Source organism: Lepidochelys kempii, chromosome 7 (assembly GCF_965140265.1).
Source record: "Lepidochelys kempii isolate rLepKem1 chromosome 7, rLepKem1.hap2, whole genome shotgun sequence".
Lineage (NCBI taxonomy): Eukaryota > Metazoa > Chordata > Testudines > Cheloniidae > Lepidochelys > Lepidochelys kempii.
In genome coordinates this window covers 74,988,349-75,132,527 of record NC_133262.1, presented here as the reverse complement: position 1 = coordinate 75,132,527, position 144,179 = coordinate 74,988,349, and the positions used below count along the sequence as shown (strand labels likewise).

Below are 144,179 nucleotides of genomic sequence, written 5' to 3'. Positions count from 1 at the left end.
TATTTTCTCATGAGAAAATTTTGATTTTGACAAATAATTTCCCATGGGATTTTTTTTTTTCCAAAAAATTTTGAGGCGCTCTCATTGGTAGTGACTAATAGTGGTTGCCAGTAGCTGTTTAATGGCCTTAGTCCAGTTCACAAAAGACAATCATAAAAACTACCATTATGGGCAGAACTTGTTGGCAGTCCCAACAGTGAGGTTAAGGATTAAATGGGCATGAAGAATAAACTACCCTTTCACATCTATAGGTTATCCCTCTATGGCAGTATAGGGAAATTTGCTGTGTTTGTTCTCTGTAGGGAATTTCAAGACTTCAGTCTATTATAATCAAACTGGCACCTTTCATGAGCATTAAGTATTATAAATGGGCTGAGGGGTGGGCTGCGTCTGCCATATTATTATAATATCTTTTAAATTGTTCTTCTCAGAGTGCAAGTCCCTCTTGAATGCTTTGGTTCTACCTTTATTTGTTTAGTTATGGATTGTTGTTACCATTCAGTCCTTTATTACCATTCTAGGTCTATGGAACTTGGGGAATATGTTCCCCTTTCTGTTTCACTATGAAAAAAGAAAAAAATCAAAAAGCCAAGGTCTCTGAGCTAAAACTGCAACAGCTTATTTATATTCACCTGCCTGCAGTGGAAAACTAATTTTTTATTGCCAGATAATTTGGTATGATGAAGCTAAAAGGATGCAAACTTTCAGGAGGTTTCAATAAGCCTGGGTTTGTAAAAACCAACACCTGAAAAAGATTAAAAATTAAAAATAAATAAAATAAAATAAATTTAGTTACTTAAAAGCATTGTTGTGACAAAGCTGTAGAAAGCAATTTTGATTTGTAGTGATGTTTTGTCATGCCATATCATAAACACACCATTTTTCTCCCTTTGTTTGGAAATAAAAACAAAACAGAACATGATGGATCAGAACTTGGAAAGAATATTTGTCTATCTGTTTTTTGTCTGAAATGCCTTCCACTCTGCTTCCAGCAGTCCAGTTTCCTTCTCCTCTCTCAATAAAACTGGCTTGTGACATTGATGTTGGAGGCAATGAGCTAATACTAAGCTGAGCTACAGTGGAAAGGCCAAATAGACTTTGTAAGTTGAGTGGGAAAGGCAATAATTGGAAATATTTTTAAACTGTTAAAGAGCATCTAGAACCTCGTCCAAAATACATTGAAGTCAATGGGGGGTCTAGATCAGGTCCCTAGAGAAATGTGAAATAAGCTTCTACTTGTAAGCCATCCTCCTGAAACATCATGTTGCAGTTGTTTTTTCTCCTCCTTTATTCTTTTAATTACAGGATCTTTTTTCTCGAATGTTCATCTAGAATTCATCTGCCAATTTCCAGACCAGAAATACTCAAGACAAGCATTTGCACCAGAAAACTTAATTCTAAGAATTACTTTCATCATATGACCTATGTCTCTTATCAAAACCAATAAACATAGCTCAAATTTGAAATACTGAAAAACTGTAATGAGCTGTTCACAGACAAAGAATTATTGACAGAAATTTGGCAAATACTTTCAAATTACAAACACATTTGAAAAATGGTTGGCTGCCAATGAAAGATGCATGAGCAGGAAAAAGGGCTAAATTGATCAAATAAATTATTTGACAGCTCTAGTTATGATTTTAGGTAAGAGATAGACAAGAACAGATGCATTCATAAGGAACAATAACTCATTTTCATGCAAATATCTCTAATATTAAAGAGAAAAGAGAAGAGAAACAAACAAAATACATGATGCATAACAGAGTTCTTTCTAAATGAAATATACTTAACATTCTCTATGGCAGATCAAAAACTGCTTTTTAAGATATGAAGTGATGGGGAGGACCAGACCTCTCTCTCTCTCTCTCTCACACACACACACACACACACACACTTTTGTAAAGATAGGCTGAGATGCATAGCCAAGATTCATATAGGGTGATATGAACTTTCAGAGTTTGGGATTGTTTGGATCTGGACTTTTGATTTTGATACCTCTAATTTGTGTGTGTGGAGGGGTAAACAAACACCTAAAACTGGAAGCTCAGCATGACATCCAGCATAAATGTCTTCAATGAAAAAAAAAAACAAAAACTCTCCTCCATTTACTATCAGCCTGTATTACAAACATACACTTGAAGCATTCAGCAATATTTTGGGAATCCATTAGCACACCTGTCCTTGGAATTATTCTGCCTAAAAGGGTTCAGCATAACTGACCTTTTTCAAGAAATGTATATACTCATCTTCCACCTACAAAAAGTGACACAAAGACTTTTATGTTGGAGCCCCAGGCAGCTGGGTTCCTGTAGAAGTCATGCTGTCAAGTGGCCAAAGGGAGACAAAAAGGTTGGAAGCACTGTGGAAGCAAGGGGACTCTGTGTGGCCATCTCATGCCTCTGAAAGATAAAGACGATTAGGGGTTAAACAGGTTAAACTCACACCAGTTTGTCAAGGCAGTACATATTTTTTGACAGGGCATTTTGGATTTTTTTCCTCCAGAATCCACCTCTGTTGCTTGGCTGAGGTAGGCCAGTACTAGATCATTTGCCCCTGGAGCAAGCGGGAACCCAAAAATGAATTGTGATTCTCCAAATAATGATTCATTCCCTGTTTCTTTTCTTCTGGGTGCATCACAGCCATACACTGCCCTTGCACTGAAAAGATTGTTAAATCACAGTCTAGCCCTTAATCTGAATCTGTTCCACATTCTTTACTATGACACAGCAGAACCAATGTAACATAACATACAGGTTGCTCATTGCAAAAATGTGTTTAACTGTTGTGAAAAACTGTTATATAAAAACAAATAATTTCCTTTATACATAGAGCTCAAATAGAGTAAAAAGAATTATTTGTATAAGGACAAAAACAAATACTTGTTGTCCTTAAATCAATACAGAAAAGACCAGTGTTTACATTCTCTGTGTAAGAGTGGGTCTGAGAACAATGAATATACTATGTATATTGAAACTTGTTGGCTTGCTATCGGTTGCCATGGTAAATATCCAAATTACTAAAGTACTAGAGCATAGGTGGAAGCAAAGCGTTTGAACAATTTTCCAAGTTTGTTTTTGTTATTAGTAAATGAACACATGAACACTCTTTGTTGGCATGGAACCATTTCCATTTGCAGAGTCTCTGAACTGTGTATGACTGAGCAAAGTCAGTTTCTTCCCCGGAACAAAACAGAATAGGAGATAGGAATAGGGCAAAGATATAGCAGCATTATCACATATACAACCAATCCCTGGGTCAAATTCTTCCATTTGTTAACCTGTGAGATTAATAGGATGCCACCTGAGAAACTGACAGAATACTGTTTTCCCAAGAACTTGTGGCATTCATATAAGGGAATATTGATGGAAATCAGAGCTATCTGTATGACTGACCTTTGCTTTTTCTGGATGGCAAAGATGGTCAGGCAGTGTGGCCTAGTGGACTGAGCACTAGACTGTGTAGTGTTGAAAACAGTGTTGAAATTGTAAGCTATCATTTTAAACTTTGGGGGAGCTTCATAGTTCTGCTTGCAGTGTAGGGGGCTTTGAAGAGAAGCATGTGGTTTGGAGCTAGCAGCAGTCAATCTACTAAAAGCCAGCCTGTAGTAATGTGGGGTGATTTGTGCCTCTCTCCCGTAGGAAGCAGCCTGTTCTTGTTCTTGGTTCTTGTATGTTAAAGTTCTGGATTTTAAGAAATTAAGCAGTGTTACACTGCAACCTTCCAAAAAAATATTGTATGTTTTCATCTGTTTAAAAAAATGAGAGAGTGCAGGCTGAAATGGTTTGTTCATGTAAAATGCAATCGTGACAACTATGTGGGTAAGAGTGTCCAACAGACTGAAGGAGTAAGACAGAAAAGTTGACCAAATAAATTGTGAGACGTCATGAAGGAAGACACATTAGCATGTGGTGAGAGAGAGGATATGACACTGAACAGAGCATTTGGAGGGAGATGACTTGTAGAGAAGACCCCATTTGATGAGATTAATGCGAGGAAGAAGAAGATCTAACTTCTTTGTTTGTATGCTGTGAACAGAATAGACAGGGATCAGAAGACTGGTTTTCTATTCTTCCCACTTGTTTGCTGCGTGACCTGGGGCAAGTCAATTCACCTCTCAGTATTTCAGTTTCCCCATATGTGTATTGGGGATAATGATACTGACCTCCTTTGTACAGTCTTTTGAGATCTATTGATGAAAAGTGCTCTATAAGGGCTAGTTGTTATTATTCAAGAAAGTTTTGAGAACTCAGTTGATCCTGATGATCAACCCTTTTTTGACAAAGGGAATCTACCACCCACTTCCATACATGCTTGATCTTAATTACCTCCCAAACTACTACCTCGTGTTTAATCTCCTGTTTTAAAGCAAGTTAATCAGGAAGCAAAAATGGTTTCCACCAAATGTCAGCTTCCAATTCCTTGGGTCCCTCTCAGTCAGGCCTGAAGTTTAATGAGTACACTAATATAAGAAAATTGTCTGCCATTTAAAGGGTCATTAGAACTGATGTGGAGCCCCACAGCGAGCTCATAAACCTATGCACAAGATGCTTTAAATTGGGGAGATGGGATCATGGGTACATTTCTTCTCCAATTGAAATCAATGTCAGAGTTCCTCCTAGATGTCCTTCTTAGAAATGAAAGGTAGATTAAGAATGGACCTGAACCTTCCTTCAAAATTCAAAGTGAACCTGTCTTGGATGCAGTGGCAGATAATAGGGTGGAGTGGCAAGTTGCTGTTTATGTTTTGGTCCCTATTTCCCCAAAAAATCAAGCGCCCCAGCTCAAAAGGGGGAGGGAAAGAGGGGATATGTCCCCACCACAGGACCAAAAGCCTCAACTGGATCTACTTGATAGAACTCAAAACTCCATTCTGAGCCCTTCATGGATACCAAAAAATGCCAGCATCCTTCCAGCAACTTCTGCAGTTATTAGTCCAAAATACTATAGCAGTCTGAAGTCTAAAAATTCAGGGGCAGTGTAAATTAAAAAAATAATTTCAAAATCAAGATTTTTTTGCAGAACTGAATATCAGATTTAACCAAACATGGAATAAAGTACTGACTGCATGATTTAATTCTCATATTTAAATCAGTAAAAATCACACTTTCTCAAAGTTATCTGAAGCCAATGCAGAAATTTCAACATGTAGCAGAATTCATGATTACAATAGCACAGAAATCAAGCATCTTGGCCCATAATGCTGCAGACTACACAAGGCCCTGTCTATAGTAAAGACTCTATTTAACTGCTGTCCAATAGCTCCTCAAGGATGATACTGAAGTTTAAGTGCTGTCATGTGTTTTCATTCCTTCCTCCCCTTCATGTAGATTGTAAGGACAGTACACTATTTTCATTAAAGGAAAGTGCTACCAGAAAGATTCTGAAAAGACCTTATTCATGCATAATAAGATATGAGGAATAGAATACTAATTAGGTGGCTATACAATTTTCAGAAAAATTGATTTGAAGGGGCTATGAGGTATGATGTAAAAGAATCTCCCAGATGATTGGAGAAGTGGTGCCCCAGAATCGGGACACGGAACATTAGCATGTGGTTCAGAGACTATTACTTATGTTTCATGAACATGTACAGACATCTTCTTGCTAATCCACTCAGCTCCTAGTTAATAACTGGAACTGTTAATGAGACAAAGGCCAGCCCGATTTGGGGCATCTCTAACCCTGGCCATATCCACACCATCCTGGGACAACTTACAGTTGATTAGCTTTTCTGATCACTTTCTAGACAACAGGAAGAATTGATGAAAGCTTTGTTAATCGCTTCCAAGTGCCTGCTCCTCTTCTCATATATTCATTCTATGGACAGACACATTCAACAAGGCAGATGGACCCTTATACAGCAAAATAGCATCAATGTTAAAATGAACTCATTAGAAAGGATGGATGGTGTAGCCATTGCACATTTAATTTTGGCTCATGAACGATTACAAGATTAGATTTTGTTTTATCGTTCCTCTTGGTAAAGACAATAGGAGTACAATAAAAATGATGGATATGCATGTGAAACGTGAACACTGTTGACATAAAAACAGTGAAGACACTACACTTTCCCTCCTGTTTTCCTTTCTTCCTTTGTGGGTCTTGCAGGCCCGAATGCTTTGCTGATCTGCTGAGGCAGCTATGCTTTCACTTGCACTGCTGCGAACCCCAGTCACGTAAGCATTTTTCAAGTTGTGTTCGTTCGTGCTATGCTGGTGTCTCGATGTAGCTTTTTCCAAGCATGCAGATGTCTGAATGAACTATACTGAGAGTCACGTAGGGACAGGCTGCACTTCTGAGTTGACAGATCTGGAGGCTGGAGAAAAAGAGATAATCTCTTTCAAATGGCTGGGTTACCTGTGAGAGTTCATTAAGGGGGCCTCTGAAGTAAACACATATTGTTACACAGCCATAAGAGGTCAAATGCAGCTTCTAGCTAAATTGAGAGTTGCACTGAACTGCTTGCATATTTCTTCGACACCAGCAGATTTTGTATGGTGTGGACGCTGTAGGTGGTGCTGGGAGAGGAGCAGGAGGCAGTTTAACTCATCTCATAGGAAGTAAAATATATACAGTATTTGGAAATGTATGCATAGATGTACTAAAAATATAGGAGCTTAGAGACCTTATTTTCAAACACACTGTGCTGATACCTGTCTAGCTAAATTTTATTCTAGCCTTCTGCACTGATGGCAGAGATACTGTAAACAGACAGCTTCTGCATTTAAATGTCAGGGTTGATTCTTCTTTTTTGTCATCTTGAAGTCCCTGGTGAAAGGTGCCAGATTAGCAGGCCTAGAGGAAGAAATCCAATGTCTTCACAGCCCAGAGACATCATAAACAGTGGTGGTGCAAGATTTCCCTACACCACCTGGCTAACATGCCACCCTAAATCCTAACTGGAAGGGACCACTTCTAGATGTGAGAGGACAGTTCAGTCCCCATGCCCGTTCAGTCCCTTGCTTCTCAGCTGACGTTGCCAACAAGCATGCTGCTGTGTTTGGAGTCAAAGGGCACATCCTCAGTAGTATCAGGCCACACTGAAGGTGCAGATGGGGGAAGGCAAAGTTGACTCTAAGCTACCTCACATCTAATCTGATTCAGAGCCCAGTCAGGGGGGTCAAACCAACATTCCTACATCCCTCATTGCAAGCTTTAGGGATGTTCTAACTTACAAGAGCTAGAAATCCCCTAGCTTGCTTGCCAGGGATCAGAGGAGCCTATTGTGCTTTGGTTCCATGCCCTCCTACTTGCAGCTGGTCGGGACATGTTATGGAGCCAGGCAGAGATGAAAGTAAGCCAGTACGCCCTGGTAAGTTATACTGGCAAAAGCCCATGTGCCGGGAGCTGATCGGCTTCCCCAAACGGCAATTTAAAGGGCCTGGGGCTCCCAGCAGTGGCTGGAGCCCCGGGCCCTTTAAATTGCCTCTAGAGTCCTGCTGCCAGAGCCCTGGGCAAGCGGGGGTGGGGCTCGGATGGCAATTTAAAGGGCTTGGGGCTCCCACTGCCGCTATCCTCCGGAGCCCTTTAAATCACCACCCAAGCCCCGGTGCTGGAGCCCTGGGGTAGCGGCAGCGGGGCTCCGGCAGTGATTTAAAGGGCCAGGGGCTCCCGGCTGCTGCTACTGCAGCAGAGCCCCGGGCCCTTTAAAGCTCCACCAGAGCCTGGAGTCCCAGGGTAGCAGTGGCAGCTGGGAGCCCCCGGGGCTCCAATGGTTTCTGAAGGGCCTGGGGCTCTGCTATGGTAGCGGCAGCTGGAGCCCCCGGCCCTTTAAATCACTCTGAGCCCTGGGGCTCCCAGCCGCCTCTGCAGCTGGTAGCTCCGGGGTGATTTAAAGGGCCCGGGGCTCCCAGCTTCTGCTACCACAGTTCCAGCCCCGGGCCCTTTACATCTTGATTTAAAGGGCCCGGGAATGTAAAGGAACTGCCTCTTCCGGTAGAGCCACACCTCTTCCGGTTGAGGCCCCGCCCGCTCCTAAGGACTCCAGAGGTAAGTTACTTTCACCCCTGGAGCCAGGTAAATTCTCAGCAGCCCTTTTAATGACATGGTAAGGATCTGGCCCACAATATTTAAGAGACCAGAGATTGATTAACTGCTTTATTAAGAAACATAATTCAGGGATGCTTTATTGAAACAACACAAGTAAGACTTTCCAAGATAGAGAGACAGGCTCAATCTGGTGTTAAAAAAAGTCTCCAACCACCAACCTTTACAGCAGCACATGAAGATGCAAACATACTGTCACAGCAAACTGAGCATATGCAGGACATGGCATTGTTGTCTACTAGCTTCCCAAAGCTGCCTTTTATAAATAACTACTTTCAGGGGAGTAACATACACCCCAGGTGTCCATTGTGTTAAAAATGTTTTGTGCTCTGATCCTGCACTACAAACTCCTCTTGTAGGCATTTGGAGGGATAGGAATGGATGATACAAATTAAAAAGGGGGGAGCTAGAATTGGCAGTGCTCTTGAAAAAATGAATGGGCACTGTGGTGTTGGGAACATTTTTAATAGACCTTTCTCTCTTCTGTCACAGAATAATAGAAGTCCAAGACAGAAAATGCCTATTCAGTCATTGAGCTCATTCTCCTGCCAATGGAGGACTGTCCCTTACAGGATGATCATACTGGTCCCTTTGACATTTTAATTAAAATCTGTGAATCCAGGGTATTTTTCAGTTTTTGTCCACTGTAATTTGAAAAGGCTCAAGCAATAAATCTTCCACTGGGAACTTGTTTCACAATCAAATTGAGCTAATTGTCAGGAAAGGATGGTGTTTTTTTTCTAGCTATTCAGCATAAAAATATTTTTCTTAATTTGATGTAATGCATCTTTTTATAACTCTTTGGAGCACACTGAGTCCTCTCTGTATACGTGTGAATACTTGTGTGTATATTACTTCATCTATATTTCTGGAGGTTTTGGTTTTTTTTTTTCATTTTCCCAACCAAAAATGTTCTCCCTCCAGGCTTGACCTAGCTCATGGAAATCAAGTTGACTGCTTTCCGCTTCTCACATCAACATCAGCACCAATGAATATTTCCTAGGACTGGACCTTTCTTTATGCCATCTGCCTGTCAGCCGTGATGTCTCCAGAAAAAGAAAGAGACATTTTAGATTTCTGGAGGCACTGAGAAGAGAGAAAATGTTTTGCTAAATAAATTGACTGGTCACATTATTGAGGCTGCATGGGGATGTCACTGTTTTGATTCTACAATAAGTACTTCTTTCATAAAGAGGTTTGGTGGACTTTTTGTTTTTGGTAACAGGAAATCCTTAAATGAATAAAGACAAACAATGTGGAACAGGAACTGAAGCCAGAAGAAGAGCTGGACCACAGCTGAAATATTTAACTCACTCTGATACCCAGTTTGGAGGTACATCTATATGTGGTGACTTTTAATCACAACCATTCCGCTCCTGGCATTAGAAAACATAGGCCAGGTCCTGCAGTCTGGTAAGTCTGCTTTGTTCAGCAACACCAGTGGATTTTGGCATTCAAGCTTGACCACAAGAGGATCACTATGAGGACTGGGAAGCGGGGGAAGGATTCTCTGGTGGCATACCATTGCCACGGAGACTCGTACATTGTTCCTCCCCTATTCTGTTCTGACATAGAGGGTATTGATGAGGGAAAGAGGGCACAGCTCTGTTGATCTCCACTGGGATGGTTGGCAGCTGGCATAATTTACAAGCATCTGAAAGTTCCTCTAAATTGTGTTGGGGGAATGGCCTGACACACAGCTGGCCTAGGATTGGGGGAGCACATAAAACCTTTGTGCTAGGGCTGGTTGAAAAACTCCATCAACACTGCTGTGATTAAATTAAAACTTCTGCAGAAAGTGCCTGCTATCCACAGAAAACTAAGACTCTTCTTTGAAAACTCAAATCCTGAAAACCAAAAAGCTTTTGGTTTTTGATCAAACATCAAAAACTTTTTGACTGAAAACTAATTTTCAGGCAAAAGTATTTTGTTTGGTTGAAAATTTGAAGAATTTATATTTATTTGTTTGACAAAAGTCAAAGTTTTCAATGGAAGAGAAAGACCCCATTTTCCTACCAGCTCTGCTCTGTACCATGTCCTCATGAGATGAACTGTGTGCTACACCACCATAGACAGGATGTAGGCCAAATGCAAAGCTAACAGACAAAGTTACTATCTGTCTATTGAACTACATAATATAGATGAGGAACATAAAATGCGGTCAAAGTGGAAGTCATCCAGCTATCATTGTGTTCAGATCCAAACTACTCTGTTTTCAATTAGGTTTTTAATGAGCCTCATAATTAATATAGATATTTGTTAAATTCTGTCAGTAACATCTAGCGCATAAGCAAAAACATGGGGTGAAATCCTGGCTCTATTGAGATCACTGGAGTTTTGGCATTGCTTTGAATGAGACAAGGATTCCATGAAATGGTCTGTGCTCTGAAAAACTTACTATCTAATTCAGAGAGATGTCAATATGTTAGTGTAAAAAGAGCCTGTGATCTGATTGAGCACAACACTGTGACAACCGTCATCTCGCAATGCTACTGTATGTAAAGGGGATGTAACCCCTCCATTTGCACAGTTGTGATAGGGGGAACAGGGAGGAGCCCTGTTGTGATTAATTCAGAAGTATTACTGTTCGAGGTTTCAAAACAGCTTACACTCAAAGGCATTTAAAGGCGCAACAGTATAAATAGACAAGTCCTTTCCATCTGTTTATCAAAAAACCCTGAGTTCCTGTTGCAATGATACATACTGAGAGAAAAAAATAAGTTTATTTTCATGACAACCCGCCCCAAAAAATAGAATGCAAAAGATCTGTTTGCTCTTATCAGGTGTTGACCTCAATAAAGATGGGGGTATATCAAACTTTGGGTGCCTTAAGGGGTGCGCTTCCGCTGCCAGGTAGCTCAGATATTCTGACTTCCTATCACACATCTGAAGCATGAGGTACTACAGTCTTGACCACCACACTGTATGGGATTAAACAACTGTGATGCACTCTTTAAAGGACTTCACTTTTAGACCACTTGGAAACTGAAGTGGATGCTGAATAAAACTGCCTGCTTAGTAAACTGTTCTTCACAAATGGCCTACTTCTGGACCCCATTTTCTAACCAGCCCTGCTTGTTGTCTGTGGACATCTAGTTTATAATTTCACGTGACGTTTTGGACCTGATTTTCCACTAGCTGGGCACTAACGACTAACATCTCTGCTGTAGGTTCACAACTACAAGCTCAACAATTTTCCCCTACAAAAACAGAGTCTGAGCAGAGATCTGGAGGAAAACTGGGACCTGCAGAGTGAGAGTGTGTACATATATGCAGTAGAAGGCCACAGTCAACACTTGTCAACCACACCACCCACTTAATACAGTTATCTTCTACGTAAAGGGATGAAGTTTGGTAATCTAAGACATCATTATTTGTCTGCTGGCAAATACTGACTTTAATAGTAACACTTCAATAATGTACAGTTTGTATTTTCAAATAGCCTCTACATTTAAACAACAGCAATAAAAGATTATTACCTAGAAATGTTAGTTCCATGAAGGAAAAAGAGGTCTGTTTTCCTTGTATATAGTTAGATATCTGACATAATTAGGGTTTAAAAGAGTGGCCTTCTGTATAGGTTAAAGATCATATAGTATGTTTGACCAGATATTTTAAATGTATTTAATATCCTATTAAGCTATATTTTACATAGAAGTATATTTTAATGGTACACAGTACATACCACAAAGAACATTAAAGAAAAAAACATTTTTTCTTGTTGGGAATTACTCATATATTCAGAGACACACATTTACAGTGACAAGGGAAAATGTTTTCAAGTGTAGTTTGGGGGAAAAATGAATTTCACAGAATATAAATTTCCCTGATTGCTATTGAAAATGCTGCTAAATATTTGAAGAGAGGGAGAGTGTACCAAAAAAATGTTTCAGCCTTCAATGAACCTTAAATCAGAGATAAAGTGTTTGGATAGTAATATACTGGTCTCTGTCAGGCCCTATTTATAATCCCACCTCTCCTAGCACTGTCCTAGCACTAGACTGCACAAATCATAAAAGTGGTAAATAAATTTGTAATAGTTGGGCTCTGGATAGGCAGCAAGAACAAGAAAGCTTCCCATTCAGTTTAATGAGTGCTGGGTCATAGAAAGGGTTTGTTAGGAAGGCTCCATAATGTTTTCCAAAGGTGATAAATAGTTTGAACAGAGATATTTATCCAATAACTCTAAGCTGAATCTAATGCAGCAGGAGGCTGTCATCTATTCTGATCAGCTCCATGAACCACTGGCAGACTCCATGCTCATTATTAAAAATCAAGCATAAATTGTGGAAAGGTTTTTTTGGGATCTTATTCTGTTTGGACAGCTCTGCTTCATGTTATAAATATGCAGCATATGGCTTGCAGTGGAAGTAAAGGCATGGGGCTAAAACGGTGAGAAACCTAGGAATCTCTGGGATACTCATCCACTACTGTATGGATTTCTCAGCCATTAGGAGAATTGCTGTGGATAGAAAAGAACTTTCTCCTCATCTCACATACTAAAAATAAAAATTAAAAAAAATGCACAAATATGCTGAAGTTAAGGCTGCCCAGCAGTTACTTGCCTATAATTTGAACATATTATTTTCCCTGCATGATCTGTGATAGATATTCTTATTTTATGTATTGCAAATGAGTGACTCCCATATTTACAGTACATAGAATAGCGTAAGCTAACCATTTGCACAAGCTATTTAAACAAGCGGGCTATTTGTCTCTCTATACATGTTCATAATTCCCCAGAGGAATTAGGTATGCATATTTAAGGAATAGTAGATCCCAAAGTATGGGTACACTCACTAGACTAATAAAGGAGTATGAAAGAGGATAGTAAAATTTTGAAGACCTACAGTTTTTACCTTTCCCCGCCCCTTCCCCCTCCCGCCCCCATTTGCAAAGTCCACCTGATTATTCATGGACCAATTTTTCCTCTGTGTACACACAAAACACAAATTTGCCTAAGGAAGTCTGGTAATTGTACATGTAACTTGTTATATGCACATGCAGTTATCCAGTGTAGGAGTGCAAAGTCCAGCTTCTGTAGCACTTAGCACACAATATATTTTGCTGGGTGTATGGAAAATTTGACTCTGGGGGAAGAAAAAATAGTAGCATGATATTTTACAGCAAACTCAAAGTACCATAAGAAACCAGAATGTCTGCTTAGAAGACAAAGAACAGGGATAGGAGAGCTCAGTGATGGTTTGGATTCCATGAAACCTGCAGAATGGTTTAATTAGGTTCAATTTTGCAAATCACTGCCTAGTTTTTTCCCCCTCTTAATATAAATTCCTTTTTTGCCCCAGAAGAAATGCAACATAGAACATTGTTAACTAAATTAAAGCATGTCCTATACAAAAAAATCATAGAATCATATAAATGTAGGGCTGGAAGAAACTTTTAGAGGTCATCTAGTCCATCATTCTCTTCTCCCACTCCCCAGTCACCACACAAAGGCAAAACTGATATACATAGACCAGCCTTGACAGGTATTTGTCTAAGCTATTCTTTAAAAACTTCCAGTGATAAGGATTCTAAACCTCCTTTGGCAAATTAGCCCACTATTTAATTATCCTTGTAGCTAGAACGTTTTTCCTAATATCTTACCTAAATCTCCTTTGCTGCAGCTTAAACAGATTACTTCTTGCCCTAACCATGGTGAACATGGAGAACAATGGATCATTATCCTCTTTATGACAGCCCTTAATATATTTGGAGACTTATCGAGTCCCTCCTCGGTCTTCTTTTCTCAAGATTAAATATGGCCAGTTTTTTAACTTTTTGTGACAGGGTCACACTGACCTTTCATGAGCACCTGCTGCCTGAGTGCATATGCCTGCACTCTCTCTCTGTTTGTGGTGGGTCTTCAGTGACTCAGCCCTCTGGCCAAGTCATACACAGTCTGAGAGATAAAAGCAACGCAAACCCCTTTCGGGGTACAAGTCCAAGAGGGCCCTCTCTCAGGGGCCTCTGTGATGTCTCTCTCAGTTTGTCCCTTTAACTATATTGCACAGCTTCTCTAATTCCCTGGGCCACTTCCCCGCAGCCCCATGCCATCTTCACCCTTACCTCGGGGCCTTGTCTTAATGGAGTCCCAGGAACCAGCTCAGGGCTCCTTGCTCTCCCCAGCTTCTGGCCATGCTGCCCTGTCCAGGGTTCTCTAGCTCCATCAGCCATCCACACTCCTGCACTCCAACAAGGATCTGAACTTACTCTTCTTATACTGACCTGCTTGGCTGCTTTCCACACAGCCGCTCTAGGCAACTTGGAGGACCTCTCTACTGTTCTTTTTTCTGCAGTGGGGTGTGGCCTCAGAGCCTAGTCCAGGCCGTCACACTTTTGCTCATAGATCAGGTTTTCTAAACTTCTGATCATTTTTGTTGCTTTCATCTGGATTCTCTCCAATGTGCCTACATCTTTCTCAAGTTGTGGTACCCAAAACTGGAAACAGTATTCCAGCTGAGCTCTTGTCAGTGCTGAATAGAGTGGAACAAGGACAGGGTAGACCCATTACTCAATGAGGTGGGAAAAATAATAACAGAAAATGTGGAAATGGCAGAGGTGCTTAATGACTTCTTTGTTTCGGTTTTCACCAAGAAGATTGGTGGTGATTGGACTTCTAATGTAGTGAATGCCAGTGAAAATGAGGTAGGATCAGAGGCTAAAATAGGAAAAGAACAAGTTAAAAATTACTTAAACAAATTAGATGTCTTCAAGTCACCAGGGCCTGATGAAATGCATCCTAGAATACTCCAGGAGCTGACTGAAGATATATCTGAACATTAGCAACTATCTTTGAGAAGTCATGGAAGGTGTGAGAGATTCCAGAAGACTGAAAAGGGAAAATATAATGCCCATCTTTAAAAAAGAAAATAAGGACAATCCAGGGAATTACAGACCAGTCAGCTTAATTTCTGTACCTGGAAAGAAAATGGAGCAAATAATGAAGCAATCCATTTGCAAACATCTAGAAGATAATAAGGTGATATGTAACAGTCAGCATGGATTGGTCAAAAACAAATCATGTCAAACCAACCTGATAGTTTTCTTTCACAGGGTAACACAACTTGTGGATGGGGGGGAAGTGGTAGACATGGTATATCTTGACTTTAGTAAAGCTTCTGATACTGTCTCGCATGACTTTCTCATAAATAAAATAGGGAAATGCAACCTAGATGGAGCTACTATAAGGTGGGTGCAAAACTGGTTGGAAAGCTGTTCCCAGAGTGTAGTTATCAGTGGTTCACAGTCATGCTGGAAGGGCATAACGAGTGGGGTCCTGCAGGGATCGGTTCTGGGTCCAGTTCTGTTCAATATCTTCATCAATGATTTAGATAATGTGTGACAAAGTTCCTCCTCTGCACTTTTTGGCAGATTTGCTCACCTCAGAGGTTCACAGCAGCCCTCAGTTTGGCCGCTTTTGCTATAGGTTCAAACCTGCCATTTACTCAGCTAACCTCATCACTGGCCAGCATGGGGGAAACAGAGAACAATCCCTGCAGTCTCTGTGTCCCACCTAGTTGGTCAGGGACAGGCCAGATCCCTTTTCCAAATTAGACCATCCCTTCTGGTGTTTCTCACAGACCAGGTCAACTCCTCCTATGTCCCATCAGGAGTTGGGGGGATGTGGGGAACCCGGGCCCACCCTCTGCACCGGGTTCCAGCTCAGGGCCCTGTGGATAGCAGCTGTCTACAATGTATCAGCTGTGTGACAGCTACAACTCCCTGGGCTACTTCCCCATGGTCTTCCCCCAGCACCTTCTTTATCCTCACTGCAGGATCTTCCTCCTGAAGCCTGATCACACTTGTATTCTTCAGTCCTCCAGCACACACCATCTCACTCCCTGCATGCCCCCACCCCAATAGGAGGTCCTTTTTAAACCAGGTGTCCTGATTAGCCTGCCTGCCATAATTGATTCTAGTAAGTTCTTAATTGGCTCCAGGTGTCTTAATTAGCTTGCCTGTCTTAATTGGTTCTAGCAGGTTCCTGATTGCTCTAGGGCAGCCCCTGCTCTGGTCACTCAGGGAACAGAAAACTATTCATCCAGTGGCCTGTATATTTGCCTTCCACCAGACTCCTGTACCCCACTGGTCTGGGTCTGTCACAAATGGCATACAGAGTACACTTATAAAGTTTGCAGACAATACCAAGCTGGGAGGGGTTGCAAGTGCCTTGGAGGATAGGATTAAAATTCAAAATTATCTGGGAAAACTGGAGAAATGGTCTGCAGTAAATAGGATGAAATTCAATAAGGACAAATGCAAAGTACTCCATTTAGGAAGGAACAATCAGTTGCAAACATGCAAAATGGGAAATGACTACCTAGGAAGGAGTACTGCGGAAAGCGATCTGAGGGTCATAGTGGACCACAAGCTAAATATGAGTCAACAGTGTAACGCTGTTGCAAAACAAGGGAACATCATTCTGGGATGTATTAGTGGGAGTGCTGTAAGCAAGATACGAGAAGTAATTCTTCCACACTGATTAGGCCTCAACTGGAATATTGTTCTGGGTGCCACATTTCAGGAAAGATGTGGACAAATTGGAGAGAGTCCAGAGAAGAGCAACAAAAATGATTAAAGGTCTAGAAAACATGACCTATGAGGGAAGATTGAAAAAATTGGGTTTGTTTAGTCAGGAAAAGAGAAGACTGAGAGGGGACATAACAGTTTTCAAGTATGTAAAAGGTTGTTACAAGGAGGAGGAAGAAATATTGTACTTCTTAACCTCTGAGGATAGGACAAGAAGCAATAGACTTAAATTGCAGCAAGGGAGCTTTAAGTGGGACATTAGGAATGACTTCCTAACTATCAGAGTGGTTAAGCACTGGAATAAATTGCCTAGGGAGGTTGTGGAATCTCCATCATTGGAGATTTTTAAGAGGTTAGACAAACACCTGTCAGGAATGGTCGAGATAATTAGTACTGCCAAGAGTTCAGGGGACTGGACTAGTTGACCTCTCAAGGTCCTTTTCAGTTCTACGATTCTATGAATTACCTTCTGTGTCTTACATACCATACTTCTTTTAATATACCCAGACTGATTTCAGCCCTTTTTGCAACTGCATCCCAGCTGACTCATATTCAATTTCTAATTGACTATAACCACCAGATCCTTTTCTGCTGTACTACGGACTAACCCGTGTTTCTCCATTTTGTATGTGTGCTTTTGATTTTTGCCTTCCTAAGTGGAGTACTTTGCACTTGACTTTATTGAATTTCATCTTGTTGATTTCAGACCAATTCTCCAATGTCCTTTTGAACTCTAATTCTGCCCTCCAAAGTGCTTCCAGCCCATCCCAGTTTGTGTCATCTGCAAATGTTATAAGCATACTCTTTGCTCCATTATCCAAGTCGTAAAAATATTGACTAGAATTGCACTCAGACAGACTTCTGTGGGACCCCAACTAGATGTCCCCTCCCAGTTTGGCAGTGAACCATTGATTACCACTCTTTGGGAACAGTTTTTCACCAGTTGTGCTCCCACTTTATAATAGTTTCACCTACATCACATTTCTCTAATTTGCTTATGAGACTGACAGGTGGGATAGTGTCAGAAGTCTTACTGAAATCAAGACAAACCTCTCCTACTTCTTCCCCTCCTCCACTAGGCCAGTAAACCTCTCAAAGAAGAAAATTAAATTGGTTTGACATGATTTGTTCTTGACAAATCCATGTTAGCTATGACTTATCACTTTATTATCCTCGATAATAGGGATTTAAAAACGGATTGTTTAAGATTTTGTTCCAGTGTCTTTCCAGGTATCAAAGTTAGGATGACTGGTGTATAATTTCCTGAGTCCTCTTTGTTCCCCTTTTTAAAGATCAGTACTATGTTTGCCCTACTTCAGTCTTCTGACATGTCAATCATCCTTCATGGTTTCTCCAAGGTAATCACTATTCGTTCTGAAATTGTTCATCAGGCCACTTTAATACATCTAACTTTTCAAAATATTCTTTAGCCTGTTCTTTCCCTATGCTGACTTGTGTTACTTCCCTGTTGTTAATATTAATTGTATTCATTAAATTAATTAATATTAATATGAATGTTGTTCAGCATCTGATCACAATTAACTTTTTTAGTGAAAACTGAAGTAAAATAGGCATTGAATGCCTGTTTGTTTGCTTCTAGGTCTATCAAAGAGATAATGCTTTGAAACTTCTCCTTTCACTGGTCCAAATGGAATTGGAACATCAAAAGTCTCAAGTCTTGTTCTAAGGGTCTGATTCTTATTTACGCTTTACCCCACCCTGTTACGCTGCTGTGGCAGTATAAATGAGGATCAGGACCCTCAGATCTAGAATGCATTATTTCCGAATAGCTCCTAAGACCTTGCAAATAATGTTATTTCATTTTCCTTCAAGCCTCCAAGGGATCATTATATAAACAACAGTAAGTGGAGACAAAATAAAAAGATTTTGAAATGTATGAAAATTACCTTATTCACATACTGTCCCTTTTAAACAATAAGAGCCTGTGGCAGTGACATGCAAAAACTCACCCCAAATGACAACAAACAATACAACGTGAGCAACAAGTCAATTATTAGTGATTCTGTGGTAACTGGAGTTTTAAGTCTTTCCTGAGATACTGCTGTGAAAAAATATAGAAGTCCTCGTATTCCCACAAAGCAGTAGTTTTGCTCTGAATTTTAACACAGAGAATGCCAAAGTGGCATCCTGTTATCTGAATTTTAATGACTGCCTCTTTTTTATCTTGTCAGTTGTAGGGAAGATGTGAGAGGTTTCATGAAACATTAATGGATCTAACTGGAGTCTGCTTTTTTTCTTTTTCTCCTGATGTGATGTAACATATAAATCTATGCTGAGCTGCTTTCCACACAGCTGTGTGTCTCTCACTAGCTCTCACAGGAGTAACTGTGGTGTGTATGTGAGACTAGAACTGCCAGGCAGACTGCCCAGGGAGGAAAAAAAAAGGAAAAAGAAAAAAAAGCTCTTGTTGATGATAAAGCACTTGGAATTTTAAGTACTCTGCGTATTTGCAGGAGATCCAGCCACTGCACTGCCTGGGAGTGCTTCAATACTCTGCTAGCACTATAGCCCAGTGCATGCAGATTCCCCTCATCTCCTGACTGGCTCGAGAGTGAACTGGATTAAAGATAGGAAGCTACAGGTGTGAAGGCTTCCTTGCCCAAACACACCTTCTGAAGAGATCTAAATGAGAAGGAGGAAAAGAAGAATTTAATTTCAATCATTTGGAGGGTGCCAGGGCTCACAAGAAGACATGAAGCTTATTATAAGTGCAAGACTCACCAGGGTCTCAGCTGGGTGAAGTCTAAAAGATGATGGGCTCTTGTAGTAGCCACACTCTCAAATCCAAGAAAAGGCGATGAAGGATTTAGGGAGAGTATTTAGAAAGGCTTTATCGGCATTTGGCAGTGCTCATTAACTTAACCATACTCCATGAAAAATAAAGAACAACTTGTACTGATCCCAACAAAACAACAATGAGAAACCTTGAAATGGTCATTTATTATTATTATTATTATTATTATTTCTATTTAACATTTAGATTGCAGGAAGACCTACAGGACAGTCGGATCAAAGGTCCCATTGTTCTAGGTCAGAATCAAAATTGAAATAAAAAGAATGTTTACTTCAAGCTAGTCCCATGGTTATCAAGTCCAAGTCCTCCCATACAGGTTTTTCACTGTTCTCCACAATATCTGAACAGTTATACATAGACCAAACCTGTGTCTCATCATATGACTTGAGGAGAAAATACATATGGGTGGAATTATGATGATATATTTACTTACACTGTGTTATTCAGCCACTAATTGTCTCTGTGTGCTGTGTAGAGTTCTGAATCCATACCTAGTGTGGTCCCTGATAAACAAAGGAGAGAAAGCTGGAGTTCAATCTGTGTGGAAGCCTATTTATTTGTCTGTAGTTGTAGCTGTTTCCTTTAACAAAAAAGTTGAAGAAGGTGGGTGATTCCATATGTTGTAATAAGTATGCACACCATGAGCCAAACAGGAAAGATAGATAAATATAGGCAGACTATCTTCAAGAAAAACTTACTTTCAAAAACAATTCATTTTTGTGGCCCTTTTTTCCTGCCTTCCTTTCAACACAAGTTTACAATGTTGACCTTTGGAACTAGAACAATATAATTTTACTCATACATTTATTAGCAAGACCACTTTCCCTTCCCCTTTGCTGGCTCCCTCTTCACATGTAGTGGCAGTGAGCAAATGAGAACAAAAATATGGTTGGTTCAAAATCTCTGCAACGCCCCTGACTAGAGATGCTCAGAGATTTTCTGTCAGAATGATATTTTGATGAAAAATGGGGCAAGTCAACAGTGACATTTTTTATTGGGCTGGGTGGAAAGTGGAGTGTGGATTTTAGAAAAGCACTGCAGTTGTGAAGACAGCTGTCATAAGGTGGAGGGACAAGCAGGGTGGACTTTGCTAGATGCTGGGGAGGAACGGAGGAACATACGTGTATGTTTCTGAGGGAAAGGGAGATGGTAGGAAGAAAGATGGTAGAAAAAGATGGAAAGAAAAAGAAGGAAATGAAGGGTAAGTGAGATAAAGACATCTATGGTTGGTAGGACATCTACCATTGGGGAACCCAAGAAATAAGGAGGAGAAAAAGGAGATAGAGAGAAAGAGAGAGAGAGAGTGAGGCAGGGGGAAGAACTGTGGTAAACTGTTCTCAGCTGGAAGTTGCTCTTTGAATAGCTTACAATGAACTGCATAATCAGTGTTCCAAGTGCTGTAATCCACACCCTGATTTCATCTTTCACCTCAGTGTAGCATTTAGAAATGTTTGCATTCAATAATAATATTAATGCACTCAATACAATACTCATCTGGGAAACTTCTCGGCTCTGTGTTATTGTTAAGGAAAACAGGAAACATTTGTAATGGAAAATGTGCATTACAAGTGATAAAAAGGTCAGGGGTCAATTATGCAGAAAAATGAGGACTGTATTTGACAGGAAAAAAAAAGACAATTATAAGAGAAAATAGTCTAAGTTTCCGCTGTGCTAAAGGTAATAGTGAGATAAGCTCTTTGAACAAAGCAGTGGGCCTCATCCAGCCCGCGGGCCTGTGAGGCCCCTGTTAGCCCGAGGCCCTGGTCTGCAGCCCCTAAAGCCCCTGCATTAATCCGGCCTTGGTAGCAAGTCACATTGTACTAATACAACAGAGTTCTAGATCTACTACAAATCCTCAGTATTAACAACTGGTAGCTTTACCATAACATACTTTAATTAGAAACTTAGAGCCAGATTTTCAGAAGATCCCAGTTGCCACTTAAACACCAAAATAAGTGGCCAAATTTGCACAAAAGATCAGTACTTACGGTACTGAGCTCTTTTAAAATCCAGCCTTTAGAGGAATTGGTTTGCATGAAATAAGGCAATCAGCCTGATTTTTGGAGTAAGTATATTTGTTCTGTCTGATGTTCATCCGATTCTCTTCCTGGGAGAGCCACTTGTCCATAAGACTGCAAATTTATTGCTCCTGCACAAGGCAGCAAATGCCTAAATTTGCCTGAAATGGTATGGCAGTTAGTACAACATGGATCCTGGAAGGAAGGAAGAGTGGTGAGTTCCATTGGGGAATCTCAGCTCTAGAGGAGAGGAAGTGTCAGAGGAAGTAGGCATGTATTCACATATAGCTGTCCTCCATGCATGCTGAACTTCAACCTCCCCCCATCACAGAAATACTGCTTCAACTGCAGGTGTAACTTATTTCAGTTTCAAGGTGGCATAAGCCCCGTCCTAGTAATAGGCCTGGTATATGTCAGTATGGGTGGGAGGAGGAAGTTGAGGGGCAGACAAAGCAGGAGATAGCAAGTGTGGACCACTTGCTCTGGAACCTAAATGGAGAGCTTTCCCCATTACGTCATTTCCAGATGACACCAGCACACTCTTCAGAGTCACTTGCACATATATGGACACATCTCTGCTGTATTGTCAATGGTAGTAGGCAATGAGAGGTTACTGATGCACCTTTCCGTTGGCTCCAAGGGGGAGTAGTAGATCATGGAAAGGGTAGCCAAGCAGGCATGACTGTTTCCACTACACCCAGTGACAACAATCTACATTCTCTGTGTGGTTGTGCTTGTACAAGGGAGAGGTCTGTTCCAGACAGCAAAGGTTTAAAAATCTTCCATTTTCTCCAAAACAGACAGTTTATCACCATTCAACAAACAACCTGGTGTGTTGTTAATGTAAGTGTAGGCATAGCTAAGATCTGATTTTGCTTTTATTGTCTCTAGCTTTCTTTTCGGCAGATGATGCGCAGGGGATAATTTGACTAAATTATGCCATTTTGGGGCTGATTTCTTGGGTGCTGATTGTCTCAACAACAACTTTTAAGGGTAGAAAATTCAAGTTTCCAACAAATGTACAGTGAACAGAATGGAGACCAATATACTCCACAGTGTCATTGTGCATCATACATGCCATGATTACTGCTTTTTGCTTGATGGCATAGTCAGCCATATAGTAAAATACATAGGAATCCATCTCAGATATATGTATTTATATGCACACATGTGTATGACACCCACCTTCCTAGGTAGCATCTGAGTGCCTTCTGTTTTTAAAAGACACTGTTAAAATAGCAATGCTGTCCACACAGGATGACTAAGCCCTGATAAAAAATCTGCATTACACATACACACTCCTATGCCTCACTATCATATAAAAGGCTTCATTTAAAGCCTTCACAAAAAGATTCAGCTGAACTCCTGCTGGAACAAACATATTCTACACCGTGGCCTGGAGCACTCCAATCTCTGGCTCTGGTAAACCACTAAAGGAAATGAGTTCTACAGCCAGGGGTTTGCTTGAAAAGTGCTTGTCCCCTCTTCCTGCCATCTGTTCTCCAGCAAATCTTAACTGTTGTGAAGGAGTACAGGAGAAAAGCTATTGCTCAGGTAATCAGATCCCAGAGCATTCTGGCCTTTGTGAAACATAAGCAACGGATCTCAGTAGCAAATGGGTAGCCAGCGCAGAGCACAAGCATAACTTTGTCATGCCCACAGTGGTCAGCTTCATTTAGGAATTGGGCAGAGGTATTTTGTACTGGCTGAAACTTCCCGATGGGGACCCCCAACTAGAGAGCATTTCAGTAACCTAGCCTGCAGGCGACAAGACATGGATAACTGTGGTGAGGCTGCAGTAGAGTACGTGAATCATGGATTAGCAGGTGCAGTGACCTTTACTGTTCTGGATCCAGGGAAGCGTTGTTAGACCTCTTTGCAGAGTAGCACAAGTGGAAGCAGAGTGAAAACCCTGTGTGCGGTATCTAACATGCTGACCAGTTGGATTTGCTTTCAAGGAAACTATATACCATCAAGTTGACTGTGCAAGGAAGCATAAGACCCAAATCTTTATATGTTTTTGTGCGGTTAATTCAAGCCATAATGACCCCTCCTTCCTTCTACTTCTAATCCTGTGAGGGAACACAAGTATAGAATTTATATTTCAGCTCTGTGCAAATGTCGTTTATAAGGTCTGGTCATGGGAAATGTTTTGCTTCTTGGAACACTGCCAGTATTTTGTATCAATCCAGTAATGCTCTTAGTTCTGTAGCCTGAATCAGAGTGCTGAAATGCTGGGGTTTTTTCCACAATTTTCTGACATTTAAGTAACTGCAAGGGTAGCAACAAAAACAAAACTGTTGAATACATTGGTTGCATCGCTGAGCGTGCAATTCTGTTCTCTTTGACGTGCAGCTGACTCACAGAAGCTTAGGTTTTTTCCTTTCCTCCAAAAATGAATTTTCATGCTTGGGGATGTGTGTGTAATTGTGGCCTCATTCACTATTGCACAGAGCATACTTTCCCAAAACAATGAATTGTTTAGAAACCTTGCAGAATTAGGTTTTTTGGGGGCTTTGAGTATATTTGGGAAGCTGTTATATTTGAGGAGCTGCTATTCTCTGTATCAAATTCAGACTGAGTACCCAGCTTTGGGTGTTCTCGGCTGCTGGCTATCCAATTTACACAAAGTTATCTGTCCTTTTAAATATTAGTGTTATAGTATTTGAGCCAAATTATGCCCTTGGTTTAGTGCTGGCTTCACTCAATTGACTTCACTCAGGTTACTCCAGATTTACACCAGCATAACTGAGAGCAGAATTTGTCTCTTTTCTGCTCAGACAAAATTGCTTGCGTTATTTGGCTTGATGACTATAACCTCCTCCTCTCTGATTTCCTTGGTTCTCACGTCAGTCCCCTAAAATCTTTCCACTGTCCCACAGCCAAAACCATCTTCCTTGCTCACCGCTCCATCTATGTAACCCCCATCCGTGTACTGGCTTCAGATCTCTTTCTGCTCCTTCAAAGTTCTGTACAGCTTTGCTCCTGTCTATCTCTCAGCTCTCATACCCTGTCGTCCCACACTAATACCTTAGTTTCTGCTAACTCAGCAAGCTTTGTTCATCTCCCCCTCGTCCCAGGACAAATGAGTCCATATCTTTTCTCATGCCTCTTCCTTGCCCTGGAATTTCTTTCCTGAGCCTGTATGCTCCACAACTTCACCCTCCTCCAAATATTTTTTCAGATTCAATAGTTGTGGGTCAGTATGTGACCATATTTCCCTAGGGACACCTAGTGAAATTATTCATATTCAACGGCAATCAATCAGAACTATGCAATACAGACGTTCAAATTAACATCAAGTTGACTGAACCCCTGTTAAAAAGAAATACTGCGAGGATGGATTCTTTTTATTTACCTTCTTATCTTTAAGGCTTTATGGTTCACACAGGGATAGGTTAAACACACATGGGGAGAGGTGACATAGACACACTCCCATATACCTCTCTCACACAGAAGGGGTGACCGACTGACAGACCCTCCCTGCATGGCGCTCTCCACCTTCCATGCCTGGCTGGGCCCCTGGGACGGATCCGTCTCTCCTGGTACCTAGCGACGGGTCTTCCTGAGGCAACTTGTGGGGGGAGGAGGGGGGAAGTAGTGCCCCCTCTCCCCAGGTTTCTGCCAGGGTTCATACCAGAATGTGGCCAGCAGCAGCCTTTTGGCACTGTGTGGGAGGGAAGGGACGGGAGCTGCTTCCAGCCACAAGGGAGAAGGAGGTGGGGTAGGCCCGTGTCTTTGCAGACCTCATCTCTTCTTCCCCCCCATCCCTGCCCATGAGGCTGGAAGCAGTTTGTCTCTTCCTGCCCACAGAGTGTCGAAAGGCAGCTAACACCTCCAGGCTGCTGCTGGCCACCAACATAACCCAGCTGCCTCTGGCTACAGCACGAACAGGAAGGGGTTAAGCCCTAAGGATGCATTGTGCACCAGGCCCCAGGGAGCTGGACTGCAGGGGCTTCAGCAAATCCAGCCAGAGAGGTGGCTCAGCAGGGTGGGTGCCTAGGGGATGGAGCAGCCCTGCGCTTCCTGGGGGCAGGACCCAGGGTGGGGTAGGGGGCAGATGAAGAGGGTGCTAAACCCCTGCCCCAGGGGCTGCTGTGGAGTTTGCAGGTTTGGGGAATGAACAGGCTAGAAATCCCCCCGCCTGCCACTCCAAAGCTTAGCTGAGGGGCACAGAGGTTTCCCCATGCCAGTACTCTGAGGGGCTTTGGCACATACAGGGCTCGGCTCCTTCTGGGCAGTGGTCCCAGGCCAGAGGGTCTTGGGTTTTCCCGGAGTGTCGGCCCAGCTAGAGGCAGTGCCAGTGGGGGAAGGAAGGACCCTGCCTGCCAGGCTGTTGGTGAGCTGAGCTCTCTGACCAGGGGCTGGTTCTCCGCACAGTGCTGGGAGTGGGACGCGCCCTGCCAGGGGGGATATGGAGGAGCAGCATGGCTGGGGAGTGAAGGAGCAAAGCAGGGAGAGGATGCCCAGAGAGGGAGTATGTAAAGGGCGGATGGGTGGGCAGCAGAGGCGACACATAACTGTCTGTCCTGGCGCCTGACTGCACTTACCAACCACCTCAGCTCACAGCACGCAGCCAGTGCTGGCTGGAAACGGGACGGGGCTCTGCCGGCTGAGAGCTGCGCTGATGGACCAGCAGGGGGCACAGTGGGCCCCACGTGCTGCATCTTCACCCTACCACTAGCCTTACACACTCATACCCATCATTGGCCACTGGACTCCCCACTCACTGCTGGTGGGTGGGCGACTGGTAAGCAGGGATCCGGCCAGCAGCAGACCCGCCAGTAATGATGAGAAGGAGACAGAAAATACAGGACAATTTGCCCGTTTTTAAGAAAAAGTTGGAACACCTGCAGGCAGGCTTAAATACAGGACTGTCCCTTTAAAAATGGAACGTCTGGTCACCCTATGGGTCAGATTTCCATTGCTGGAAATTCTGTGTAATTAAGTATGCAATCAGGTCCCCAAACAGGAAGAAATGAAATAAAGGAACTCATGTAATGAAGAGGCAACAAGAATTCGAGTTGGGCAAGCCTTTCCTAATGAAACTCCAGACAACATGAAATTAATTTGGTGTTTGGGTTTCTTTACCAGCCTAAACTGTCCAGGATTATAGAAGTTTGCAATAGGAAAGTGCTGATAAATCTGATAAATCTAATTTGCTGACAGAAAACAGGAGACAAAATGAAGTCCTGGAGCGTCTATTCTCCCACAAGGCTGCTTTCTTCAGCTCTTACCTGCCTTAGCAGGCTGTTCTAAGCACTACTTGGCTGGAGTCAGTTTCAGATGAAACTGTCTCTGAGTTCAATCTCCTACCTCCATGGAATCCCCCCTCCTCTAATGGGCCTGATGTATTCCTCCACATAACCTTTCCCTGGGAGTAAGGCTGTCAGAGGATTTTCAACTCCCTCATCTCTAATGACTTCAGGGAGCAGCTAGATAGTGTCTTCCTACCTTCCCTCATATACTGTTGTGTCCATCACCACCCAAGGGGTGCCCAGAAGGTCCACTTCCTCAGTTTTGTATCTGTGGGGAGCTGCTCAATAGGCCTGTTCTATTCCACACCTAACACTTTATCAGCATTTCAAGAGAGCAGTTACCCCACTCATCCACACTGCGCCACACCATGGGCTTTCCCAAGGTCGCACAGGAAGTTTGTAATAGAGTAAAGAATTGAATCCTGCTCTCCCAAGTCTCAGCCTCAGGCCCTCAACATGGAGCTAGTCTTCTCCTGAAGAGAGCTATAGGTAAGATGAAGAGCTGTTCAGACACCATAGTAGTATAAAAACCTGAACAGAACACACTCAATCAAGCCTCCAGATTATTATTACATCCTTTCTTTTCCCTTTCTAATTCATGCTTTCACATTTTTCCTTGTTTACGTGATACTACAAGAAACTTCTTACGTTTGTAAATAAGGAGGAAAGGGGTGCTGGTGCTTTTTTGCTGAGAAAAATGCTCCATAGCCCAGCTGCTGTAAGCTCCTACATGAGCCCGTCTCAGCTCAGGGCCAGGTGCCCAAGCTACTAGGAGTGTTTTTGCCAGATTGGTAAGCAAACCACTGACTGATTTTAAAGAGCCGTGTACACACATCACAGGCAGGGTAATTGGCTCTCTTCCTACTGTTGCTGCCCAGGACTGTTAGCAAGCAGTTGTGTGACACAAGTCCAGCCTACACTCCTGATGGATCTGTCCCTGTTCTGCAGTGTCAAGTAAAACTAAAAAGCTGAGAACTATCATGTTCACTGCATGTACTCCTTTAACTTTAAAGGGTTATGTAGCAGAAGCTGAGGCTGCTATGAGTGAGTTGGTTTTAACAGAGAGTTCTGGGAGTAAGACTATAGCTGGGAAAGGACTGGCAGGGAAAGGACTTGATAAGAGGATAACTGTGGGCTAATAAGACTTTATTTGAATTGGTTTGGATGGAAAGAGAGCAGACTTAACAGGTGTAAGAAATGACTCCAGCCAAGTAGTGCTTAGAACAGCCTGCTAAGGCAGGTAAGAGCTGCAGAAAGCAGACTTGGGGGAGAATAGAAGCTCCAGGACTTCATTTTGTCTCCTGTTTTCTGTCAGCAAATTAGACACTGGGGGAAGAAGAGGCATTATTGGACAAAAAAGCCTGTGTGAAGTTAAGGTGTCTCTTGGAGGGGGAAAATGAGGTAAGGGGCTGCTTAGGAGTGGTGATTTGATCTCAAGGCCCATAGTGATTTTAAAGGTCTTGTAGTCCAGATATGGACTGAGAATTCTTGACTGTATCCCTAGAGTGGACATGTGCTTTCCTTAGCCCCAGAAACAGTCTCTAATCTATCTGAAAAATATCTTCTTTCATAAAAGAACTGGCTCATATAAGGAATATATATAAATGACCCCCCAAACAAAGCAGAATAGAAGACATTGTCTCTTGTCAGCCATTGCAGCATGGACCGTATATATGATTCCAGAGAATATACTACATTCCTTGGCTTTTCTTGGAGTTGAGGGCAGCACTGTGTACATGCCCTGCTGTTTCTCTTCTTCAGAGCTCTGGCTTGGCATATACACTTAATGAATACATGTGAATTCAGCTTCATGTGGCCTGATCAGTTTCCCTGGGACTGACTGGGTCACTGAAGGGAAAGTTTCAAGTAGTGTTTGCTCTATTAACAGTTTAGGGATGATAACTTATGGTAAGGTACTTACTAGAGCTGCTAGAGATTCAGAGTAGTTCACTAGTGAGATCTCTCTAATGCAGTGGAGGGAGTGGAAAAACTGCCAGGAGTGTAGATCCATATATCATACCCCTAACCTGTGCAGTCAGTCTGGAGTATATTGTACAACATGTATTAGGGTTTCTTGGTGAATAGCATGTGTGAGAAAACTGTGAGCAGAAACTGATTAGTTCTGGCACCCGTACAATGAATGCAGCATCATTTATGCCACAAAATGTATCCCTCAGAGTCTGTACTTAGAATGCATTCTCTTAGGTTTCTTCTTCAGCCTCACAGCCCATGCTTTTCCTTCTCTGAGGAATGGAGGGGATCAAAATGGGGTAGAAAATAAGCATACACCTGAATCTATCAAAAAGGCTGAATGAAGCCAGTGCAGCATATTCTCCTCCCATTCGCTGAAGCCCAACTACATCTGAAGTATTCTGCATTTGTCTGGAGCAGACATTGTGTAGCATTCTACGCCTGCAACTCATTGGAAAACTGCCTGCTTGTTAATGCTGTTCTTGCTACATTAAATCCCACCTTTTTGCTTGCTTTGCATCTTTTCATTTAATGGAGAGGAGGATTTTGTTCAGGCAAGGGCTGAGGATCCAATGACATAATAGCTCTGGGCTGCATCATGTAGGGGCTAGGAAATTGTGCAAGGACTTCAGCGTCTGCAGAGTTTGCCCACACACCCTAAGGCTCTGTGGGGTTGAGACTGCATCCTCCTGTCTTCCCTTTAAGTGTTCAAATCCCTCCCCTTTAAAGAAGATAATTCAGCTGAAACTCCATAAGACTAAGGCCAAATTTTCTAAATTGGCCACTAGTGTGGGGTACTTAATTTTAGAAACTTTACTCTTGCCTTTCAGAAGTAGAAAGAAAGCCAAAGCTTCAGTTCTCAGCATCCCTTAAAGTCAGTCTCTGTGTTTAAAGTTGGGCGCCCAACTATTGAGGCATCCAGAGTCAGTGGCTGCTTTTCAACATTTTTGGTCTAAAGCTGTTGGGCCACCATTAACCCAATAGCTATAGGGCCAGCTATTGGTAAATGGTGAGTTCTATTGATTTCAATGATGCTATGCCAGTTTACACCAACTGAGGATCTGGCCCCTATTGTCTTGAGTCATTCCCTGTTGCATGTATTGTGTGTTTGTGCAGTGGGGGACTACAGTTCCCCAGGTTAATAGTCTGTGAACAATTCTTTTGAATATACCCTAAATTTCTCTGGCATTGCATGGATGTAACAGAGAGCAGCGTTTTACTTATGCACAGACACCCTCTACTTTCTTAGAGGAGTCCACTTCTGATTGACATTTTGGGGATTGCCCAGAAAGGGGTTTTGTCATTGCTGGTCTGGTAATCCTGGGGTGCACTAATGCTGTGCTGCTATAGCTCAGATCCCTGACACCAGTAGCCTGGCCACAAGCACAAGGTCTCACCCTGGCTTCCACCAGCGTAGTTACTCCTTGCAGTGTGACACCAACAGCCCTTCCAGTCCTGAGTCTCCCCAAATCAATATTCCCTGAGTTATTAACTACCAGACACTCTGCTTCCCCTCCCCTCACCTCTGGGTTTGTCACTCCTGAAGGTATGAAACCAGCCCCTCTGCCCAACTACCAGCTTACTTTGATGCACACACTTCACATAGTTTGCACACCAGAGACTTGCTTGGGTCTTATTTAATAAAAATCACACATTCAAAGATGAAATATTTAGGGGAGAGCAAACATACATAACAATGCACCCTCAAGATTTACACTTCCATATTAGACAAAATCCCTCTTCTAATACAAGTTACCTATTGCCTTTGAGAGGTTTCCCAGCATACCCCCTAGCCATAGAAAGGACCCAGTATTTCATGGACAGTTTTCTGTCTCAGTTTCTGGGTGCTCTTCAGTGTTTGAAGTTTTTTCTCTGGAGTCACTATACATATTCAACACAGAGAAAATTCCCTTCTTTCTTAGTTTTCCAAAATTAGGGTTTTCTTTTCAGTTTCAACTTGTTTCAGTATTTTCCCATTAACTTTAATGGCCTGTCATTTGTCTTTTCCCGGGTTGTACAATGCCAGGTGCTTTGAGCAAGTCTGATTAGGTTGGAGAGGCAGTTCATCCCTGCCTGACTGTCCACCTCCCTGCTGTGATGTGGAGCTGAATATTGCAGCACAAAATATGAGCACAGTTTATATATATATATATATATATACATACACACACACATATTTACAGTCTGTATACAGATCTCATAGAGGCTATCAAATTCAGAACATAAGTTTTCATAAAAGACCTTACTTGACATTTTTATACTACAATAACACAGTTTTCAATCTGATTCAAGCGATCATTTGGGGTTCAACCCCCCTTTTTTTCCCTGGGGGGGTCTGGACCCTGACTATCACAATTTCCCCTCTGGATCACTTCCAGACATTCCACTTACATTGAAAGAGACTCCTCAGCAGCAGGCATTCCCAGCACTGTGGGTCTAATTCAAGATACTGAGAGTCATCCTACTGACTAAACTGGGGTTGGATCAGGTCCTTGGAGAGCTGCATGAGATCAGCCAAACACAAGTGCTTTAGAATGTTGGGAAACACCAGATGCTGGTTGGCTAATGATGAGGTAATGATCATATTTATTATTATGCACATTTTCTTCATGGTAGAAGAGTTCTCTTTGAAGGACTTATTAGCAAATCAGCCCTGTAGGAGACTTCATTGCTGCTACAAGTGCCATTTACTCACATTTCCACCAGCTGTTGAAACTGCTCTGCTTCCACTGTGTTTGAAACAGGTTTATGCAGCATTGACACCGGCTCAGCAGTTGGTGCAAGTGGAAGGGAGCCACTCAGCAGCAGCTGGGAAGGGCACTCCAACAGCCCAGAACTAACATGTTATCAGATGCTGAGCTCAGTGATCCAGAAAAGCACTGTAATTTTGAGGATAAATGCGCACAGTCTGGAGACCTTGAGTAGAGGTGTAGTCCTTATGTCCTTTATGGAACGTACATCATATAGTTACTTTCCAGTGTTGTCTTAGACAACTTTGCCTCAGTAAATAATACTGTAAATATTGACGTATTGTTATTTCATGATAATACAATTGACAGATCCCAGACACCAGGCTTTTGAGCACAACTGCTCTGTATACTGATGGAAGGGGTGCGTGGTGTCACAGATTAAGTTAGCAAAGATGGAGATCTCATCCAATATCAGATACTACCACTTGCTTTTCTTTTATTGACTCCTTCAGCAGAATATCTGGCCACAGTATACAAACATAAAAAGCTATTTTCCAATCTTAAAATTAACCCACAAATAATAATGGATTCTTTTAACATGGAACTAAAACTCCTTTTCTGTCTGCCTTAGTATAGATGTACCACTGGGTTTATTGTTTTTCTGTCATGACAGGCAACACCGCTTGTTTACCATGACTCTAACAGGAAGTCATGCATATGATAAAGTTTTGAAAGTTTTGGTTTTTTCCCCCCCTACCACAGCATGGACCAGTTGTCATAAATAAATAAAGTGCATATCTGGAATTCTGAACGTGTTTTAGTCTTTCAGCATTGGGACAGCTGTCATGAATTGGTCAGTTTTAGGCCTGTCGATCTCTGTGAAAGACTGATTTTATAACAAACTCTCACCTCCAGCAAATGCATCAGAGAGCCAGACTTGTATGCATGGGAGAGAATATTTTTGAGTCTCACCAAGAAAGTTTCTCAGGACAGAAAGGTAAGTCTGAGCAGGCAGAAAGCTGTCATTTTGTCCTAAAAAGTATTTTTCATTGAAAATTTGGTGAAGGTTCTCTGCAGCAATGACAATTCATATGAGGCAGGGTAATTCACAGTTGACCGATTAGAGAGCATTTCACTGTGAACCATTAGTTGCTGAATGGAATGGCAAAACACTGCTCTTTACCAAATCTGCAAATGAAAAAAAAAAAATCAATCTTCATGAGTGAATATTTTCAAAGCAAAAATGGCTCATCTGTTGCTTGGTGTCCCTGACATAAATGGTATCATGTTAGAAAATGGCCTTGAAGGACTGAATTAATATGTTGCTGACCATGATTCTAAGGTCAGTGTACATAAAGACAAGTTATATTTAGAATCATGCCAGCTAGTCTTTGTAAAACTTAAGTTGCAGTAAACTGAAATTTGATCAACAATTTCATAACTTTAGCCTTCCCTGACGAATAATCCTAGCATTAATAAGGATTCCTCGTACCCAAGCCAAGAGTTTAGCCTGTCTGTACAGGGATAAAAGGCCTGCAGCACAGCCTTGGCTGGCCTGGGTCAGCTGACTCGGGCTGTGGAGCTAAAAATCACTCTGTAGATATTCAAGCTCAGACTCCATCCTGAGACCCTCACCGGGTCTATGCAACCCAAGTGTCTACACAGAGATTTTTCAGCCTTGGAGCTGGAGCACCACAAGCCTGAGTAAGCTGACTGGGCCAGCCATGGATTTTTTATCCCTGTGTAGACATACCCGGAGTCCTTAAATAAAGATGACTAGTCAATGAGTGAAACTTCAAGGATAGACTCTTATATACTGCTTTTCCTCAGTAGATCTCAAAGCACTTCATAATCTTTAATGTAATTATTCTCACAACAGCTTTCTGTGAGGTACAGAAGTGCTATTATTTCCATTTTACAGTGTGGGGGACTGAGGCACACAGAGGCTAAGTGGCTTGCCCAAGGTCACACAAAGTATGTGACAGTGCAGGGAACTGAATGCAGGTCTCCCAAGTCCTAGGTTAGTTCCCTAAGCACTGGACCATCCTTCCTCTAGAAGACTTTGTCCTTTAGGAGTCAGTATTTTATTAATACACCAACACATGTTAGCAAGCCCAGCTGTTGCTGGAGGTGCCATCTTTTAAATAAGAAGTAAAATTGAGGTCCTGTTCACTTGTGATAATTAAACATACCTTAATATTTTTTGCAAGACCCAACATCTTGGTGAAAAGCCAGTATGGGTAGTTATGTTATATAGCCATAACAATTGCCATGAAATATGGTATTCATTTTCTGTCTTAAACTATTGCACCAAACAGTTGCCATATTTCTTCCTAGTAGGACTCCATTTTGACAGTGGATGAAGTGATCTGTGTGTGTGTGTGTGTGTGTGTGAATGCCCTGTCCCACTCAAAATTCAGCAATTTTGAAATTTGTTTTTGTTATACTTTCAGACAAAAAGTTGAAATAGCCAATTTTTCATGGAAAAGAAAGTAAAATAAAAAATTTCAGAAAGATCAAAACATTTTTTCAACATCTCCAACCCCTCAGACAGAAACAAACACCTACAAGATCTCTATCAAGCATTCTTACAACTACAATACCCACCTGCAGAAGTAAAGAAACAGATCGATAGAGCCAGAAGAGTTCCCAGAAGTCACCTACTACAGGACAGGCCTAACAAAGAAAATAACAGAACGCCACTAGCCGTCACCTTCAGCCCCCAACTAAAACCCCTCCAACGCATTATTAAGGATCTACAACCTATCCTGAAGGATGACCCAACATTCTCACAAATCTTGGGAGACAGGCCAGTCCTTGCCTACAGACAGCTCCCCAACCTGAAGCAAATACTCACCAGCAACCACATATCACACAACAGAACCACTAACCCAGGAACCTATCCTTGCAACAAAGCCTGTTGCCAACTGTGCCCACATATCTATTCAGGGGACACCATCACAGGGCCTAATAACATCAGCCACACTATCAGAGGCTCGTTCACCTGCACATCCACCAATGTGATATATGCCATCATGTGCCAGCAATGCCCCTCTGCCATGTACATTGGTCAAACTGGACAGTCTCTACGTAAAAGAATAAATGGACACAAATCAGATGTCAAGAATTATAACATTCATAAACCAGTCGGAGAACACTTCAATCTCTCTGGTCACGCGATTACAGACATGAAAGTTGCGATATTACAACAAAAAAACTTCAAAATCAGACTCCAGCGAGAGACTGTTGAATTGGAATTCATTTGCAAATTGGATACAATTAACTTAGGCTTGAATAGAGACTGGGAGTGGCTAAGTCATTATGCAAGGTAACCTATTTCCCCTTGTTTTTTCCTACCCCCACCCCCTCAGACATTCTTGTTAAACCCTGGATTTGTGCTGGAAATGACCCACCTTGATTATCATACACATTGTAAGGAGAGTGATCACTTTAGATAAGCTATTTCCAACAGGAGAGTGGGTTTGTGTGTGTGTGTGGGGGGGGAGAAAACCTGGATTTGTGCTGGAAATGGCCCAACTCGATTATCATACACATTGTAAGGAGAGTGATCACTTTAGATAAGCTATTACCAGCAGGAGAGTGGGGTGGGGGGAGAGAAAACCTTTTGTAGTGGTAAACACCCATTTTTTCATTCTTTGTGTGTATAAAAAGATCTTCTACACTTTCCACAGTATGCATCCGATGAAGTGAAATGTAGCTCACGAAAGCTTATGCTGAAATAAATTGGTTAGTCTCTAAGGTGCCACAAGTACTCCTTTTCTTTTTGCAAATACAAACTAACACGGCTGTTACTCTGAAAAAAGTTTCAGCATTCCTGAATCACCACATTTCTTTTTTATTTCTCAAAACATTTCATTTCAGCTTGGTTCAATAGTAATCTGTGTCTTCCTGAGCTGCTGTAGTGCTTCATGAGAGTTGTAGTCCCTATACCTTATGACCCCACTCTTGTAATGGGTCAGGCTCCCCATCTACATCTATAAAGCCTGATTTAAACTCAATGCAGAAAAGATTTTGTTACCAAAAAAAAAGAAAAAAAAAAGGGCAGATATTGATGACTTGCTCAAGAAAATTTCCTATTTGCCATGAGCAAGGAGATTTTTTCAAGTCTTATATTGTAGAATCATATGAACTCAAACTGGAATTATTTATCCAAAACCAACTCAGCCCAAGCTTTCTGTTTGTGTTGAAAGACAAGGGCATAGAAGTGGATCCTGATTTGAAGCATCCGTATTTTGATTTTACAAAATAAAAACCACTGTAGATTTGGACCTTCTCTAAAATAGATAGGCTATGCGAGGCTTTCAGATCCTTCAGGGTGAAATCTTCTTTATGAATGTAAGAGAGAGTTGAAAAAAATTCAACCCATTGACATGATTTTGTGTGGGCCTTGTTGATTAAAACACAAAAGCTTTTGAGACAGTCAGAAATGTTTTATTTCCTCTTCTTCGCCCCCTCCCCCCAGTAGCCAAACATTTGTGTTCTACTCCCAGTGAAACTGAGGTCCAGCAAAGAGCATTACAATGAGAAGTCCTTGAAATGACCGCAGCATAACTCAGACATCATATATATGAGTATTAAACACTTGCCATGATGTTGACAATGGTAGCAAAGGATAGAAAAAAAAAAGACCAAAAAAAGCCTTAACAGTATTTCCAATATGAGCTTCTAAGGAAAAGTCAAAGGAACTAATCACAAACTAACTGATAAATATGGCTGCGATGCAAGTTTCTGATCTACACCAAATGCAGAGTGGAAGTGGATAGTTGTGCTAAGCCAAGAAACAGACATGATGCTTCAAATTCTCACCTTGCCCCAGGATTCCTCTTTATTTTATTTATCTGAGAAGTGAGTGTGTGTATTTATGACATTAGAAGCGTTCAACCTAAGAAAGAGTCCTTGGAGATTGCTGAGTGAATCCTGGGATATGGCGTCTTGCACACACTGCAACAATAATTCTAAGAACAGTAAGACTTAAAATAGCAAGAGATTAACTGCACTACATCAAAGTATCCCCTTCTGTTATGACTCTTGTCGCTGATGTTTAAAATCCAGTGTATTGGAGACTGTGACGGGACAGTAGGTTAGCAGCACACACTAGCTTCTGACTCATGCTGGAAGAGCTTGGAAAAACCAGCAGGCTTGAGTATTTAAAAAAGAAAGAATTCACAAAAAGAAAAGGAGTACTTGTGGCACCTTAGAGACTAACCAATTTATTTGAGCATGAACTTTCGTGAGCTACAGCTCACTTCATCGGATGCATATCGTGGAAACTGCAGCAGACTTTATATATACACAGAGAATATGAAAAAATACCTCCTCCCACCCCACTGTCCAGCTGGTAATAGCTTATCTAAAGTGATCATCAGGTGGGCCATTTCCAGCACAAATCCAGGTTTTCTCACCCTCCACCCCCCCACACAAATTCACTCTCCTGCTGGTGATAGCCCATCCAAAGTGACAACTCTTTACACAATGTGCATGATAATAAAGTTGGGCCATTTCTTGCACAAATCCAGGTTCTCTCACCCCCTCACCCCCCTCCCAAAATCCACACACACAAACTCACTATCCTGAATTCACAGTGCTTGAACAAAATTAACTAAATTTAATAAACTATTAGAAAATGAGCAATATAATGAAGGTAGCCAGAAAAACAAAGTAGCATGCTATTTATATTCTAAACCTTAACTTTTGCACATCCTGATATTTTACAACTTAATCTGCGCTATCTGGAAGCCTGATCAAGTATTCCTTATACATTCATGAACCTAAGTTCAAATTTCAAATACAGTTCAATTTAACCATGTTTGTTGTTTATGAACATTCATGTGAGCAGATTTTTATTGGCATCAATAGTGGGGGAATGGCTGTTCATATTAATCCCTCTAGTAACAGGTGAAGAAAGTTTATTTGTGCCTGAACAAGTCTTTTAGTTTTGTTACTCATGACTCAGTCAATCAGTCTCTCATTTAGAAAGTTGCAGTTGTACAGTCAGAGGGCACAAACAATGCTCTGTGATCTAGAGGACCAATCACACAACATGAATAAAGAATAGTTAGGCAAAATGAACAGCTTCTGAATAATCCACAGGTTTAAAATTGTTTGTCTGCACTATCTGTCAAATGGTTATGAACAGTGATAATGTCTGTAGAACTCAGTCAGTTGGGAAGTGATTCTTGAACATTAGAAAGGGTTAACCTCCCTATTTGAAGTGAATTCTACCAGGTCTCTTGTACATCTTTTCATGCCCCAGTTTCCTCAACTGAATTGCTTTTATTAAAACTTTAATTGGGGACATATATACTCCTAAAGGACTCTGTAAAAGAGGAAATGTTAACAAGGAGGTGGTGAGGGGACACAAAAGGTGGTAAGGCATAAGTAGCTCAACAGAAGTAAAGCAGCATTGATAATTAATGGCTACATAATCTGAGAATAAACTAAGCAATATCTTTGTCTCCCTGATCCTCCTCTAGGCAAGGTATTTCTGCTCCCTTTCTAAAATGAATTGCCCCTTTCAGACAGAAACATGACATACATATGAAGAGACATCTCGGCCTATGCTAGCCCCAAACTACATTTTTTTTTTCCGCTGCCATATCAAATTGCAAACTGATATCTAGTTTACTGCCTTCTATCACCTCTTCATCTCTTTCAGTATTATTGCTTCCCAGGTTTCTTCCCCATTCAGATTATTTTCCCCTAGAAGTGCCAGCTGGCATGCTTCCAAGTTAAGTCTCATTTTGAGATTTCCTGACAGCCACAAAAAACAATGAAGTTCGGGGCCACCTAATGAGAACACTCTCACACAGGGGAAGGTAGAAGTGCCCTGGAATATTTAATTCAGCTGCTACCAGAAATATATTAACAAACTAGAGGGAGAAGACAAAATATGATCAAGGGACTTGAAGGACTGACTGATGAGGGAAGATTAGAAGAGTTTAGTATACATATAACTTGATTAAAAATTGACTTAAGTTCTCTCCTACAAGGCACTAAGTATTCTGGCACTGATGCAGAAAAGCACTTTAGTGGTTGCCTAAATTTAAGCATGTGAGAAATTCCATTGAATTTTATGCCACCTTCGCACCAATTAATGGAATTAGCCATATGTGCTTAAATGCCTAGCCAGAGTGTTAAGAAACTTTCTGGATCAGGCCCTAAAGAGGGGAAGTAATACGAGATTACAAATAGTTAAAAGGGTGAAAAGAAAGAGAGGAATATGTAAGTGTGGTAGCTGGCAGTGTAACCAGAATTAACAGTAAGAATTTAAGTCTGGGAAAAATGATGGTGAATGTCTCATACAGGATCCCGGGAGCTGAAATTTTCTAGGGTATGGGATAGCCCCCCAAATATCCGTAGTACATCTTAAAGTTGATTTAATCTAGCAGCACTTGGAGTGGGATCCAGCTGTTAAGGAGTTAAGCAAGGACAAAACCAGTTCAATACATTGTAGCACTCTCAGCCAGACCAACCCAATTTCTAAATCACTTAAGCACAATGTGATCCAATTTGTGTTCAAGGCAGAGATCAAATCTAGCATTAGGCAAGTCATTTAAAAATCTTAGGTAGTACAGTCTCTATGCTGTTAAGAACTCTAAAGCCAGTTTGTGACTCCTTACGGAGATTGCAGTTAAATACTTACATGCTATAAGTGAGACAAATGCTGCTGCTCTTTCAAGTATTGGAGATAGTCATGGCCGATGAAATGGGCCTAAAATTGCTTCTGATGACTGGATCCAATAATGTTGGGCTTTTTTCTTCGCTAGTAAAAATAGTCATTTTCAAAATCAAAACTTGCTGTTAAGAAAAAAGTGACAATTCTGACCTAAACATGAGTAATTTGGAGAATACACTATTTTTAGTAATTTAGTGGGAAATGGATCAAGTTTGCTAGTTCTGGACTTAAGTGAAAGTGCTCTGTGTAGCACTAACTTGTTGGGGCATAAATCCACACATCAATATTGCAAAACTGAATTGTTTCAGTGGATGTCTAAGCGGAGCGGTCGCCTGTATCTTGTAGTACACAGGTCTTGGAGTAATTGGTTGCACGTTTCCATATTCCATTTCCCCCTCACTAATGGTGCTGCTATGTATACAGTAGTGCTGAGCACCACCTCTTCCCCAGCGCAACATCTCATTTCTTCAATGGATTTTTTCTAGCCATCTTCATTGTCACTTATGACTCACATTTTCCTTATGGCTGGATGGCGATATATGTGTTACACTGAACAGCTCATTGTGGGTCAGATTTTACTCCACTGCTTTACCAAAGGGGGCAGGAGGAGGAAAAGAAGGCATAAGAAAGTCCTTTCCCATCTCACTGGTGGGGACGAAGGAGGGGGAAGGTTTGACTGGAGGATGGCCAATTCTTGGGAGGAGAGGAGAGAGCTTGTGCTCAAACTTACTAGAACCCAGCCCCTCCTAGTGCCTCAAAGGGCATGTGGGAGTGTGACCGAGGGAACAGCTTCTCTGTCTGCCACTGAACAGCCAAAGGGGAAATAGGGCAGCTGATTGGCTCCCGTGGCCTCCATCGTCTCAGGTTAAAGCCTCCCCAGGCACCTGGCAGCCATCTTGCTACTATTGTTGCCCCATCCTCCCTCCATCTAGTTGATGTGCATCAATCTGTGTTTTCAGGATGCCGTAGGTCTGACCAATTTTTGGGATCATGAAGCAAGTTTTTACCAGTGGGCGAAATTGCCAGGGCTCTGGAGGGTTTTTCACCTTTCTTGCAGCATTGTGGAAGCACAGCTTAGGTTAAAAGGAGCAGGGATAGGAATTGAAGTGTTAGGAAGTAATACAGGAAGGTTTAGAGTCATTGCAACTTGCAGCTTGTGTTCAGAATGTATAAAACCTAAAAGGGCCTGCTCCCAGAGACTTGGGGTATGATGGGTGGATCTTTTCCCATAAGGAGCAGTGGGGGCCTGAAATCTTTGCAGACTGAGGTCTGTGGACTCAGATATGAGCTGAGGTCCTAGGAGTAAGCTGAAGAAGTTCTACCCTGAGATTTTAGTTATACAATGGGAGCCCTGTAACACCACACTGGACTCAATTAAATATCTGCTATGTGAGGGGATGGGAAGATAGTGTCCTTCCCCATTGGTAAGTTAATAAAGTCACACCTTGTTGCTTAAATACATCCCTGTATTTGTCTTTTATCCGCTTGTGTGTTCTAATCAAGCCTCCCTTGCCACTGTTCAGCAGCTGGCTCAGGTTCAGTCCCTATGCTTCCTGTAGTGCAGATTCTCCAACTGTAAGGTATGATAACAAAATGCTTAGAGCATTGCTGCCAGCATCAGTTATTCTTGTGCACAAATAAACAGGTCTTGGCATGAGAAGATACTACATATAAAGTGAACCTGTTGTTAGACCAAAGTAGCAAGGTTAATTTCAGTTCCATTGGAAAACAAAGAAGAGGGTATGGGGGAAGAAATCAATGTTTGCCAAATAGATACAATCAAAACAAAATAAAATAAAAACTGTGCCCTCTGAGCACTCACAAAAGGCAGGAGAGAGAAGGCAACGCCATGCCCCACCTTCCTCCTCCTCTGCGCACAGAAGAGATAGCTAGACACACAGAGAATAAGCTGCAATCCTTGAAGGGGTAGAAAAGGGGACACACCCACCTTGGCAGGATTCTGCCTCCCTTGGCTCTCCACTCTGCTCCAATGCAAGCCCAGACTTCTAAGACATGGTTAAGTCCTTTGGTAGTAGGCTTATGTGGGTCATAGCCCTACCCATACATTTTTATTACAAATAAAAGGGGAACATATTGGCCTAAGTCAATTTTAATGATAGTGAAAGGAACTTGAATGACAGCTCTTGACGCTGCAGTCATGTATTCATCTACACCACAGGCATTCCTCAGGCAGAAGTTGTGTGAGCTTCCCCCAGTCACATTTTACCACCCTCACTTTGAAAATGGAAAGCTTCATTTCCTGACACTCGCTCAGAAGACCAGTGACACTACAGAAGGAGCTCCCTCAACCACACTTTGTTAAGCAAAGGATCAATAGGACAGACGATGCTCTAGTGAGACCATGTGACTCAATATTTCTACAAAATGCACCTTGGTACATTTGCCAATATATCATGATTATGAATCATTAAAACTACACATCAGTTTCAAAAGCTATGAACAAAGTACATTTGGGGATCAATTAGCCTTTAAAAAATAATGATTGTATATCTTCACTTACTTGCTAATTTGCAGAATTCAGTAATTCACAATGTGTTCCAGTCATTAGTGCAAACTATGTTTGAGATACAACTTGAATATATTCCTTCTTCCAAAATCCTTTTGAGGATGGTAAAAAAATGATTGAACTTCCTGTTACATGATTTGTTCATTAATCTGTTACAGCAACCCTCTTATGCTTTAAATTAGTGCTTTGGGTTTGTGATTTCTGCTGTATGTTGTGCTCATCGAGGTGTAATTGTATCTTCATTAAATAAAGAAAATGTGTTATTTTAAAATGTTACAATGTTAAAGGAGATGTTTTCCCAGATTGTTTTCCCTTCTAACAAAGGATTTGCCATCACCACTCATTTTGGCCAGGAAAAAAAAATATATGGATAGATAGATAGATAGATAGATAGATAGATAGATAGATAGATAGATAGATAGATAGATAGATTTAAACCCAAATTCCTATTTTTGTGGGACCCACCAAATGGTTTGTAGTCTCTGAAGATTCTCCAACTGTAAGCTAGGGTAACAAAATGCTTAGAGCATTGCTGCCAGCATCAGTTATTCTTGTGCACAAATAAACAGGTCTTGGCATGAGAAGATACTACATATAAAGTGAACCTGTTGTTAGACCAAAGTAGCAAGGTTAATTTCAGTTCCATTGGAAAACAAAGAAGAGGGTATGGGGGAAGAAATCAATGTTTGCCAAATAGATACAATCAAAACAAGATAAAATAAAATGCCTCTGCTTCTAATAGAAGCTTGCAAATAATGAAGTGAAAAGAAACTAAAGGAACAAAATAAGTTAGTGTCCTGTTAACAAGACAAATAAAATATCAGAAATCCTTAGCATGTTCCTGGACATCAATATTGCAGGAGCTAGGCATAATGGAACAAAAGTACTTGTTTAGCTTGTGTTACAGGGCTTTGCTTTTGTGTAACTGCTGTGTAAACCACAAGACAGGGTTTTAAACAAGAATAATGTTAATAAAGTGAGAGTCTATCGGTTTAATTCAAGACATAAACTTTAGAAATACTCTGGAAAGTCAGCAGCGAGGGAAAGAAAACCAATTCAGGCTGCTGCTGTTCCCGAATTTGTTGTATTGTAAGTGTTGTTGGCAGCTTGAGATCTGAGTCCCAGCACAGTGGGAGAGGCTACAAATTAAACCGACAGGGTTTAGGATGCAAAATTTCTGTTCCGTGCTCAGCAGAGTAACTGGATACTTCAACTAAGCAATGGAACTGTCACAATGCTGCCAATTCCCGCGTTTTGCCATGTCCTTCTTATTTTATTTATCTACTAAATTAATGGCTGTATTTACAACATCTGAAGTGCTCAGCTAAGAGATTGCTGAGTGATTCCTGAGGAATGGCAGCTCACACACATCTCAACTTTAATTCAAAGGAAATAAGACATAAAATAACAGCAGATTAACTGCATAACGTTAAAGTATCTGCTTCTGTTATGTTGGTTCTCACTGATGTCTGATATTTGGCACTAGTGCAATCAGCTAATACGCTAGCTCCTCATTCTTGTTGGATGAGCTTGCAAACAGCTCAAGTAGTTGCATGAACTTTTAAATTTGCCAGGCTTGTGAACCTATAGGGCAAATGTAATTAAATGCAGTAACAGCGTGGAAGTGGAAGAAAATGAGGACAACAAGAAAATACATAAAAATATATATCCTTTATATGCATAAGAATGGCTCTACTGGATCCAACCAAAGGTCCATCTAGCCCAGTACCTTATATTCCAGTGCCAAATGCTTCAGAGGAAATGAACAGAAGAGGGCAATTACCTAGTAATCCATCCCATCATCCAGTCCCAGCTTCTGGCAGTCAGAGGTTTAGGGATATACAGAGCATGGAGTTGAATCCCTGACCATCTTGGCTAATAGCCACTCATGGATCTATCTTTCATGAATGTATCTAATTCTTTCTTAATCCCAGTTATAGTTTTGGCCTCACAAGATCCCATGGCAATGAGTTCCACAGGTTGACTGTGCGTTATGTGAAAAAGTACTTCCTTATGTTTGTTTCAAATCTGCAGCCTGTTAATTTCATTGGGTGAGCCCTAATTCTTACATTATGTGAAGGGATAACTAACACTTCCGTATTCACTTTCTCCACATCATTAGTGATTTTATAGCCCTGTATTATATCCACCCCATGAACTTGTTCTCTGAAGTCCATATCCTTCAAAGACTTACACAGATGTTTACCTCAGTAGGACTACTCATGTTAGTGAAGTTATGTATGTGTGTAAGGCCTTGTCTACTCTATGGGTGTTACAGGGGCACACCTTTGGCTCCATAGCTGTGCTGCGGTAGCTCTACTTGAACATTACCAGTGATAATAGTTGGAATGAGACTGTTCTGTCTGATACCACCTGCTGCAAGTTCTGCACATTCTGTTGACTCTTCACCTATGCCCTTAGTCTTATTCATTTAACACAAGGGTTTGGCCAGTAAAACTGAGACAAGGAACACTGGCCATTTCTTTAATAGTGTTCGAAATGTATGGCACCCATGAGTATAATGCTGCTAGACAGCATCTGAGAGTGGTTATGTCAGAGTTCTCACCATGTCATTACAAGTAGCCTTAGACAAAAAAGAAACTCTAATGCATCAGACATCGATTTTTTGTCTGTTTGTATTATCATATGCCAATAATCTCAGATGTTTTGAAACCCTATTGCCAGGGATTACGGATATAGACCAGAGGTGGACAAACTATGGCCCGTGGGTCATATCTGGCCTGCGGGACCCTCCTGCCCGATCCCTGAGGTCCTGGCCCGGGAGGCTCACCCTGGCCCTTCCCCACTGTCCCTCCTCCCTCGCAGCCTCAGTGCACCGTACTGCTGGCGCAACGCGCTGGGGGCCGAGGCAGTGCAGTTGCAGAGCCGCGGCCTGACCAGTCACCGGTGCTCCAGGCAACGCGGTCAGGGAGCGTGGGGGGGGGGAGTTTAGAGAGCAGGGGAGTTGGGGGTGGTGCTCAGGGTGCGGGGGTGTGGATAGGGGTTGGGGCGGTCAGAGGGCAGGGAACGGGGGTTGGATGGGGCAGGAGTCCTGGGGGGGCAATCAGGAAGGAGGGGGGGTTGGATGGGGTGGCAGGGAGAAGTCAGGGGTGGGGGGTACAGGGGTAGTCAGGGGACAGGGAGCAGGGGGTGGTGGATGGGGTAGGAGTCCTGGGGGAGCTGTCAGGGGATGGGCGGGGGGGTTGGAGGGGCAGGAGTCCCAGGGGAGCTGTCAGGGGGCAAGAAGTGGGTGGGGGGGATTATCAGATAGGAGGCAGAGGCCAGGCCATGCCTGGCTGTTTCGGGAGACACAGACTCCCCTAACCAGCCCTCCATACAATTTTGGAACCCCTATGTGGCCCTCAGGCCAAAAAGTTTGCCTGCCCCTGATACAGACCCACTCATCCAAAGCTTCAGGTCCATCCTCTTTCTCAGTGGATCTTTGTCTCTCTGACACTTCCCCAATTTTTCTTCCAAATAAACAGCCTAGTCAGGCTCTGTTTACTTGCAAGCCTTCCTGTGGACCTGTGAGTCAGGCCGGGGAGAGTGGAGGCTTGGGGTCTCACAGGACTTGGGACCATACCACCTGGTACTGGAATCCATCTTAAACCTCATGCTTTTCCATCTAGAAGGAGGGGAGGGGACCCAGAGAGATACAACATTCCCGCCTTGTGACAAAGCTATAAAAGGGGGCGGAACAGAACAAAGGGGGCTGCCAGTCATGAGAAATCCCTGAGTTACCGCCTGAGCTGGAACTAACAAGGACTGTACCAGGGGAAAGGATTGGGCCCAGACTAGGAAGGAGTCTAGTCTGTGAAAGAAGCTTATTGGAACATCTCTGAGGGTGAGATATTACCTGAATCAGTTTCTTAATGTATTAGGCTTAGCCTTGCGTGTTTTGTTTTATTTTGCTTGGTAACTTACTTTGTTCTCTCTGTTATTACTTGAAACCACTTAAATCCTTCTTTATATACTTAATCAAATCTTAATGAACCTAGAGTAAGTGATTAATACCTGGGGGAGCAAACAGCTATGCATATCTCTCTATCGGTGTTATAGAGGGTGGACAATTTATACAGCTTTATACAGAGTAAAATGGATTTATTTGGAGTTTGGATCCCATTGGGAACTGTGTGTCTCGGTGCTGGAGACAGGAATACTTGCTGAGCTGTTTTCAGTTAAGTCTGCAGCTTTGGCGGTGTGGTTCAGACTCTGGGTCTGTCTTGCAGCAGGGTCAACAAGACAGGTCTGGCTCAACAAGAAAGGGTTTTGGAGTCCCAGGCTGGCAGGGAAAACATACTCAGAGGTAGTTTCAGCACATCAGGTGACAGTCCCAGGGGGGTCTCTGTGACACACCCCAACACTTTTCATCTGTGCACTTTCTCTGTTTTCAGATATAATAAAAAGAAATAAAAATTTCCACTGAGAACAGGAATTTCAAATCACTTATTTTACTGCTGTGTTAGGCTTATAGAACTCTAATCACTGACTCATATAAAGATTGGCATAAGGAAACACCATTTAAAGGGATAAAAACTCTCAGAATTTCAGACACTTAGGAGAAAAATCTTACAAAAGACCCTTGGGATATGTAAGCTGTTGAGGCATTGGTGGCCTACCTATGAGTGGAGTGGGACCTTGCCTGGTGGTTGTGGTGACAATTCAGGTAATGACAAGCACAGATCCGGGGATCAGGCACCAGTCCAAGGAAGAAGCCAAAGTCAGAATCAACAGGGCCATGCCAAAGGTCAGAATCAGAGTCAGAAATCAAAGTCTAAGCTGAAGGATAAGCTGGAGTCAGCGAGGTAGCCAAGAGTCAGAGCAAGGAGTCAGAAGCCAGAATGGAGGGGAAGGCTGGGGCTGGAGCAGGGCTTGGAGCAAGAAGTGGAAGGGAGAAAAGGATAAGTGCAGCTGCAGGCACGGTAAGCATTTAGCAGCCACTGTGTCTGGAAACTTGAGAAACATTCAGTGAAACAAGCCAAAGGCGATTCTCTTCTCTCTCCAGTGACAGTTATTAACTCTGATTTTGAGCAACTTTTATTCAGGTCCCATTGGGGAAGTGCTTCCTTGTCCTTAGAATTAACCAAAGATTGCTTCATTACAATTCCTTAGCTTCACGGGTTTTCTGACTTACAGTAGTTATTCTCCCATTAGCTACTACAGGTGGCTTGACTTTTAACTCTTTCTATCCTTGCCTGTACTCACAAGAAAAATGGGCATATTAAGACCTGTGATGAAGAATGAGAGAAGAACAATCTGCCCATGAACTTTGAAATATTTGTTCATTAGAAGGCCTAATTCTGCACCATTCATGCATGGGAGAAAGTACCACTCAACAAGAGATGGCAGATTTGGGCCATAAAGGAGTGTTCAGTTTACTTTAGTTTTGCTTTTCATTGAGGTCTCGAGGACAATGGTTTCAGGTCTTACATCCTCTTTTTCCCCCTAAGCTCTATATTGTACCCATGAACAAACAAAACAAAACAAAAAGAGAAGGAAAGTAATAAATGGATAAGCAAGATGTTGAGATTTACAGGGGCACAGGATGCTAGCCATAAGGGGAGACTGAAGCACAAGTATACTGTGAATCTGCATTAGAACAGCTAACGCTCTTCTGACAGTACCATTTTAGAACTGTTCCAGCACACTGGTTACCTTTAAGGAACTCCCCTCCTCTCTGCTGAACTTTCTTACAAACTATTAGACCTACAAAACAGAAGGTAATGGATGGGAACTAATTTAATGTGAGGTGTAGAGAGTGTTGAATGAAGCTGTTCTGACTGCATCACCACTTTCCTGGTTGTCCCAAGATACCAAGTTTTGTTTGAACTTCATACCTATTATCAATTCAAATTGCTGTGACAACACATCAAGTCAATCTGGGATATACTGAATGTTGAGTTCTGTTACCTTAAGCATCCCCAAAGAGTTGCATAGGAGTCTCAAATTTTATTATTCCGTTCTGGGACACCCAATTTAGCTGGATGGCAGCAATGTATTACCAATGCCATGTGGGATTTCTAAACATGATTAGTGCTTTTTCCTCACTCCTCTTCAAATGATCACTTCTACTAAAATGAAGAATTCTTCCATAATATTGAGCTGGTTTCTGTTCTCACACTTCACCAGTATTACACCCAAAGCAAGTGAGAAAAGAATCAGGCGATTATTTGTAGTGAATAAGCCATTAAACACCTCTAGTCTTTGCTCATAACTCAACCAGAACTTGTTTTTCCTGTGTCTCCATTTCCTCAGTCTCTTACAACAAGAAAATCATAGACTCATAGGACTGGAAGGGACGTCAAGAGGTCATCTATTCCAGTGCCCTGCACTCACGGCAGGAATAAGTATTATCTAGACCAAATGCTGAAATACAGCATGAGATGCTTATTTTGTTGCATTTCTGGTCCATCAGGAAGCAGAAAATATTGAAAACTCTGCAAATTTCTATAGCTACTTAATGTAGCAATTGATTAACCAAGGTTCACTGTGTGATTCTGCAAATGGAAAGTGGGAGGGCAAAGGAAGAGAGAGTCTTTTATAATTTTAATCAGTTTATTTTTTAATGATAAGATTCTGCTGTTAGGAGGGTAAAGGTGGGTTTAGAGAACCCTGACCCTAGGACTAGTTTGTGAGTGGTTTTCCAAAGTATTACAGTTATTTTATAGCTATTGGTTAATCTTTTAACTAATGAAGAGGTGAGATGAAAGTTGAACGTGTTAGCACAATGCAGCCCTTTCTAGGATGTATGTTTTGCAGTTATTTAGCACAGTGGGTGAGCATTTAGGAAAATGTGTGTCTTAATTGTAATACTAGTTTGTTTGGATCCAGTGATACAAAATAAACCAGTCATATAATGAAACTTGTAAGTACAAACCCTTCTCTGGATAACTTCACGCAGTACATAGCAGTAATGCTGGCAGTACAACACTTTTTAGAAGGAATGAGCTTTATGCTGATATTCAATATACAATCATCTTTAGCAAACTGCAGAGACTGTAGTCCTTATCCAGCAAGACACTTATGGATGTGCATAACTTAAATCACCTGAGTAATCCCATTGACTTTAGTGGGACTACTCATGTGCTTAAAGTTAAGCACAGACTTAAAGGCTATACTGGACTGGGTCTCATGTGAAAAGCAAAACAGTCTCCCTGACCTGTTCCCAGTTCACACCATTCCCCTATACAGATTCCATTCTCTGCAAAAGGCCTGCCTTTGGATATAGGAACAGGGGGATATGGAGGAAGCGGAATGCTTTCCAATTGGGAAGTGGAGATCCCGACACAAAGGGATATCCTCCATGCTCAGCTCCAATGTGATGTGATCCTCCCTTCAGTTAAGGCCACCGTGCTCTCCTGCAGCTTCCTCTTCCCTTTAGAGCTCCAGTAGGTTGATGTGCTCTCCTACAGGACTCCTCCTTGTCCAGGACTCCCAATTCTCTCCTTTGTCTCCTTGGTCCTCATCATATTCCTAGACATCAGATTTGCAACACATTCCATTTTATATGTACTCTTAGGATTACTTTTCATTCATTTTCTCTTAGAGTGTATTGTGTAGTGCATTGCTTCTGTAAGGTAGTGTTCTCACCTCCTATAACACCTCCTTGTGTCAGGGTACAATGCTGCAAGAGGTTCTTGTCTACACCACCTCCTGCTGGCCACCTCTGCAGATGTGGAGAGGTGGGGGCTTGGAGAGGCCTGCCAGAGGTCACAGAGAGAAGCAAAGATGAAATAGAACATGCGGAGATGAGCGGCTCAGATACACATCTCAACTTTGGGTGCTTAGCCATACAAAAACTTCCAAATGTTTTCAATTCCATCCATTAACTATGTTTGAACTCAGTTCTCCATGGATGAACAGCTAACTGTTTTGTGTAAATAAATACCCTTTAAAATATATATCTGAAAGTCCTCATTTTTCAAAGGGAGAATATTGCCTGCATTGATTCAAACAGGAAAGTGGGGTTGAAGGAACTAAAAATAACAAGCATTCTTGTTTTCTGAAGTTTTGGAAGGAACAGACAAGGAGACGTTATTTGGCTTTCACGAACAGCAGGTGCTGGTTCTGATTGTAGCTTGTAGGGAGAGGAAAAGAAAGGAAGGGAAAGGTCATTTATATTTTTAACCACAGACAGGGGAAAGTTTTTGGCAGTAATCAGAGGTACTAGGGCTGCTGAAATAGAGCTGGCTTTTGTTTTATTATTTTTCTGATGGAGAAGTTTAGAAAGATCATGGAGAAGAACATGAAATATGCACCAGGCTTTGCTTTTTACTAGCTTTGCATGTATCACCCAGATTCTCCAAACCTGAGGTCTGAATGATATTTTCAGTGCATCGAATGCAGCCCTGAGGGGTGTGTAGTGAGGGAAACGTCACTTAGAGACCAATGTTTGTTCAGTTTGCATACCAAAGCAAGCTATTTCTTGACAGCCCCCTATGACTCTGAGGCAAACAGGTATTAATGTAAATGAAGATAATTTATTTGTTGTTCTCCAACCCTTATATCCCTCCAACACTTACATTGGTACATACCACTGAAGGTAGTTTGCTGGTTATTTCTTTAAAACATCACTCTAAGCAATCTAAAATATGGGAGGGGGAGGTATTAATTTGTGGCTAGAATGCAACCATACTACGTTAACTGATTCTTAACTTCAGTACAGAACTTTTTTCAATCATACTGACAATAAGAAGAAACCTGTTTTAAAAAGATAAATGGAAAGATAAACATAATGTAATTTATTGTGTAAGCTTCACAGGACAAACACTTTGTCTTCTTATATGGTTTTAAACCATCATAAACACCAATGGGGCAATAAGAGTAATATTCAGAGTATTACTGCTAATTAATGCATGCAACATGTTAAAAGATTTAGGATTATGTATGATGTCCTATTGGTTACATCACATTATTAGAAAACAGGAAGGTCCTGGCTTCTAATTCAGTCTGAGCCACTCCTTTATTGTGGGGACTTGGGGAAATCTCTTGGTCCTATCTTGCCTTTTCATGCCAAGAGTTATTTGGAGATAGAATTCTGGACTCGGTAATTGTGATAAATGAAGTGTGGGAGTGGGGGGCGGGAGGGAGGGAGAGGTAGCTCCCTTTGATGGACACTCAGCCAGCCAGTTAGCTGTAAAATCCCTCTTGGTAGCTGTTCTCTACTTGCTTTACCTGTAAAGGGTTAACAAGCCCACAGGTAAAAGAAAAGGAGTGGGCATCTGACCAAAAGAGCCAATGGGAAGGCTAGAACTTTTTAAAATGGGAAAGAAACTTTCCCTTTGTCTGTTGTTCTCTGGAGAAGGAGAAGTAATGCTATAAGCAGGAATGCTGTGTAACGCTTGAACCAGGTATAAAAATTCATTTTCCACACCTAGACGAAATTACTGGACAGGGCATGTTTAAATAGATGCGATTAGGTTTATTTTTTTTTTTATTTTGGCTTGTGGATCTCCTCTGTGCTAACCCCAGATGCCTTTGTTTTGCTTGTAACCTTTAAGCTGAACGTTAAGAAAACTATCTTAATGCTTAATATTTGTAATTGTTTCTTTTATGATATAGCAAAAAGCCTAAGTTCCAAATGTATTTCATTTCTTTTTGTTTTTAATAAATTTTACCTTTTGCAAGAACAGGATTGGATTTTTGTGTCCCTAAGAGGTTTGTGCATATGTTGTTTAATTAGCTGGTGGCAACAGCTAATTTCCTTTATTTTCTTTTCTCAGCTCTTCCCTGGAGGGGGGTGAAAGGGCTTGAGGGTACCGCACAGGGAGGAATTCCCAAGTGCTCCTTCTTGGGTTCAAAGGGGTTTTTTTGCATTTGGGTGCTGGCAGCGTTTACCAAGCCAAGGTCAGAGAAAAGCTGTAACCTTGGGAGCGTAATACAAGCCTTGAGTGGCAAATATTAATTTTTAAAATCCTTGCAGCCTCCACCTTCTGCACTCGAAGTGCCAGAGTGGGGATTCAGCCTTGACAGTAATGGACTAGTACTTTTTGGTCTGAAGAAGGCAGAAACAGTAACCAGCAGGTCAGAACCAATATCATTGTCAACTAGGTATGTTTGAGAGCATCACTTCCAGTCTGTAGTAAAAAGGGAACATAGTAATGTGCTGACCCCCTAAACATGTCTCTGCCAAGAGTCATTGCTTCCACTCAGTAAGGAAACTTTGATGTGATGGCAGAAGTGCTCAGCATACAGGAAATAACTAAAAGGTTTATTAGGGCAGGATGCTGGATTGCAGCTTGTCCATTATGCAGATCTTGCCTTACTTCCCAGCAGAACTTGGCAATTGCAAATCAGGGAACTGAGCACATAACTTTTGAACATCAGATTTATGAAGTCCTCCAGGCTTGCATCTGTTTATTATCTTGTTTCTCCAAATGTCATTTAGAAATTATTGGATCTGGAACTTCTTGTAAGTATACACCATGGGGGCTGGTGAGGGGAAACAATAAATCTATTCTGGTCTTTTTGTTTCAAGAAATATTTGCTTGCTGCTTATTTTATTTAGCATTTAAAACTATAAAGTGTTCTGAGACTATAGTGCATTGTATAGTGCATTGTATTGCATACAAGCATAACAGATAAATACATAATGTATTGCCTTGTATTATATATAAAATCCTGGAAATGTTCTGCCTTGGTTCAGTTTTTTGTTTTGTTTTTAACCTTATAATTATTTACATCTTGATTCTTAACTTCACTGATACTCTCCTCCTTTTAGAACAGAACTTGAGTTCATTGCACATTGGATTTAGTTACCATGGTTACTGAATGCATTTAGGAGAGTGCTATTTCTTATCTGTGCAACTTTGGGGAAGTTAAATTGGACATATTATAACCTGAAAGAAATATATTAAAAGATAGACAGTTGAGGCTATGGTGTGTTGGTTTGCAGCGCTGTGTCTTGAATCACAACTATCTTCTGAGTGATTATAGTAACTACCTACCTACATTCATGCACCAGACCTGGTCTTGAAAACATGCATTAATAATTAACATTCTTTCTAAATAGCAGACCTGGAAGTGGGTAGGTTCATTGGAATAAGATAATCTCTACATGGATTCATGCTTCTAGACCCACACTATTATGAGACAACATACAAAATGCACCTTCTATATCTAGCCCCTGTGAAACTGAAATGTTCTTATCCAAAACATACTGGAGTTCACTTCAGCGGGACTTCCAGTTTATGTCAGGGCTGAAGTCATGCCACACCAAGACACTAAAAGAAAAATGATCCACCCCAGCAGCAGGTGAAGCAGTCAGGACAGTAGAAGAAGCAAGCCTAGCTCCCAAGATGTCCAGATATGCCATCAAATTCAGGATGCGTAGTGATCTCTTGCTGCTGCTGACACAAAAGCTTCTAGCCCTCCTCCAGAATCTGCAAGAAGCTCCCCTTCTCCCCCTCCTTCCTGCCGTTCCTTCTGCAGCTCTTCCCAATTCTTTCCCATCAGATCCTTGCTCTCTGCAGCCCAGTGTGCAACCCCACTTGGCAACAGCAGCTCCCAATTGTGCATAGCATCTTCCATTTGGCAATCAAGTGCAGCAAGGACCCTTCTACCACCTGCTCTTGTGACACTCCGTTCCTCACTCATTGGTGCTTTCCACCTGTCTAAGTACCAGTTGCTCGAAGGGCTAATTATTCGCAGCCTTTCCACATGAACACACACACAAAAAGCAACCATCTGGCCATAGGGTCATGTGACCCTGTGCAGCAGAAAGACAGGGAGTGTGTCTCTGGGCAATAATTGCTGCAACATATTATTTGGGCCCAGTGCAGTCACCTTGCTCCATGCCCTTTGGACACACCAAAACATCTCTGAGCAAGAGAACTTTCCGCTAGTGGTGCAGAACCCTGACCTCCTCTCCTCCTCGATGCTGCTCCCAATCAAACAATTTTATCTTTGATTTTGTTTTTCTCTTTTGGAAAATCACTTCCTTTTCTTCCCTCACTCTCTCCCTACCTGCTGCCGTTCTTCCTCCCAAGCCCCTAGTGAGAAGCTGGGATAGCCACACAAGCAGGCAAAGCCCCTGCTCACGCAGATGCTCAGAAAAATGAATACAAACGTTTGCAATCATGTTGAGCTGAGTTTGCCTTAAAATTGGACTGCATGTTCAGGAACATTTCTTTTCACTGTTTGTACTCTTCAGCCTGCTCTAAGATCACTCTTCGCATAAGACCAGACCCAAGCCCACAGCTAGGATTTTTCCATTAACTTCAATCAGCATAGGCTCAAGCCCCTAGTCTATGAGAGAAAAAAATATGCACAAAACAAGGGCCTAATCATAGTTGCCGATCTCCAGCCGATTTGAAGAATTTCAATAGGACCATCAGCAGGACTATGGTGATTTCAATTTGGCCCCCTCTGAAAAAAGAAAACTGTTGTCATTTTGCTTAATTCACTTACAGTTTTAACTGGATGTAAAATATGGGCCTGTACTTAAGATACCAAAGTCTTTTTTGGTAACACCTTCCACAAATAGTTTAGTGCTTCCTCCTGCTTTAGGGTCAAGTTTTTCGTTTTGTTTTTTTTAGTAGGTACAAATAGTGAAACCTGTATGATGCCATATTTACAGGCAACCTGATGTTGTATGATACTTGCCCAATATATCCCCATATGTACACTAATGAGTACAGTTCTGCTCCACCTTTATTAGACAATCATCTCCATCGGTCTCCTGAATAATAATTTAATCCCCCTGTACTGTATAAATGTCATTTTACATATATATATCACAAAATCTTTTGGGAATTATTTTCTTCTGAAATTGTTGTGTATTTTTTGCCATTTTAATTGGGATACAAAAGCTAATATTTTTACAAGCAAACTCTTTTAAAGCTAATTTAGGTTTTTCTGGAGAATAAAGAACAATGCAAGCTCCAGTTGCTCTGATGTTGAAATTAATGGTTCAAAAAAGCAATAGCCAAGGACCAGATTACCGTATGTGCTGAACACCTTCTATGAAGTGCTGAGTGACCTTAACTTCTGTTGACTTTATTGCTGTAGTGAGTGTAGAGCTGGTCAAAGAAAATTCTGTAATATTTTTTCAACTGCAAATTACGTTTTTGTCAAAATCAAAATTTCCATAAAACTGTATTGGAGTTGGGGGCTTGACCCCCTCTCCCCATCTGAAACTGTTATTGTTTTGTTTTTTCAGTTGGCAAAACCCCAAAAAACTTTAAACCAAAAAATTCTAGTATTTTTTATTTTGTTTTCTTTTCAACCTGAATACTTTTGAAGAAAAATGTTGATGAAAACAAAATTTTCCATTTTCATCACTTTTTTTTTTTTGAGAAGGGAACAAAAATACATTTCCCATACAACTTCCATTGTCTTTGTTTTCTCTGTACTGAATCGTTACCTTTTCCAGAACTCTTCTCATGTGTAAATACAGCCACCATCTTGTTCTCAGAATTGCTGCAGCTTGTACAGAGGAAATAATACATTTTGTTCTCCTGGAGACTTTGGACCTGCATTGTACCTTGTGTAGTCATTTGCACCTCTGGATCTAAAACTCTTTTGAATAAAAAATGATAGCATTTTACGCCTACTTTACACAAGTGTAAATGTATACACTGCAGGGCAGTGGAAAATCAGACCCAATATTTGTTCTTTCCTGTTGTTTTCTTTCACCTAGTAATAACAGGCATTTAGATTCAAAGTACATTACATGGCTGTTCTTTGTATATGGGAACACAAAGGAAAAGCGAGTTCTAAGCATCATACAAGGATCAGGCCCTGATTTTGCGGTAGTGCAAGCAAATGTTCTCAAGCCAGGCAAGAGGGTATTTAAGTCTGCAGCTTAACCATCTGTCACCTTGATAATGGCATGTAGGGCCATGTCTTCAATGTAACAGAAACAACATGATTCTGTACTTTGATTTTGACGCTTTGGGGAGTGACGGTATTTGTGGTGAAGCTGATTCTCTCTATCTTTTCTTGCTCTTCTTTTTCTTTGACATAAACAAGCAACTTCTTTGTTTTCCAGGTTGTCTCTGAGACTTGGCAAAATATGAGAAATTTGGACATGTGCAAAACTAATTCCACTTCCCCCTAAAACCCAAGCAATTATATACCTTTCACTTTATTGCCCATTGTTTCAGGTTTATTGCCATGTACAGTTGAGAGACAGCTCCTAAACTATTGAAACATTCATGCTATAATATCCCCACTGCAGTTTGGCTTTGGAAAAAAAACATGGTATTGCAGCAGCTTCTTCTTTAGCACATAGTGACTTAGCTTTGGGCATGGACCACAAGTTTTTCACTGATGCAGCTCATACTGATCTGTCAAGGGCTTGGGATCCATCCCTGTGCCTTAATTATATCAATTTGACAGGGGTTAATGAGAATGCACAGCGTTAATTAACTGGTTTTCAGTAATATTTAGCATGAAATATCTAAATGGTTTATAACACTAGTTTCTGTGTTTTACAGGTTTCAGAGTAGCAGCCGTGTTAGTCTGTATTCGCAAAAAGAACAGGAGTACTTGTGGCACCTTAGAGACTAACACATTTATTTGAGAATAAGCTTCATCGCATCCGATGAAGTGAGATGTACCTCACGAAAGCTTATGCTCAAATAATTGGTTAGTCTCTAAGGTGCCACAAGTCCTCCTTTTCTTTTTGTGTTTTACAGAGCACCTTAGTGAAAGGAATACCTCCGAGCTCAAAAGCAAGCCGTGGTTAGTTTCCTTATAAAACAGATACTAGGGTATCTTACAACAATAGTCTGTAACACTGCAGTATAAGTCTCCCTCAGCTGACATTTTTGGGACCATGACAGTAGAATACTCGCACATTTTTGTAAGGATTTTCTAGGTGAATTAATGATGTAGGAAAAATACATAGGAGTGAAGAGGGAAGCTTAGTAGTGGGGTTGGTTAGTATAAAAACTGGGAGAATGCAGTAGAAAATGTCTTGTATAAGTATTTTAGTGGTTATGCACAAGACACTTTCACTAGCTTTGTATCCCCTTTTCTCATATTTTCTGTGAATATTCTGGCAAATATCTTCCTGTTTGTTTCTGTATCCAGTTCATACTCCATGCCCTCCCTTTCAAGGGTCTGTGCAGGGCCACCTTTGTCTACATCTTAGTGCGCATTTCCTCCAATACCTTCCCTCATGCACAGAGAACTCTTCAGAAGGTAATGCAGCATTCAGTGGGGAAGGGTGAAGATTGGGTTCAGCTGGAACCAGTCATTCCAACCAGTGCCCCTTGGACCCAGAACTGTGCAGATGGTGCCCCACTCATGGGGTAAGAGAAATGTTCCCCTATGGCTTGGGAGAAAGAGGCCTGCCTGCCAAGCCAGAGAAACTCTCAAGCCAGCAGACCAGTCACAGAAACAACCTCAGCAGGAAGTCATCAGACTGCTAACCATAGTTTTCACACTGGGAGTTCTCTCCCCAGTGCTGATTGGCTATTTGCTCCAACCCCCTCATTCACATTGTCTTCAGCACATCCTCACTCGATTTGCCCTTCATACCCTTTTCCTTCCTACCTTGCCTTGTCCTCCTCCCCCTCCTCCCTTCTCTATCCTCTCCTATCCTTGATCTTTCCATTTAGCTAATCCTCTCCCAACAGAACCTCACCCAAAATATTAAACACAAAGCAAGCCAACAAATCTATTTAAAAATGGCTTTAGGATGACATTTGGCACCATCTCTCTGCATGTGTGTTCTGTGCCTTACCCCTGCTCTTTGTTTCTTTTGTCAATTTAGATTGTAAGTTCATCAGGGCAGGCTCTGTCTCTTACTCCTTGTTTTTTAGTGCCTAGCACATTGGGATTCCATATTCAGCTGATCCCTAGGCACTATAAACATTATAAATAATAATTATTAATAATTAACAACTTGACTCTGCCATCTCTTCTCACCTGACTGAGTCTTCTGTCTCGTTCTCCACATTTCATAGAAGCAGCCGTGTTCGTCTGTATTCTCAGAAAGAAAAGGAGTACTTGTGGCACCTTAGAGACTAACACATTTATTTGAGCATAAGCTTTCGTGAGCTACAGCTCACTTCATCGGATGCATCCTATGAAGTAAGCTGTAGCTCACGAAAGCTTATGCTCAAATAAATTGGTTAGTCGCTAAGGTGCCACAAGTACTCCTTTTCGTTCTCCACGTTGTTCTTCCTCTTCTGATTCATGCAGATAGTGCTCAATGAAGAATGTGCTCATTGTGAAGCTTAAATTTTTAATGAAATAAGCTGAGTGGGATATTTCAAATATATGTAATGAACATTGTTCAGGATAGGCTTTGTCTACACAATTTCAAATCAGATACAGTTTGGTCTTTAACCCAGTCCTGTACATTGGCTCTTAGTACACCTTTTTGTGTATGTACCCAGTGATAAATATGGCCTGGGTGGCTGGGTAATTGTGGCTACCCACTTTCATGTGTCAGTCAACAAGTTATATATAGTGTCATAAATTTGCATGCTTTCCAGAATGTAGATAACACAAGTTCCTTGCTCCAAAGAACGGCATTTATCTGTATATAGGATCTATCACTAGCACAGTTAGGGCCTTCTGGAAGCAACAAGGAACTTTTTAAATATGTGTGAAAGTTATGGGTGGGATTTAAAAAGCATTTTACATTGGCCTAACTCTGCTCCGGTTAAAGTATTGACTGCTATAGGAGTAGACTTAGGTTAACACTGAGCATTTTTGAAAATCCCACTCTTGATCTCACATTCCAAGGGTCTTTTATTCGATTATGCACTCATAACCATTATTCAAATAACCACATGAGCCAATGTATTTTGTGGAAAGCATGATCACGCAGACATTTTACAGATCAAGAGCCAGATTTTCTCTTGGTGAAAACTGGTGCGGTCTGTGGACGTCAGTGGAGCAGTGCAGCAACTCTGCCCCATTTGCTTACCTTAAGGCATCATTTCAGCATCACAGATAGTATTCCAGATAGTTAAACGTTTGATGTGGATAAGTTAACATTGCTGTGGGAACTTAAATTTTTATTTTTTCCTCGTTTCTGAGTATTTAAGGATGAGAATTATTTAATGTTCATTATTGGGGCTTTGGGGGTGCATGTATTTCTGCTCTCCTCCATTCTGCATGAAAAACATGGGCAGTACAAGTGTGTTCAATTTCATTGTAGATTGCATATTAGAAAAAAGGCATCGGTACAACAATACAGTATTTCTGGTCTAAAGTCTACATACTTGTCATTAGAAATCAGCAACCTTTGAAATGTATTGTCATGGAAATATCCCAAGAACACTATTTTTTGTTTGTGTGTCTTCAGTCGATCAACAGCGCTGGACACAATTATTGACAAATCTTGGGGAAAGCAGCTGTTGGCAATGAAGACAATAATGGGACTGATGCAGTTCTTTAGCTATTTCCCAGGATCTGCAAACAGAAATCCTGCTAATACTCTGAATTTCCCATGATAAATTTGGAGGGCAACAAGGGTATTGCAAAACATATGTTCACAGAGCATGGCCTACAAAAATCCATTCTACCTTCCTGTGGGCAAGACTCCCTCTACATCTTTTATAATGGTTTAAACAACAGATGATCCTTTTTAAGGACTCTACACTGTCTTAAATCCTCTTAGTTTGAGGATCATAGATAGCTTCAGACACCCTTTTTTGTTTGGTTTGTTTTTTTGTTATTGAGGAATTGAATGGGACCAAGAATGCTTCAGCCTGTTCATTCGAACGCAGAATAAACGAGTTCTCACATTTGCTAAATATTCATATTTATTTTTTGTGTTAAATGCCATGTGAAACCGTGCTTAGATTAAGTGCATAGCATGTGTCAAGTGTTAACACAAATGTAACCCACATTACCGCCATGTGAGTCTTTGTTCCCCCCTATGGGCTGGTCTATATAATAGGTTAAGCCCAAATTCAAAAATGCTATTAAGCGTATGCTTAACTTTCAGTACTTTCTTAACCTATCCTTAACTGCTGAATTGGGGCCTCTGTGAGTCTGCTACATGACCTTAATGCCATCTAATGAAATTAATAAAGATCAAAGAGTCGATGCTCATGTTTTTAGTGTGAGATGTCCTGTTGATGATGTCTGGCCGGCAATGGTGACACAAACAACCACTAGGAAGCAAATTAAGCAACTGAATGAAAGGAGATATTTGAGAAACAACTTGTTTGTCATTACATATTGAGCTCTCTATTTCTCTATTGTAATTGACCTCCATAGCTGATAGCCAATAAACCTGGTCAACATTTTCTGAAATTTCTGTTATCTTTGTTTTTTTGTGTTTTGACCAGCTTTAGAACTAGTTGAATTTTTTGATGATTAAATATCCACATTTATCCACAGAAATTTCTACCTTTATATATAGAATATATACACTGATTTTTCATCTAGATCTAATGAGACTATTTATAAAATAAATGCCACTGTCTTCATTGCTATCACAGTTCCAAGGTACTTCTGACCTCTCTCTCAGTCCCTCCAGGGGCAGCCATCCAAATGACAGGCCCATCTCCTTTATGTTTCCCTGTTTCAGAAACCCGCTTACCAACCATGTTACCTCAGAAGATTCAGCTGGGTTTGGTTTTTGCTATGCACTTCCCTCTGGGAGCTGTGAATAGAAGGAACAGTGAACAGCTGTGAACAGTGACACAGAACAGTCTCTTCAAAAGAAAATATCATATATCTATCCATAGGAACAAAGAAATCTGAGAGAAAAGGGTAAAAACAATAAAAGGTATATCTAGACAGCTGGTGGCAGAAAGCCTCCAAGCCCAAGGTAAACTTAGGTAAAATTAGCTATGTAGATATTGTGGCTTGTACTGGAGCTCAGGCTCTGAAGCCTACTCCCCTTCCTGGGCTTCAGAGCCCAAACTCCAGTTTGAATAGTAACTTAAAAGCACCATCTACACGCTATTTTTAGCTTGTTGCCAGTGGCTGTGTAGAGATACCCATTAGGCCTACCCACATTGTCTTACCAAAGAATTTTCTTCAAGATTTAGATAAACCCAATTTAGCTCTGGTATCCCTAACTCTCTGGGGACCAAGTTATAGTCTGCTTCTCTGTAGACCCTATCTCTGTGTCTAAGGGCTGCCCTTCAACAGTTCTCAAGTCCTTTGTTCTTAGTTCCTGTCTATAGCACCCCTAGGGTTACATGCTGTGATCTCCCCCCTCTCTGAGACTCCTGATCCCTCCCTGGTGGAGGTAAACTTCAAAGGAATTAACACCTGCACTGTCCATTTGAGTACAGGTGAGGTACTGTTCTTGATTATGAATGTGTGGAGAGCTCCAGCAGAAATTAACCCTTAGTATTCCATAGAGCCAGCCACATGACAATAATCAACTAAGCAGAGGTATACATCATTGTTATAAAAATAATACAGATATTTCCCATATTTTTCACAGGTGGTTTTTTTCTTTTTTCTCGTAAGGAATGAAGACACATGTGAATTGCAGAAATACACAAAATTGCTAGTGTAATAAACTCTCTTCTATCTTTCTTTGCCTTTCAGAACTGAGATGGTGAAGTCCAGGTTGACTTCTGCAGCTGCTAAGTGAGATTTCAGTGCTTACTGGCTTATCTGTGTGATCTATCCCTAATCTGTTGCATGATTTGGTTTTGATATTGTCCATCAGACTAAATCCACACATGCAATCAGCACTTAAAACTTAATTGGTGCCAAATACATTACAGATTTATAGGTAGTGTTGATTGATGTTAATTCTGTTAATGTGAATTCATGTTAATATTAGGGAAGTGGTTATTAAGAGTGGAAAATTAATAAAGCCTGGTAGAAGGGCTACACTAAATAAACAGTCAGCTGAGCTGCCTCTCCAGTAGAGAGCTAAATCTGGTATGGGTTACTGAAACTTAATTCCTGAGGTCTGAGAAAATGAAATCACTTGGTTTAGTAATATAGACAAGCTGTATATTTTATAGGCAAGGTGCACAGAGAAGCAGACTGTATTTGCTTACATGAATTTAGTGCTGTAAAAAGGTACATAACTGACAACATTGGTAAGTAAAGACTTATATCTACTATTTGAAGACTAAAGCACTTTTCACCGTGAGTTATGATAGGACAAACTAGCCCTTAAGGGGAAAGATAAAATGTGCAAGTATTACATTATGGACAAGCTTTTTTATTCTAAGCCCCCATTTCCAGTGTCCAAACGTAGTTATTGAATATTTAATCTCTACATTAAGTGGTGTATTCAATAAAAGTGCAATGATAGCAAAAACCCTGCGTGAATCTGATTGGCCATGCAGATAATAGCACCTTGTCTTCTTTTATTGTCAAGTACCCCACCTGCACTGCATCAACAGACACACACTAGATTTAGGATTGCAGACACACTGGGAAGTAGTGCTCCTGCCCTGACTTGGACAGCACTGCCTCCTCTTGGGTCCCTTTCAGAGAATTCTTTGTAACTTTTGAGTACATATCTGACATATCTGACAGTAAGTATTTCCACTGGGGAATGACCTTTCCTTGTTGTCAGGCGGGAGTGATTTGGTGCCTTTATGCTCTAGAGACTCCAGTGGGAAAAGTACATTTCAGAAAAGAGAAAGTAGGATGCTTTTCTGTAGTTATGGCTGCTATTCATGGTAGAGGGGACTCGTTTGGTAGTTTAGGTGGGGGTGGAGACAGCTTGTTGGCATAATTCTGAATACAGTGGTCTCTAGAATACATCTAAACTTTTAATGAAATATAAACATTAAAGACCTGAATCTTATTTATAATAAGGGAATATATTTACACCCATGTTAAGGCTCTTTTATACTGCCAGACTGGTGAATGGGGATCTTAGTGTAAATGAGAATCTGGCCGCACAAAGCATTTTACTGTATATATACAGAAGAACGTTACTAAACATGATTATAGGTGTGGTTGGCACCTCTAGTTAAAGTTGCCAGACACTTCCCACTATGAGACTTTTTTTTTCAGTTGCTTATAATTTTTCTAAACTTTACCTGTTTGGGATGAAATCTTCCATGTTGGGTTTCTGCCTGAACTGGAAGTTTTATTTGAAAATATCAGCTGAAAACGCTTAGCTGTTTCTGAGAATTAGGGAAGGGGAAAATATGTTGTTTTGTTTTTAAAAAAACCTCTGGCGCTCTTTTCTTTTAAATGCTTTGGTGACCCCATGTTACATAGTAACTTAATACTCAGTGATCCCAATCTGTAAACACATCTTGCGAAACTCCCATGAAACTCAATTGCTCCAACCATAGTCAATGGATTTTCTTATCTTTTCACCTGAACTTTATCATTCTTTTTCCCAACCCAAAGGACTTCTTTCTTGCAAAGTTTCTTAACATTGTTCTGAGCTATTTTTCAGTTACCCAAGCCTACAATTCTTTCCATCCTTTTGGAAAATCTTCAGGGACTATATATTGCACTCAGATAACTCAGAAATAGATTCTTTTAAAACTTCAAACTCTCCATGAACTTGGTCCTCAAAGAGGACAAGTAGCTTTGATATATTTGAAGAACTTTGTCTTTGAAACAGCAAAGTTTGTGTTTGAGAACCTCACACTGTGCATATGCAGTGGCTGGCTTTCCAAAATATTATTAACAACATATTCATGCAGAGCTCTGGTATTCATGTATATAGATATGTGTATCCACCTGTGTGAAATAAACACATGGGGCATTTCTTTGAATTGCATGTTGCTGACTCAAAAAATAATGCCTGAATCTTTGGTCATTATATCCTGGTGCTGGGTTTTTGTTTTGTTTTGTTTTTCAGTCCAGGAAGCAGCAGATCATGCTGTTCTAGATCTGATGCCAAATCTTCATCCGATCCACTAATGTCAATGAAGCTACAGTGATTTACCAAATAAGGAGCTGACTCTTTGTCTTTCCATGAAGTACAGTAAGTTAGAGAGAGAGAGAGACTGGTGATTAACAAAAGGGGGGAAACAGAGCACTTTTAAAAATGTTTTCAATTTACATCTGGATTTCAAGACACTTACGAACAGCTCATTCACTTACGAACAGCTCATTCTTGGTTGATGGGAAATAATATCAGTCAATCTTTTTACAGTGAACTTTACTTCATTCTGATACTGTTCTTTTAGCAATCCCACTACTTAAAATGTAGAAGCTACTTTGGTATTTTTCTCACAGGTTGAGAGAGTTATATTGATACATTTGAATTACAATAAGTGATAAGAAGATTCAAGGGAAGTTTACAGTGATGGAAAAGAATCACCCCAAATAAATGAAAGTTAAAAAGGAACAGAACTGCCTACAGATGTACAGAAGTGCAAATGAAGGTTAGAAACAGAACCTTTCATGCCTGCAAGCACATCATCACCTAATCACAGACCATTCTCCTCTGCCAGGGGAACAAGTGATCAGATAAGAGAACCTAATCACAAATTTCAGAGTAGCAACCGTGTTAGTCTGTATTCGCAAAAAGACAAGGAAGTACTTGTGGCACCTTAGAGATTAACAAATTTATTTGAGCATAAGCTTTTGTGAGCTACAGCTCACTTCATCGGATGCCAATGGCTGCAAAAAAGTGGGGCATGCACCCCTAATGGGGTGAAATGCCAGCCCTGCAGGGTGGGATACGGGAAAGAACAGAACTCCGGTGAGAAGCAATGCCAGCCACATGGGGTGCAGGTATGATTTGGGTGAGCAGCAACCCCAGCCCTGCGCAGGGCTCAGACAAGAGGCAGGGCTCAGGCCAGTGGCTTGGGACAGCCCCACACATAGGGAGGAGAGAGGGGGCAGGGCATGGGCCAGCCCCATGTGCAGAGAGATGGGGGGACAGGACTGAGGCGAGCGATTCAGGCCAGGCCCCAGGGGTGGTGGGTGAAGCCCCTGGCTCCTCCCCTTCTGCCCGGGCCCTCCCCACAGCCGGAGTCCCAAGACCCCCTGCCCCCCCTGTCCGGAGAGCCCTCTTGGCTGCAGGAGCCGGGGCTGGCCCAAGGCCCTAGCCGCCCTAGCCCCCCTAGCCCCCTACACACACACACCTGCCCGGAGGAGCCACGGGCCAGCTGCAGCCTGGAGCACCCCCCACCTCGGCTGGAGAAGCCTCAAGCTGGCTGAAGCCCCGAGCCTCCCTCCCCTGCACCCCGAGGAGGCCAAAGCTACGCCACGCCTTCCCCTCCTTGGACCCAACCCGCCCAGGGGAAAAGTGTCTGTTAAAAGACCCTTTTGATATGCCCCATGCAGGTTCCAGGGCAGCTGAGAAGGTCTTATGTCCCTCCTCAGCTGCCCTGGAACCTGCATAATAAAGCAAAACCTTCACTGCCAAACTCTGCAACCCAGGGTCTGGGGGCCATGGCCGTGGCAGCGCCGGGGGAGACAGAGCCTCCCCCAACCTATTATACTTGCCACCCATGCCAGCCCCATTCAGGGTCCCATTTTCCCTTTTGGTAATATGGTCACCCTACCTATGCAGTTTAAGAAGTTTTGTATTTCAGGAAACCCAGTTTTCCCACTGTTGAACCCTGTTATGAGCCTATAGTTAAAGTTCAGGTTTGATGGATTCAGCCCCATTAGGACAGGTTCAAGCTGATTTGTCAAAACAGAACTAAGACTCAAAACCTGTCTCCTCATTCTTGCTGAGGAACACTACATGAAAATTTGTGGCAAAAATGTGACTAATAATTTATCCATTGAAAAAAACTACTGTGTCAATCGAATTCATATTTACCCATCTAAATAGTCATATTTTGAAAGTGCTGAGATTACAGAAGCTCCCAATGACCATAATGGGAGCTGTTGGGTGCCACACACTTTCACAAATGTCTTATTTAGGTGCTGAAATATGGATTTAAGAGCCTAACTGAAATGTTCTAGTACGCAGTTTCCTCAGCCTGGAGATACAGTCCATAAAGAGCACAAGTTCTGTTGGGATGTGCATTGGGATATGTAGCTTCGATGTGCCATACCTTCCTATAAAAAACAGGAGTGACCACAATAATCTATGCTGCATGCAAACTTGGGGCAGACCTCTGATATCTGACCAGTTATTGTACCAATGTGTCCCATGTGTAGATGAACACTGTGTGGTCTTTATGCTATACTGAAGACTGTAGGATGTAGTGCTCTCTGGTCCTTAATTTATCTGCAAAACCAGAATGTTAATACATTTGGAAGGGAACAAGAAAATGTTTCATCTGTAATTTACACACTATAGGGGGAGATTTTCATAGGTTCCTGTTGCTTAGTCACTCACAAGAATGCTCATTTATTGCACAGAGTAAGGTGCTTACGTCAGGAAAAACCTTTTCAAATGCTATAAGATGAAAAAAATCAAATGAGCATCCATACGAATTCACACAGCATAGACATCCATCACCTTAATCAGACACCCAGATTGGGTCTCTTTTCCTGTGTATTTAGGGGAAATATTACTTAAGCAAGTTTCTGAGTGAGGAGCCATTTTTCTCACTGCAGACATCTTTGTGTCCGTATTTCAATGGGTTCTTTCTTTCTCTCTTTTTTAATGTTCAACAAATAAAATAATGAAGATAGTTCTCATGATGAAATGTGTCCTTTTACAATCTTTATATTTGTAGGATATTTTTCTGTTTATAAAGGATGGCAGAATCAAATGTCACATGCTAACCATTTGAATAAGAAATACTTAAAAGTACATCCTTCCTTTGGAAGATTTTTTTAGGTCAGAGATTGACATGTATAACCAAACAGAAAACCCATGCAAGCCCAATTTTATGGGGTAATAGCCTTTGGACTGAAAAGCCTTTGGGCTCAAGCAATTCTTTGACAGCACAAACCATTCTGGCAGGAATTGTAGCATGATTTACCTGTTACAGATAGGACACTTGTTCAGGGGGCAAAAAGATCAACCTGAGATTGATTAGTCTGGGTTTTAGTGAACAAGTGACAATGACCATATGAAGAGAGCAGGGACCATCATACACGAACAGTAAGTAAAAACCCCAAACAGTTTAGTGGAGCAGGTCATTGCCTGCTATGTTGGTGAGCTTCTAATGCTTGTACCCAGCAATAGAGGCTTGTTTGTTCCTACTTTGAAGTGGCCTGAGGAAGTGAAGGATGGTCTTGTGGCTAAGGCATGGGCATGTGACTCAGAATGGGTTCAGTATCTGATTCTGTTACAAACTTCCCATGTGACTTTGGACAGCCATTTAGGCTGGGATTTTCAAAAGAGCCTGTGGGAGTCAGGTGCCACAGCTGACTGAAATAGAATGGGCGATGCATGCATAACTCCCTTACATGACTTTAAAAATCCTAGCCTTGTGCTTCAATTCACCAGCTGTAACATAGGGATAATACTCCTTCCTTCTCTCCCTTCTTTTCTCCATGAAGATTGTAAACTCTTTGGGGCAGGGCGTGTATTCGTATAGTGCTTGGTACAATGGGGCCCTGAGCTCAGTGCCATTGTAATATAAATAAGAACAAAATATGCATCATGAGTGGTTCCTTCTAATACGTATGATTCTATAACTGTTTGCACACAGTGTGTTGCCTTCTCAAAGACTTCTTTCCAGCAGGGGATAAAAGTCCAGCTGGCTGCAGTCAGAGAAGACAAAAGGTACTTAGAGACCTGAGTTATAATGACAATGATAGGCAGAAGGAATGCTCCAAGCCTGAGCCACTCATGTGAGCAGAATGATCCATTTTCACAGAAGAGATGCAATCAATGCATTTTAATGGAAATGAAATTCCATGCCAGCTGGTGATCCAAAATTCTGACCAAAAAAAATGAACTATAATGAACCGTGCAATCCTCTTAATTTAGTTAGTTTACATAATTACATTTCTACCTCCTACTCAGTGCAATAATTGCATGGATGCCCCGTCTTGAAAAAACATCTTTATGTCTTAATGGAGAGGTTTAAATTATGTTGACCCACCATGGAATGAAATGTTAATAACAGTGATCAATAATGCCCCTTCGGTTCATGTTTGTTTTTATTTAAAGAACAACCTTTGTTGCAGTGTTTGCCACAGTAATTTGGATCTACAGTAATTGATGCTTTCTTGTGCAGCTAAGAAGGAATGTTTGTGATTTGGCAGGTTAGGGCATCCCAGGACTTCCTTTTCTTTTTCATCTCTGTTTGTAGAAACAACAAGCAGCCCCTGGTGCTTTACAAATACTTCACTGGTAGCAAGTTAGATTTGCAAAATAATAGCTTGAGGCCAGCAATCTGATAAAAGGGCCAGATCCTGTGTTGTTGTAAATCAGTGTAGATTCAATTAAGTCAATTTTCTATATATGTGCCTATCTGTTCATCCATTTATCTAGGTACTTATGCAGCCTCCATCACCTGTAGGGATGCCAGAACGCCAACAACAGCCTCTGAGGAGCTCAAGGTCATAAGATCACCCCCCCCCCACACACACACTACAAGCAAAATCTTGTTCTACTGTTGTATGTGTATTTCAGGCTATCTCAGAGAGGTGATTAAAATCTAAATGTTAAAAGGCTCTTATGCACCACCAGACATAATGTGCTCTGTAAGAAATGTAATTGTACGTCTTCTTGAACCACTCTGTATATTCCATTGGTACTGTTTCCTTTAAAAACAATAAAACCCACTCTACCCTAGTAAAAGAAGCCTGACACCGGGGTCCCACAGGCCTTGCATGCAGTAAATTAGTCTACTTGTATAATTTATAAATGGAAGAGATTTTTGTTTCAAGGTACTGAAAAACTAACCACTAATAATGGAATTACAAAAATAAGATCTTGAGTTCAGTTCCCAGGAGGGTTCTTCTGTGACATTGTTTTTCTTTATTATCTCAACATCCTGTGAAGTTATTGGACTTATCATTCTGACAGAAGTCACAAGAAAATCTTGCTAACATTGAGCCAGCTTCAGGGATAAGGCCAGGCTGCCATAATTCCTGTCAAATCACCTTCATCTAAGTGCGTCTGACTTCAGTTCCACTAAAGCTTTTTCACTCCTTCGTTTCCTGAACAATAGGTTTCTCAGTTGTCCCCTTTGGCATTCAGAGGTCATTTTGACTCCATCTCTTTTGGCTTTCAGGACCAGATGAGAGCTGTGGTTTTGACGCTTGTTGTAGTGATTAAAGGAATTACTCAAAGACATTCTCTGCTCTGTTTGTTCAATAGCTTCTTGAGTCATCTGTGCAGTTAGACAGACAGAGAAGCTCTGTCCAAGCTATCCACCTATGCCAGCTGATGGAAGCCCCTAAATTTAAGGTACTGCATTGTGGGGTACAGTTAGGAAGCCTGGTTGAATTGTTGCACCTGCAGTACAGGTGGCTTTCTGTCTGCACTGGGGTGGCAGTGGTGGCTGTGGATTAGATTTGCAGCTGTTGAGGAGGCTGTGGAGAAAGATTCATCACCTTTTTGGCTCAAGAGAGATATTCACCAGTGCATAGTCCGCTTTCAACTATTCACTAAATGAATATTTTGGAACAGTAGTTCCCCTACAAGCTACTGCCTCTGGGACAAAGCTGCTTATCTCTTGGATGGTCCTTCTTTGATCTATTTGGTCTATTTGGCTTTAGTTATTGCCCAAGTTGTATGTATCAACAGTTTCATTCATTGTTCCACAAAGGATGGTAGTGATGCTGTATCTATACGTTTGTGGTTCCATCCAGAGACATTTTTAGTATGTTTTGAATGATGAAGCTGAAATACAAAAGCTGGATATGCTCATAGAGGCTTACTTGAAATTTTAGTTTCAGAAGACAGAAACACTTTTAGAAAGCAGTGGGTAAGGGCCGCTTTACATCACAAGAACAGTGCAAAGTGGGCAGTGCAAAACTGATTTTTATGGTATTTTGGAATTTCTCAGGATGAAAAACAATATCATGTGAGATCATTATTAGAAGATGTGACCTCAGGGTTGGAAAACAATTGCTTTGAGATTTTGAAAGAAAAACCACTTTTGTGTAACACTTCAGTGGTATTGATGAGAGTTTGAGTGAAACTAGAAGGGAATATTAGAGTAACACTATTGTGTATGATTATCATAATGTCACTCTGAAATGTCAGTGGAATCATTTTAAAGGAATCATCTCTTCAAAACCCAAACTAAATCTCTAAGATACTAAAAAGATGGCAAAATGTAAAGATCACTGAAAAATCAAAGGCATGCATCAGTCACTCCTACCTCTAGTTACATAGCATCACTTTTTTGAACTTCAGACCAGTATAAAACTTACTATAGACACTTGGAACCACAGTCCCCAGTATACTCCAGCTGCACTGCACTGCTCCATAAACAAATCAGCCATAATCCTAATTTAATTGTTTGGCTGTGCCCGATTTAATAGCTGCTTTGTATCCTCTGAATCAAAAAAGCTGTAGTTTATTTATGAATCTGACTTTATCAGCAAAATTTATCCTGGCATTGGTAGGTGCAATTCCATTTAAATTAACAGATTTGTATATGCCCTAGAGTAAGTGTCCTTGGTGCTAAACACAGTAGCAGGATTCTCAACAGACTATAATTTTTGCAAGATTCATACCTATTTTAGACAAACAACCTCCTGATTATACCATATCCTTTTACTGCAGAAGTTGTTGATCTTTGCAGAAAATGACTGAAATTTAGAAACAGTAAGGGCTACTATTTTAGAAGTGACAGGGAAAGATGCACTAGCAGGCAGGTTTACTCTTATGTGATACATAATTGCTCTGTAGCTATTTTTAATACAGTCAGGGTTGAAAGAAATCACAAGGACAACACAGAAAGGCTGTTATTTGAAAAGCCATCTAGAACTGCAGAGTTAGAGAAGGGAAAGGAAGAGGCTTTCTATACACCTGGGATAGCTTTTTAGGCAGGAGAGCCAAAAATTCACTGGCGGGGACAGGGGTGCTGGGCAGAGTGCAGAGCTGTGCTGTGCTGCTAAAGATTCACATTGGGGATGATGGTGGGGGGGAAAAGCTAATCTGTTTGCACTCCAGCAAATGCAGCATCATGTGACTCTCAGTGGCTCTCTCTCATACAGCAAGGAGGTCAATAGGAAGGGAGCCTGTGAGGCAATTATGCAACTACTTGGGGACAGGAGCAGCTGAGTGGATGCTGTTGAGAACCACACTGGTATGTAAAGGACTGGGTGAGCAGGCTCTGACTGCCCCTTGCCAGGGTAGAAGAGAAATGAATGGAACCAACCTATAGCTACTCCACCAGCAGAAGAAGGCGGCAACTTGTGCTAGTGGATGATGGGTGTGCCAACCCTACTGGTTTCCAGCATGGCTCTTTAGCAGCCACCAGTTCTGTCTCTCACAGTGCTCTCTGCATCATTCAAAGGGCCCTACCAAATTCACAGTCTGTTTTGGTAAATTTCCCAGTCATAGGATTTAAAAAAAAATAAAAAAAATAAAATCATGAATTTCATGATTTCAGCTATTTAAATCTGTATAGCATAGGGTAAAAGCACGCAAAAGACCAGATTTCACAGAGGGAGACCAGGTTTCATGGTTTGTGATGTGTTTTTCATGGCCGTGATTTGGTAGTGCCCTCTCATTCACCTTCCACACTCAGCAGGTGGGGGAGCATAGGCCCTGTGCTATATTAGTGGCGTGGATCAAGGTGAGGTTGGGACCATAACCCTACTCTTTGCTGCTGGGCTGGTTCAGCAAAAAGGGGCTTGCTGGGCCCCAAGAGGAATTCAAGCTGATGGAAAGAAATTTCCGCTGCTTCCCACTAATATAGCCAATGGCTTAAGGTTAGTCTGGCCAGTAGTTTATCAACTCCAGGCCATGTGCCAAACTGGACTCACTTTTGTTGCCTGCAAATCAGATAGTTGAAGGCCTAAATGAGCTAAGTGATATCATCTGTGTCTGCAGTTATTTAGACCAGCAGGTATTTGTGGGCCCAAAAGGGGAGATTTGGGACAAGGCCTTTTAAAACCTAGGCAGTGATATGTCCCTGCGTCCACTTACATTTTGGGCCTTTCAAATGAATGATCCTGTCCTATTGATCTTCCAAATGGTGAATTGAATATAACCTCAAATAACAAAGAAATGGAATCTGAGAGAGGTGCTGTTGTAATATATTGACCTTTAATATATTGCCCTCCAGAGGAAAAAATATATATCAGGCCCTGCATATATGCTGGTTCCCTTGGCCGGATGAGCTAGTTTTACTTTTCTTAGCTCGCTGTGTTTCTAGAGTTAAGGTCAGGAGTTCTGTTGCTGATTATGCATGCAGTTAGCTGTTGCTCATGGTTTCCATGCTGTCATGGATCATTACACCAGCCCTTCAGTTAAATTCTATAGTTCTCAGATTTCATCTTGTCCATTATGACAAGTTTTCAGAGTAGTAAGGCATTCGCTTTATTTTACGCTTGAGAGAATTTTTTTTCCAGTTTTTAGTGTTGGCCTGAATCAAGTGAAAATTATCGTTACTCACCATTTCATTGCTTCCATGGCAAGCAGTCTAGGCCCAGCTCTAGTTACATTGGATTAAATACATCTATTTTGTTCTTTGTACACTATGCTTGGAGCATGGGGAGAAGCAGCTGATGCAAAAGAGCTTGGCGGTCTAAGAATCCATTCTTCCAGCCAGGGACAGACAAGGACAGAGTAGGGCAATTCAGGGCCCTACACACAGGTCTCCTAGATCTCTGTCACCATGCTGTGGCCCTCTATGCATTTGGGCTGGTGGTGGCTCAGAAGGTTAGGAGCTGACCAACACTCCTTTTGGGAATGCTAGGGCCTCCTCCCACTACCGACCCTGGCTTCAGTGAGTGTGTCTGGAACGGAGGGATGCAGGTGAGAAGGGGAGGACTTGGCCTCATCCATCTGAGTAGAGGACTCTATGGGTACATCTACCGTCAAATGGTGTAATGATGGTGTAATTTCCAGCTCAGGAAGACATATGCACACAAGCTTTGATAGAGAGCTAGTGTGCTAAAAATAGAAGGGTAGCTGTCATGGTGTGGGCAGTGGGAGGGCTTAGCCAACCGATTAAGTACCTAGGGTCCCAGGCATGCTTGCACTCAGGCAGCTAGCCCATACCACCACAGCTGAAGTTCCATTTTTACTGCGCTAGCATGCATGCAGCTAACCGAACTGGAAATTACACCCCCAGCTCAAGCATAAACCTGCCCTTTGTGTGGGGGCCACTGCCATGACAGCAAGGTCCTCACATGCAGAGACCTTTGCTGGGATGGTGTCAGCAGGTTTGGAGCTCAGAATGGGACAGTTCACAATCTTAGAGCTATTGTTTCAGGCTGTGTGCAGACATCACTGCATCAGTAGTTATACTTCACTCACATTGTCAAGCTTTTCTTTGTAGCAATATGCATTAGAAACGTTATTAAGATTTTAAATGAAATCTGCTATTCTGCCGTTATCACATGACTCCAGGAGCTGGAATCTAGGTCCAGGCTTACGGTGTTGATGTTTTAATAGATCCCTGGAAATAGAAGTTTGGGTTAGACAAGCTATGTGAGTAACAGACAAATCACTCTGACTTCACCAAGACCTAATGGATAATTGATTCAACTGCATAATGATAACTGATGTCAAAATACGAACAGCATTTCATTATCCAGAAATGAAGCAAAGATGGTCGAGCACGTGAGCTGCATCCCTCTGATCTATCAGCCACAGTAAACTATTATTTTGGACTTCTTCTGACATCAGAGAAGCTGAACAAATATGTTTCTAAATGATGCACAACAGCTTTACAATGCATCACATAAAAAATTATTGCTGTTATACAGATGCGCTAATTATTTTTTCTCACATAGGTTTATTTACCTTCCAAAGTAACTAAACAATAACAAGTAGCGAGAACACACTAGAAAAATTCTATGAGAAGGGAGTGTTTATGCTGAGCCAATGGATTCCATTTAAGGAACAGGCAACTAATCCCTGCAAGAATGTGGTTATAATTTTGGAAAATCACAAGTACATTTGAATTAAAATGCACATGTTGTCTGAATTATTATCATCTATTATATGTATTATGGTAGCCCCTAGAGCCTCCTTTGCACTATGCTCTATACAAATAATAAGAGAGATCCCCTGCTCTGAATATCTCATTGATTACATAGACAAGACAGATAAAAGCTGGGAGCTAAGAAGTATTAGTGTGTCCATTTTCAGATGTGCAGCTTGTCCAAAGTCTCTAAGGAAATACGAGGCAGAGCTGGGAATTGAATGCAGGTCTCCTGAGTAAGGCTGGTCAACATTTTTCCACTGAATGTTTTTCATTGGAAAGTTGAGTTTCCTAGTTTAAAAACAAAACAACACACAAAAAAGTCTCCTTTCCATGCTAACTTTGATACGGTGTCAAAACAAAACAAAATGAATGCCCAACCCCCCAGCATTTTCATAAGAAGTATTTCAGGTTTTGGACACACAATATTTTGGTTTTTGTTATTTCATCAAAAAATCACCATTTTCATGGGAAAATAAAACATAACATTGAATTTTTTTAACAAATGCCCCCCCTTGCAATTTTCTGATTAGTTCTACTCCGAAGTCCCACTCCATTTCTTTAGCCACCAGCCCATCTGTACACTCTCTGAATGCAACCACAGCTGCTCCTACAAATATGTGCATCCAAAGATTTTCACAATTCATTTCCTGACCAGTGTAATCTATGACATGATAATGATTCTCTGTGGATGCCTTGCACATACTGTCCAGACAATGACTTGCCTGTGATTTTTATTTTAAAAATCTAGATTGGCTTTTCTTGTGAGATGCATATTTCACTGAGGAAAATCTTTAAGTTCCAGTGGGTTTTAATAGCCATCTCTGTCACCTGACCTGGAATCATTTTCAGTTACAGTTACAGAATAATGGGTTTACTGTGTTGGGTGGAGGAAACACACTGGGCTCAATTCTCTCTTCCAGATTAGCTCCACATGGCATGTGATAGGGTGAGTTGGGAGAGGCAAGTGTGGTTTTATGCCACCTTTGTGCTTTCTGCATTCTGAGCCTAACAGCCAGTCTGGTTCCCATTACATGTTCAAGCTACTGGAGGGCTGCTCTAACTTCCATGTGGCTGCCCATGGCACCAAGGGACCATTCCAGCAGCTAGGACTAGACATGTGCAGGAGTGGCCTGGCTGAGCACTTTCCTTGCCCCAGACCCATGTGAGAAGGTAGCAGTGGGCAACTATGCCAGCTTTACATCATTCAGAAGAATTGGAAGGATTCCTGGAGAGCCAGGTAAACTGACTTTATAGTCTGTGTGCACTGGTGAAGTGGCACAACAGGGGCCATATTACATCTGAGAAATGGGCCAACAGTGTCCTGGAACAGTTTAAGACACAAGCTGTCTGGATTTATGCTCAGATATAGCTGATTTCTGTAGCTTTGGGAGTTGTAAACTGTGCTTGGCTTTTGCTGTCAAATATCCCTGTTTAAAACCATATTCTTTAGGAACTGTACATGCTGTAAATAAAACCTGAGTAGGACAAAACGTTCAGTGTCTAGGTCCATTCATTTCTCCCTCATCAAGGGAATAACTCACACCTGGAGAGGCTGGAGTCCAAAACTGCATGGCTCCTCAGAGGTTGTAACAAATAGGAGAATACATGACAAGTTCCAAGATAGAGGACTACACGCTCTCTTGCAAGTATTGCTCTGGTAATGTGGTATACATGAACTGTTCTCCGGGAACTAGAAGCTTCACTGCAGCCTTGAAAGAGATGAGCAATGCTCTTATTCTTAAAAATGGCCTGCAAAGGGGAATGTTTGTTCTTTTATTATTAATTATTATTATTATTTTATTTTATTGTGGTATATAAAATCACCTCGCAAGGGTTGTGTGTGTTTGTTTGTTTTTAAATGAACTTGATTTTTATATTAGAAATGTAGGGCTTTTCTAGGCTTGAAGACACTATGGTCATTAGATAAACTTGTGCAAAGGTGACATCCAAAGAGCTAAGAGGGTGAAACTTCTATTCTATTCTGTATCCTTTCTCATACTGCTGCTATCATCATAGCATTTGGCACCTTCCAGTAGTGCATTAAGCAATGTGACTAAAATCTGTGGAAAGTGAACAACTGAGTGGAGAAGGGATTTTTAGTGAGACACTTCAAAGTTCTTTGGGTTTTATTTGTTTGTTTTTTGTTAGTAGCTATTAAAATGTAAATGACCACTGAACTTTTTGGAGAAAGGAAGCCTCTGTCAAAGATTCAACACCCGTGGAGTTAAGGGGTTTGGGCTCAGGATAAACATCCCTGCAGCCTCCTAGGAGATTTTCAGTTAAAGCAGAAATGATCAGACTTGACATTCCTGAGATTTCTAAGGTTAAAAAAAAAGTAGAAAAATATTTTTAAAACAAAATTCAGTCCTTTATATATCATTAAGAAGCTAAAAAAGGGCACAAGTCCAAATAGTTAGACTACCCTGTGCAAGTTAGCTTTAAATAGCTTAGAAGTTTATCTAACTGTGGGGATTATGCTTTCATTACCTCAATTAACACAGTGATTGGTTGCACAAAACACTACAGCTGGCACTGCTTATAAGAACATATGTTTAAGAGCACACCATTTCTCCAGGCATTGATTTTAGTCAGGGATTGTTTCGCTGCTTATAACAAAATGAAAACTGCAAATATCCATCTTTAGGCTATTTTTGGAGTATCATCCACAATGTTCTTTTGTTGTTTTGTGCAATATAGATTGAAACCTCTGACAAAGCCTGAGACAGAACAAACTCTCCTCCCATCTTAAAAAAAAAAAAAAAAAAAAAAAAAAAAGTCAGCAGAATAAGACATTTTAAAAAGCAGAAATGCAATTGCTTTTTCCTCTTTTAAAGGATTCCAAAGTCAGGGCACAACTATGAGAAAAGGGTACTAGACCCAGATATGCTCAGTCTAAAGACAAGAAAATTGATGTGATAATATTATACTTATCTACAAACACAAAGGGATGTAGATAGATCAGTTGTTCTTCTTTGTCAAGGAGAAAAGAACAGGAGGTGACAGAGTGAAGATACAATAGGGGAAATTTCAGTTAAATCTATTAGAGAGAGCATTATTACTTTTAACGGTTGCTAGGAAATGGAACCAGCTACCCAAGGAGACTGTGGGACTACCATTGTAACAGGTTGGCAGTATTTGCTTGCAATACCCCACAGCTTAACAGGTGTTGATCCTGCGGGTAAAGGTTTGATTCTGCTGACTCAGTGAGGCACTTGGCTCATTACCCCACTTCAGCATAAAGGAAGTTGGAGTCTCCCTCTCTAGAGTGAATATCTCGGGTGTGGATGTTGTTTTAAATCCGGCTCTGAAGGGCACCTGCTCATAGCCAGCCACCTTTCTGTCACTGGAGATATTATAAGCTATATATATATCACCTATCAGGCCAGTTTAAGGTAGTTCAATCAATGCTACAGAAACTATGAGGATGTAATAGGTATTTTACTGGTTCTTCCTTCTAGCCCACATGATTTTATGATTGCTAAACAGTGTTGCAGTCTGTGCATAGAAGATCTAAGGATATTTATATCAGTAGTATTAACTATCAATTTATTTGTGTTACAATAGTGCCCAGGTACCCCGTTCATGATGAAGAACCTCTATACTAGATGCTGTATAAACATAAAACAATAGAGAGCTCCTGTCCCAGCTGAATTTTTAGCTGAGCATACATTGAGATACCTCTCATCTTGCTGCCATGGTGCAAAAAGTAATCAGTTTTTGATTTAAAGAAATTACATTTCCTTGTCCTTTCAAGTATCTCAGTCTTTCAACTGAGGCTGTACTGCAGAGTAATTGAACATCTGCACTTGAAAATTCCTTCTTTGTGATCACCTGTGGAATGCAAGGGAGCAAACATTACATTTTAGTGTTTTGTCTAATTTCTGGAAGGAGTCTGATTGTTGGGAAGTATTTGCTGATCCTATTAGGGGTATTCAAAGGTAAATGGACAGTGACTGATTCAATTAAATGATAAAATCTATGACCACTATGCCAAACAATCTACTCAGGGTAAATAGCATGATGAACAAATAGTCAGATGTACATCGGTCATTTCCATATCAGAACTAGATTTATCTTTACATCAGATCTGCGTGAGTACCAGGAGCTGGCGACATAAGGTGGGAAAGGACCTTATTTTTGTAAATGCCAAAGGAGCCCACATTTCAAAAGCCATAAGCAATAATCTGTGCACTATTCCTCAATTTGATTCAAGAGCCTTGACCCTTCCTGCACCTTGCATTCCTCCCTTTGGGTCTGTTTTACAGAACAAAAGTGACACTTTAAAAGGGATAGTAGGTAAATTTACCACTGGCGTTTTATGTGAACACAAACATTTGGAGCTGTGAAGGCAAGGCTCTGCTGGGATTAGAAAGCATTAAGATTTCACTATGTCCTGCCCTGATTAGGAGATTTCTTAACAATTTGCTCTAAATTTGGAGAAAACTTAAACAAACAACCTGACAAAATCTAGTACAAACTTGAATTTTGAAAGCTGTGGTTCAATGAGCCCATTTGTTTAAACAAAATAAAACACCAAGAAACAAATGGTTTAAAACTGCACACCCGAACAAACCCCAGTGTTGATAAATTTTAAAAGGACAGCATTCTTTACCCTGCAAGATGTTGAAATTCTGGCAATCTTGCTATCCTTCTAAAGTTCAGTCACTTTACTGATCTGAGGACATCATTGCTCAGGCAGTGGGAGCTAAGTTGCCATGGTAACCCAAAAGCTGTGTACAATTTCTCAGCATCTCACAACGATTGTCAATTAGATGAACATAAGAAGATTATAATGAAAACAGACACTTGTCACTTTCTGGCAGCAGCCTAATATTATCCATTTAAAATATTTCTGTGGAAGGATAGCACTGAAGTTAAGTTTAGCTGCTTTATTTTTAGTTACTTCTCCTACATGAATTTAGACATTGCCCCTCCCTGCCCACGCAAAAAAGAATAAAGAATAACTTTGTGGAAAAGAAAAGCAGAATTACTTCAATGAATGATATTAATGTTTAGGGGCATAGATTTTCAGCAGGATGTAGCAGCTAAGAGGCCCAAATCCCCTACCATTCACCACTTTAAGAACTTTCCTCTTAAAGTTTGTTGGTGGTGGATTTATTGTTAATATGGAAAGCTTAGAAATATGGAGTGTTCATTACAAATAGTTCTCTAAAGGTGGTTATGGATTTTACTTTGGCTAAAAGTGAAAGGCAAAGTAATTAATAAATGCGGCAAAACTATCAAAGATCTCAGATCAGGCAGGTTGAAAGTGGTGTCTTGGTTTCTCATTCTGTAAAATGGTAAAAAATATTACTATAAATTAACTTAAGTTTCAAAATAAAAGTCGTTTTGACCCAAACATTGAACGTCTTGCAGATGTCAAAACAGGACATTTAGACAAGTCCAAATCTTTTTTTCCAATTTTTTAAAATAGAAAATTGGCAAAACCGCTCCTTTCCTGTGAACATTTCCAAGTTTTACTAATTGGTATTTTCTGATAAAAGAAACCTTTTATTGAAAAATTCCTAGCAAGCTCTACAGCAGATTTAGCAGTTCAATGATACATACTCAAAATCCATGCATAATGGGAGCACCCACCCACTCTCGCCTCTACAACTGATTTGGATTCATTATTTCACTGTATAGTCCCCTTTGGAATGATGTGGTAACTGCTGCATAGACTAGAAGAGTGGGTGTGGTCAGGATTTCTCACATAGTCTGAAGCTCTGTGGGAATACATGGGGAAAACATGATGGATCAAAATGCTATGTACAGAGTCCCATATTGCCATGTCACTGCCCTGTCCATGGCATCATGATTCTCACAAGTGCTATGACCAAATCCTCTCTACCATGTTTGAAACTAACAAAGGGGAAATTACCACTGAACAGAGAACTAGTGACGTGATGAAATTTCCATCCACATTTCTTTATATAGTTTATTTTTACAGTGATTCCTATACAGCTCACTGTCTGCATCATATTGCAGTGAATTTTCAGAGACTATGGTGCATTGATCAGCTTGTTCTGCATATTCCTTTTCATAAACATGCCTACTCAGCCACATGAAGCTGAGTTCCTGTAACAATGAATACTCCTGAGTTATACATCCTATGGCCTCTAAGGGTATGTCTACACTGCCCATTCCTTACCGTGATGTGTAGAGTACATACACCACATGTTCTTCCAGCATGGGTATAAATAGCTGTGTAGACATGGGGGAATTGCCTAGGTGAGTAAAGACATACCTGAACCCTTAGGGTATGTACCATACTGCTATTTTTAGCAGTATAGTGTCTGCAGAGAAAGGCTCTGCTTTCAGGAAAAGGCTGTGGCAGGCAGCGGGGAAGGGCCCTGGCAGCTCCCCTCTGCCTTTCCCCGAGCATGCCTTTACACATACCCTAAACAGCATCACCAGTGGAGTGCAGTGTAGAAACCTAATGATGTGGGACAGGTGGGCAGTGTTGTACATATAAACTCCAAGTAAAAGAGATGATCAAAATAAGGAAGTGCAGAAGAATCTGGCCCTTTGATTTATTGTTGTTATTTGTATTAAACTAGTGCTTGGAGAAACCAACCAAGATTGGTGCCTCTTTGCGGTAGGCATAGTCATAGTAAGAAGTAGTCTCTGCCCTGAAGAGCTTCCAATATATATATAACAAGCCTGGATCAGGCTCCAGGCATTACTTTCCCAACTGTTCCTTACCCAGCTGCCAAAATCTTCAGCTTCCCCAAACAACTTCTACAATGCACTCATGCACTGGGAATGCAACAATACTGCATATGAAACACCAAAAATGTGGGGACAGCATACATTAAATTTAATATAAAAACAATCTAAAACATAATAAGGGGTACCATCCTGAGTGAATTTTCATATTTAATTAAATACTTCATTAATGAAGCTGTTACAAAATGTCCTGTCTTCCACACTAGTGCTGCAGAATTCAGTGACCCTGCTTTATAAATTAGGTCCCAGTTGACACAGAATAGGTACATAGGGCCATGTTTATACCATGAGAACCAAAGAATGATACTGCCTCTCTCTATTACAGTTTATCTACTCAGACTTTGAAGCTTCTATAGCTTGTGGCTCTTCTGTGTGGCTTCTGCTGCCCGCATAAGGCTACATTGAGGCATATACTATGGAGGCACCTGATAGCAATCCGCTAATTAGAGTTGTGTTCTGAAATGGGGCATAAACACTTGTTTTTCTCTAAAAGTTCATATCCTTAGAATGAAATTTCATAGTGTTAGTTTTATGCCTTTGAATTTCCTGTGTCATCTTCATTTTGGTTTCTCTTCATAATTTTTGTAATAGGAAGTCTTTGAAGTTGATTTGTGACTGAAATTTGTCCTTGTTCGTCCAACCTCTCATTGTTGACTGACCAAATTTGGGAGGGGTGTATATCCTGAGTAGATCTGGTGTAACATGTAGGTCTTTTAAATCAAAAAAATGAGTTTAGTATAATTGTAGCCATCGTTTGTCATAACTGAACATTTATATGTCAGCAGTACTACAGCCACCATAGACCCCAGACTACCTACTACAGCTGGAACGCTGAACCCTGAGGGGTCCCAGCCTTCCATTGCCCCCTTCCAGACTATCGTCTTCCACTGCAACACAGCACTACGGCAAACGGCCACAGCTATTCCTATTGAGAAAGGGTAGTTTTGGTAGAAGGATGTTTTGAGGGGGCAAAGGTAAGGCTGTGATGCATGGTCGGTGGCATACTAAGGTTGTGGTAATGGTAAGATGTGGGTGAAGGAGTAGAGGGTATGTACTATTAGACTTAATTTTTCATTTCCATGTTCTCTTGTGTTTATGTCAGGTAGGTTATGTGTGTAGAAACCATACCTGCCTTGCAACAAAGTTTTTGTACATTAACATAGATGTAGCCCTTTGACAGCTGTACCCTTTCTGTACAGTAGCTTGACAGAGGTGTTTTTTTGTTGTTGTTGTTTATGAATCATCTTCACACACCTTCTGATTTCTTCAGATGTATTCACTATTGCAAATTAGTTGCTGAATTCATCTATTAGGAGAAAATTGGTCTACTTTTTGTAGCCGCCATCATTTCAGACTGACTTCAGATTGAATTAGATTCTCCTGTTGAATTTCTTATACATACAGAAAATTGTAAGATGAATTTTAAATATTAGGACACTGTAAAACAGGTCCTCTGGGTTTTTTCATCTCCTTTTTTCCCCACAGGAAAATTATACTCTTTTTTTAATTTTAATTTAGGAATCTGTTTTCATAGAAATGTGGAGAATGGCTTCTTGCTCTGTTTTATTTTCACTCTGGTTTTAGTATTGTACCATTAATGGGAAGGTGATTGCATTATATCTGTTGCAGAATCTTTTATGCTGAGATGTTCAGTAGTTTCTATATAGTAGAGAATGCTTGATGTAATGCATTAAAATTTAATACAGTGTATAAAAAGGGCACAGCTATCCAATCCAATGGGAAATAAGACCATCCAAAAATCTTTTGAGTTAGCACACAAATTACATTCTGTATTAATTCTTTCTGAATAGATATTTCAGGGTGCTTTCTTGACTCACTTTTGCTTAGGGGTTCTTAGTTTGTGGTTACTTCTGTATTTTCAGAGGTCAAGATGCAGCCCAAATGGCCCATGCAAAATGTTGAATCTTCAATAGCATATTTGAAACAACAAAACATACAGGGGAAAATTTGCAACGATACAAATCGGAATTAGGCACCCAGTGACTTTCTATAGTGGATGGGCGCCTAACTACCCCTTCCATGCCTTTGAAAATATCCCACACAAGGCTTAATTGTGCAACCCATACTCACAGTGGTCAGGACTTTTTCATGCAAGCAGTCCCATTACTTTCAGTGTGTCTGCTTAGATAAGTGCTCTCCTTCCTGAAAAAAGAAAAGGAGGACTTGTGGCACCTTAGAGACCAACAAATTTATTTGAGCATAAGCTTTCATGAGCTACAGCTCACTTCATGAGTGAGTGTTACCCAAATGACTCCAAAATGTTGGACAAATTAAAAAAAAATTGTTTGTAATCTGGAAAAAACTCTAAGCAGATCTGTGTTGGGGTGTATAGACCACACACTGATGAGGAATGTGCCAGAGGGGCCCTGAAGACAGGGCTAGCCCTGGGCCTCTGGCCTTGCCAGTCATGAATGATAGGCAGAAAGTCTTTAAAAGAGAGGAAACTTCAGTCAAATTGGAGGTGGGAAGGAGCACGATTGCCAAGCAGGAGACTGCTGGTGTGACTCGTAGAGCCGTAGGAGGAACTCCCATCCAGAAGATCTTCACCCTGACCATATGGGCATTGCAGTGAATTCCCAGGGAGAGACTTAAGAAGGTCTGCAAGGGATGAAGGTCCTGGGTAATAAGCAAGGAACTAGGCCCTGTGGAGGAACCTCCCAGTGCAAGTTACTGGGTGCAGTGGTGGATTAGATACTGAGCCAATGGGGTCCATGCCCTGGGGCCATGGCCAATTAGGGGGCCCTGGAAAAATGGGCACCCCCACGCTCCGACTCGCTTCACCTACCCAGGGCTCCTGCTAGGAAGCAGGGTCGGGATGTGGGGCTTGGCCTGCTCCGCCCACCCATCCAGTACTCCTGCTGGGGAGCAGGGGAAGCCGCCACACCCTGACCCCACTCCACCCTTGGCAGAAGCACTTAGTGGGTGGGGGAAGCCTCCATGCCCCAACTCTTCTCCCCAGCAGTAGGACTGAGGGTTGGGGAGGGGGAACTGCAGGTGGAAGGGGTGGGGAGGAGCCCCCACTTGCTCTGGCCCAGGGCCCTATAAAATGGTAATCCACCTCTGACTGGGTGTGGCCAGGTTCTTCCACCATCTGGGAGACAAACCTCAGTGGACTCCATTACAAGATCCCATTGAATTTGTTTTATCTCTTTCCCTGCCACTCATGAAACAGATGTCATGTGGAAAGAGGATAAAAGGAGTAAGATTGCAGGAGAAATCTTTTTGGATGGTCATCTAGCCACAAAAGAAAAGACAGTACCAGTGCAGTCTTTCATTTCCAGTAATGCAGTTATGAACTACTTGAGCAAAGGCAAAGTTAGCTCACCAGACTGTTCTTTTTGGGTGTTCCTACTGATTGCGATTCCTGACTCAAACTGACTTTTTATAGAATATTATTTATAATAGCATTATCTGGTAGAAATGATTTTATTATCCTTAATCAAAGCAGAAAATAGATGGACACTACATACAGTTTCGGTCTCAAGATCAGTCACTCTTGGCCTAAATTTTCAAAAGTGACTTGGTTGCCTCAGTTTCTGGGTGTTCAGCTTGGGACATCTTATAAGGGGCCAGACATTCAGAAAATTTTCAACATCCAGTTTTTGAAAACCAGGTCCATTTAAGGTGCCTGATATGGAAGCACCCAAAAAAGTCACTAGTAACGTCTGAAAATGTAAGCCTTTATTTCTACCACTTTTGAACTTCCTTTGAAATGCCAACCCTATTCTCGATCTTTGACTTGGTCAAGACAAAGACATGCCTGGCAGCTGAGTCAGGCCCGGAGACTTGTGTGTCAGCCTGCACTATTGCAAGAAAGCAAGCACATGGAGCAGCTCTCATTTTGTCTCATGTGGTTAAAAAAAGACTCTTTCAAAATCAGTAGCTTATTCTCACCTCAAAAGACCTTAAGATGCAAGAACTATAGAAAATTACAATAAGATAACCGCCCAAACTGAGGAAACATATCCATCAGTTAGATCATTGTAGATCATGTACCATAGATCATGTACCACTCTTCCACTAATAAATTATTGATTGCAAAATATTCTTCCATAGAGGCTATTCAACACCTCCATGAAGTTGTTCTTGAATCATAGTTCCAAAGCTTAAGAGAATAGAAAAACAATAAGGTTCATATAATTGCAGATATATAGATTGGTCACTAGGAAAACAGTTTGATCTATGTCAATAACCACACTTTAACTAATGTGAAAATTGCATATTATCACTCTGAGACAAGCTGCATCAATGAGAAAAGCTGCATCAATAAGCATGCTGCCGTTTTCACTAAAGACCTTGAAAGAGATTGCATAAAAATGGGTGTACTGCACTGATGGAAATGCAGCGCTGCTCTCTCCCAGGTCACTTACCACTGGTTTTATTACATCAGAAAATGGCTTTAGTGCAGTGATAAAATTAAAGTGCTGCATACACTTATTTGGCTTTGATCTCAGTTTACACACGCATACAGTCATCACAGGTGTCCTGCATGATAAGCAGAAAATATTAAACAAAAACCATAGCATGCCATGTCTGTTGCCATCTTAGTCAAGACTAGAAAAATCATAAGCAAGAAACTGAAGAGTTAATGGTTTCTCTTCTAGCTCAAAGGTAACTGAGAGAAGCAGTGCCTGAATGGTGTTACTGTCTTGATGGCTTTTCATTGCTCTCTATGAAATAGATATGTGATTTTAAAGAGACAAGGTGGGTGAGATAAAATCTTTTATTGAACCAACTTCTGTTGGTGGAAAGCACAAACTTTCAAGCTTCACGTACCTCTTCCTCAGATCTGGAGAAAGTAACCAAAGTGTCTGAGCTAAATACAAAGTGGGACAGGTGGTTAAGCAAAATACTTTCACACATGCTGTAGGTAGGTGACCACTTAAAATGAAGTTGGCAATTAAGGGCTAGTTAGTCCAGTTCCCAGTGCATAAGGACTAACATCACAGAAGCTATAATCCCAGCTGGTACCTTTGCGAACCTTCTCCACAGCGAAGCCAGACAGTGACTGAATATGGAAGTTGATGTCACCCATAAAGGTAGTCCCTCTCAGAAATGCTCCAGCACATAAATGGAACAGTGTGGTAGATACAATTGTAGGAGCAGGATTTTATATTTGTACTATAAGAATTAATGTATGTCTTGATTTCATCCTGCTAGCTCTCCCCATTTGAATAGCAGAAAGGAATGACCCTCTGGGACTATGAGATTCTGTTTTCCCATATGCAATACAATTAGGAACTGTTATAAAGTTTAGTTAATAAGAGACAGGATTTTGTATTGTGTCTATGTTAATTAGATTAAAGGAATGTTGAAGGCCTGAGCAGAATGTAAACTGTTTTTGACCACAAGTTTTAGTGAAGTTTAATTTCTGTCTTCTCTGTGAGAGACTGTGTGAATGAAGAATGCATGCATAAGGAAAAGATAAGATGTGAAGGCCATTGTTATAGCCAGATGGTCAAGGAAGGAGGAGTGAAGAGACTTAAGGACACCAGAAAATCATCAATGCGCATCTATAATGAAGGAAGGGCAGATTGCTGACCCTGAGGGGAAAGCTGGCACCCCTAAAGACAATTCATTAAATCGAAACCAGGACAGCATGACCCTCTTAAAGGTGTTTTGAAACGTTAACACCAATCAAGGAGTAACCGGTCAGAAACTGACACAGCAAAATCCATAGACTTCAACAGAGAAAAAAGACTATAAGAACAGGGTGCTTGGCCATGAGACTTTGGGTTCATCTTGCCATACTCCAGAAGCATCGGATCACAACTGACAGAGCCCTGCTCCCCTCTGCAACCAATCTGGCTGGCCACTAGATTGATCAAGACTCTGGATTAGTAACAAGAAACATCAACCGGCAGGACTGTGTACACGGTGTAGGTGTGTGTGAGAGAGATTGAAAAGCATATGCTAACTGTTGTAATTACAATAAATGAGGTATTTTGCCATATCCCTCTTATAAGATCCTATTGGTATTATTTTATTAGTGTAACACACTCCAGGTAACTATGAATGAAAAATTCATTTTCCAATAGCAATATGCTTGACTCAGAGAGCTTGGGTTCAGATCCAAACTGACCCAAAGTGTGGGGGGTATTTATATCCAGGATTTTCTTTTAGCCCATAATAGAGATAGTCTATTCTGTTTAGTTTACACCACACCAGTCACCAAGGTATCTGATCAAGTACATTAATGAGGCCAGCTGTGTAGTACAGATTCAATTTGAACGTCACTAAAAGTTGGGTGGTGTTCAGATCTGGGGATTTGATCCAGCTCATTTTTAATTTCCAAATTTTTGTAGCTACAACTTTTCACAAGCACTGAATTCATCTGTTAAATTAAGAACAAAAAAATCTTCAGAGAACTGTATTTTACAGATTTCTTTAGGACTGAAATACAGTACTGATATGTTCCTTTCTGGCCAGCAGATGGTAACCAGAAACTGTTATTCCCATAGGAAATGCCAGTACCTTGAAATCTGAATACATATGGGGAGAAATCATCTGAAACATTGATATTCAATGGGAGAGACAAGCCTGGAAGTCAGTAAGGCTGGAGGAGAATGACAGTAGTCAGACCTGAATCTGTAAAATGAGATGACAGGAAAAAAGGCCAATGTACTGTTCTGCTTCATATGCAGACGTCTTTCAATATATAGCAGGTATGTAATAACTCCTTTCTTTAGAGCCCTGAAATGACTGTATATGGAATATTTCATTCAGTTCCAGGCATGTTATTACCACAAAAATAAATAAAATTGCAGGGAGTTCAGAGAAGAGCAACAAAGAATGATTATGTGGTTGGAGAGAGCCTTATAAGGAAAGATTAAAAGATCTGTGTGCAGTAGCAGGGGTAATTGATTATGAAGGGGTGATGGTGTGATAGTGTACACATATCTGGAGAGTGTAAACACCAAGGAGAGAGAGGATTTATCTAGCAAGGTACAAGCATGTCTAGAAAGAAAGGAGTGGAATTAAGAAAGAGAATATATTGAATAGTAGGGAAAACTCGTAGAGTGAGATGTATTCATCAGTCTTTCTGATGTTTGGAAAGCCCCCTAACATGAATTTTACCATATGCCCATAAAGCAGAACAGTATCCAAGGCCAATAGGAGGCAAGGAGTGAGAACTGGTGTCTCTTTCTTTCCAGCAGCAGAAGCAAAAAGCTTCAAATACAGACTTTGCCCTTAAAAGAATATTCTAGATAAGTGGCATCCCATGATATAGTGCAGCAGATAGGATGCCTCTGGCTCAGTTCGTCCAGCCTATGTCTGAATCCTGCAACTTGTAAGTAAACTGTAGCTAGTTTTCAACTAAACTGACAATCACAGCCTTTGTGATGTGATATAAGTAGCTAGTTATTAAGTCCCACAAGGACTTTGCTCCAAGATCTGGCATTAAAACCAGGAGCCCTAAGAAGGTCATCTGAGAATCACATTGCCTCAGCTTGCCATATTTGTAAACAGCCCTTAAACAGGACTTACATATGTGGTGCATAGATCTTGTCCTGGCCTTCTGCACATGGATGAATTTCACTTTGTGAAAGTGGTAATTGAAACTTCCAGTTTAAGAAGAAAAGGAGTACTTGTGGCACGTTAGAGACTAACATATTTATTTGAGCATAAGCTTTCGTTAGCTACAGCTCACTTCATCGGATGCATTCAGTGGAAAATACAGTGGGAAGATTTATATACACAGAGAACATGAAACAATGGGTGTTACCATACACACTGTAAGGAGAGTGATCAGGTAAGGTGAGCTATTACCAGCAGGAGAGCAGGGGTGGCGGGCAAACCTTCTGTAGTGATAATCAAGGTGGGCCATTTCCAGCAGTTGACAAGAACAGTGTGTGTGTGGGGGGGGATAAACAAGGGGAAATAGTTTTACTTTGTGTAATGAAACATCCACTCCCAGTCTTTATTCAAGCCTAAGTTAAATGTATCCAGTTTGCAAATTAATTACAATTCAGCAGTCTCTTGTTGGAGTACGTTTTTGAAGTTTTTTTGTTGAAGAATTGCCACTTTTAGGTCTGTAATCAAGTGAGCAAAGAGATTGAAGTGTTCTCCAACTGGTTTTTGAATGTTATAATTCTTGATGTCTGATTTGTGTCCATTTATTCTTAGACTGTCCAGTTTGGCCAATGTACATGGCAGAGGGGCATTGCTGGCACATGATGGCATATATCACATTGGTAGATGCACAGGTGAATGAGCCTCTGATAGTGTGGCTGATGTGATTAGGCCCAATGATGGTGTCCCCTGAATAGATATGTGGACACAGTTGGCAATGGGCTTTGTTGCAAAGATAGGTTCCTGGGTTAGTGTTTTTGTTGTGTGGTGTGTGGTTGCTGGTGAGTATTTGCTTCAGGTTGGGGGGCTGTCTGTAAGCAAGGACTGGCCTGTCTCCCAAGGTCTGTGAGAGTGATGGGTCATCCTTCAGGATAGGTTGTAGATCCTTGATGATGCGCTGGAGAGGTTTTAGTTGGGGGCTGAAGGTGATGGCTAGTGGAGTTCTGTTATTTTCTTTGTTGGGCCTGTCCTCTTGTAGGTAACTTCTGGGTACTCTTCAGGCTCTGTCAATCTGTTTCTTCACTTCAGCAGGTGGGTATTGTAGTTGTAAGAACACTTGATAGTGATCTTGTAGGTGTTTGTCTCTGACTGAGGGGTTGGAGCAAATGCGGTTGTATCGTAGAGCTTGGCTGTAGATAATGGATCGTGTGGTGTGGTCTGGATGAAAGCTGGAGGCATGTAGGTAAGTATAGTGGTCAGTAGGTTTCCAGTATAGGGTGGTGTTTATGTGATCATCGCTTATTAGCACTGTAGTGTCCAGGAAGTGGATCTCTTGTGAGGACTGGTCCAGGCTGAGGTTGATGGTGGGATGGAAATTGTTGAAATCATGGTGGAATTCCTCAAGGCCTCCTTTTCCATGGGTCCAGATGATGAAGATGTCATCAATGTAGCGCAAGTAGAGTAGGGGCGTTAGGGGATGAGAGCTGAGGAAGCGTTGTTCTAAGTCAGCCATAAAAATGTTGGCATACTGTGCGGCCATGCGGGTACCCATAGCAGTGCCGCTGATTTAAAGGTATACATTGAACCCAAATGTGAAATAGTTATGGGTGAGGACAAAGTCACAACGTTCAGCCACCAGGTTTGCCGTGACATGATCGGGGATACGGTTCCTGACATATTGTAGTCCATCTTTGTGTGGAATGTTGGTGTAGAGTGCTTCTACATCCATAGTGGCCAGGGTGGTGTTTTCAGAGAGATCACCAATGGACTGTAGTTTCCTCAGGAAGTCAGTGGTGTCTCAAAGATAGCTGGTAGTGCTTGTAGTGTAGGGCCTGAGGAGGGAGTCTACATGGCCAGACTATCCTGTTGTCAGGGCGCCAATGCCTGAGATGATGGGGTGTCCAGGATTTCCAGGTTTATGGATCTTGGGTAGCAGATAGAATACCCCGGTTGGTGTTCTAGGGGTGTGTCTGTGCGGATTTGTTCTTATGCTTTTTCAGGGAGTTTCTTGAGCAGATAGTGTAGTTTCTTTTGGTAACCCTCAGTGGGATCAGAGGGTAATGGCTGGTAGAAAGTGGTGTTGGAGAGCCACCTAGCAGCCTCTTGTTCATATTCCGACCTATTCATGATGACGACAGAACCTCCTTTATCAGCCTTTTTGATTATGATGTCAGAGTTGTTTCTGAGGCTGTGGGTGGCATTGTGTTCTGCACGGGCTGAGGTTATGGGGCAAGTGATGCTGCTTTTCCACAATTTCAGCCTGTGCACACCGGTGGAAGCACTCTATGTAGAAGTCCAGTCTGTTGTTTCGACCTTCAAGAGGAGTCCACCCACAATCCTTCTTTTTGTAGTCTTGGTAAGAAGGTCTCTGTGGGTTAGTATATTGTTCAGAGGTGTGTTGGAAATATTTCTTGAGTCAGAGACATCAAAAATAGGATTCTAGGTTACCTCTGAACAACATACTAACCCACAGAGACCTTCCTACCAACACTACAAAATAAATTTTTGCTCAAATAAATTTGTTAGTCTCTAAGGTGCCACAAGTACTCCTTTTCTTTTTGCGGATACATACTAACACAGCTGCTACTCTGAAACCAGTTTAAGAAGGATGAGATATAATTTTCTATAACTGAGACTCTACAAATGACCATATCATAATATTTACAGATACTTGAGAATAAAACCTCCTTTCTTGAAAACAGAGATGAGGGAGTCAAAAACAAGCAACATACTCATAAATTCAGGTCAACTTGTCTAGCTGAGAATATCAAGAAACCTGATCCTACTAAGACCTTGCCTCTTGGACCCATGACTTGTTTTATCTTCAGTGGAAGAAAAACTTGAATACCATCCTTGTCATTAGTTTCTGGGTTATTGAGCTGAGGGTGGAGATAACATGTAATTCACCAATTCCAGCCTGTAGCTGGGTTAACTGTGCTCCACTAATAAGTCCCGTGGCTTTCTCCAACTGCCCTAGTTTTTCCTCATGTTGCTGGCCCTTGTAAATATTCCAAATTGCCACTGAGCTATTGGCACCGTCCCATAGGCATTTTCCAAGTCCCTTTTCCTTCTAGAGAAGACCCATGCCCTTTGCTCTGATAAACAAATGGCAGCCCCCTTGGAGCAATTTGCGTATAAAGGTCCCTGCAAGTCCCTCCCTGCCAATGTACAATACTCCATTTCCTCCACCAGGGCCAATTCTTAATGTCTTTTGTAGTCAGGAATCCCTGGCCTTTGGCGGTTTCGGCAGAGTGAGAGTTCCTTCTTCTTTCTCGGAGTAGTTGTGGTGGAGGATCATGCAGGGGAGAGGTTACCAGCACATCACCCTGTAGTGGTTTGGTTCCTTTAACAGATGCTAGATATATGGTGGTTCCGTTAGTGGATGAGGGAGAGGTTACTAGCCCTTCACCTTGTCTTTGTTTCCTGCTGTCCAGGAGGAGGGAAAGAAGTACCAGAAGGAGAGAGAGGCTAACCAGCAGTTGGAGTAGAATCATTTCAAGGAGGTTGGGCCCTTTTTCAGTGAGAAGCATGGGTCCAGGCAGTCAGTCCTTGGCACTTCACGGTGGTGTTGGTAGTCAGCAGAACTCGATACGGGCCTTTCCAGTGTGGGGTTAGAGCGGTCCTTCGTTGATGGACCTTTATGTAGACCCAGTCTCCTGGTTCCAACGAATGACAGGGTTGCTCATGATCCTTAGGTAATGCTGCTTTCACCTGTGAATAAAGAGACCTAACACATTTAATTAATGCCTGGCAGTAACTAAGCATTGTATCATCCATCAAATGAATGTTCATCTGGGCGGGGGGGGGGAGGGGCAGAGGAGGTGCTGCTGGAAGTCGCATCGGGCTCCCTGTCAGGATTTCATGAGGGCTAAGTCCAGTCTTTCGGTTGGGGGTGGACCTCATGCTCATTAATGCTAACGGAAGAGCATCTGGCCATTTTAAGTTTGTTTCTGCACAGATCTTCGCCAGTTCGTTTTTCAGAATCTCATTCCGATGTTCTACTGTCCTGGCAGACTGCGGGTGGTGGGGACAGTGGAGGTTGTGTTGGATCTGCAAAGATGCATATAACTCTTTTACAATCTGTTCAGTAAAATGAGTTCCACGATCACTGTTGATACCAACAGGTATGCCAAATCGTGGTACAAGATCCTTAAGCAAAATTTTCACAACAGACTTGGTATCTGCCTTTCTACAAGGGAAGGCTTCAACCCAGCTTGAAAAAACATCAACTAATACTAACACACACTGTGGTGCACGGGAGCAAAGCAGGGCAAAAGCACCTTAGGCGCAACCAGGAAGCCATCCGGGGAGTGCCATAGGTGATCAGGATGCAAAGTGCACCCAGCAACACTCCAAGAACATTTTTCGGCTTTCGGTGCTGCGTCCTGGATCTTGGCAAGGTCCTCAAGGGAGGCCAGCTCAATCATGAAAAGAGTGTACACAGTCTGAGGGGCAGAAGGTGCTGTGGTTTTGGCTGCTGAATCAGCCAAAGCGTTTCCATGTGTAACTTCAACATGAGGGGTTTGATGAGCAATACATTTTACAACAGCAACAGCTTTGGGCAACAGAAGGGCATCCAAAAGAGCAGCCACATATGTGCCATTTTTAATAGGCGAACCAGAGGATTTAAGGAAGCCTCTGTGTTCCCACAGTTGACCATAGTCATGTTCTACTCCAAAAGTTTAGCAGGAATCAGTATAAATAGTAACAGCTTGATCCTGTACCAAAATACAGGCTCGGTTCCAGGCAACGAGTTCGGCAACCTGGGCTGAAAATACAGAGGGAAGGAGGGCACTTTCAACGACAGAATACAAAGAGCATACAGCATAGCCAGCAACCAGATTTCCCTTAGAATTTCGCAAACATGAGCCATCTACAAAATAAATGAGGTCAGGGTTCTGTAAAGGCACATCCATGGGGTCTTCCCTTGGATGGGTAAGAATAGAAGTCACAGAGGCACAATCATGGGGCTCTCCGTCCTCTGGCTCAGGCAATAAGGAAGCAGGATTTAAAATGGGACAGGGAGTCAGGGTACTATGAGACAAAGATAGCAGCACAAGTTCATATTTGGTGAGGCGAGAAGTAGATAGATGTTGAGTCTTATATTTTAACAGAAGAGCCGCCACAGTAAGAGGTACTGCAACACTCAAGGGTGACCCTAGGACTATGGATTCAGACAACTGCACAGGCAGAGCAGCTGCAGCTATAGTCTGCACACAAGGAGGAAACCCAGCTGCCACAGTGTCCAGGGCAGTGCTATAATAAGCAAGTGGGTGGTGTTTATCTCCTTGTTTTGCGTTAACACAGCTAAGGCAAACCCGTTGCGCTCATGGCAGAAAAGAACAAATGGTTTAGTGTAATCAGGAAGTCCAAGTGCCGGGGCACTAGAAAGGGCTTGTTTAATGTCCACAAAAGCTTGTTCAGCCTCCTGGGACCATGGGAATGGCTCAGGAGTGTCTGTCTTAGTCAGATTTTGTAATGGCTTAATTATTGTTGCATAACCCAAAATCCACTGTCTGCAGTACCCAGTCATGACAAGGAAGGTTCGCATTTGAGAGATAGTGACAGGCCTGGGCATTTTTAAGATAGTTGTAATGCAGGAATCTGAGAAATGATGGGTGCCGGATGAAATATCATGACCAAGGTAATGGACTCTTAGTTGGCAAAACTGGAGCTTTTCCTGAGATGCCTTGTGCCCCTTGGCAGCAAGAGCAGTCAAAAGAACTAAAGTAACAGTTTTACAGGATTCAAAGGAAGGGGATGCCAACAAAAGATCATCCACGTATTGTATGAGTATGGATTTTCCTGGGAAAACCACATCATCCAGATCCTTCTTTAGGATCTGGGAAAACAGGGATGAAGATTCGGTATATCCTTGGGGTAAGCAGGTCCAGATATATTGGAGCCCTCTATAGGTGAAGGCAAACAAATATTAGCTATCAGGATGAATAGGAATCAAAAAGAAGGCTGAACAAAGGTCCACAACAGTAAAATAAATGGCTGTAGGGGGCATACAAGGAAGTATGGTAGCTGGGTTTGGGACCACTGGAAAAGACGGCAAGACAACAGCATTAACTGCGCGGAGATCCTGAATGTAGTGATAGGTGTTCTTTCCCGGTTTCTTTACAGGGAGAATAGGTGTGTTACAAAAACTGGTAGTAGGGATGATAATACCTTTCTGTAACAAAGAATCTATCCCTGGAGCTATTCCTTCTTCCACTTCAGGACGTAGTGGATATTGTGGTACCCTTGCAAGTGGTTTGAAAGGGTCAACAAGAATTTTAACTGTTCAGCTGTTTGAATCTGCCCTACTTCATTTGTATGCTGAGACCAAAGATAAGAGGGTACTTGTGACAACAGCTTAACAAGATCATTACTGAGAGCTGCATTTGATTGGGCTGGCTCCTTTGTTTGAAGGACGGCCAGCACTAGTTTGGTATTCTCATCAGGGACTTCTAAGAACACGCCGTCTGGCGTGCAATAGATAGCACAGCCCAATTTGCACGAAAGATCTCATCCCAACAAGTTAACAGGAGAGGACGGGCTGAGTAAAAAGGCATGTTGATCTGAAATGGGTCCCAAGGAAACAGAAAGGGGTTTAGTAATAGGATGGGGTACAGGCTGGTTTGAAATACCGATGGCATTAGTGTACGAGGATGACAAGGGAACGGACGGAAACTCAAAGGACCTTAAAGCTGATCTGCTAGCACCAGTATCTACAAGACAAGCTAAAGCTTGTCCTTTGATTTCACATTTTACATATGGGCCTTTTTGATCAAGAGGAGTTAAAGGATGCATGATACAGTTACGTTCCCTCAGGCTGTCCTAATAGGAATTATTTTGTGGAGAAAAAGCAGGCGCATCAGGGTTCGGGAATGGGGATGGAGGGATTTGATGAGGTTGGTTATGGCATTCATTTTTCCAATGCCCTTCCTGGCCACAGTAGTGGCACGTATTGTTCCATGTCAAGTCAAGGCATGAGGGACCTCTCTTCTTCCCCAACTTCGTCCTCTCCCACCCCTCAGTACCCCACGGCCTCTATGTTGATAAGTCTGCAACTGCAAGGCCAGTAGTTTTGTTTCAGAACTTTCTTTCTTCTGCTCTATGCAAGCTATACAATGGTTGGCAACTGTCACCAATTCAGAAAGGGGCTTAGTTTGCCAGCCGATGCAGATCAACTTTAACTGCTGTTGAATCTTTGGCAAGAGTCCTTGAATGAAAGCAGCCCTCACTGCCTCTCTGGCATTGTTAGCTGGCAGGGCAATCCCTGAATATTGTTCAAACTTTTTTGTCAATTTATCTAAATAATCGGCAGGGGACTCGCCTTTGTTCTGTTTACAGTTGTTGATCTTTGTCCAATCCATTTTTCTAGGGCAAATTTCCAGAATGGCGATCATGGGGTGATTCCTAGCCTGAGCCAGGGCATCTCCAATTCCGGGGTCAGCATTGGGCCACTGGGCCTGAGCGAGTAGCCGTTGTTGAACTTTGGATGGCAGAACTACTCGCAAGAGTTTGTTAATGTCTGCTTATGATGGATTGTAACACTGAATCACTGTCTGGAGTTCCTCTCTAAATTTTTCTGGTTCCTCTCTAATAGTAGGAAATTCCTTAACTAAATTTCTAAGGTCCCCTGGTGTCCAGGGGTCACATACTGTAACCAAGTGATCTCCTTCACCAGGCAATTGCCTCAAGGGGGCCTGGATCACTACTGCCTGGTCTTGTTGGCTCCTAGTGTGTTTGGAGACCGGAGTGCAAGTATCAGAGCTAAGCAAGATGTTGGATAGATCAGGGACAGCCCTCGGCTGCTGATGTGGGTGAGGCAGTGGAGGGAGAGGTTCCTCTCTGGAATGAACGGCCTGTGTAGTCGATACGTGTGGTGGTGATGATGGTGCTACCATTTGGAAGCCCTCAGAAGGCATAGTCTGTGCGGCCCCGAGGGGCTGGTGGGAAGATGGCAGCGGCCACTGCCCATGTCCTGCCAGAGGCACAGCCTGCTGAGAAGCACTGTTGAAAAAATCCACAATGTCCTCGGCTGTCTCCTCCTCACTCTCAGTCTTTACTAATTGGGAATATAAAGGAGCCGAGGGGGTTGATGAGGTAGTTTGGGTAGGGGGACATCCGGATGCCTTGCATTTAGTTTTTAAATCCTGCACTTGGGTTTTTAACTTTTCCTGGGAGTCCTTTAGACTCCACACTGGAGACTCATGGAGTCTTTGTGGCTTCCTCCCACGAATAGACAAATTGTTCCCACTGTAGGTCAGGGATTTTTGGTGATTCAAGAGCTCTTCTGAGATGTATGATCTTATGTAAATTGAAGGTACCATCTAGCGGAAACTGTTTAGATGGATTATCACGCGTGTAAAAATTCCAGTTATTTAGATACTTACAAGTCCTAGGACTATAATGCATGTACATGTAGTATGCAGGGGTGCCTTTTGGTGTTCAGGAATGTTCTTAGATTGATCATTACCCATTTTTCAGGCACTCAGGGAAAGTTCACTGGGACACGAGGTTCAGCTGACTCCCCTTGCTTTCAGAACTCCTGAGTAGTCCTGAGGCGGCTTAAGTCAGCTTAAGTCCCAGACCTGGTCAGCAAATAAGTAAGGGAAGACTTTTGTTCTCTCGCACTCCGGGGAAAGGGTCTACTGGGTCACGGGGTTCCACCATTCAGCGGCTTAAGTCCCAGACATGGTCAGCAGACTTGGCAAGGGAAATCTTTCACTGGGTCAGAAGGTTTGGCTGACTCCCCTTGCTTTCAGAACTCCCATATGGGGTAGTCCTGGCACGGCTGGAGTCAGCATAAGTCTTTAGACCTGGTCAGTGGCATTCACTCCTCAGTCATTCACTCAGTCTTATTCATTCCCTGCATACCTGGATGCATCTCGCTTAACCATAATCTTAATTCCTTACTTCCAGATTTATCACAACCTTTTCCTTATGTGAAGCAGCAGTCTCCTCAGCACCGATATGCAGCTGCAACCTGTCCCTTATTTGAGGCGGCAATCTCCTCAGCACTGCTTTGCATCTGACCTTGTTGCAAAATCAATAAGTTTGCATGGCATGAGCCCAAGAGGGACAGAAGGCCCCACGGGCAGTCCTCCTCCGAACCCCATTAGAGATTTCAAAAGGTCTCTTACCTCTTGTCTGGCACCTTGGGGTTCAAAGGGGAATGGTCTGTAGTGATTGCCGCTGTCTCAGCCGGGTGTTGCCATCCGAGTCACGGCACCAAATTGTGGAAGAAAACAAGCCCTCACTCTGTGTTTGTTAGCAACAAGTCAGAGACAGTTTATTATGAGCAATTGCAAGGGAAGACTGAGGTCTGACAGGGGGTCCCCTGAGCTTAGGCAGATCTTCCCCCTACAAGCAGTGTAAGACAAGTATTTATACTTTCCCCTTATATACATCAACAGCTAACAGTTAGCCTTTGTTTATTCAAATTCCCTCCAGACACTACCTTATCTCAAGGTTTCTGCTTAAGTCAGCATTCCATCTTAAAAAACTAAAAGCAAGGCGAAAACAGCATCTCTTACAACTCTCGCGTTATTAAGGTTAGGGTTAGGGTTTCCTTTCACTCTATCCTTAAATTGACTAAGACATCTACCCCCAGATCCTCTGTCAAGGTTCCTTCCCCACTCTGAACTCTAGGGTACAGATGTGGGGACCTGCATGAAAGACACCCTAAGCTTATTCTTACCAGCTTAGGTTAAAAACTTCCCCAAGGTACAAACTTTGCCTTGTCCTTGAACCGTATGCTGCCACCACCAAGCGTTTTAAACAAAGAACAGAGAAAGATCCCACTTGGAGATGTCTTCCCCCAAAATATCCCCCCAAGCCCTACACCCCCTTTCCTGGGGAAGGCTTGATAAGAATCCTTACCAGTTGGTACAGGTGAACACAGACCCAAACCCTTGGATCTTAAGATCAATGAAAAATCAATCGGGTTCTTAAAGGAAGAATTTTAATTAAAGAAAAGGTAAAAGAATCACCTCTGTAAAATTAGGATGGTAAATACCTTACAGGGTAATCAGATTCAAAACATAGATAATCCCTCTAGGCAAAACCTTAAGTTACAAAAAGACACAGCTTATTTTACCAGCCATTAAACAAAAGAAAATTTAACACACGTTCTAGCTAGATTACTTACAGCTTTACAGGAGTTGTAAGGCTGAATTTCTGATCTGTTCCCGGCAAAAGCATCACACAGACAGACCCTTTGTTCTCCCCCCTCCAGATTTGAAAGTATCTTGTCCCCTCATTGGTCATTTTGGGTCAGGTGCCAGCTAAGTTACCTTAGCTTCTTAACCAGGTGAAAGGGTTTTGCCTCTGGCTAGGAAGGATTTTATAGCACCTTATACAGAAAAGTGGTTACCCTTCCCTTTATATTTATGACATCCTCCTTTTTCACTTTTTCTGCTTCCACACCATCGTTACACAAGCCAATGTGAGAGAAGTCTTCAATGTACTACACAGTATCCTAACAGCCTATAGGGCAGTGGTTCTCAAACTTTTGTACTGGTGACTCCTTTCACATAGTAAGCCTCTGAGTGTGACCCTCCATATAAATTATAAACACTTTTTAATATATTTAACACCATTATAAATGCTGAAGGCAAAGCAGGGTTTGGGGTGGAGGCTGACAGCTCGCGACCCCCCATGTAATAACCTTGTGACCCCCTGAGGGGTCCTGACCCCCAGTTTGAAAACCCCTGCTATAGGGGTCACCAAATCTTTGTCTTCAAGAATCTGTGGACTTATTAGTTTTCTCAAAGCATCTAATCCAGCTCCAGTGGCCCCGACTAAGACACTGCTCTAGCTATAGTGCTCCAAGCTTCCTTTCTCTTTTCCTATCTCCTAGTGCTCTTTTTATTTTTGTTTTGTTGTGTGTGTTCTCTTCTCAATCACTTTCTCCTTCCTTGATCTCCTTTTTCCTTCACTCATTTTTCACTGCTTCCTTTTCTTGTCTTCATCCCCCATTTTCTCCTCCCTTTTTAAAGGTTTATAATATTGTGGCCTCTAGCAATCTCTGATATGAAGCTACCATGCTATTGTGTTCTGTTTAATTCTCCTGGACATTTCCCTGAAGCAATGGTCTGTAAAATTCTGTTCGGGTAAGGGAGATTTATGTCATCTAATGGAGAAGAGAACAGGGAAATCTTATTTAAGGTAGAAGGCTGTGAGCTAAATATATCATAAGTAGCATTCTGTAACTCATTTTACTTATCCTAGCTTCTCCTGTATTTTCTATGACTATTTCCCCATCTGATTCTTACTTTAATACTAATAAATCCTCAGAATCCTGAGTCACTGGAGTGAAGGGGAGGTTTAGAGACAAAGCCATGTGATCATTTTCAACCAAACCTACCATGCTGCTTTCTTCTCTTGCAGTGGTAAGCTACAGAATGATCCACAGCAGGAAAAGAATCTGGATAATCTCCCAAACATAGAAACTCCCTCCATGAAAACAGCAAAAGTCTCAACAGCAAAGGCAATGAGAATGTTTTCTAGGTTCTCAGCTGACATGAGCTTCATTCACATAAGTTTCAGAGTAACAGCCATGTTAGTCTGTATTCGCAAAAAGAAAAGGAGTACTTGTGGCACCTTAGAGACTAACCAATTTATTTGAGCATGAGCTTTCGTGAGCTACAGCTCACTTCATCGGATGCATACTGTGGAAACTGCAGAAGACATTATATACACAGAGACCATGAAACAATACCTCCTCCCACCCCACTCTCCTGCTGGTAATAGCTTATCTAAAGTGATCATCAGGTTGGGCCATTTCCAGCACAAATCCAGGTTTTCTCACCCTCCACCCCCACACACAAATTCACTCTCCTGCTGGTGATAGCCCATCCAAAGTGACAACTCTTTACACAATGTGCATGATAATCAAGTTGGGCCATTTCCTGCACAAATCCAGGTTCTCTCACCCTCTCACCCCCCTCCCAAAAACCACACACACAAACTCACTATCCTGCTGGTAATAGCTTATCCAAAGCCTATTTCCCCTTGTTTTTGTCTACCCCCCCCCCCCCCGCCCCGACGTTCTGGTTAAACTTGGATTTATGCTGGAAATGGCCCACCTTGATTATCATGCACATTGTAAGGAGAGTGGTCAGTTTGGATGAGCTATTGCCAGCAGGAGAGTGAGTTTGTGTGGGGGGTGGGGTGAGAAAACCTGGATTTGTGCTGGAAATGGCCCACCTTGATTATCATGCACATTGTAGGGAGGGTGGTAACTTTGGATGAGCTATTACCAGCAGGAGAGAGAGTTTGTGTGTGCATGGGGGTGGGGGGGGTGAGAAAACCTGGATTTGTGCTGGAAATGGCCCACCTTGATTATCATGCACATTGTAGGGAGAATGGTCACTTTGGATAAGCTATTACCAGCAGGAGAGTGAGTTTTTGTGTGTGTGTGTTTTTTGAAAAAAGGGGGTGGGGGGGTGAGAAAACCTGTATTTGTGCTGGAAATGGCCCACCTTGATTTTCATACACATTGTGAGGAGAGTGGTCACTTTGGATAAGCTATTACCAGCAGGAGAGTGAGTTTGTGTGTGTGGTTTTTGGAGGGGGGTGGGGGGGGTGAGAGAACCTGGATTTGTGCTGGAAATGGCCCACCTTGATTATCATACACATTGTAAAGAGAGGTTTCAGAGTAACAACCGTGTTAGTCTGTATTCGCAAAAAGAAAAGGAGGACTTGTGGCACCTTAGAGACTAACCAATTTATTAGAGCATAAGCTTTCGTGAGCTACAGCTCACTTCTTCAGATGCATATCGTGGAAAGTGCCACAAGTCCTCCTTTTCTTTTTGTAAAGAGAGTGGTCACTTTGGATGGGCTATTACCAGCAGGAGAGTGAGTTTGTGTGGGGGGGGGCGGAGGGTGAGAAAACCTGGATTTGTGCTGGAAATGGCCCAACTTGGTGATCACTTTAGATAACTATTACCAGCAGGAGAGTGGGGTGGGAGGAGGTATTGTTTCATGGTCTCTGTGTATATAATGTCTTCTGCAGTTTCCACAGTATGCATCCGATGAAGTGAGCTGTAGCTCACGAAAGCTCATGCTCAAATAAATTGGTTAGTCTCTAAGGTGCCACAAGTACTCCTTTTCTATTCACATAAGTGATGCTTTCAGTAATTATCGGAAGAAGGGAATTTGCTGTTAATGAATCTGTAGGGGAAGTGGAAGGAGCTTTAGTTTGAGGTTATGGCAAGTTTCTACAAAAAGTGTTCTCTTGTCCAGATTTCCAGCATTGTGTCCCATCATGCACATTCATTCAGTTAAAGAAAAGTAACCTTAATGGATTCACTGGTTTCTGGTTTGTGGCTACCCAAATAGTTCCTTGAAGATTTCACTGTTAGAAAATTAGTGGTCACAGTACCTGTCAGATTTTGCACCTGGATTCTGCTGCCTCCAGATTCCTTCTTCTCCCCAGATCACTGGGTTAGAAATAGCAGGTTAAAGGACTTTCTGAAATTCTGTTTTTTTAATTTTCTGATTTGCATCATGAGTAAGAACATGGTGTCCTGTCAGACGTCATGCTGTAAAACATCAGTACTTATTAATGATTCACCATCGTGTTTAATAGTGTTACAAATAGGATTCAGCAAACCAGTCTGCACAAGAGCTTGGAAATAAAATTAAGGAATTTATATCATAGCACATTTGATAAATGGGCATTTGAATTTGTTCTTGACAAAATAAGAACTTTTGTGAAGATATCATGCAGTGGTATAGATATAGCACAGTCTATGCTTGCAGTATTAGCCAACACAAACTCTATAAGGGCCAGAGTTATTTCTAATCTAGATAGATTTCAAATTGATATTTATCTTGCATCCTGACAAATATGAAAAACAGGATGTTTACGTCTTTTTCTTGCTGACCAAAAAATATTTCCAAGCTTGGAAACATACCCTAAGACAGTGGTTCTCAACTGGGAGTATGCAGAGGTCTTCCAGGGGTACATCAACTTATCTAGATATGTTTCTAGTTTTACAACAGGCTATATAAAAAGCACTAGCAAAGTCAGTACAAACTAAAATTTCATACAGACAAGGACTTGTATATACTGCTCTATATACTATACACAGAAATATAGGTACAATATTTAGATTCCAATTGATTTTAGTTTATAATTATATTTTAAAAGTAAGCAATTTATCCATCATAGTGTGCTGTGACACTTTTGTATTTTTATGTCTGATTTTGTAAACAAGTAGGTTTTAAGTGAGGTGAAACTTGGGGATACGCAAGACAAATCAGCCTCCTGAAAATGGTACAGTAGTCTGGAAAGGTTGAGAACCACTGCCCTAAGAGAGTAGATGATGCAGCTGTCCCTTAACCTCAACACCCATCACAAAGAGTCTCAGCAGTAAAACAGAGAATGTATAAGGTAATGCCAAGTTGTAAATGAATTCCGCATATGAAACAGGGAAAATGTGGATGCAAATACAGGAGCTCAGACAGGTGCAATGAATAGGTCCACTGCTCCAGTCTATAGGTGATAATAGGCTAGTCTAAACTAAAGTGCTACATCAGTACCGATGCAGCTGTGCTGCTGTAGCATGTCTGGTGAAGACGCTCTATGCTGATGGGAGAGAACTCTCTCATCTGCATAATTACTCCACTACGTCAATTCAAGTTTTTCTCCACTATGTCAGTGGGACACCATCTCCTGATGACATAGCACATGTGGGGGAAGCCCTTAAGTTGCTCTAACTTGCATCACTCAAGTGGCAACTTTTGCACACCCTTGAGTGACATATATTATATCGACATAAGCAGTCATGTAGACCTGCCCTGAGTTTCAATCATCATACAGGGCATGATTAAGGGATAAGCACTCTACAACCATGTTGATGGCCCCAGATTCTGGAATGACGTGATTTATAACAGAGTATCAGCTTTCATTTAGAGGAAAAAAGTGAGTTTCTAGCCTTCAAGCTTGTGAAGAAAAGCTTGAAAATGTGACCTGAGTGTAATTAATGGAGAGATGCCTGCGTGAGTCTGCAGCCAGCCTGAAACAAATAGCTTTGCAGTGTGAACTGCTCTACTAACCTCAATAGGTTGTCAGCTCCAAGACCCACTGCTGTGGGAGGGAGGAACCTTGGTAAAACCACCTCAGTTCTCACTAGTGGCTCTGAGTAGCTGCGTGCACAAAGCAGTGCCAAATCCCAGAACCTTGCCTTGTTGGGCATGTTAAACCTTGTGAAGGTAGCTAGCAGAGGCAACTGCTGGTGAAGGGTTGCCAGGTGGCTGCCAAAGAGGAGGAGTTAAATGCTTCGTGAATATTAGACCATAGAAACTGAACGAAGAATGGAAAATGCTTCATTCAGTCTCGTTGTTTTTAGATGACAAATCTGAGGAACTGTCCCAGATTGAGGTGTCATTAGAGGAGGTTTTGGAACAAATTGATAAACTAAACAGTAATAAGTCACCAGGATCAGATGGGTATTCACCCAAGATTTCTGAAAAAAAATGTGAAATTGCAGAACTACTAACTGTAGTCTGTAACCCATCATTTAAATCAGCTTCTGTACCAAATGACTGGAGGATAGCTAATGTGATGCCAATTGTTAAAAAGGGCTCCAGAGATGATCCTGGCAATTACAGGCTGTTAAGCCTGACTTCAGTTCCAGGCAAGTTAGTTGAAACTACAGTAAAGAACAAAATTGTCAGACACATAGATGAATATAATATGTTGAGGAAAAGCAACATGGTTTTTGTAAAGTGAAATCATTCCTCATCAACCTACTAGAATTCTTTGAGGGGGTCAAAAAGCACCTGGACAAGGGTGATCCAGTGGTTATAGTGTACTTAGATTTTCAGAAAGCCTTTACAAGGTCCGTCACAAAAGACTCTTAAACAAAGTAAGATGTCATGAGATAAGACGGAAGGTCCTCTCATGGATGGGTAACTGGTTAAAGATAGGAAACAAAGGGTAAGAATAAATGGTCAGATTCCAGAATGAGTAACTGGGCAACAAAATGGCAGTTGAAATTCAATGTTGATAAATGCAAAGTAATGCACATTGAAAAACATAATCCCAATCCCATAAACATAATCCCAACTATACATATAAAATGATGGGGTCTAAATTAGCTGTTACGCAAGAAAGAGAACTTGGAGTCATTGTGGACAGGTCTCCAAAAGCATCGACCCAATGTGCAGTGGCAGTCAAAAAAAGCAAACAGAATACTGGGAATCATTCAAAAAGAGAGAGATAATAAAACAGATAATATTATATTACCTCTATATAAATCCATGGTATGCCCACATCTTGAATACTGTGTGCAGCTGTGGGTCATCCCATTTCAAAAAAGATATATTGGAATTGGAAAAGGTTCAGAAAAGGGCAACAAAAATGATTAGGGGTATGGAATGGCTTCTGTATGAGGAGAGATAATAAGACTAGGACTTTTCAGACTAGAAAAGAAATGACTAAGGGAGGATATGATAGAGGTCTATAAAATCATGACTGGTGTGGAGAAAGTAAATAAGGAAGTGCTCTTTACTCCTTCTCATAACAAAAGAACTAGGGGTCACCAAATGAAATTAATAGGTAGCAGGTTTAAAACAAACAAAAGGAAGTATTTCTTCACACAACACACAGTCAACCTGTGGAACTCTTTACCAGAGGATGCTGTGAAGGCCAACAGGATTCAAAAAAGAATTAGATAAATTCATGGAGGATTGGTTCACCAATTGCTATGAGCCAGGATGGGCAGGGATAGTGTCCCTAGCCTCTGTTTGGGAATGAGCAACAGGGGATAGATCACTTGGTGATTACCTGTTCTATGCATTCCCTCTGGGGCACCTGGCAGTGGCCACTGTTGGAAGTCAGGATACTGGGCTGGATGGACCTTTGATCTGACCCAGTATGGCCGTTCTTATGTTCTTATTGTTGTTAATCTAACAGATCGGAATCAAGGAAGAAGAGAGCAGAGTAAATTATTTTCAGTAATTTATTTGATTAATTTAGCCTCTTTGTCTGCTTGTGGAATGGAGTGTCCATCAGCAGATCATGATTTCTTTACAATTGATGAATCTATAGATCTCTCTGTGTATCTATCCAGGTTATTATATTGTTACCCATCACTGTATCCATACATCTGATTTGCTCATTATTAATTTGTTGGCATTTTTTCATATTTTTCCACGCTCTATAGTCTCATTCCAACGGGGCATCACACTCCGACTCATAAGTACTTGAAATATAAGCTTATTCCTTAGTTTTGAGTGGCCAAATAATGAGTAACATGATATCATTTGGATACACATTACTCTGATAACAAAAATATCCTGAAGAAGCCACAGAAGCTTTGATTCAAAGAGAAATAAGCAGCATAAGGGAATTTTAGAAAATGTTGAACTTTTCCTTTTCTGGGTCTTAACAAACAGACTTCTGTAAATGTACTGACATACACACAAAGTAACTGTACATATAACTGACTGGTACGGTTAGATTTTTTTTTTGGGGGGGGTGCTCATTTAATGGCCTTTCTGAGAAACTGACACAAATTCATGAAATGGTTCAGTTGACCTGAATCTGCATTTTTTGTATAAAAAAAAATCAGATGAAAAATGTTGCCTAGCTTTACTCCGATGGTCCTAACAATTTCACCTTGCCACACTAAGCCCCACATACACCTCAGGAATGAGGATCCTAAAACTGATCACCAAGCATCCTTTGTTGCAGCACAGCATGTAGTAGACCTGACAGAGGGCCTCATTTTCGGCCAGTTTCTCAGCTTTGCTCCAGCTCTGCATGGCCCAGCTGACAGGGTGGGTGAAAGGTGGCATCAAGGATCCTAGGCCTGATTGAGAGTTGCCTCACAGGGCTGTTACACAGAGGTGCTCCAGCCATGTCCCAGCCATGCCGTTTATATCAGCTCTGTACCACATTGAGATGCTGTTAAACCAGAAGAGTCCCAAATCAGTAAATCAAGCTGGCTTTGCACCATGAAGCAAGCAGGATATGGAATCAGAATCTGGCCTTGTTTGTACATGCAAAAATTAAAGTATGAGAATACAAACCTTAAGGAAGTTTAGTTATTTCACAACAAATACCTGCTTGCTTGGCCTTCTCACCGACGATAACACATCAGTTGGTTTTGTTACCACATACCATAACAAATCATCATAATGGTTGAGTTTAAAAGTGAATTTAAAAGATTAAAATTGCTAAAATTCTCCTGTTTAAAATGTTGCCATATTTATCTTATCCTTTCTGTGGTGCAACTGAAACAGCGTTGCAGGATTCCATGACCTCCGTCAGCTGACATGTGCATCTGTCCCAAGCATATGTTCTGTATGCAAAGGCAAAAAAGAACTGTCATTTAATCTATTGTTACCAGTATCTCAGTACATTGAACAAGATCAATAATGTATTGTCAGTCTCAGAATCTCCAGCGAGCTCAATATGGGGAGTGTTCAGTATGCAAAAGTGCAACAAAAGGGGCATCGGTCTCCTACAGACTGACTGCTGATTGATGCATGGCTCTTGCAAGTTCATGTGCTACCTCTCATCTTCCCATTTGCATCTGAAGCAAGTGATAATAGCTACATGTGACATCTGGAAGGCACCAGTTTTATTTTTGAGCACTAACTCTCTTAAGTCAACGTGCACTTGGACAAAAGGTGTTTGACAAATTGTTTTTTTAATCTTTCTTGTAATAAGTGGTATAATCACCCTGTACATTTTGCAGATCAAATGGTTCTTACAGTGTCTCTCTTCTGTAATGAAATATCTGTTATCCACCCCATGTTCCTCTGCTGTTTTCAGGCTCTGAGAGACTGTGAGCTGCTGATCTTTTTGTTAACTCATTGGTGGTGTATTGTTCTTGGCAGGAAGCTGGCACGAACTGTATTGGAAAATGAAGCCAGAGCAAAAGCTATAGATTCCAGGAATAAGTTTTTAGTTTGTATTAGTTACAAAGCTAGTCCAGATCCTGTAAACTAATGCACATGGCTGGATCCCTGTGCCTACGTAGAGGAGCTTACAGGTGGGGGACATAAATTATTAGGTTGCCCTATTATTATGTTGGGGGTTATTCCCCTTTGCTTTTTATGGGCTTTCTCAGTTAAAACTGGAGAGTGCAATCTCATAAATAATGTAATATTTGAACAATCTGAATTACAAATGGTCAGAAATGGACCATTAGGCTACTGGACTTGTAAGATTGTATCACTAGAAAGTTAGCTTCTCTATGAGTTGTAATCAGAGTTTGAATTAGATCTGCTATGGGCCCACTCCTGAAAGATGCTAAGCACCTTTTAGGATTCAAATCCACAGGAGTTCAGTGGCATATGATAATAATGTCCTTCACAGAGGTAATATAGGGAAACATATAAACAATTATTTAATACATTTACTAGAAATTCATTAATTTAGAAACACATACCCTATAGTGAAGAATGTATTTATTTCTAAATGAATTTATACCTACTGCATATGACCACTCCTTAGCTTGGGGGGTAAGTTGTAACTTTCCCTGTGGGTAGGTTATTCCATAAGTTCCTACTGCTGGCTTTCTTTTGAAGCAGCTGGACTGACCATTGAACTACATGAACCATTGATCTGAATCAATATCGCAATTTCTATGTTTCTACATTTGGTAGTTCCACTGGTAATCACATGTTTGTAAACAACAGCAGATTTATCACAGTCTTATTTCCACCAGGCAGATAAAAATGCTTTATAAGTCTGCTAGTATATTCTGCTCTTTGTGTTATTGTTAGTACTTTGCAACTATTTCTAGGATATTCAAAGAACTCATTCGTAAATGGAAGTAAATCTATTTACTATGGATATTTATATGATGAGATTAACAGCTTTAAGGCAGATGAATTCAATATTTTTATGATTAAAATGTGAGCTATAATAAAGTCTTTTTTCTTTCTCTACTCAGCAGACTTACTGGAAATAACATACTAAAACATACTAACATACTGTAGCTAAAAAATGGTAACTTTTTAGGCATACTCTGCATCCTTGGGTTGGCTCATACTCCTCATATAAGAACTGACCCAAATTTTCATGCTGAGCTCAAACCACAGCTGAAATTAACTTTTGTTTGAGGTAAGTAAATGGCTGGATAATTGGTTTATTCATTTTTTAAATAATTTTTCATTTCTGCAATTCAGCACTTCCTTGTCTCTGACTGGGCCTGGAAGCAGAAGTACTAAAATATACTGAGAAACCTTAAATCTTTCAGTTTCAGGGTATAACTGCTCATGATGGAATGTATGAACTGCACAGTGGGACAGGGCAGGAAGGGGTTAATAGTCTAGCCTACTCTCAGGTTCAGCAGTCAGCTCAACCCTGTAAAACCAGAAACTAGGAAGGAGGCCCTTCCACTGGAATGAATAGTGAGGAGGGGAATAGTTAGTGAAGCAGGATTCAAAGGACTATCTGCTGCTCAGAAGCAGGAGAAAAGGAGTACTTGTGGCACCTTAGAAACTAACACATTTATTTGAGCATAAGCTTTCGTGAGCTACAGCCCACTTCATCGGAAGTGAGCTGTAGCTCACAAAAGCTCATGCTCAAATAAATTTGTTAGTCTCTAAGGTGCCACAAGTACTCCTTTCCTTTTTGCGAATACAGACTAACACGGCTGCTACTCTGAAACCTGTCAGAAGCAGGAGCACTCTTTTAAGCTTGGAATGAAGTGGGTTACAGAAGGGTGAGTACTACATGTGGGAAAGAAAGGAGGAACACTTTGACCTTTTTGAGTGAAAGGGAAATTCAATAGAGTAGGTCAGGATTCCCACCCTTCCGCCCCATGTAGAATTACAACAAAAACACATTGTTTGGGGTTATTTTCCAAATTTTTCGTTGAAAATTTGTATTTTTTTTATTTTTATTATTGGCAACCTAGAGCTGAAAACTTTCAGGTTTTGATGAATATTGATGGCTCGATCTAAAATGTAGGCTACAAACTGTTCAGCCTTCAGCCGAGGGGTACGTGACCATATTTCCCTGAGGTAAGGAAAAGACTGGGCACCCAACTCCTTGCATTTTGCCCCCTCTAAGTTAAGGTTGCAAGATATTGCATTTTGCCCCCTCTAAGTTAAGGTTGCAAGATATTTGAAAGCCCAGGGAATGGGAGAGGGGAGGCCTGATAGTGGCCTAGAGAGGGCTGGGTGTTATGACCTTGGGAACTTAGCCTGGGAGTGTTGTCCTTTTCTGAGTCTTTGGCTTTTTATTTTACTTGTAGAAAGGTTTTTTTTTTTGTACCTTCACTGAAGAATCGCATATTTCTGGCTCTTGCACTGCCCAACTGATGGTCTCTCTACATTACTCCTACACACCAGTATTCTTTGAGAAGATTCCACAGTCTCTGTATAGATAGGGTGACCAGATGTCCTGTTTTTAACGGGACAGTCCCGTATTTAAGCCTCCTGCAGGTGTCCTGATTTTTTCTTAAAAATGGGCAAATTGTCCTGTATTTTCTGTCCCCCCCATCAGTATTGGTGAGTCCTGCTGCTGGCCAGATCCCTGCTCGCCAGTCACCTGCCCACCAGCAGTGAGTGGGGGGTCGAGTGGCCAATGATGGAGGTAGGTATGCAAGGCTGGAGGCAGGGCAAAGATGCAGCATGCAGGGCGGACCGCTCCCCCACTGGTCTGGTCAGCACAGATCCTGCTGCAGGCCAGGTATTGGCCAGCAGGGCCCCGCCCCCTCTGTCCCGTTTCCAGCACTGGCTGCACACTGTGAGCTGCGGTGGTTGGTAAGTGCGGGTAGTGGCTGGTTACATGTTGCTTCTGCTGGCCACCCATTGGCCCTTTACGTGCACCCCCTCTCGCTGTCCTCTCCCTGTTTTGCCCCTCCCCTCCACCCCCAATCCTGCTTCTCCTCCATATTCCCCCGCCACCCTCGGGTGGGGCGTCTCAGCATTGTGTAAAGAACCTGCCCCTGGTCAGAGCACTCAGCTTATCAACAGCCTGGCCAGCAGGCTCCTTCCTTCCCCTACTGCCTCTGGCTGGGCCGACACCCCAGAAAAGCCCAAGACCCTCCAGCCTGGGGCACTGGCCAGTGGACGCCGAGCCCTGGGTGTGCCAAAGCCCTGCAGAGCGCTGGTATGGGGAAGCCTCTCTGCCCCTCAGCTAAGCTCTGGAATGGTGTGTTGGGGAAGTGATTTCCAGCTTGTTCACGCCCCAAACCTGCAACTTCCCAGGCACTTTCTTCACCTGGCCCCCCCGCTCTAGGTCCTGCCCCCAGGTATAGCGGGACTGCTAAGTCCCCTAGGCACCCTCCCCTGCTGAGCCACGCTGAAGCCCTGCAGTCAGGTCTCCTGGGCCCTGGTGCACAATGCATTCTTAGGGCTTAACTCTTTCCTGCCTGGGTTATGTCAGTGGCCAGCAGCAGCCTGGAGGTGTTAGCTGCCTTTCCACATTCTGTGGGCAGGAAGAGACAAGCTGCTTCCAGCCACGGGGTCAGTGCTGGAGGGGAGGGTGGAAGAGGTGAGCTCTACAAACACATGGGCCAGGTCATCCCTTCACCCTGTCCTCCTCCCCTGCGGCTGGAAGCAGCTCCCGTCCCTTCCCTCCTGCACAGTCCCAAAAGGCTGCTGCTGGCCACATTCTGGTGTGAATCCTGGCAGGAATATGGGGGAGGGTCATGTGACCCTGCATGCTCCCACCCCATGTGTTGCCTCAGGAAGATGCAGCACCAGGTACCAGGAGAGGTGGGTCCATCCCAGGGGCCCAACCAGGCATGGAGGGTGGAGAGCTCAGGGCAGGGAGGGTCAGGTTGGTTGGTCACCCCTCCTCCCCCCTATGTGAGAGAGGTGTACAGGACTATGCGTGTGTGTGTGTGTGTGTGAGACCTCTCCCTGTGTGTGTGGGAGGTGGGGGGTGTCACCCCTCCCCATGTGAACCCTAAAGACTTAAAGATAAGAAGGTAAATAAAAAGAATGCAACTATGTGGTATTTCTTTTTAACAGGGGCTCAATAAACTGGATGTTAATTTGAAAGTTTGTACAGCATAGTTCTGATTGATTGCCGTTGAACTCATTTGAATATGAGTAATTTTAACAGGTGTCCCGTATTCAGCATAAGGAAATATGGTCACCCTATGCATAGAGACTACTGAAAATACTACAAACGAGTCAAAGCACTAAAAGGTACATTTTTAATCATGTCCACTACAGTCCAAGAAAATCTGCTCTTGTGGTATTTCAAGCTGATCTAGAAGCAGGAAATACCAGGATCTTATGGAAAGCTCCATAATGCAGACAATAAGCTTTGGATAGTCAGAAAACTTTGAATTAAGCATCTGATCCCTTGGGCGTATATGCTAACCCAGCCTCTGAATCGTATGAGATTTCTCCATTCTCCTCCATACGGTCCTTTTCCTATCATTATAAGTGATAATGCGCTGCAGAGGTGCTACTAACATTGCAGTCAAGACAATGCTCCAATGTATATTCTGCCATAACCGAATACCTAAACCTGGCATAGGATGACGAGCTTCTGTCGGAGCTACCTCTGATTATAGCCTCAACTTTATTTTGCTTTGTCTCTCATCTAATTGAAAGTTTATGTAGACTGAAGATGGTTTTAGATGAAGCTTGTAATGGTTCAGGGGAGGAAGTCCCTGTGTGGATTCTAATGGGATTCTTAGACAAGTTCTTGCTGTGTTTAGAATCCCCACATAATGCGGCTGAGGGCATGGAGTGAATTCAATTGGTATGCCTGTAGCCTCCTGAGAATACAGCACAGTGCCAGCCTTATCTCTGCCTTGTTATTAACAAAGTCCGTCACTTACTCAAACTCTCCTTTGTTGCTCTCTGGTCTATCAGATCTCACATAGAGGAGCTCCCTTTAGGTAAATTATTATATTAAATGACCAGCCACTTACTGATAACTTTGTTTCAGAACCAATTATTTATCTACCCCAGACTCCTTGAGCTAGGTTTAGATGAGGACTGTAGGGCTGCACAAGCCCCATAATATAAATTGCCATGTTATAATTACAATCCAATTAAATGTGGTGTTGCCTTGTTGGTTAATTTCCATTTCAAGCCTTACAAATATTTCCGGAGGAGTCTCTTTTCTGTGGACCACGGAGCCATACTTCCCATGGTTGGACTTTGAGAAAACAGCTGCCATATTTTCATATACAAATAGAAGTTGCAGTAAGAAGGAAACGCATTTTCTTACACCTGACACCTAAATTGCAGTTCTGTTATTCAGGCACACCCAAAACACCCAGTGATTTCAAACAAAGTTTTGTTGACAAGGAATTCAATATCAAGCACCAAAGGGAGACCCAGGGAACTACAAACACACACTAAGAGCCTGACCTTGCAAACACTACCACTCATGAGCTTATTGCCATGACTAGTCCCATTGGAGAAAATCTTATACTTGGTCTTAAACTATTGGGATCTATTTGTATTTTGCAGGAAATGGCACTATTCACTGTACTAACGTGTAATGTGGTAGCAAGTGTTTGCTGGATCAAACAGATTTATTATCACAAGAAGGGGTGAAATTATTGACAGGAAAACAGAAATGCCAAACTTCATGCTGCAGTATTTCCAACCTAAAAGACACAGTGGGTGTTCTCAGACTTTGGACACTTTAAGACTTAGTAAAAAGAAAAGGAGGACTTGTGGCAACTTAGACACTAACAGATTTATTTGAGCATAAGCTTTCGTGAGCTACAGCTCACTTCATCGGATGCATTCAGTGGAAAATACAGTGGGGAGATTTATGTACACAGAGAACATGAAACAATGGGTGTTACCATACACACTGTAAGGAGAGTGATCAGGTAAGGTGAGCTATTACCAGCAGGAGAGTGGGGGGTGGGTGGCGAACCTTCTGTAGTGATAATTCATGTGGACCATTTCCAGCAGTTGACAAGAACTTCTGAGGAAAAGTGGGGGTGGAGGAGGAATAAACATGGGGAAATAGTTTTACTTTGTGTAATGGTCCTTCCAGTAAATTGTATCCAAGTTTGAATCCAGTTTGCAAATTAATTCCAATTCAGCAGTCTCTCGTTGGAGTCTGTTTTTGAAGTTTTTTTCTTGAAGAATTGCCACTTTTAGGTCTGTAATCGAGTAACCAAAGAGATTGAAGTGTTCTCCGACTGGTTTTTTAATGTTGTAATTCTTGATGTTTGATTTGCGTCCATTTATTCTTTTATGTAGAGACTGTTCAGTTTGACCAATGTACATGGTGGCGAGGCATTGGTGGCACATGATGGCATATATCACATTGGTAGATGTGCAGATGAACGAGCCTCTGATAGTGTGGCTGATGTTATTAGGCCCTGTGATGGTGTCCCCTGAATAGATATGTGGGCACAGTTGGCAATGGGCTTTATTCAGACTTCAACGAGAGACTGCTGAATTGGAATTAATTTGCAAACTGGATACAATTAACTTAGGCTTGAATAAAGACTGGGAGTGGATGGGTCATTACACAAAGTAAAACTATTTCCCCATGTTTATTCCTTCCCCCTGCCCCCGCTGTTCCTCAGACTTTCTTGTCAACTGCTGGAAATGGCCCACCTTGATTATCACTACAGAAGGTTCCCCCCCACCTCCCCGCTCTCCTGCTGGTAATAGCTCACCTTACCTGATCACTCTCCTTACAGTGTGTACGGTAACACCCATTGTTTCATGTTCTCTGTGTATATAAATCTCCTCACTGTATTTTCCACTGAATGCATCCGATGAAGTGAGCTGTAGCTCATGAAAGCTTATGCTCAAATAAATTTGTTAGTCTCAAAGGTGCCACAAGTCCTCCTTTTCTTTTTGCGGATACAGACTAACACGGCTGCTACTCTGAAACCTTTAAGACTTAGTGTACATTTAAAACACCAAAGGAAGCAATCAGCATTAGAAAGGAAACCATGAACAATAATAGGAGGACAATGTGGTGCGAAAAGGCTATAATAAAGGACTTAATGCACAAAAAAATTGGTCTAGGTAATTTAAAAGGAGAGATACCAAAAACCTCTATACTCTAATTAGCTCTTAAATAGTGATTTACAAACAATAGCTAATCCTCAAAGCATAATTCACTAGCTGAACTGGGTGGGTGACCACCAACAACAAAATGAGCTGGAGTGCTCTCTAAATCCATCCACCAGTGATGGGTTTGTGTATACTCTTTCAACCTACAATGCTTCTTCCAGAAGATCTGTTTTTCACTGGGTGAGACTGGCTGTATTAGAGGGAGCAGGGCCAGTGCATCTGTGACTGGTCAGCTGACCTCAGTTTAGCTTTAAAATAGGGCACCTGAGCTTAGAGAGGGAGACAGCTAGTGAGGAGGACCCTGGCTGAGTCAGGAAGGGTCAGAGAAAGTAGACTGTGAGACTTTGCTGTGACTAGGGAGCTCTGGAGAGCTAGAATTGCCTGCCTCCAGAGTTGAGAAAATGTTCTTTTTGTTGATTTGACCTGAATTTGAACCTAAATATAACTTTATAAAAGAGAGTGGGTGTGGACCCTTTGGAAGCTGGGGAGAATCCCTGTCTTGTTACACCATTGTCCTGTCTGTTATCCTCCTTTATTTCCATTTTCAATTTTTTAAAATATTTCAAAAATCATTTCCCATAATTCTTTGCCTCCAAAAAAAAACTGTTCATAGTTTTTAACTAAACTTTTTTTTTTTGCATTTAAAAAGAAATAATTTCTAATTTCTCTTTCTGGCTTCACCCTACCCTTCATAAATGAGTTAAGCTTGTTGGTTGTGGCAGGTATGGAGGATGGTACAGCCTCTTATTGCTCACTAGTAGGACTTGAAGGAAAACTATATGGCTCACTTGCAAATCTTGGGGAAGGTATAGCTCTAGCCCACGCTTGAAGCTAGTATGAAAGCTGATTCATCTCTGAGTTATGGTAGAAAGCTGACTTACCGCAAGTATACCACAACACATCTGGGGTGCACAAGAGATAGTGTGGCTTTTAAGTCATCTGTAAAGTTGGGGTCATACCCTATGACTGGGGAATTGTTAATATAGTTCCTATTTTTAAGAAAAAGACAAGTGATACGGGTATGATGCCTTCCCCCTGGGATGCAAACAGGAACTGAGGTACCACTGAGCCCTCTGTCTTGCCAGCCTGGGCTCCATCTCACACTGTGCTGCTGTGACAAGCTGTGGACCGCTCCTGGTCTTGCACTCACACAAACCTTTCTGTGGGTAGGGACACACCCAGCTGCAGTTACATGAAGGCTTCTTCACAGCCTAGGATCCCAGAACTGTACTGTCTTGCCCTGGTGAAAAGGCTGACCAGTATAAGTCTATTACCAGCCCACCCCTCCCTCAAAGTAGAGTGGACAGTGCACCAGTTTTTGTTCCTGCGCAGATTCCCTAGGCAATTCTAGAAAAACACACTGTTTTAGGTAAAAAAAAAAAAAAAACTACAGAAAGGTTAGTTATAAACACTTAAAATCTATAGCCTAGATCAAAGTAGATTACCTAATAAAACAAAACTGCAATTTAAGTTCTCTAAACTGGATAGGATTTGAATCAAGCAGTGTCTGACCCTGTCAGAGAACAAACAGTCCACCAAGCTTTCATACACAGGCAGGCTTTCTTCTTTCCTGCCTGGGACATCCCTTCCCTCTTCAGCCTTTGCTCCTAAGGAGTTTCCAGTTGATGTGTTGTAGGGGAAGTGAGGCCGGTTGATTCTCACTTACCCCTTTATATCATTTTCCAGCTTGCTGGAAAGATCTTGTGCTGTGACATGAGTCACAATCTCCAATGGGTATGTGCTACCTCTGAGAAGTTTCCATTGTACACAGTTCCTGGGGTAATCCTTGAGAGTATTTTGTATTCTCCTCAATGGGCCATCAACATTGTTTGGCCTTTTTATTGTTGTACCTGAAAGGCTGCTTCTGGGTGTTCGCAACATGTTTCAGTGGCACATACATAGCAAAACTTCATAACTTCTTATACAATGATAGCCCATGCAACTTAACAGGATATTAATGGTCAACAGATTAAGACTTTTAAAATGATACCTCACAAGGCGTACTTTGTACAAAACATATCATCATTTTATCACCATGGTGAATATGGGGTGCAGAGTGTCACACTAGGAAACTATAGGCCTCTTTGTTCAATCTCAATTGCGTACAAGGTCTTGAAACAAATTTTGAAAGAGAAAGTAGTTAGGGACATAGAGGTGAATGGTAATTGGGATAAAATACAATGTAATTTTACACAAGGTAGATCATGCCAGACCTCCTTCTTTGAGAAGGTAACTGATTTTTTTTTTTAGACACAGGAAATGCAGTAGATCTAATCTACCTGGATTTAAATAAGGCATTTGATACAGTTCCACATGGGGGAAATTATTAGCTAAATTGGAGAAGATAGGAATTAATATGAGATCTCAAAAGTGGATAAGGAACTGGTTAAAGAGGAGACTACGATGGGTCATACTGAAAGATGAACTGTCTGGCTGGAAAAAAGTTTACTAGTGGAGTTGCCCAGGGATTGGTCTTGGAAGCTATCTTAATTGCCATTTTTATTTCAATGGCCCAAAAAGTGGGAAAGTGCTAATAAAATTTGCAGATGACCCAAAGTTGGGAGGTATTGCCAATATGCAGGAGGAGGTCTGGAATATCATAGAAAATCTGGACAACCTTGTAAACTGGAGTAATAGAAAAAAGGGATGAAATTTAATTGTGCATACACTTAGGACTAATTTAGGGACTAAATTAGGCTATAAGATGGGGATATATCAGTGGGAAGTGACAGAGAGGGAGAAAGACCTGGATGTATTGGTTGATCACATTGATGGCTCATAGTCATCCTGTGACGCAGCTGTGAAAAAGGCTAATGCAGTCCTAGGATGCATCAGGCAAGGTATTTCCAATAGGGACAGGGAAGTGTTAGTAGCATTATACCAGGCACCGGTAAGACCCCATTGTGCAATTCTGATCTCCCACGTTTAAGAAGGATGAATTCAAACTGGAACAGGTACAGAGAAGGGCGACTAGGATGATCTGAGGAATGGAAAAGCTACCTTGTCAGAGGAGACTCAAAGAGCTTGGCTTGTTTAACCTAATCAAAAGGTTGAGGGGAGATATGATTGCTCTATGTAAAAACATCAGAGGGATAAATACCAGGGAGGGAGAGGAGTTATTTAAGTTAAGCACCAATGTGAACACAAGAACAAATGGATATAAACTGTCCAAGTTTAGGCTTGAAATTTAGATGAAAGTTTCTAACCATCAGAGGAATGAAATTCTGGGACTGCCTCCCAAGGGGAGTAGTAGGGGCCAAAAACTTAACTGGCTTCAAGACTGATCTTGATAAATGTATGGAGTGGATGGTCTGAGTCAGGCTACATGCCATTGTAGGCAATCAGCAACTGCTAGCAGCAAATCTGCAATGGCTGGTGGTGGGACACTCGATGGGGAGGGCTCTGAGTTACTTCAGAGAATTCTTTCCCAGGTGCCTGGCTGCTGGGTCTTGCCCACATGTTCAGGCTAACTGGTCACCATATTTGGGGTTGGGAAAGCAATTTTCCCTGGTGTCAAATTGGCAGAGACTCTGGGTTTTTCGCCTTCCTCTGCAGCATGGGGCATGAGTCACCTGCAGGTTTAAAGTAGTGTAAATGGTGGATTCTCTAACTTGAAGTTTTTAAATCATGATTTGAGGACTTCAGTAACTCAACCAGAGGTTAGGGGTCTATTGCAGGAGTGGGTGAGTAAAATTCTGTGGTCTGCAATATGCAAGAGGTCAGACTAGATGATCAAGATGATCCTTTCTGACCTTAAAGTCTGAGTTTAAACCTCATTGTCCTCCTTAAAACTCCGGGTTTTTTCATGAAGCCTACAAAAACTTAACAATGGTTAGGTACACTGGTATGCTGTGACGACTGTCTATTGTACTGAACATTGTCTCACTGTTTCCTTGTGCTCCTTTTCTGTCTTCCTGCATCCACCTGTATTCTTTTGTCCTGGACTGTAAGATCTTTGGGGCAAGGAACATCTTTTAATTCTGTGTTTGTACAGTGATTAGCACAAGGCAGTCCCTGTCTGACTGGGACTCCTAGACACTACTATAATAATAATAAATCAATGAAGCTGCTTTACACTAGCCATAATCAAACTGAAATTCCCATCAGTAAACTGAGGAGAACAGTACTTCCTCACAACAGCCCTCTGAAGTAGGGATAAATACACTTATTGTGAAGTTCCTTTACAAAAGTGATAGGGGCCATATAAATAGCCAGCTGTACGTGAATGGTGCCTGACTCCACAACAGGAACTGTCAAAGAAAAAAAGCTGATATATACTAGAACTGATCAGACAACTGGTATTTTTCCCATGAGGAATTTCAAATGAAAACTCTTCAGTTGAAATTTTTCAGTTGGTTTTCTTGCTTTTGTTTCAAACCAACTTAAAATGTCACTTTGTTTTGAAATTATTTTTTTCAGTTTTATAAAACTGAAACACCACAACATTAAGTCCCAAAACATTGGTTTGAAACACAAATGTTCACTTCAAAATTCCCTGTAGGGGGAAACTGATATTTTCCTGCTTAAAATACATTCTCATCTCAATGGATTTTTTTTCGATCAGAAAACTTTCCACAGAAACTTCAACCAGATCTATTATAAAGCAGGATGCAAGTGCCTTTCATATAGCTACCCATTCTGAGCCCTTGCATTTTTGTGAGACAGGAGAGAATAATTTTCATTGCACAAGTGGAGTAACTGAAGGTGAGCACTTTAACATGCCAAAGGCCCAGGGTCAGACATGTTCTTAGGATCTGAGGTGTTAATTATCTTTACACTTTGTGAGAGATGCAGGGATTCCAGTCCACCCCTCATAGTAGCTCCTATCACTAGGAGAATGTTTTCCTTCAGAATCTCATAAAACTCAGGGATGTGGCTGTGCAGCTAGAGCATGAACAGATTTACTTTATTCCTTTGTTGTGCCTCCTGACTTTATGTGCCCACTTTTAAATCTGTTCACCATTTATCAAAGTAATAATAGCTATTCTGAATTAAACATGATTCCCAGAGACTGGCAGTCGTTTCTTTTGAGCTTTGTTTTTTGTTAGATACATTTTGGAGAAGAAAAATCAGGGCTAATTAGGCAAAACAGTACTGCATATATTGACAGAGACCCATCAGGTAGAATGTAAAGTGAGATCCCAAGCCATCAAAGCACAACTTTCCAGTCACAAACTGTTTTAATTTGCTCTTCTGTGGCAGAGAAGCAGCAGGCTTTGGAAACTTGCTGGTTTTTAACTTTGCACTGGTTGTACTTTTTGGCTACATAAAGAATGAGAAAAATGTAAAATCAGTGTTAAGCCAATCAACATCATCTGCATGCCTACTGAAACAAGAGGTGGTTTTCTTTATCTCCTCAGAGGGGTTCTGAAGTTTAATTAAATATTTACAACTAACTGAGACCCCTGCATGAAAGGTGCTATCTTAATGAAAATTATTTATTGTGGGTAAATTTTTTAAAAACACACAAGTCACTTAAGCTCCTAAAACCCAAGCAGAACCTGACCATAAATGGAAAATTAGGGTGGGCAAATATTTCAAAGATTGGCAAACAACTGATGCACATAATATATGAATATGCCTATAAAAATAAAACAGGCAAGTGACCATTGAGTGTAATTTGCCTAAGATGAAAATTTAGATGTTCCCAAGAAAATTTGGTGCTCAAATCTTGCACTCCTTCTCGTCAACTAAATGGGCCATCTTGATTATCACTAAAGTTTTTTTTTCTCCTGATGATAATAACTCATCTTAATTACTTAGCCTCTTACTGTGTGTGTGTTTGTGTGTGTGTATAATAATCTTCTTACATATATGTTCCATTCTATGCATCCGATGAAGTGGGCTGTAGCCCACGACAGATTATGCTCAAATAAATGTTAGCCTCTACAGTGCCACAAGTCCTCCTGTTCTTTTTGCGGATACAGACTAACACGGCTGCTACTCTGAAACTTCTCCTAATTTTTGAAAATACAGCCCTGGCCCACTGGACAGGGAAAGGTGGAAGTGATATTTCTTTTGTTCTTCACTTGATGTCCACTCTATCCTCCAAATGTGTTTTGATCCTTTCCCGGTGCTTTTATTTTCTTTGGCAACGTGATCTGAAAGAATGAGCATATGGTCAGGAGAGTCCTAAATTCTAATCCCAGCTCTGCCACTTCATCCCAGTATTGTCTTGAGCACAGGTCACTTTTTATATCAGTTTTCGCAGCTGTAATATGGAGGAAATACTTATCCCACTACCACATGTGTGTTGCAAGGATCAATTAATTATTGTTTGTACATAACATCTATATAGCACTTTATATGTGCTAATTTGTATTTTTCACAGGAATCCAATCTTGCCTGTATGATGTAAAAGTCAGAAACAGCTGTTTTGAAGGGTTAACATTTCTATGAAAACTTGGGAAGATAATGAGTGATGAGCCCTTTCTTAAAAATAAAAACCTCAAAACTATTCCTTGTGCTGGAGTTTTGTTTCAAAAAGGAAACTGCTCATTATGGAAGAGAAGAGTCTTCCCCTCCGGCACAGATTTATGATTAGAATAGACTATAGATGTCCTGTGTTTTTGACTTCTCTGTATTTACAACAAAATTTTGAATGCTCTTATTTTACCATAGAGGGCTTAAGAAATTCCAAGTGCATGAATATCCCATTTCCAGAGGCCTTTTTTTTTTTATTCATAGCATTGTCTGTGGCCTGGAAACTAAAAAAGGATAAGCAATTCTACTGTTCATATAAATTGTTCCTGCATTGTTTCTTTTATATTGTGCAGTGGCATATAAGTCACTGAAATTAGTAAGAATTCCTCATTTCATTTCTTCAATATGGCAGTTGGTAACAACTCAATTTGCAGTTGCCAGTCATGTTTAACCAACCATACAAGGAAGCAAGCAAGCAATCCAACAAAGTAAAGCGGTGCTTGCATGCACTGATTTAAAATATACAGCAAGAGGGGACAATTCATGACCAGAAAAGAGATTTTCTTTACCAAGCCATTTTATATGACCTGGGAAAAGTGTCTGCTTGTGTTCTTATTAATAAAATACTATATTTATAAATTACTATTACTGTTGAAACAAGTATTTGTCAGCCATCCATCCATGTGATATCTTAGGTGAATTCAGTGTCTTGAACAGACCTGAGACAGCAGATAAATATTAGGGAAATCCAATGCTTGCCATTCCTGTAAAGCCTGGATGAAGAGAGAAATCTGCATCTTTGTGAATGTGGCCAAGTTGAGGCTTAAACAATTTTTCGTAGGATTGAATTCCAGAGATGATAGCCTGCGCTAGGGATATCTAGCTAAAGTATTGTTTCAGAGCATAAATGTGGTAGTGGAACATAGAGATCAAATTGCCCTCTGAAAGAACCGGGCTCCAACTATTTAGGGGTTTGTAGATTATTATGACTAGTATCTCAAATTTCACCTGAATATCATATGGCAGCCAACAGAGAGTACAGAAGTCAATGGAAGCTGGTCTACACTATTTGTAATGTGAGCCATATTTGTATGATGGTGTATTTCTGCTGTCCATCCCTGAGGTGACAATTGCGTGGATTATTATGTTGAGGCAAAATGCAAAAGGAATATCCAAGGTATTATCAATGATCCAAAATGTTTTTGTCTGCAGATGGAGTAAGATCTGCCCTTATAAAGGAGCTTTGAATAGTAGAATCCAGGTTCATTGATTAGGATGATCTTTTGCCCCATCAGGGGAAACACAGAATAGGAAAATCAAGCATCGTTCAGAGTTTGATAATAGACAGCCAAGGTATTTTTTAGCTAAGGAAATTGATAATGTGGCACAAAGCCTTTAAGTGCTACACTAGCCTTATAAAAATACTACAGTATTGCAAGGTAATAGCCCTAAAATTGCAACCTTGCTACTACAGACCACAGTGTCTTGCACTATTGCTGCAGAACACTATACTATATTTTTTTTAAATGTCAGTTCACTGGTTTGAATTTGGTCTCGGTACGTAGTAAATAAACAGGACCAAATTCAAATTAGTGAATTACTATTTAAAAGTACTTGCACTGGTGGTTTTAGTCTATTTCTTACTGTACAGTTCTCCCTGTTTTTGAAATTCAAAATTTGGATGAAGCATTGCACATAAATATTGACCAGCTGTATGAATATCATACACTCTTACCAAGGAACACATTGTTGTATAATGAAGGCACTGCCTAGATTTGATTGTAGGACTTAAACCAACATCTTTTGTTACCAGAGGTGAAAGAAAATAATAGTGCATTGGTTACTAAAATGGTGTAACACCCGTAGAGCACAGCCAGATGAAATTCAGTGTGTTATATTGTGACCAGGGTCCTAGTGGGGAGCCAGCTGTGGCCACTCAATTAGGGTGAACGGCAAAGAATAGGGCAGACAATCTCCAACAAGCTGGTGGATATTCCAATACTTATATTTACCAAGCCAGCATAAAACAGCTTCTTTATTACCTTACTGGTAACTCAGAAGTCCAAACCACACAGTTGCCTTAAAGTGATCCAGCCCTAGGCCTCCATCTCGGTACCTAAATCAAATATGATGAAGATTACTGAAAATCTTGTTTCATCATGTAAAAGAAAAGGTTCTACCAATCGCAAAGGATCAGACATTACCTCCCAGGTTATTGAATATTCCAGATCTTATCCAAATGCACGCTATTTCCAATTCTTAGTAACTAAACTATATTAAACAAAAGAGTATGGTTAAAAGATCAATGTACATACAGTCGTGAGTTCCATTCATTTAGGTGCAGATTCATAGCAGAGATGGTGAGCTTTGTAGTTGGAAAGAATTATTTTAGAATTGTTCATAGGTTATAGTCCAATGTTCAAATATCTATTCAGGGCATACCAGCATAACTGGGACCTCAGTCTTGTGACTCAACCTTCCCCTGATGAAGCCTAAGCAGATGTGAGATGAACAGGATCAGGACCCAAAGGTCTTTTTATACAGTGGTCTAGCATCCACTTGACCACACAGTCCTGGTAAATAGGCTTTTGATGTAACCTTTTGCTTTCTAAACACCACAAGTCATTAGTTACCCAAATTAACATAGGGCAATTTATCCATTAGGCAGTCTAGTACAAACTTCAAAGACACATATAGACAATGTCACTATTTTACCCAAGATTCATCCAAATATTAATATTCCCTTTTGATCTCTGAATCAATAGTTATAGTGACAGATGCTACCCATAACAGACAGTTTCTGTCTAAGATGCACACAATTAGTATTACTTCCAGCAATATAGATATGCATTTCAAAGTTCTAGCCTATTTAGCAAGAATGGCCCTAATTATCATTTGCATACCTTTTTAACATAACTTTAAAGGTGGACTTTGCATCATTCAGCCTGCAAGCTGTTTAACCTTTTCTAGCCATGTGTCACGGATATAAATGTTCCTTGGACTTGGTCTAAACAAAAAGTTGTGACAGATTAACTAAAGCTATGCTTCAAAACTAATTTAGTTAAACTGTCCACACAGGGCTTTGTGCCAATCTCATTGGTTTAGCTTGCATTGCAAGCTAAACTGTTGTACCAGTTTTAAAGCAATATAAATGTATCAGCACAGGGGCTTGCAATGGCTAACTAAATTGGCCTTTAAACCAGTTGTAGTTAGAGGGATGCATCTTCTGCATCTGTAATCTGTTTTCCCAGGCACTGTAAGCAATAGTACAGCTTAGTTATTTTTCTCTACATTACTCAAGATGAGCTTGATCTCTCATGATTTAATGTTCTTGGAAGTTCATCTTAACAAGCCAAATTTTGGGGGTAAGCAATGTGGTGAGATATACAGTACATTGTAATTCATAATTAGTGATGGTCTTATGAATACAGACACAACATACAAGACATTCTGCATATGTCAGACCTTCTTATAGCTGAAACCACTTCAGGATTACAACTTTGTCCTGAAATGTGAGACAGAGGGAATAAAACTGTGGGGAAAGCAATGTGCATCCTACAGCTCACAAAGCAACCTAGCCCATTTAATAATCTTAAATCTTTCTGCTAATAAATGGAGGGAAACTCCATGAAGCTTCTTTCTTAATACATTTCACTGTGACTGGTTAGAAATAGGATGTGCATTATCTATTTGCTTTGAAATGCAGAGAGAGAAAAAACATAATTCTACAAAAAGCAAGTCAAACCTCCTTCCATCCCCCTTTCCCCCACCCTCTTCTCCTTCCCACCCCCCCCCCCCACCCCCCAAACAACTTCTCAGAAGAGATGCCTATGTAAACTGGAAAGTGAAACAATCAAATTCCACTTATTTACTTATTCCAAAGAAGTGATTCAATCTTTGGTGACAGCTTTCATCCTGAAATACAATGAAGCAAGTACCCTGAAAATATATATGAAAGAGCAATCAAGCTTTGAAATTTTCAGAGCTTTGATTTCAACAGTTGAACACTTGGATTTCTCTTTTACAGCATTCATTAACCCTTTGGTAGGGGATAAAAAAGACTTCACTGTCTAGGGCAGTGGTTCTCAACTAGGGGTCTGAGGCTCCCTGAGAGAGGAGGGGTTCAGGGCAGCCATCAAGCAGGGCCAGTACTGGACTCACTGGACCCAGGGCAGAAAGCCAAAGCCCTGCTGCATGGGTTCAAAGCCCAGGCCCTGAGCTCCGCCACCTGAGGTTAACGCTGAAGCCTGAGCAATGTAGCTTTGCGGGGGCTTCTGTGGCATCAGGCCCCAGGCAATTGCCCCAGGATTGCTACCTGTTAGGGGTTTATTCCTTCACCCACTTACTTCCCTGGTCATTCTCACATGAACAGAGAGCAACAATACCCGAAGTTCAAAGATGCAAACAATTTGATGTTTATTGTGTTGAACTTCCAGCAAGCATGATTCCAGTTTCCTTCCTTAGTGTCTCCCTTCCCAAACCTGACACCACAGAGCCTTACCTGTGTCCCTGTTCCCATTTCACCCCCTTAGCAAAACATGATTCCAATTTCCCCACCTCCATTCCCTGTTCCCATTCCCCCGCCCCTTACTTCCTGATTGACTGCAGACTATATAGTAAAACTTGAGTTCTGCTTATGTATACCTTAACCAATCGTTTCCTGAAATTTAACTAACCAGTCCTAACATACTGTAACATGATTATTTAACTAATTATATCCCACCACCTTAATTAGTTTCCACCCAGCAAAATTAATTATACAGCAGACAGAAACAATCACAGAACCAGACAGAGATTATACGGACAAACAATAGGGAAATGGGGTCTACAATGATAGAACAACACAGAAGTGAGCATTTCACAAGTACATCTATAAAGACATAAGGGTTTCCCAGCTGTGTCTATTGATAAGTGAATTCTTGCCAGACAGGATGCTATCAAACTAATTTTCCTTTTACATTTTCTAGGCACTTCCCTTTCTCTGGAGGCAAGAGGCATTATCAGGACAGGACTGTATTCCTAACAGCCCAATAGCATCTTATTTCAATGTGACTAGTTTGGAATGTGAGGATGTGACCGTTGGCTTCCCAGCTCATGGCTGCCTCTGCTGCTTAGCCAAAGGGCCTCCGTCTGTCAGTGAGAAAAGGCCTTATATAGTCAGTGTTTTTGATTCTCTTTTGTACCTCTATAACTAGCTAAGTGATAAAAATACGCCTAAATTCTTAGAGTATAGGCCTTTACAGACAGGCCTGAATATCTATATCCTAACAGCCCCTAATGCCAGCTCTGGCTTTTACATGCAGAAAACCAGTTATTATGACACAGGTGGCCATGGAATTTTTATAGCATGTTGGGATGGGCCTCAGAAAGAAAAAGGGTTGACAACCCCTGGTCTAGGGTCTTCTTGATACCTGTGATTTGTTTCCCCACCCCCCCAGAGAAAGGTGGAAAGAAAGAGGGAAAGATAGAAAAGGTAGAAAATTAAACCATTTATATAGACTACAAATTATCTCTTTGCTCTCCAGTTTGTATTCTGGAGTCTCCAGCATTCTAGAACACTTTTACTTATTTATATTGTATTGTGTAGTAATTCCAAATCAAGGATCAGAGCCCCATTGTGCTAGACACTGTACAGACATGTAACAGAGTATCCCCCGTCAATCAGGATGCACCAAGTAGATAAAGACAAATGGGGTGATGTTGGGGTGGAGTGGTGAACTAGTAACTAAACTAACAGCATTCGGTAGAAAGGCAGAAATCACAGGTCACCACTTGCTTAACAAGTACCAAATAGGCATTATGACTTCAAATAGTACCTATGTTTGATCATGTGAGGTGCCGTGAATCCTAGGCTCCATTAGAAGGATGGGAGCTAAGGGTGATCACTGATATGCATGTTTGGGCTATTATTTTGCAACTGAGAAAGCTGAGTGTCTAAAGAAGATGTAGTGGCTCCTGCTTAAATATTCAGGCATGTACACAAGCTTTAGCTCTTTGAGGACACACTGAGGGGCAGCCAGTTTTATTCTTGGTGGTCGCTTCCCAGACTAAAGCAGAAACATCACAGGATCCATGATCCCCAATGCAAAATCATGGTAACCTTGATTACTTTGCCCCAAACAGGATTGTGAGTTTAGCTAGCAAAAAAGCAACCAGATCAGATGGACTGCAAAGGAGTAATACAAAACAAATAAATAAAAATGTAAGCAGATATATTTCCCAGTTTTCCTTACTATCAAGCTTAAAACCCAATACTGCTATTCTGCATGGATACAGCATTTGCAAGGCCTTTGTAATAAAGGAACTCATGTGGCATGACATGGAAAATTCATTTATCTTTTTTTCTTAAGTGCATTTTGTTCTTTATACCTTCATTGAAAATCTTTCAGTTTGCTTTTATTTTTTCCATTTAGAATGAAAAGTTCAGCAATTGTAAACCAGTAAACATATTTTTTATGTCTGTCTTAAGCTACTTTTTATATCCATACCAGAAAGCTTTCATTTGTTTCTTTGGTAGGAATGAAGAATTGTTTATTAAATATTATAGTAATAAAATGGAGGTAGGCTTTCTTAGCTGGCATTACTTCAGATTCCAATTTAATCTTTCCCCAGTCTCACTTCATTATAACCCTATTTGGTAGCATATTTCATAACCAGCATGTGTCATACTGAAAGAAGGCAGGCTTCAGAATAACATGGCAGTAAGATGATTGCTCTTGGAACACAGGGTGCCCTTACTCTATAGTTAAATACAAAAACTAAGTTGAAGAAATGATGTTAAAACTCAAGTTTAAATACACAAGAGAATGGAGCTGCAGTGATGAAAGTTATCCTCCTAACCTTGATTGTCTCTGGGCCTAGGAGTTTCTGTGTTGAAGTTACTAAAATCCATGGAAGAAAGTGTGTGTGCCCATATATGCATTGTGTTTTGTGTTGCAGCTGCTCAGAACATTTCAAAATGAAATGAAAATTTCATTGTATTTTTCAATCAATGACAGGGTGGGTTTAAAAAAAAATACAAAATTAAACAAAGAGAAATGGGATAAATTTTTCCTCAGAATTATAGTGGAAAAGTCATAATATTTTTTCAGTCAGCTCTAATAGACAGTAAATCTGTGTGCAACTGAACAGATAAGGCCCCAATCCTTCAAATCACATAGCTAACTTCAAGCACATTAGTACTCTTGTTTGTCTTCTCATCTTTCCTATTCAGGCAAGTGAAGTCAGTATGATTCAGCATAGAACACAAGTGAAAATGAATTTGGTAACGTTATTAAGACTAATGTGCAATTTGGCATGAATGGCATTGTGGGCTCAAAAGAGGCCCCAGAATAACAGTGGATGTTGTGGACCCAGTTAAGGTGCACTGGGAAAAGTTGTGTGTGGGCTCATGTCTTGACTAGTAGTGGGTACTGCAGAACAGAAAGAAAATGCACTGAGAGCTCTATTGAGTTCCAAGACTAGAATAAAAGAGGGTGGTGAACATCAGGATGGAAGTGAACATATAGGAGGGCAGATGGGTGTGTGGGGCCTGCAAAATCCATGAAGTTCTTGCCCTCTGCATGGCTCTCAGTGCTGTCAGCCTCTTTATTTCATAAGCACTGAATACACCCACAACTTATATATAATGCTATCCAGCTGCAAGCTGAGTACTGCATTTAAGTTATTTTCTTCAGAACTTTTATTGCTTTTTAAGTTCTTTGTTTTTGTTTTTTGTCGTTACAGTTTATTCTTCCTTTCACATTTCTTCACCTTTCTTTTTGCAGTGGCAAAATGGGAAAAGGAGAAGAAAGATATAAAGGATTGAAGGTAATGGAGAGACCGGAAGGAAAAAGAATAACCACAAAGCCAACATTTTCTAAGCCTCAAATTTTCAAGTTTTTTTTTTTTGGGGGGGGGGGGAGTTCAAATAAATAAAAGACTTAGAATTTTTCACAATTTTCTTCAAACTTTGTTTTTCCATTTTTACCTGCCTCTAGCCAGAAATAAGGCCTTCCTGCCAGCTAGGGTCCCCATTCTGTTTATACAAATGGCTCCCTTCCCAGGATTGCTTACACTTCTAGAGTCACTTGCCAGAAGTTTCCCACTTGAGTTCCTTCTAACCATTAACTTGTCTGTTTTAGAGTTACCTTCATCCTTACAAGTCTTTCCCTGTTACTCAAGTCTCACAAGATGAATTTAGATCACACTTCAAATTATTCAAACATTTCAGGAGTACAAGTGAAATCACATAAGACAGTTGATAGGATCTGCTTGTCTGATATGCTACATATCCTCTTGCACTTGAACTTCAGTCTCCAGAAAGACCATCTCAAACATCTTCCATTTGGGGGATTGTGACCAAATGCAGTCCATTGTTCACATCCTACACACAATTGTAATAATCTTTGTACAAAATATGCCTTGTGAGGTATCATATGAAAACTATTAACTTGCTGGTTAATAATATGGTAGAATGTATGTAACAACAGTATATGTAAAGTTATGAATGCCCCCTGAATGAGGTTGGTGTCACATGTTCAAACCCACATTGTCCTGACTAGGCAGAACTGGGCAAGGCCTTAAACAAAGGAATGTGTGTTTACTGCAATCTACATATAATTAGTAAATTAGGTCCCTGAAATAGCAAAAGGGAGACAAGGCAAATCTGCATTTTAGCAAACAACAGCATGAAACCTCTTTCACAACAAGACCCAATGTCTCCATACTCACAGCTGGAAGGAATTTTATCTAGGGGTAACCCAGGAAAATGCATTTCAAAGAGTGACTGAACTATAAAAGTGAGGGGCAAAAACACCCAAGTTATCACACCCTATCTCTCTCCTTTTCACCTAAGAAGACAAAAGAAACTACCATTGGACTTTGGGAGCAGATCTTGGCCTGAGAGTTGGTCATCAGTGATAATAGAAACACATAAGGGGTCTTTGCTTTGAACCAAGTCTAGTTTAAGTTTAGTACTAGGAAGCTTTTTATCTTTGTTTCTCTTGGAACCATTTCTGACTGTAATGCCTTATATTTGCACTCACTTAAAACCTATCTCCTTGTAGCTAAATACACTTGTTTTATTCTTTAATCAAAACTAATCCAGTGTTGTGAACAGTGTGGGTAACTCCAATTAAGTAGCAGACAGTTATATATAGATCTACTTAAAGGGGCATCAGACCTAATATATCTAGACTGTCCAGGAGAGGGCTCATCAGGCAGAATATGGGTTGGGGGGGGGGGCGTGGAAATACTGGACTGGGAGTGTGTATGGCTCATCCTGCAAGTAGTAATGAAAACTTCTGAAAGACAGAGTGTGGCTGGTGTTTGCTGACAGGCTGCTAGGGTCAGTTACTGGACCAGGACTGTGGCCGTCCTCAGATACTCTTGGTGTAGCCTGTGTGCTGTTTGTCAGCAGCACAGGTTCAGAGCTGCAACAGCAAAGCATTGTGAGGCACTCAGGTTGTAGGGTGGATGTGACACAGCCCCACACTGGTCTGGATTGCACCACAGAATGTCAGAGGGATATAGCCACATTATCTCCACCTTTTTGCATCTTTAGTGAAAGAATCACAGAGCAATAGAACCAAAAAAGCAAAAGCCGTATCTGTGGTTGCTACTTCAGTCAAGACTAGACTTTGTGCTTTTCAGTGAGGGTTTTCCTTCCAGTAACATTTAAGCATTGTAACTGTGTGTGTGCACATGCCAATTCAAGGAAGATTTTTTCCCTTTGCAGACTAGCTTTGCACTGAGCTTTGTTTTGAAGACAAAGATGTTTACTGTTGAGATATAGATACCAGTGTGAAGTGTGTTGCACTCCAGTTATACTTTCAGTAACAGTGGAACTGACCAAAGGGAAAAAAGACAAATTGTTCTGGTTTAGCTTTGCTGATGTTAGTGTTCGTTTTGGTTGATGTATGAAAATAGTTTGTGCCATTACAATGTTCACCTGGGCCCCAAGTAAAAATCTAAAGAGGGGTCCCTCTGCCCAGCATTCCTTCCTCATTCTGTCAGGACTCTGCAGTAACATAGATGCATAACTAGGCTGCTAGTAGCAGCCTCCTGAGAAGAATAGCTAAGTATTCCTTAAGGGTCCGATTTTGTCTATTGTTCAGGTGTGGGGGAAGAGGAGAGCACCAAGGGCTTTTTGTGACTCATGAAAACCTCATCTCCACTCGGGGTTCCCAGAGTCAAAGTCTTTCATGTTACTTCCTCTGAGCTATTGGGATGTAACTTGCTTTTAATAAAGCACATTTTACAAAGGTCACTGGTAGATTTTGCCCTTCCTCCCCCAAGCAATTAGCACACACTTTTTAAAAATGGACATCTCCTCCAATACCTTCCCCCACAAAATAAATAAACAAATTAATTTGTTGCTAGGTTTGGAAAAGTTTTGACAGAATTCTTCTCCCTGCAGTCTTCCAATGACATCTCATTTTTCAGTCATGTATACTGTGGAAATAGCTATGCAAAAATAGTTTAACTAAGAGAAATGTAGGACTGGAAGGAACCTCAAGAGGACATCTAGCCCATCCCCATGCACTATAGGCTTAAGTATACCTATACCATCTCTGACAGGTGTTTTTAATGTGTTCTTAAATTCCAAGGATGGAGATTCCAGAACCTCCCTGGATAAAATATTCCAAGTTCCAGTACTTAAACTGTATGTCACACAGCTCCCCCTTGTCCACAATGCACCCAGAACTTAATATTTGTTTTCTTTGCCGAGTGGATTGGGTGTTTGTTTTTTATCTCCTTTGTGACAGAGGGGACGTTTTAGATTTTCCACATCACACGTTGCTTTTCACATATTGCTCTACCTCTGAGATGGCAGTTTGTGACAATCTATACCCTTATGTCCACCCCCTTTAAATAGTCTGATTTTTCACAAAGTATGCATTGTGAGGGATCATTTGAAAACTCATAATTTGCTGATCATTATTGTCTTGGTAAAATTTGTGTGGCAACATTGCATGTAAAGTTATAAGAGTCCTCTGTATGGTATTAAGACATATTCCAAGTCTGGGTCTTCAGCCACAAACCAGTTCCACAGAAACAAAAGGCTTGCCAATGCCTCAGCCAGGTGTCAAAAAATCAAATGTACCATCACCTGATTAAGTGGGCATTCCTTGTAGATTTTAACTCTTAACCTCTTTCCTGACATCTTGACAAAGAAACAGCTGGGGGTTCCCATCTAAACAGACTTTGTATCTCCTGAACCACAGGTGGAGATGATTCTCAAGAGAACTACAAGAAGAAAGAAGAGATGCCCCAAATTATTCCTCCCTTTTGCTCTACTCATGGCATCCACAACACTTGATGAGCAAAAGAAACCGCTTTGGACTTGGGGAGGGATCCTGACTGAAAATAATGCAGCTAGTAAGATTGCTGAAGCATGTGGTGAGAGAGACATTCATTTTGAATTACTTTAGCTTGTTAAGTTAGGCATTAGTTGTGTTTTATTATTTTCATATAATCAATTCTGAATTTTTTTATGCCTCTTACTTGTAGTCACTTAAAAACTATCTTTCTGTAGTTAATAAACTTTGTTACTGATTTATCTAAACCAATGTGGATGGATTAAAGTGTTTGGGAAACTCCATTTGGGATAACTGGATTTGTGCATATCATTTCTAGTAACAAAATGACAGACTTTATATGAGCTTATTTTCTCCAGAAGAGAGCTGGGCAGTAGAAAACATTTCTGGGGGAAGTCTGGGACTGGAAATTGCAGGTGTTGCTCTGCAGTGTAATTCAAGAGTGACTGGCTATAGCACTTGTACTATAACTGGAGTAACTTACATGCCAGAGGCTGTGTGTGAACAGACCAGGAGTGGTAGCTGACACAGCAAATGAGTGTAAAAGGCACCCTAGGGTGGAGAACTGAGGGGATGCAGCTGTTCATCCGTCCAGAATCAGATTGTACTTTGGGTAATGTCAGAGTTATCTGGGGTTATGCAAAGAACAAACGTAAGGGGCATACATTCCACTGTATTTTCAGAACCTTGTGCACTGGAACACATGCATAAAACCCTCCTGAGACACATGCCTGCACACAACCAAATTCTTTCAGAGATGATAGAATGTTAGTAGCAATTGCTTCCTGGACTTCATAGAAGCACAATTTAAGATAAACATAAGGTAAGGAGACTAGTCTGAATCTCTGTGAAGAAAAAAATGATCCGTCAAAGGCAGAATTTAACTGAAAAGGTGCAATTTGCATGAGCTCTAACATTTATACAACAGGCTTCTCCCACTCATCAATAATTTAGAAATGTTATAATGGGCTGCAGATGACAGAGAATTATCAGATAAATTATACACTCACTCCTGGGGAGCTGGGATTGGAAACCTGATAAATTTGCTACAGAAAGGCAAGCCTTTCCCACTTCTCTTAGTTGGTGATGGTAGTAATTAAATTCTAATCTATATAGGTTCCCTCATTATTCCAGTAGCTGAGCAACTTCCACTAGTTTGGTCACTATTTTGAATTATTTCAAAAACAGGAAATTAACTTTAGCCTCCTAATTCCTGATTTAGGCTTCATAGTAAATTGTAAAGCTTAACTCCCACTGAAATCTACTGGTTGTGGCAAAATCTTTGCCTTAGCATATGTATGTGCCAGTCAGTAGAGCGCAACATAACACACACGCATGCTAAGCCAATACAGTACTCTACACTATTCTAAGGAGAACTAGCCTATAATTGCTTTTCTTTAGCTATATAGCTGAAACACTAAGGAACAGCTGAAGGATTTTAAGCATCGTTAACTTTTTATTGGTTCTAGAAGCTATAGATTTTACTTTATATGCAGAAGATATCTAGCCAAACCTCAACATAATTAAAAACATCATGTGGTCACTTAAATCAAGTATTTTATTCATTAAGTAAAATAATATGGAGTAAATATCAAGAACTGGATATACATCAGTGACAAAATTCCTAGTCTCTTAAAGACAACTGTTTACAAATCCTTTGTAAGATATTACAATATTTATGTACAGAGTGTATATATCTAATATAGCTAGTATGATTAACAGTATCACTGATTAAAACACACTGCCTAGATTGTAAACATTGATATTACTTTTAATAGAAGTAATGTTGAATTGTGTTTAATGTAATTGTGGAATATTTAATTAAAAAGTGATTCTATCTACTGAGCATACAATAAAACTCATTATAGAACAGCCTTATTTATTGCATTTAAGCTAATTAAAAATGCAAGTAAACACAAAGAATGCCCAGTCTCTGAAAACTGCAACATGAAAGAGAACAATGGATTTTTCTGTTGTGAATGAGCACAAGTAGGCAAATTTTGTTCTTTAAAACCCGCCATATGGTTATTATAATACATGTTTTCCCCATATTATATTACTCCATAGGCCTTCAACAGCTGGCCCCCACCTCTCCAATAGCCCAGATCCACTCTCCCTATTAATCATTTCAGAATCAACAAGCCCTTTTGTGTCCAGGAGTTCAACCCCAAGGGTAATATTATAAAGGTCATCATACAAAAGTCACTACCTTGAGGGGCATTTCCTTCCCAGGAAACACAGTAGAAAACAATTAAAGCCCCTATCCTGCAATGAACTCTGCACCAATGAACCCCTCTGGTTCCAGAGAGCTCTTTGCAGGATTGGCACTAAAAGCAGGTTTCCTACCTGCACATTTTAAAATCTGGAACTGGCTTCTCCTCATTCATTGTTTCATTGAGCTTGTGATGTCACCATCTTTGTATCTCCAGCATCACAGGCTTTGCCAGGAATTGGCATGGGGAAAAAAAGAGAGATATAAACAACAAGCCGTAGAAAAAATTGGTTCCACAAGAGCTGCTTCCCCTCTAGGTCCCTTGATCATGCTTGTCAGCAAAATTTCCCTCAGACCTTTGGATACTTCAACAAACAGTGAGAAGCCTTTGGAGGAGTGGGGGGGAAGACATTTGTAAAGTTTTTACATGACTGGCTTCACTGGTACATGAATCAGAAGGAAGGTCATGTGGAGACTTGTACAAGCTTTCTGGGTGAGCTCAGCAGCAGGATTCGCTGCAAGGGATGAAATGTAACCTTTCTGGTACGCAGAGATGGTGGCAAATGTGATCATGAAGGGCTATGAAACCCAGCACAAAGACATGTTTGCTGCATTAAGCCATGCAGTAAAACTCATTGCTCCCATTTGTGAAAGGGGGAATTCTCCAGAAGCACTCAATCGATTTCTTTTTTTTTTTTTCTAAATTATTTTTCTCCTTTGAAAGTTTAGAATGCTTGTTCATTATTTTGGTGTGAACTGGGCACCTATTAATGTGATTGAGTTAGAGACAAAGGCTCTGATCCTGCTCCCATTGAAATCCATAGTAATGCTCCAATTAACTTCAATACTACAGGACCAGTTGCTTTTAGCAGAATCAGAGGCCAGTGTTTCTCAAGTCCTGCCTGCCTCTCTGTAACCACTGTGCTCCCAAAAAACCTAAATCATGCCCTTCCGTGCTGCTCTTTCAGCTCTGGGTGCCTCTGGAGTCAAAACTGCCAATTGCACTGTGATATGTGTGATAAGTGACCTGCAGATTCCCAGAGCAGAATGGAATTTGTGCATGATGAGACTAAAAATTAAAAGGATTTGTGCTCATTCATACTGTAAAAAGAATTAAAGGCACATACATTGATCTATTTCTTCTCTTTTGTCCCTAAGTTAGAGATGGGTCTAAACTGAAACTTCCAATCTGAACAACGCGACTGGGGATTTCAAAATTTAACCCCTAATTCAGGTTTTTGAATTTTTTTTCTCTCTATAATGGTTCAAATGAAAAAAACCTCAGATCTCAATGCCCAACTTTAAGGGCATGTCTACAGTAGAAAGGTAAATCGACCTATGTAAGGTCGACTTACAACCACTGCAGTAATCATTGAGGTGGTTCATGTCCACACTACCCTCCTTCTACTCACCAGGAGTGCTTCCACCAACTTAAGAGGGGTACTGAGGAGGGGAGGCTGAGCACCCAGGTCCTCAGCCCACACACAGTTCTCTGCAAGGAGCCTGGCTGCCACCCCAGCTCTCAGCTCCCACAGGAAGGTGAGCCGGGAGACTCTGGGCATCCGCCAGGCTGTGCCCAGCCTGCTAGCTGGTCCCAGCCAGGCTGAGTCCTGGGCTCCCTGCTCCCCATGGGGAGCCTAGAGGCTGCCCAGAGGCTCCCAGCTCCCCCCAGGAGCCCTGAGGGGCAGCCAGTCTCCTGGCAGTGGAGAGCCAAAAGCCTTAGGGGAGGGCAGCTGGACTCTCTTCAGGGAGCCAGCAGCCTCTGGGCAGCAATTCAGCTGGCAGCAGAGAGTGGGGAGCTGGGTGGGCACTGCCCAGCTGAGATGGGGAGCCAGGCAGGCACAGCTCAGCTCAGAGCAGGGAGCCCAGGCAGCAACTGGGTTGAGAGTGGGAAGCTGGAGGGCAGCTCTGATCTGAGCAGGTCAGATGCAGCCTGGCTGGGAGTGGGGAGCCTGGAAAAAACAGGCTCTAGCTGGAGTCCCCCACTGATCTAGTAGCTTTCTTGTCAATTTCATGGTTCCAGCATGGAGCCAGGATATTGACAAGAATGACAACAGACAGCTGATGTAAGTAACTCAGTGTCTACATGGACCCTGCATCGCTCTAACTACACCAACATATGCCCTACACCTCTCATGGAGGTGGAATTATTATGTAGGTGTAGTAGGGCACTTATATTGGCAGAAGCAAGGCTGTAGCATGTACACTGACCATACGTGTAAGCTGCCTTACATCAACCTCACTCTGTAGTGTAGAACAAGCCTAAGATCTGAATTTTGGGGCACAAACCCATCTCTGTCCATAACACAAGATCAAAGATATACTTAATTACATTAAGGGCAATAAAATCAGATGTATTACACCGAAAAAACCTCTTTAACACATTGTATATTCATACTGTAATTCACCGCCACAGGAGAGCATAGAAACAAATCCTGTGACTGGATTTTAAAAAGGTCTCGATAATGTTATGCCTATTAATAACATTGTCAGCTAAACAAACTAAGATAATGAGGGCAATAAAATCTCATGCTTCAGCTGATTGCCTGTAGAGTCAAGATTTAAATGATTCCCCCTCCATCCCAACCATGTATATTGCACAATTGAAGCATCAAGTGCCAGTCACTGCTAGAGGCAAGATATGGGGTCCAGACGGACCAAGAGTTTGTTTGATCCAGTGTGGAAATTCCTTTGTTCCTATAGTCCTATTAAGTTAGCCAACAGCCAGAGATTAAGCTGGTCACCTGGATGTAAGATCTCAATGGAAGCCTTTGAAGAAGAAAGGAGGGACACAAGGCAAAAAAAAAAAAAAATACAAAGAAAATATGTACCTAACAAAAAAAATAACTTTGCCCAACCTAATTTCTGTTTCCATGGAAATATTTTCCTGACTTCAGTGAGATGGAGTTTTCATACATTTAACACTGGCTCAAAAACAGCCTTCAGTTTAAAGCTTGCAGTGCAAGACAATGCCCCCTACCTTTTTGGAGTACCAGGTGTCAAATTCTACATGCTCCTCAATAGAGCGGTACAAATAACTGTTTGTTTTTTTGTTTTGGTTTTGGTTTTGGTTTGTAGGTTGAAATGAATAGTCAATGAAACATTTTCCTTTAATCCAAAACAAAAGGTTTCATTTTGGTTCTGACTTTTTTTAATGGAATTGAAGTAAATTTCTAAACAAAGTTGTTTGAAATAAAAAAAAAAAGAATTGTTTAATTTAGACAAAGCCAAAATGAAGTGTTTCAGTTTTTCAGATTTTTTTGACTGAAACAATTCTATGAATTCAACACAAATTTGCAAAATGTTTCAGTCGAGACCAAATTTGCATAGTTTGGCAAAACAAAATTTAACCCCAAAAGATATTCCAGTTCTATTCATGGTGCACAAGCTTGCTCTCAGTGGAAAATGACTTTCCCTCTTTATACAGGTAGGCTATGAATTCCAAAGTCTCACATGGGAGGCACAATTCCAGCCTAAATTAATGAACATTTTCCTTTTGAATCCTCACAGGTGGCTTTGAAAATCTCCGCTATAAAAATCCTGCATTTATTCACACAGAGGAGTGCACACTTTCTAGCTGCCCTCAGGTTGGCAGCCATCATCCAATATTCTCTCACTCCTGACAATCTACATCTCATCCAAGGATAAAGAAATATCTCCCTCAGCCTGCTTCTTTATTATTCAGGCTTTTCTTTTTTAGACATGAGACCTTATTAAAATTTAATCCAGCAAGACACTGATGGATACAATGACCAGAGAACTAAATCTAGACTATAGGGCTTCATTATTACACTGTATAACTATGACTGGGTAACATGGTAACTTATAGATAGATCACTGTATTTATCGGGCTGACTATCCATTAACAGTATCTCCCTTTCTTATTAATTCTGTCTTTCTTTTAACCTTTGGATTGTTTTCTTAAAATCCCATTTGCTAAAGGTAGATTCCTGTTTATTTTCTCAGCAACCAGATGCTTGTTCATGGAGGGAGAGCAATAGTCTACATTGCCGTTTTCCACTTGACACCCACGGTCAACAGGAAAGATGGCTGGATTATCTGTCTCCTACATTTAGCACCAGCACTTTCAAGGAGATGGATGTGGAGGAGCTCTATATTCAGAGTTTGGAGCCTGCAGTTTGTCCCCCTCCCTGAAGTCTCTTCCTGGAGCTACCCTTTCCCTAAGGTTGCTCCTTCCAATAGGGAAAGGAGGAAACTGGGGAGAAGTATCCCTAATATTTAATTAGACAATTCTGTAATATTAGTAAAAAGAAAATAGTCTTTGGTAAAAAAAATAAAATCATTTAGTTTTGTACCTTCCTCAGTCACTTTTAGGCAACATACTACTGTCTCAGAAACTATATTTTTCTCCCAGGAATATTTTTTTTCTGCTCTTGGAGCCAATCAAACTCCCTCCCTCACCCCCCCCCCCCCCCCGTTTTCTAGGCAAAATGTTTTCTGAGTCACCCATGGTGGATTTCCTAATAATATGAGCACCTAAACATGAAAGATTTTTAAAGAGAATAAAAAATGAATTCCCTTCTGTAGAAAGACATCAAGAAGAGAGGGGAGGTAGGTTTAAAAAAAAAATCCACCTTCAGCAATGGAGAAACCAAAATTGATCAGGAGTGGCTGGACACAAAGAACCAAACTCTGACAAATGCTCCTGCTTTCACAGTGACTACAAATTTAGCACTGGAGAAAATCATGAAAGGAAACTTCTTCATGTGAAGCCCTAGCCACTACAATACCATGAAAGAGACCATACTATCTTCTGTGATTGCTCACCTATGCCCTTCAATGCCACTGCAACCTTTTTCACACAACTTTCTGACTCTCATGCTTCTGTTTTCCTCACAGGTTGTTGCTCACTCAATTTCCCCATCTTGGCCTTCTCTTCCTTCCCTCACCGCTATTTACATTCTGATTAGATGGCTAATTCAAGCTCAGTACAGGAGTAACTGGATGAAATTCAGTGGCCTGTGTTATAAAGGAGGTCAGATTAGATGATCAGATGGTTCCATCTGGCCTTAAACTCTATGAATCCACTGGGAGAAGACAGATGAGTCAAACTGCCACTCACGTTCCTCCTTTCCAGGGAGAGTCACTCTATAGAAAACAAATCTAAACTTGCCATGTAGTTTGAATCCACAGAGACCAAGTAGTGCTGAAAATGTAGATTGGAGTTTTTCAGTGTTGCCATGAAAAGGTATCCCGGTTACCCAGCCCTAGGAAAATCCTAGTTCCTCCAGTTTTCCAGACCTTTCTTTTATCATAGAGCTTTCTTTCCTCTCAAGGCATTTACATTATCTCTCACTGAAAAAATGATGCAGGGCAGTTTTATAATACCTGTTAATTATTACTAGAGCGGGTTGAAAAGTGGGATGAATTTTTCACGAAACTATTTATGAAAAACCTGGCCCCTGAGAGTCAATGGGAAGAGGGAGGATAAAGGCCACAGGGCTACATTCACCCTGCTGCTGTCAGGAGATGCAAATTGCACCTCTCTGTACTAAGGTTGGCCACTGTGTACAGGGGGTAGGATACAGCCCAGAGGGAGTGGGAGCATTTATCTTTGTTGGGGTCTCCATCAAAGTCCAGTCATCAGAGGTTGTCTAGGGTATGCACTGAAACTCTGCATCCCACCACTGCTCGGGCCACATCCGTGCTGTGACCAACACTGCCAGATTTTTGGCTGTTCTTCCTAACTGTGAGCCCTCTCCCAAAAGGAGATCAACACCCTCTCGTGCTGCCACAAACTCGCTCTGGAAGGATTTGCCACTGGGGGTCTTGATCGGGCTTTTGAATTTGGCTCACAGACTTATAAACCCTTATTTAAAAAAATTAAACCGTTGAATTAATCAAATATATTGAGAGAGAGGGAGACAATTGCATTGGTGACACCTACCTGAATTAAAATCCTTACCCTTAAATACACTGAAAATTACCTGCATATGCCTATGGCTGATAATAGTCACTCACTAGTAAGGGCTTGTAACCCATTGTAACCCAATCTACATTAACAATTCCATTTTCTTTCTCTCTCCACCATGGTAGCCCACTAAGACCATACACTCTCATTTTACTTTGTACTTCTAGTTTCTGCTCTCTATCTCTCTTGAAACCACTGGGCTTAATAGTCATTGCTGTCTGAGCTGCATCTTGTGTATCTGTGAACCTTGCAGACTGCAAACAGCGTACTGATCACATAGCCCTGTCTGTATTCTCTCACTTGCTCGGTGCTCTAGGCAGGGGTTTCTGACCTTGTACATCATTATTTCCAACCTGCCAGAGTGATTCCACACAGTCATCTCAGGGCCTCCATACAAAAAATAAGAGGAAGAGAAATAAGATAAGTAAATAAATAAGATAAGATAAGGAAATAAAATAAGATAAATAAGCCTGCTGCAGTTTCCACGATATGCATCTGAGGAAGTGAGCTGTAGCTCACGAAAGCTTATGCTCTAATAAATTGGTTAGTCTCTAAGGTGCCACAAGTCCTCCTTTTCTTTTTGCGAATACAGACTAACATGGCTGTTACTCTGAAACCAGAAATAAGATTGTTAGTGTAGTTTTGAAAGCTTGGTACATTCACATAGGTTTAATTTCTTAGCACTGCTATATCACAAGACACTAGGATAGCAAAATCCTATGGACTAATGGAGCTGATTTACATCAGCTGACCATCGGGGCCATATAATTAATATACTTAATAGGTCTTTGTGTATGTGTGTGAATAATATACACATATAAAATTTTAAAAAAAATTCAATAACAAAAAATAGGAATATTCAGTAAATAATATAACCCTTATACAAAAATTAATTAAAAACAACTCTAGACATTAAAATGTATGGAAGTGACTAGCTAAAGTAATTTGCATATTCATTCTATTACATTTGCAGTTCATATATACACTTACCATCAATACAGATATTTCACCTTATTTATTCCCTTAACAACCTTAACTCTGACCCAGAAGAGATATTCAGATTCACAAGCTGTTTATACACACACACACACACAGAGCTATAGATATATATTTTCTATCTTCTACTCTTTAAAGATATATAATTAGAAGTACAGAGGTTGAATTTGTAATTCTCATCTTCTGACCACCTCTTCATATTCATTCTGCCCCACTAATATTCTTTTGTTGGGTACTGCTATCAGAGTAAACCACCAGTAAGCGCAAACTCCATTAAATAAATAAATAAAATACAACCAATAAAAAAACTTTTAAGGTCCACATGGTTGTTTGAATCTACAGAATGTGGGCATATGTATGAGCATACAGTTTTGCATATGCATAAGTACAGACTGTCTTTAGTGGATGCAAGAGCAGGTCCTAATATTTCATCTGCTCATACTCATTCCTCACCTGAAATAAAAATCTTGTCATTGCCACCACAGTTGATTTCACAATCAAAATTATTATGGTGTCAGGGAGGATTCTGATTTCAATGTCTTCCTAAGAATCAAAAGATAGTAGTTTGGTTTTGTTCATGTAATTAGAACTCTGCATATAAGGAAGATAGCAAAAATATAACATACTGATCAAACTTTTCCTGGATGCAAAAAGAAATCATATTGTACATCAGATATCTTCTTTATATAGGAATACACAGTGTTTGTACAGAGCAACGCTATAGAGTAATCTTATGGACAATATCTGTGTTAAAGTACATTTTACTTGTTATCAAGTGATATAAGCAGTTAGAGGGGCAATATAAATAATACAAAATAATATTTTTATGACTATATTGGAAGAACAATTTTGGAAAGGTAAAAAAAGTCCTCTACCTCTACCCTCTAACATTTGTGGTAAATTTATTAAAAATCAAAAATTACATTTTTGAATTTTTTGACATTTGCTTTTCCCACCAACCTAATATTTTAGGCCAGCTGATTTTGTCAGCAATATCTAAAATGAATGAAGAAGTAAATGTGTAGATAATATTTATGATTGCTAAAGCAAGGAGACTGAATAGACCAGGAAATCTGTGGGATAAAGAACCTTTTACCTCTATGTCAATGATAGGAATTTGGCCTACTCAGAGCAATCAAAAGTCATTTCCATCTGACAGCTGTTTAGTGACAACTCTGGAATGAATTGGTGACACAAGTCCATCTCTTAGTGGGTAAGTAACCACCTCACATAAACCACTACTCCACTCTACATCCTTGCTGGCAGTGTCATCACAGAAATATTGAACGGATGTGAAGACAGAACTAATCTCTTACCTTAGAACAGTTCCCTCCAGGTCAAGGCTGAAGTATGTTAGTGAAATGATATAATGGAAAACATAAAGTCTCACTATCCGGGCACTTTCTCTACTATGGATAAATAGAGGACATCATTTGCTAGTGCTATCCATCTAGGATCTTTTGTAAGCATTGAATTCACCTTTAAAATAAAAGAAGTAACTGCTATAGTAAATTCTGCACTGCATATTGCACCCTGAGTGATCCATGAGCCTTATTAATAAATACAGACCTATCTAAGAGCACACAGTCCATGTGAGGAAAAATATCTCTTAAATTATCATGCTCTAGGAGTCCCTAGCCTCTGTTTGTCAGAAGCTGGGAGTGGATGACAGGGGATGGATCATTCAATGATTGCCTCCTCTGTTCATTCCCTCTGAAGCACCTGGCATTGGCCACTGTTGGAAGACCGGATACTGGGCTAGATGGACCATTGGTCTGATCCAGTATGGCTGTTCTTATGTTCTTCTTATATCTTACCTCTCTAACCTTTATTCTCATGCAAGGTCAAGCTAACTAGTTTGAAGTATTTTTCTAGCACACCCTTTCTTTAAAGATTAAGATATTTGAAGATTGGATAGTGCTAAATTTGCTTCCCTGAGCTCTCAGTGCTGATGAAGTACCATGAGATGTTCAGAAGATCATGAGTCCAACTTGACGTGAGAAACAAGTAAATTATTTTTTTGTTAATTGTTTAGACTTGAGGATTTGCCTTCCAGTGGCCTGACAGCTAGTGGAATTGGAAATGCATACTGTTATTTGTAGTAGGGGGAAGTTATTCAAAAACATGAAGCACTTTAGAAATGGAATATTAGCGCCTCATAGCACATGCCTTTCATACAGTACTTGGAATTGGGGGAGGGGGATAAGGGTGTTTCCAAAAATTCATGTGCGCAAAGGTTTGTCCACATCAATGTTAATTGAGAACCACTTTCAGGCCATAAATATTTTCTTTTTCTGATTAAACCAATTGTTTTTATGGGAAACAGCCACTTCACAACTTGTGTGTAAGAGTTTTGTGAGATTTGTGTGAGTAGAGGAAGCAAGATAAGTGAGAGTGAAATAACTGAGGAGGCAGGAAGAGAAGGAAGAAGAGAGAAGGCAACTGGAAGATTCCAATCCTTGCCACAATTTATCTCCCGATGCTTTCCCTCCAACAACTTCAATGGTATAGTTGGGCATTTCAGCAAAAAATTCTGCAGAAAACTGAAAATTATCAATTATAGATTGTATAAAATAAGTTTAATGTTAAGTGACACAAGAATTACTACCTGAAGCTGCCACAGAGTTTCTGGTGTGCTGCTGTAGAGTGAAACAGAATTCAGACTCCTTGTCATGAGCTATTAATGAAATACATAGGACTCTTGCTTTGAATCCAAGGGGGCCTAAACCCATACGTTTCTGGCCCAGGATTGAATTATACCACAATATCAGAAGGTGCATGGCATGTGAATTTTCTGCTTCACAGTCTCTGCAATGAATAGAATGCCATTCTCTTTTGTCAGAGTCCTGCTGCTAGTGCTCATGAAAAGTGGCCTAAAGGAGGGGCAATTATTGGCTTTGCCTGGACACGGAGGTGCCCATGTGAATGGGGGGCATCCCTACAAACAACAACTGACAGGACATTTTTTTTTCCTTTTATGAAAGTCAGGATGACAAACTCTTATGTCATCCTCAGTAATACGGTGGAAATGGCACCATATGCAGGCATTTGTGAAAGTGATGTCCTGTCCCCTTAAAATGGCATTGCTGCTTTCCTACACACAGTCAGGCCCCATTCCCTCTCTATTACTTCAGCACCAAAGCTAAAGGCAGTGGTTTTTGTCTTCTTATCAACAGTGGCTCCATTGCTGCCCAAATCCCAAATGTGTGCCACAGTCCTTTATAATGTGCAACAAAGACACAGACTAAGGGATAAAACAAATGAAGTATGGTGACATTAAAAAGTCACCATTTACCAACATTCAAAGACTCCACAACTATTTCCTATTTCAAACATAGAGCAACCTCTAGTATCTCAGACATAACTGGGTATTAACTGGTTTCAGAGTAACAGCCGTGTTAGTCTGTATTCGCAAAAAGAAAAGGAGTACTTGTGGCACCTTAGAGACTAACCAATTTATTAGAGCATAAGCTTTCGTGAGCTACAGCTCACTTCATCAGATGCATATCGTGGAAACTGCAGCAGACTTTATATATACACAGAGAATATGAACCAATACCTCCTCCCACCCCAAGCTATTACCAGCAGGACAGTGGGGTGGGAGGAGGTATTGGTTCATATTCTCTGTGTATATATAAAGTCTGCTGCAGTTTCCACGATATGCA

General features: G+C 41.2%; 1 long non-coding RNA gene across 2 annotated transcripts; it reads left to right on the top strand.

Annotated features, from left to right (window-relative positions):
* The first annotated feature begins 50,839 nt into the window (after positions 1–50,839).
* Positions 50,840–132,907, top strand: LOC140915331 (uncharacterized). 2 transcript variants are annotated; one of them, XR_012160134.1, is made up of 5 exons: positions 50,840–50,903; positions 61,030–61,071; positions 63,272–63,397; positions 127,841–127,883; positions 131,282–132,907. It is a non-coding gene; the product is annotated as an uncharacterized lncRNA (long non-coding RNA). The 2 variants fall into 2 exon arrangements; XR_012160133.1 differs by lacking the exons at positions 127,841–127,883; positions 131,282–132,907 and adding an exon at positions 67,772–68,660.
* Positions 132,908–144,179: the final 11,272 nt, after the last annotated feature.